This window comes from Procambarus clarkii, chromosome 86 (genome assembly GCF_040958095.1).
Source record: "Procambarus clarkii isolate CNS0578487 chromosome 86, FALCON_Pclarkii_2.0, whole genome shotgun sequence".
NCBI classification, from domain to species: Eukaryota; Metazoa; Arthropoda; class Malacostraca; order Decapoda; family Cambaridae; genus Procambarus; species Procambarus clarkii.
In genome coordinates, this window is record NC_091235.1 from 15,167,011 (window position 1) to 15,311,189 (window position 144,179).

The 144,179-nt window shown below is 41.2% G+C and overlaps 4 protein-coding genes across 5 annotated transcripts; 2 read left to right on the forward strand and 2 right to left on the reverse strand.

Moving 5' to 3' along the window:
• The first annotated feature begins 693 nt into the window (after positions 1-693).
• tsu (40S ribosomal protein S12 homolog tsunagi) lies at positions 694-20,792 on the forward strand. 2 transcript variants are annotated; one of them, XM_045758762.1, is made up of 5 exons: positions 694-811; positions 6,038-6,178; positions 10,254-10,390; positions 19,251-19,375; positions 20,487-20,792. In XM_045758762.1, exons 1-5 carry the CDS (start codon positions 751-753, stop codon positions 20,512-20,514), a joined length of 492 nt encoding a protein of 163 aa, XP_045614718.1. In that variant the 5' UTR covers positions 694-750; the 3' UTR covers positions 20,515-20,792. The 2 variants fall into 2 exon arrangements, with proteins under 2 accessions (XP_045614718.1, XP_045614725.1); XM_045758769.2 differs by having other exon boundaries at positions 6,041-6,178.
• Positions 20,793-25,526: 4,734 nt separating this feature from the next.
• Positions 25,527-46,563, forward strand: LOC123768285 (dnaJ homolog subfamily C member 21). Its single transcript, XM_069316954.1, has 13 exons — positions 25,527-25,661; positions 28,319-28,436; positions 31,468-31,599; positions 33,840-33,948; positions 35,579-35,681; positions 36,545-36,658; positions 39,005-39,121; positions 41,609-41,752; positions 41,826-41,875; positions 42,113-42,298; positions 43,646-43,779; positions 45,234-45,733; positions 46,357-46,563. The coding sequence occupies exons 2-13, from the start codon at positions 28,340-28,342 to the stop codon at positions 46,489-46,491; spliced, it is 1,821 nt and encodes a 606-aa protein (XP_069173055.1). The 5' UTR covers positions 25,527-25,661; positions 28,319-28,339; the 3' UTR covers positions 46,492-46,563.
• An 11,705-nt stretch (positions 46,564-58,268) lies between these two features.
• On the reverse strand, positions 58,269-83,666 carry LOC123768266 (exosome RNA helicase Mtr4). The gene is made up of 16 exons (XM_045758732.2): positions 83,488-83,666; positions 81,623-81,739; positions 79,055-79,655; positions 77,743-77,937; positions 75,800-76,097; positions 73,522-73,682; positions 72,775-72,900; positions 71,697-71,847; positions 69,719-69,891; positions 69,133-69,273; positions 66,848-67,009; positions 65,684-65,872; positions 63,885-64,107; positions 61,731-61,882; positions 60,545-60,659; positions 58,269-58,558 (listed from the first exon to the last, which is right to left on the reverse strand). The coding sequence occupies exons 1-16, from the start codon at positions 83,592-83,594 to the stop codon at positions 58,404-58,406; spliced, it is 3,066 nt and encodes a 1,021-aa protein (XP_045614688.1). The 5' UTR covers positions 83,595-83,666; the 3' UTR covers positions 58,269-58,403.
• A 3,178-nt stretch (positions 83,667-86,844) lies between these two features.
• Positions 86,845-113,527, reverse strand: LOC123768255 (O-glucosyltransferase rumi homolog). Its single transcript, XM_045758721.2, has 8 exons — positions 113,197-113,527; positions 104,997-105,165; positions 103,382-103,478; positions 100,969-101,073; positions 98,836-99,005; positions 97,568-97,676; positions 92,073-92,305; positions 86,845-90,049 (listed from the first exon to the last, which is right to left on the reverse strand). Exons 1-8 carry the CDS (start codon positions 113,315-113,317, stop codon positions 89,851-89,853), a joined length of 1,203 nt encoding a protein of 400 aa, XP_045614677.1. The 5' UTR covers positions 113,318-113,527; the 3' UTR covers positions 86,845-89,850.
• Positions 113,528-144,179: the final 30,652 nt, after the last annotated feature.

A 144,179-nucleotide genomic window follows, 5' to 3' on the forward strand; every position in this document is an offset into this window, starting at 1 on the left:
TTGAACCGTTCATGTCAATGCTTAAATATGAGTCTGCAATATACAAGAATGATCGAGGTTGTGGATGCAGACGAAGAAGCTCTTGATGATCTTCAATCGTGAAGACGTGGAAGGACTTCACACCCATTATGCTTCATACAGTAAATATTGGTAAGTTTTATCATAGTTTTAAAATATATATATGCAGAGATAACATTAATAAAACAATTAAAATCGTGTTTGTGTACTCTGTATAGCAAAATATATTACTTTGAAACCCGAATCAGTCACTAAATCTCAATTAGTATTAAGTTTTAGTCTTAGTGTTTTTCCTGCCCGAAACGCTTTGCGTAATAGTAGCTTTAGGCATTGTATGTACTAGCTCTATCTATAAATCCGTCAACGTTTTGTATCTATGTATGTACTTTACCTGAATAAATATTTGTACTTGTATTTGTATTGAAATTGAAATAAGTTTATTGAGGTAAAATGCACACAAAGGGATGAGGTTGCTCAAGCTATTCTCACCCCGTTCAGTACATCGTGTTAATACATGTATAGACACACATCACAAGCAATAAACGTATTACCGAACATTCTGAGAGATAAACATATACATTTCCTTTTGTATTTGTATTTGTTATATAAATAAAAAAATTGGGCTACTCTTATGACAAATTCGTTACTTTTAGACCGTCAGTCCGCTACTTTCAGCAACTTGGAGGTGGCAACCCTGGCGGGCGGGCTGGTGTGTTGTGAGCAGCGGCAGCCATGGCGGACGTCCTCGACATTGAGAACGCTGAGGAGTTTGAAGTAGATGAAGATGGCGACCGTAGGTGTCCTTTCATAACATATATATATGTGTGTGGTACATGAGCGAGGTGCACAGACTTACATATAATACTATGGACGTGAAGCCTCTGGTGGTGGAACCTTCTCACACCTAGAGACGACTCGCATGTCTATTGCTAACAAATTATAAAAACAAAACCAAAAAGTTCCAATTAAGATAGCTTTTCGCCTGCACTTATTGTTTAGAATGATAGTTAATGCATTTAAGTGGTAGATAAGTTGGCGCACAATTGGGGGAAGGCCAGTATAAGGAAGTGAAAGTTGTCAGACAAGCGTAATGGGTTATAGAGCAGGGTAATGTTAGAATGGTTGTAATGGGTTATAGAGCAGGGTAATGTTAGAATGGTTGTAATGGGTTATAGAGCAGTATAATGTTAGAATGGTTGTAATGGGTTATAGAGCAGGGTAATGTTAGAATGGTTGTAATGGGTTATAGAGCAGGGTAATGTTAGAATGGTTGTAATGGGTTATAGAGCAGGGTAATGTTAGAATGGTTGTAATGGGTTATAGAGCAGTATAATGTTAGAATGGTTGTAATGGGTTATAGAGCAGGGTAATGTTAGAATGGTTGTAATGGGTTATAGAGCAGTATAATGTTAGAATGGTTGTAATGGGTTATAGAGCAGGGTAATGTTAGAATGATTGTAGTAGGTTATACAGTAGTGTAATCATGTTAATTGTGGTAATATGTTACATTAGTTGTCTGCTGCCAAGCTAAATTTCTGAGAGGAGCAGGTGTAACATCTGCTCACAAGTGCACTGGTTCAGAGAAGTGTGTCTAGTGTGCTTGAAGAATTGGCTGAATAATTAACATTTTACCCAATATGTATAATGGATACAGGGTGATGGTGGCCCTGAAATAGTAAGATACAAAATAATGTAATGCAAAATATATAAGCCTACCAATGGCATGTTATCCTATACCCTATGGGCCTGAAGCCAGTGTACCAGTAATTCATTGGTTAAAGAAAGGTTCATTATTAAAACAATTCTTTAATTACTCCTGAGAAAACAGTTCTTAATGGGATTAGGTTTGCTCCATTATTTACAGAACGGTTTTTTAACAAGTTGTCGTTTTGCTAACTTGTAAACTAAGCTAATTGGCTAGCCCTAACCAAACATATCCATGCCTAATTATGTAACTTGTACACACAAGCGTGGCTAGCTGGATGAAGGGAGTTCTGGTGAGATTAACATGTGATAGTAAATGCTGGTCAGAGGTAGCCGATGTTTGCACGCACTCTACAGAAACTCGGACATTTTGGAATATGATTACAGGTATTTAGATGTTGAATGCCACAGCCGATACGAGACAAAACTGAGAAAAACATGCCGAGATAGTTTACAATTTTTAATGCGTGGATAATGTTAGGCTGGTGGAGAGTATATTATAGTGAATTTAAGGGTGGGAATTCACAGAGGGGAAGGCCATGAAGGTGGGCAGACGTACTGTATGTGTGGTATTTAAAATGTTTTTAAGTTGAAAGTTGAGGCATCCTTGATGTTACTTGTCCTCTCAGCTTGCACGCCAGCATAGCCATCACAATCCAACTTATCTGTAACTCCTACAGGAAACTTCCTTTTTGAATGCTACATCATTTTTTGAGATATTTTTTACAGTTGCTTGTAGGTTGAAGTCATGGACGTCTGTGGTTCATAATACAGCATTCCCAAATTGTGTTTATGGCACCACTACTTTTTTGGAGGAATGCATGATGCAGTTTGCTTGACTGAATGGTATACAATTCATATGCAGGCGATGAGTCACAATAATGTGGCTAAAGTATGTTGACCAGACCACACACTAGGTGAAGGGACGACGACGTTTTGGTCCGTCCTGGACCATTCTCAAGTCGATTGTCTAAACTGTATACAATTCAATTTCTGCAGGGCGCAACATTTGGGTAGGTTTCTTAATTAAACATCTGATGGTTCTATTCATCTCACTACAATAATTTCATAATAGGCACTGTTGCGGGGTTGCATCCTGGGGGGTGTCAGTGGTTAAACTTATCAAAGTCTCCCTATGCCATCAGGTGTTCTGGCCTTAATACAAGTATTGGGAATCATTCTGCACTGCCTACCATTTCTCACTCGTGTTTATAATTTTATACATCGTTTTATACATTATACAACAAGCTTATACAGTACATCCTTTGGAATATGACTTCAGTATTTTCCTTGTGTATGAGATATACAGTACAGTATCTCATATTTCGACTCCAAAGAGTTTAATTTGAGGGCTTTGAGGCACTCCCAGTAGTTTAAGGATACAGTATATATTTTCATATACAGTACTATATATGTATCTATACTTTAATTTCAGTATATATGTATCACTACAGGATACAGTATATATTTTCCAGTTAAGAAATTTTATTTGTCTTCAAAGGGGAGCATCAACAATGTATGGGATATGGAATAAGACTGGGTTGAAATGATTTGTAAGGAAAACATGTATGTATTTGTTTGAACACTGAATAACCTATGAAAAATTTTGAGCAATTATGTAAACTGGTCTTATGATGCATTGAGGTTCTGCTATGAATGATGTTAGTGTGTGATTATCATGGGGCTATTTAGTGTGAATAACAAAATGCATGGACAAATGATTTTTATCTTTTCTAATATTTTAGTGTTTAACTGGATTATTCACCGGGCTGATGCCCCAAGGTGTCACAAAAATGGGATAATGATAATGGATATACTGTGTATGCATTACCAACTCCACACGATTATCCATTGCCATGTAATTATTGCATCTATATTGCTGAGGTATTAGTGGCAATGAGATCTTTCCAATTAACACTTTCGCACTCTCGGCGCTCAAAAAAAAACAATACCCCAGATGCTTTCGGCACTTCGCGCGCCTACGCGGTAAGACCGAAAAAGTGTACACTCTTTTGACTGTCCTGACAATAATTGAAGGCGCACGTATTTAAATTTGGTATCACTGTGTTCGCAATGAAATTGTCTATAAGAGCATACCTATAAAATGCCGCCCAAGCATAAGGAGTATCAACACCAAATAAAAAACTATGCAGATCACTCGCCGAGAGATCCAAACAGCAACAAAATGTTTCCACTCTCTTAATGGTTGCGAAGCCTACAGTTGTCCTACATCGCTAATTTTGGTATCATTGGAATCGCAATAAAATTCTCTACGCAGACATATGCATATGAATGTTTAATATAGGTAATTGCCCACCCGCAAGAGTGTGTGAAGTGGAGAGTAGTTAGCCGCGAGCGCACTGGCGAAAACACGGGGGAAATCATGCTTGGAAAGTTTATACATTTATACGTTTCCTGACCCTACTTTTCTATGTACGTATTTCTTTTTTATACCAATGTGTTCGCAATAAAATTTTCTATAAGATGAAATGTATAACAATTGTACAAAGCATGTGTAAGAGAAGCGCCAAATATAGAACCACGTCGCTCAGTATGCGTTCGCGGCAGAAACGAACGCATTGTTTTCGTTCGTTTGATGTTTGTCATGTTTATACTTGTTGAAACATTTTATAATTTGTATGACAGTGATCGCAGTAAAATTCCCTACACAGACATATACATAACACATACAAATATTTCCCACGTGTTGGATATATCAACGGCTAAAGGGAACCCACTGCCACACCCAGAGCCACACCCGCCACACCCCCAAACATACTTTGTGTTTTTTTTTTTTTTACTCATAGAAGTTTATGTGATATAATATTCATTCTGGTACCAAAAAATTTGCAAATAAATTATCTACAAAACGTATATAATATAACTTCTTATAGATGATAAAAAATTCCAAATAGGTGTACTTACCCTGTCTATGTTGATTGAAGATCAACAGTTGAGCATTTTTTCTTCACTCCACCATCTTCAGGCTTCTGATCCTGAAGTTGCTCATCTGATGTTTCTTAGGTGGAGTGAAGCTGTTGCCGGTGGTTATTTTTTCTCCACCCAAAATATCTTTGTTCGGTGGTACCTTGTGTAGCAAGGCGCAGCGCACAGTGCCACATCACAAGTTTTACATCCATATATCACGTCCCTCCTTTTACCAGACTTGAAACAAACACGGCATCTTCTTTTTTTAGCCAAGTGCACGAGTTCATGCGTCAACTTGTAGTTGAGACGTTGTTCTGAATCTATAATTCTTCTATTTCTTGGATGCACTGGAGGAACATTGTCTTCTACAGGAACCACCAAACTTGTAGTAGAATCTTCTATGAAATCAGAAACATCAAGTGGTTCTATGTCCTCAATGTCCATTTCAGCTGTTCCACGTCAATAAGGCTTTTATTCCTACTGCGTGAAACTCTAATAGTGTTAGTTTTTTTGTATCTGTTGAGTAGTGGTTATACAATGCGTATGCATTGTGCATGGCCATTTGCAGAAAATAGAAAGTGATCTTCTTGGTCCATTTGTGGGTTTTTCTTGCAAACTCATAATATTTGACCATTTGATCAAAATGATCAACACCTTTCATGAACTTATTGTAATCCACTATGGCCTTTGGTTTGTTCATTTTCACAATTTCTACTCCAGTTCTCCTGTCACGTTTACGAACGCGTTTCCTGCGCTGTGCTTGAGTAGTGTCGGCATTGTGGATATTGGTGATGACAGAGACGGGGCGCTTGTCCTTCCAAACTATAACATGATTTCTATTTCCATGAAAACTCCATGAATGAAACTCCATGAAAACTATTTCATGGAGAAAAATCTGAGAGTATCCCCCATCCATTTCGGTTAGAAAATGGAATTTATAGAAATATTTTTTCGATGGACTACAAAAGTAGGCTGTTATGCGGAATCGTAAGAAAAAACGGCGACGAGTTATCTCTAATCTAAAGCGCGAAAGTGTTAATGGGCATGATTACCATGTAGATGAGAACTTTGCTGACGTACTGGTAAAACTAAGCTACAATATTCCAACGAAAATTTGCCCTAGAAAAAAATCATTTTGTGATCACTGGAGGCATGAGATGTGCAGACATTTGAAATTATTTGTAGTTAGGTACTGAACACAAGACAGTTATGTACTTTGATATTTTTGTAAGAAAATCTTGCTCTATGAAATTTCTCATTTTCCCCTAAGGTTCTTGACTTGTGTATAACATAATGATTTATGTTATTATAAACATATGTAAACATTATAATATAAACAAATATACCTGATTGCAGTATCTTGACCAGAAGACTTGTTTCTCTTCAGAAGGTTTGGTCAAACTTAAAGAAAGGGCCAAAAAACGAAAAGGTCGTGGATTTGGAGGTGATGATCGATCAGATCGGCAAGATATTCTTTATGAAGGAATGGAAGTTGATGATGCAGATGACGAGCCTGGACCACAAAGATGTTAGTAAATGCTGCCATGTCTGCCTATCTGTTGTCTACCAGGGTGGTTCTGTGGATTACCTTTGCTCAACTCTTGGTTGACAGCCGGGTCAGCCAGGTTGTCAACCAAGTGCATCATTTAGAGGTCTATTTTTAATTCCCCTTTCCTGTAAATGGAAGGATTTGATAAGCATTGAGATTTTTGTGTGACTCGTTTTGACATTTTTAATGTACTTTTAATTGTAATTGTTACTACAGTATTTTGCAAATAATTTGTCTTTGTTTAATGACTAAATTTAAAATTTATTTGTTGCTCTTATTTAGCTTATAAATATATAATAATAGTATTTAAGTAAAGTATTACCATATGATCGTTTCAATTATTCTGTAATATCCGTATTATTCTTAGTACTGTACATTCTTTTTCTTAGCAAGACCACTCATTTGCTACCATAGGCAATGGCCAGCCCCTCCCATGAAAATGATCAGGCAGTCAAGCAAATGTCTGCACATACTAAATAATTTTTCAGGTACCTTGTGCCCTATGACAGTAGGGAAAGGTAAACATTGAAAATTACTGGATCCAAGACAGAATGGCCTCAGAAGGCAGAACCTCCTTGAACTACACCATTCAGTTTCAAGAGATTGCTAAGCATTGCTACTGAAGTTAGTTGGCCCATCTAGTCACTAATAGGTGTTAGCACACTACATCTCAACAGAATCACAGGTATCAGCCAACATTATTTTAGCCTGGCTCCCTTCCCTTGTGCATTCAAGCTTGTGCAAAGGCAGCTTTCACTGAAATGAGTTTTGTTCAAACTTGCTGTTGGGCAGCAGCATTCGTGCTGGGCACCATCCTTATTTACCCTTGGTAAATAAATACCCTTGGCACTAGTGTCAGCACGTCACTAGTGCATGATTGTGCGATCCAGCATGCTGCCTCTGGTGTCACTTGATAGTTTTGTGTGGCTGTTGTCATATTTTGTCACAGCCTATCGTTGTATTTTCCTGTGTATGGCTCGACTGAGTGGTAGTTGACAACAGCATGGGTGAAAACACTGTCTCCAAGGCCAGATCCCTTCTCTGGTAGGTGGGGATCTTCGTAAATTACCTGTTCTAGGATTTTAGTCTAATTTTCTGCTCATCTGTGTTCACTTTGGCATTTTGACATGGGGTTGAGCTTGCATGCAAAAAGAAAAAACCTAAATATTCAAGTCTTTTCTAGTTTCATGTACATTGATAGGGAGACTGGAAGGGGGGAATCATTGCCCATGAAGAGGTCAGTACACAATTTGTTGACTAGTCATGTTGGAGTGAGGGTCCTGATGTTCAAGTTACATTATGTTAATGTTCACCATTCTACTTTAGTTGTACACAATGTGTGGGATAACTTTACTTATGTAAAGTACTTATGTAACTTTACATATGTTTACTTATGTAGGGGGAGCCGGTTGGCCGAGCGGACAGCACGCTGAACTTGTGATCCTGTGGTCCTGGGTTCGATCCCAGGTGCCGGTGAGAAACAATGGGCAGAGTTTCTTTAACCCTATGTCCCTGTTTCCTAGCAGTAAAATAGGTACCTGTACCTGGGTGTTAGTCAGCTGTCACGGGCTGCTTCCTGGGGGTGGAGGCCTGGTCGAAGACCGAGCTGCGGGGACACTAAAAAAAAAAAAAAAAAAAAAAAAAAAAAAAAGCCCCTAAATCATCTCAAGATAAGATATACAGTGGTACCTCGGAATGCGATTGTCCCTGTATGCGAGATTTTCGGAAGGCGAGGTGTATTTACTCCAAAAATTTGTCTCAGAAGGCGAGGGTTACTTCGGGAGGCGAGTTTGGACGCGAGTTTGTTGATACGCGTACAGCCGACCTAGCGCGTTCGTCGCCCCTCCGCCCCGCCGCCCCTCAGTTTATTATTGTCTGGCGCTCAGTGACTACCCCCACATCAATTCTTCTCGCGGATTTTCAGTGTTTTGTTGGATTTTTGGTGATTTGTCTATACAATTTGTTATTATATATCTCACCATGGGTCCCAAGAAAGCCAGTGGTAAGGATAAAGGCCAGAAAGCTCCTGTGAGGATGACAATAGAGGAGAAACAAGAGATCATTCGGAAGCATGAGAACGGTACACGTGTTGTTGAACTTTGTAGGCAGTACAACAAAGCCACATCAACAATATGCACTATACTTAAGAAGAAAAATAAGATTATGGGTGCTAAAGTGGCAAAAGGAGTAAGAACATTAACGGCACAAATACTTGAAGAAGTGGAAAAGTTGTTATTAATTTGGATACACGACAAGGAGTTGAGGGGTGATAGTGTTTCGGAGGCCATTATTTGTGAGAAAGCCAGGGTGTTGCACGAAGACCTTCTAAAGAATACCCCTGCAACGAGTGATGCAGATAAGAAAGAGTTTAAGGCAAGCAGGGGCTGGTTTGAAAAATTTAGAAAGAGAAGTGGTATCCATAGTGTTACAAGGCATGGGGTTATGTGATGTGATTATGGAAGGGGACTCCCCTTCCAAACAGTAACTCCTCTCCTCCTCCCCCCTCCTCACCATCTTCCATACGCCTACAGCACTCGACAGTAAGGTAAGTAATAACTGGAACACAGTTTTGTAGGTTTATTTAGATGAATTAGGTATAAAAATTTAGTTTGATGTGGGGTTTTTGGGGTAGTCAGGAACGGATTAATTCATTTCCCTTTATTTCTTATGGGGAAATTAACTTCGGAATGCGAGTTTTCGGAAGGCGAGGCGTCTCCAGGAACGGATTAAACTCTTATTCTGAGGTATGCCTGTACACATTATTGCCAAAATCAGTGATTGAATAGAACATAATACTGTATGTACACCTATATTGCCACTTTGAGCTGTCACAGCTCAAAGGAAGTGTCTTGCAACCCACTCCTTATGTTGTTATACTGTCTGGGAACACCATCCATAAATATTCAATTATTGACAGGAAAGACCAAATTATAATTTGGCGATAATCGCACATCACTGGTACACGATAACCCTCATCATATAGTAAGCTTTTAAAATGACAACAGAATTTGTACATCCATATAGATGTATTATAACCATATTTACATTTACATGAAAGCTGGGCACTAACAGTTAAAAACAATATATGATAATTGCATTACCATAGGGATGAAAGGTTAACAATATCCAAATTTCAAGGGTTAATCTTGGGTTTTCTCTTTCCTCTTGATGCCTGTTCTCCAGGATACTTGACTTGTCATCTCTCCTTGAGATTACATCTCTTCTCGAGATAGTTTTCCTCTTTTCCTCTATCAGTGCAGATCAAACTCGACATGCTCTGGTCTTGCTCCCAGATGTCTGTTACAGTCAGAGCCATGTGAAGTATCCACAACCTATGCTAGATTTTGCTGTTGGCCCTTGGCTAGTTTTTGTTGAGATCTTGAACAGTTTGCAGTTTTATTTTCTTCCCCATTTGGTGTATTGCCTGTGTTTGCAGCACTTGCTTTGTGGGGGTGTTCTCTCTGTTGGCCACTTTCTACTTTTGGTTCTTTATTTCTGTGGTATTTCATACTTATCCACATTTGTCCTACTTGGATTTGGGTCAGGCCTGCCATGTTCTGGTACATTACCTGTACCTACTTTTCTACCACCAGCTTTATGGCCTCTTAACTCTGTGTCCCAGAGGTTTTCTTGTTGGGAAGAGGTCCAGAGTGCTTGGATGTCTTCTGGCTCCTATTCGCAGCCAGAATGTTTATTTTTTTATTCCCCTCAGTTATATCTTTCAAATCAAAATTAGTTCTTTATTTGGGTTAGGAATTGGACAGTAAATGTTTAAATACAGTGGGGGGCAAAGTGACACTGACATTCATACTAAACTTGTTTTCTAGCAGATACTTAGTAAAACAAAAATATATTAGTACATAGGATATGTAATGAGATTTTCGTCAAACAAGAGGAGCGAGCCATTGTCTAAGGAAGCAACTGAATGGCTAGCTCAGAAAGTAACTTTGCTGGTACTATATATCCAAAGTCTCAAGACCTAAGATCTTTTTGTATGTGAATTACTCTACTATATTACATGTTTTAATACTAGTTTTAACATCTCTTCTCACAGCGGTAGAGGGCTGGATTCTTTTTGTTACGGGAGTCCATGAAGAGGCACAAGAGGATGATATTCATGATAGGTTCTCGGAGTATGGGGAGATTAAGAATATTCATCTAAATCTAGATCGGAGAACTGGATTCCTTAAGGTGAGCGTTTCAGGGTGGACTATGGCACAGTTTTTTTTTAGGTAAGTTCTGCTCTTGGTACAAGTTATATCAGTTTTGAAAACTAAGACAAAACTTATAAAAAAGTCCTGGATAAAAGATACACTTTAGAGAATGAGTTGGAAAATTTGGTATAGAGGCTGGATGTCTAGGACATTAGTTAAACACACATACTAGTTAAAGATACATTTACTGTATATAGATATTTAGGAAGGTGATTTAATCTGGTTGTCTTGATTTATTTTGTCTGGGAAAAATTTCAAGGATTAGATGGGTGGCTTATGGTGGTGAAGTCTAAACAAATTCTTGAAGATTTAAATGGGTGGTTGCCCTTTTGTCACAGTCAAGGTGGTGGTGTGTCTCTTAGTGAGAGCTTGTTTCTTTAAGTAAAAAGAATGTACAGTGGAAGAAGGAAATGAAGCTTTTGAAATCGTCAAAGAAAGTTGCACCAAATTTTGATGTTAGAGAAGTTATTGACAAATATAATATGAATGTGACAGTGTTGTATGTATAATGCAGTATATATAATGTAGCAAGTACAGTAGTGTGTGTAAATGGGTAGTATGCAAATCTATTTGTAATCAGTTCCATTTCCCACTTCCATGAGATAGGTAGACACTTGCCTAGAAAATATAGAAGTGTTGTAAGAAAATGTAGTCAAAAGTAATCAGCAACCCTTGTTTTGCATAATTTGGCAACATAAGAGTAAAGGAAATTGCTGAAGGTCTTTTGGCCCATAAGAGGAAGCTCTTGTTTATATTCATCCCAGCTCTTTCATGTGTATACAGTAAGTACATGTTACCTATGCTTAAAACATTCAGTGATCCAGCATCTGCTATGTTGCCCAGTAATTTGTTCCATAGATCAACTATACTATTTCCAAACCAGTATTTACCTCAGGTTTTCCTAAATCTAAACTTATCCAATTATATCAATTGTTTCATGTTCTATTTTGTGTTTTTTTTAACACATTAATATTCATGCTATACTATTTCGTCCATTTGTATACTGTACTTCAATCATGAGTAAATCTTTGGAGTAATGTGATGGAATTGAACTGACATTCCAGGTCACCTCGGGTACCTGTGTTATGCATTAGTTATTAGACCATGATAAGAACCAATACAACAGGAAATTAGTACCTGGTACTGTGCTGTCACACTAGCATAATCACAAATAGAATTTAATGTGAATAAATGCCATGTTAGGGAATGTAGAATAGGAGATACGAATCCACATGCAACCTACAAATTATGAGAAAAAGTTTTAAAGAATGTTGATGAAAGTGATCAGTGGTGGTTCTGGATAGAAAACGGTCACCAGAGGATCACACAAACAGTATTGTGTGAGGAGTCTATGATGTGTGCAGCAAGTTGGATCCACCTTGAGAATCACATTTAGGTACATGACAAAAATTAAACAAGTTGTTTATGACCTTTGTGAGATCAAAGTTGGAATGTGCAGTGATTGTATGGTGCCATATTGCAAGAAGCACATCAGTAAACTGGAAAAGTATGAAGCCATGCAATCAAATGGCTTCTGGAACTAAAAAATAAGAGCTGCAAGGTGAGGCTAGAATATGTAAATGCTAAATATATTAAATCTAGAAGAAAGAGGTTATATGGTCACTGCACAGTCACTGGTGACGCAGAAGTGACACTCGCTCCGCATTTCGTGAGCTGTTTTCCTCTAGATTCATATCTTAATTGGGGAGGATTAATCCTTAAATGTATGCCTCTGTGATTGGGTACCTGGTTGTTAAATGATTGGCGAGTTGTATTCCAGGGGAACTAATGAGTAAGGCTTACCATGAGCTATGGTATGGGAAAGCTCTCAGCCTGCTAGCAGGAGTCAGCAGTTATCTAATCTTGTACCCACCTGTGTTAAGAAAAAAAAAAATTCTTGAAACTGCAACTTCAAGAACAAGAGGTCATAGATTCAAACTAAGGAAACAAATCTGCTGCAAAGTGGTAGACAGTTCGAAGAAGTTTGTGACAAGGCGGTGGCCAAAACAATTGGCGTTTCATTACATTCTATGCTGGTTTTCTGGGGGGAGCCCCGTCGGCTCCCCGGAGCTATCCCAGGCTGATATGCTAATGTCAGACTTTGGCATCAGTCATGTGTATGGAGTTCTTAGGCCTACCGGGGACCACGGCCAGAACCGGGCCCCCTCAGAGAGGCAAGGGGAGCAATGGCCTATAGAAGCCCCCGTGTAGTTGGAAGCATTCTATGTCTGCCATCGACCGGAACAGGCACCCAGAAAGGTAAGCGCCCCAAAACAAACCCCTATTCTGGTTAAAATTGCTACCTAATACCGAACTAGTGGATAGAACTCCCCAACCGAAAACAAGCAAATTAGTGTGACGTCACACACTGCCGCGCCGCTGTCTGCGCAGCTCCCCCCTCCCCGGGAGGGGGAAGGGGGAGCCCCAGACCCCCCGCGCCGGCTACCCACACCTCAGTTCTTGAGGCTGATGCTATAGGCGATGGTCGTGTGCTCTGGCTCCGGTGTCGCTACTGCACTGTGCTTTGAGTGTGGTGTTAGTTTTGTGGGTGCGAGAGCCAGGAGTTATCTTCAGTACTCGGGCTGCATGCGCCTAGGGCTGCCTTCCCTAGGTGCCCTGTAAGTACTGCCCTTGGGGCTTGGGGCCACCTTCCACAGGCTCCTCGGGGTCTGCCTCTGCTGGTCCGTTTTACCTTTCGGTTTTTCGGCCGCCTGTTGGGCTCTTGGGTGTTCTGTTCTCCCTTGTTACCGGCAGGTAAGAGGCAGTTTGCACTGGTAGGGGCGCAGGGTGCTGCTCAGCTTGTAATTCCCGACATCGCGGCCGGCTCTGTTCCTTGGGGTTCGCTGTCCTCTTGCGGGGTTTTGTTTTTCTTTTTCTTTTTGCCTGGTGGGGGGTTCTGTCATTTTATTCAGTTTGTTTTTGCCCTTCCACTGTTCTCCTCGGTAGCGCCCCCTGCTAGGTCCCCGTGAGTGTACACGTCCCTGGGGTTCAGCTTTAGAAGTTTGCTTCGTAGTTTTGGGCGCCGGTTTGCAGCACCCTGCCTGGGACTACCTGAGCGCGAGTCCTCTTAAAGTAAACGCTCAGGACCCTGGGAATCCCCTAGGGGGCGCGTGGGTCCGATGGATGTGACCCCGGAGTCCCCACTCGCTGTGTGCGAGTTTGAGGGTTGCTCGGTCCCCTTGTCTCAGGGTGACCCTCATTGTTTTTGCCTCTGCCACGCTGCCTGTTGGGTCGGTGATACTTTCGACCCTGAGTCCTGTGAGTGTTGCTGCTTGCTTGTGACTCAATTTACCCAATCCTCTGATGATTCTATTCGGGTACAGGCGGCACGTGCGTTGCAGTCTAGGTTTCGTCTGTTGCAACGCGCTCGGTTGGTTGCTTCCCCGGATGCCCCGGGGCTGCCCCGCTTTGCTTTTCGAGACCCGGACTTGGGGGTGGGGGTCGCTTCGATCCTGGTTCAGTCCGCACCTCCTCGTCCTTCCCCTTCTGTTCGTTCTGGTCCCCCGCCCCTGCTTCCGGCCCCGAAGCGTCTGAGGGTTTCGGGGTCGGAGCAGGGGTTACTTGATCTCGAGACTCGGGCAGCTTCGGGGGTTGCCCCTTCCGGGGGGCGGCAGAGGCATTCGAGTCTTGTCTCCCGGCCGAAGCTTCAGGGTCTGACCAGTGGGCCCCCCTTCCTCCAGCTTTTCCGGCTGCTCCGTCCTTGTCTTGTGGGGTCGGGGCTTGGGGAGAGGACTCGGCCTCGGGTCCTGTGGTGACGGACCTCGAGGCTGGGGAGGGGCTGACTTGGGGGCCTTGGGCCCCGCTGGACCCCGCCTGGGTTTTTCTTCCCACTGAGCGGGGCTTATTGTTACAAGGAGTGGGGTTTTCTTTCCCCCCCTCTGCGTACGAGTTGGATTTGGTGTCGGCCCCTCCCCGGGTACGGTTCCGTGTTCCCCCGGGTACGTCGGTTCCGTCCTTCCGGAGGTTTTCGGCTTATCGCATCCAACCTGGTGTGGTGCGAGCGGCCTTTGCAGGTTGCCTCCTGCGTGACCCGGATTATGCCTCGGAAATGGATCCGTCCACGTTCAGGTTTGGGACTTCGTTCCCTTTCTGGCTCCGTTACGAGGTTCCGGAGTCATCCTGGCTAGCAGACTGCCCCTTGTTTGGTCTGGATTCCTGGCATTCCTTCTGTCGTTCCCGCACGCTGGAGTGGCGGGAAGCTTCCACGGTGCTTCAGGTTTTCCTGGGGGGTGAACTTGAGTACCTGAATGAGTGCTTGTTTGCCCCTGCCCTTCCCCGCGATGTGGGCGTTATTCAGCTCCATGTGCAGGTTCCCTCCCTTTCGGCGGCGCTCGTGGCGGAGGACTTGCGTGCTCGGGGCCTTTTGTGTTCGGCCTTGCGGTTCTTTTCCCTCCTGGAGCTGTCTTCGGATTGGCTCGTGGAGGATGTGGGGACGCTTGGGTCCGTCCCGGGGTCCGGCACCTTGTCCTCGGCTGCGCGTTCGTCGGCTGCCTTGTTGAAGCTGTTCACGCCGATTTTGCGGGATGCGGTTTCCCTGTTCTATGCTTCCCGTCTCGCGTGTCGGCAGGCGGTGCTGGGTTCCTCCGTGGAATCTGCTTGGGCTCTGGCTCTTAGGCGTTCTTCACCTTTTTGTCCTCTCCTGTTTGGGGAGTCGGCCGTGGCGCAGTTTATTCAGGCTGCGTCGGCGGCTTGTCGTCCGATGTCGGACTTGTTGGTTTTCCGGGGGTCCCGGGGTGGGTCTTCCCGGAAAGGTCGTGCCAGGGCTCGGGGTTCCTCTCGTCGTGGTAGGCCTCTGGTGTCAGGTTTGGGGTTGGCTCCTCCTGCGGACCCTCCCTCGTCTGGTCGGCGCGGTGTTCGCGCTGTGCGGGGTTCTGGGTCTCGTAAGGGTCGCCGGCCCTTTCGCGGTTTGCCCCTTTGACGGGGCGATGGGGGGGCGGCTTGCGCTGTTCGCCCGCGCCTGGTCCCACGATTCGTGGGCCTTTCGGGTCGTGTCTCGCGGCCTGCGGTGGCGTTGGGTGGCCCCTCCCCCCTTTGGGGGGTCGGGGCTGGCGGGGCAGGCTTCTTCCCCTGCACTCTGTCGAGTCGTCTTGGAGTGGGTACGCTTGGGCGTCGTCGAAACGACGTCGTCCCTCAGATGGGTTTTCCGTCTGTTTCCGGTTCCGAAACGGGACTGCGCGGACCTGCGGTTCATTCTGGACTTGTCCCGTCTGAACCCCTGGGTTCATTGCCCCTCCTTTCGGATGACTACGCTGTCTCAGGTTCGGCTCCTCTTGGAGCCGGGTGCTTGGATGGTGTCCCTGGACCTCCGGGACGCTTATTGGCATGTCCCGATTCATCCACGGTTCAGGGACTGGCTCGGTTTTGTAGTGGGGCGTCTGAGTTACCGCTTTCGTTGTCTCCCGTTCGGGTTGAACCTGGCACCTCGCGTGTTCACACGCCTTACACGGGTTGTGGTGGCTCGTTTGCGTCTCCTAGGTGTTCGGGTGTTGGCCTACCTCGACGACTGGCTGGTTTGGGCTCCCAGCCAGTCAGCTTGCTTGCTAGCCAGGGATTTGGTTCTTTCCCAGCTCGCCGGGTTCGGGTTCTTGGTGAACTGGAGGAAGTCCCATCTGGTTCCCTCTCAGGTTCGGACTTGGCTGGGTCTCGTGTGGGACTCTCGGACCGCCTCCTTGTCTCTCCCTCCGGAGTCTCTCCTGCGGCTGCGGTCCCGCCTTCGTCTGTTTCTGGAGGGCCCTCGGGTCACCCGGCGGTTGCTCGAGGGGCTGTGCGGGAGCCTGAGCTTCGCGATGGTGGTCTACCCGCCGGGTCAGGTTTGGCTTCGACGGCTGTTCTGGTTCCTTCGGGGTTCCCCCTTCCGCCTCTCTCGCGATCGCAGAGTTCAACCCCCGGGGGACTTGCGTCGGTTGCTGCGTCACCGGCTTCCTCTTCGGGTTTTCGGGGTTCAGTGCCTTGGCGCCTACCCGAGCCCTCGCTCGATGTGTACACGGATGCGTCGTCTCTCGGCTGGGGTTTTGTGACCAGTGCTCACCAGGCCGGCCATGGGCGTTGGGATCCGTCCTTCCGTCGAGCTCACAGTACGGTGCGGGAGTTCGCGGCAGTGTGGTTTGCTCTGGGGAGGATTCGGGTGGCCCGCGGATCGACGATTCGGCTCCATTCGGACTGCTCTCCGGTGGTTCATTGCCTGAACCGCGGGGGTTCGATGCGGTCCTTGTCTCTTTGGGGTTGGTCGCTTCGGGTGACTCGTCTGCTTAGTTCTCGGGGTTTGGCTCTCCTGGCGGTTCACGTACGGGGCGTGTCCAACGTCTTTGCCGACGCCCTGTCTCACTTCGTTCCCCTCTCCACGGAGTGGACGGTCGACGACGAGTCCTTCCGTTGGCTTTGCCAGACGTTCGGGCGCCCCGAGGTGGACCTCTTCGCGTCGGCGTGGTCGCGGCGTCTTCCCGTTTATGCGGCGCCCTTCCCCGATTGCGAGGCCGTCGGGGTCGATGCCTTTCGGCTCGACTGGTCGAGGTGGGGGTTCCTGTACCTCTTTCCCCCAGTTCGGCTGTTGCTCCAGGTCCTGACTCGCTTAGAGACTTACCGGGGGAGAGTTGTCCTTCTGGCCCCTTGGTGGCCGGCCCAGCCTTGGTTTCAGGCGCTGGTTACTCGGTGTCCGAACCCGAGGGTTTTCCCGCGGCTCCGCCTCTTTCAGCAGATCGGGCCGGTACGTCACGTAGCTGGTTCGATCTTCTCCTCGAGTCTTCGCGTATGGTTTTTTTGACTCGAGTCTATCATCATCTCTATGGTGATCAGGTGGCCTCCTTGTTGGTGTCCCACCTGAGGGCTTCTTCTCGGCGGCAGTATGAAGTTTCCTGGCGGTCCTTCCGTTTCTTTTTGCGTCTTCGTCGTGTTAGCTCCTTGTCTGTTCGGGTGGTCTTGTCCTTCCTCTCGTGGTTGTTTCAGGACCGTCATCTTATGCCTAACACTGTCGCTTCGTATCGTGCGGCGCTGGCGGAGCCGCTTCAGCTTGCTTTCGGTATCGATGTTACGTCTGCGCCGTTTCGCAAGCTGTCTCGTGCATTGTTTCACCTCCGGCCTGCTCATGCGTCGCCTGAGCCGTCCTGGTCTTTGGACAGAGTGCTCGCTTTCCTTTCATCTCCTCGTTTCGTTGTGGCCCCTTCGGTCCAGGATTGTTTTTCCAAGGCACTTTTCTTGTTGGCTTTGGCCTCTGGGGGTCGGGTAGGGGAGCTTCATGCTCTCCTCCGGCGCAGGGGTTTCTGCTCTTTTGGTCGTGGTGATAGTTTTGTTCGTTTGCAGCCGTCTCCTTCTTTTCTGGCGAAGAATGAGACTGCTGCGTTCCGGAGGGGTCCATGGGTGGTTGATGCTTGGTTGGTCGGGCCAGGGGTGCATCATGTTTTGTGTTCGGTTGCGGCGCTTCGCCGTTATTTGCGCGCCACAGCTTCTGTGTCCGGGGACGCGCTGTGGGTTGATCCGGTTTCCCTTCTTCCCTGTTCGCGGGTTCGGGTCTCTCAGGTCGTCCGCAGGGTTATTAGGTCTAGCCAGCCTGCGGTCTATCCCCGTGCCCATGACGTTCGTAAGTTCGCGGCTCTTGCTGCCGTCTTTGGGAATATGTCTTGGTCTGATATTCGGGCGCGGGGATTTTGGCGGTCGAACAGGGTCCTGGCTGCTCGTTACCTTGTGAATGTCCCTGGCCCTCGTCGGGCCTGTGTTGCTTTGGGTCGGCGGTTGCAGCCAGTTGTCTCGGCTTCGAGTTGAGGGGTGAGCGACGTCCGCCTCCCGGGTAAGTCCCTCTTTTTCTGTCTGTGGGTAGTTAGCTCCGGGGAGCCGACGGGGCTCCCCCCAGAAAACCAGCGTTGAATGTAATGAAACGCCATTTTCTGGGTGAGTCCCGGAGGCTCCCCGGCATCCCTCCCTCCCTCCGGTCGGCGGTTTTTCGCGTTTTTGACATCCAGCCTCAAGAACTGAGGTGTGGGTAGCCGGCGCGGGGGGTCTGGGGCTCCCCCTTCCCCCTCCCGGGGAGGGGGGAGCTGCGCAGACAGCGGCGCGGCAGTGTGTGACGTCACACTAATTTGCTTGTTTTCGGTTGGGGAGTTCTATCCACTAGTTCGGTATTAGGTAGCAATTTTAACCAGAATAGGGGTTTGTTTTGGGGCGCTTACCTTTCTGGGTGCCTGTTCCGGTCGATGGCAGACATAGAATGCTTCCAACTACACGGGGGCTTCTATAGGCCATTGCTCCCCTTGCCTCTCTGAGGGGGCCCGGTTCTGGCCGTGGTCCCCGGTAGGCCTAAGAACTCCATACACATGACTGATGCCAAAGTCTGACATTAGCATATCAGCCTGGGATAGCTCCGGGGAGCCTCCGGGACTCACCCAGAAAATGGCGTTTCATTACATTCAACGCTGGTTTTTTGTAACTGTGTGGACCATTGTACATGACGTAATGAACAATTAGTAGAATTTGATACTTTTACTTTATAGTCCAAAAAATAGAGCTAAAAAAATTAAATTTCTAGTACAACTTACATATTCCAAGTAATGTATGTACTACATTAGGCCTCATTGTGTATTTGGCCTAGAAAGGTTAGGTTCGATTAAGTATTCTTTGCAACATTACAAAAACGTTTCCGGTTTGTCCAAATTCAATGGCACCAATTTCTACTCTCTATTTAAAGCCTATTACATAAACATATATAAGATGGTCCTCATCGTTACTATAAGTACTACCTAAGCAGGAAGATGGGCTGGATTAATTCTTTGTAAATGGATAGCCTTTTATTAGTAGCCTTAAATATTCAATCAATGATAACTAGCTTAAAAATGTAACTATCTTTGCAGGGTTATGCACTGGTAGAGTTTGAGACCTTCAAGGAAGCTCAGGCCGCTCTGGATGGGCTTAATGGGACACAGATTCTAGGCCAAACAATCACCGTAGAGTGGTGCTTTGTTAAAGGACCAAGAAAGTAAGTGCTTCTTTAGTGAGTTGTCTCATACTGTGTTCCAAACTGATTATGCCAGTACAAGGCTCTTCATGCTCTTTTTAATTCATTGATAAGAATTTATAAGTTTTCCTTAATTGTTGTTAATTCAATGTACCTATTTTTTGTTCTAATTGAACATCTTGAATTATTGTTAACACGTTTCCCAGATTTATGGTTTGTGAAATAACAAGTGACTATTTCATTCTAGAGAAGGTTAGATGTTTAAGTATTTTAGTTCAAGACTGCATATCCATATTCTATATTTTTTACCATTATGTGAAATGTACTGTATATGGTGTGGGGCAGATGTCTTGGTGGTACCAGAAGAGAATGTACTGTGTATATACTGAGGTAGAAGACTATATGTACCAAGACAGGAAGCAGTGTATATGTACCGAGACAGGGAGCAGTGTATATGTACCGAGACAGAAGACTGTGTATATGTGCCAAGATAGAAGGCTTTCTATATGTACCGAGGCAGAAGGCTGTGTATGCATGTGTACTGAGGTAAGAGGCCATGTATGCATGTGTATCAAGGCAGAAGGCTGTGTATGCATGTGTACTGAGGCAAGAGGCCATGTATGCATGTGTACCAAGGCAGAAGGCTGTGTATGCCTGTGTGCCAAGGCAGAAGGCTGTGTATGCCTGTGTGAAAAGGCAGTACACGTTCATACACAGCTTCATGCCTCGGTACACAAGCATACATGGCCTCCTGCCTCAGACACGAAGACATGTATGCTTGTATACCAAGGCAGGAAACTGTGTATGCATGTGTACCAAAGCACGAGGCCATGTATGCATGTGTACTGAGGGAGTAGGCCGTTTATGTATGATACCAATGCAGGAGGCCGTCAAATAACTCCCTCAATTTCCCTAAGTCAATCAAACCACATCTAGTTAACTTAGCACTTGCTAGAGTTTCTGGGTAATGCCACATAGTTGTGGGATAATTATTATAAAAGATATGATGTGGGATATTTTTATATATACAGTATAAATATTAAATGGCGAGGAATAGATTGGAGTACTGTATTGTTCTCTGATGTCCTCCTTTTTTGTTAACTAATACATGATCTTTTTATATTTGTTTCAGGAGCCGAAAAGAAAGGCGGCGCCGGTGAATATTCGTTTTGTTATTTATGGTCACTTCTTGATTGTATGATTAATCATTAAGGTATTTTTATAAATATATACCGTACTGTAATGTCAAATATTTAATTCACAGAATTATTAATCTTTTTTTTAAGGTTCAGGAACAAATTGGTTTATTGCTAGGTAAAATTATATAATTGTACCTATACATTACTATAATTAGTAGCCAGGAAATATGGTAGGAAAAAATTGTAATTACCTACTGTCTACCTTGTCCTTTGTTATTCAATAAAGATTGTCCATTATATTCTTTGTGATCTGATTATCATTGTATTGATTGATGTTCTGTAGTGATTCTTGTTCTCTCATTATTATGTTTCCTCAAAAATTTTGTAGTTTTGAAATTTGACATTGAGAACTGCTTCTTAACACTAGGATGTTAAGAGCAGATTGGAAGCGAGCACTTAGTGTTATATCCCAAAATAATATCTTTTGACTCGCTTCTGTAAAACTGCATTAACCCTTGCACTGCTCCAGTTGGTATCTGCCATTTCCTTCTGGGCTCCAATCACCAGTTGCTATTTTTTCCTTTGGTTTATTAACTAATTTTTAAGCATGTGCACCTCACCATAGTACTTTAAAATAGCTGTGCTTTTTAGGGGTCAAGAGACAATACATGATATCTTAACTACTTCACATCGTGTAATAACTAGACACCCACGATATTTGTCTTAAACCTTGTCCAAAATTGTAACTCGAACTTCACATTTATGACTGAATGGTAGTAACAGAACAGTGATTCTACTTACAACAAACTGTTTTATGACCTTTTAATACAAAATTATGTGACTTGTGGCATTTTCAATGTTCTCTCGCAGATGGCTTTTTCCACTCAGGTATCATGTTTTGCTTCATTATTGAGTTAGGACCTCAAAAACAAAAACACTTTTACTTGAAATTTTCGAAGTACAATATTCTTAAGGTAAGTAGCATTAGGTACTATCAGGAGATGTAAATACAGGGCTCCTTTATTGAGTGAAGCTGTGAGCAGTGTGTGAACATGTAGCTCAGGTGATTGCTTTTCATCCATTCTTGTCACAGCAGTATGAATTTGAATGTTTATATCTGTTCAGTGTCAAAACAACTCATTGGTGTCTACTTGTAGCTTTATATAAAGTCAGAAGATCTGGTCCACGAATAATTTGAAAGATACTGATACTCCATACAACTGGCACACTTGTCAATCTATGAACAGTACTGTATACTGGTGGTATTCTTTATACAGTATTTACTGTACTCGCACAGCCATGCTTTATATGGTCATCATACTATTACAACTCATCAGGTCAAGTGGGCATTGTGGGATTGGTATCCATATCAGTCCCTGGGATACTGTTTGGCCCCTTGGTGGTTACTCGCACATACTAACTTCTCCTCGGGGAGGAGATCGGCTGAAGGGAATTGATTGGAAACGACTACATAATTACTGCTACTATCTACTCTATTCATGGTTAGGTTAGGTTTCCTTAGGGGTCAAGAGACAATACATGATGTCTTTTAACTACTTCACATCATGTAATAACTAGACACCCACGATATTTGTCTTAAACCTTGTCAAAATTGTAACTCCATTTGTAATTATTATTACTCCATAGCAGTAATAATGATTACTGCTATTATCTACTCTATTCATGGTTAGGTTAGGTTTCCTTACATTTGGTTTTAATACAGTATTATTGGCGATAATATGGAATTCGAAAACTACTTGTGTGCCCAATAACTGTTTACAGAAAACTAAATTCTTCAAAGGAAACTAAATTCTTCAAAGTTGCTCGAATGTAACAACTCTTGTATATATCTCAAAAAAAAAATAAGACCTGACCAAACGTAAACTGTCAACAAAATTATTCGCACACCCTCCATCACTATGTGATGGAGTGTGTGCGAAAAGATACGTGAATTCAGAGATAATTCTGAAACACATCTTTCATAGATGTGTAAATATTTCATTCAAAATGATCTGGTACCAGAAATTTTAGCCAAATATCTCTAGTTTGCTAACTGTAGGTAGTAACTAAGTGACTGTAACCTATCCACCGCTGCCCACTGGATGGGGCACGGTATGCAGGACAAACATATCAATTGTGACACTAGCTCTCCACATATGTCAGTTGCTTAATTTAGAAACTGTACTTGTGGTCGATCTCGAACCCATTTATAATGTGACGACTTATACTGAATTTTTAACTAGCTCATCAAGATTGTAATTTGCTTAGCTAAATGAATTGTGGGGTTCAGTCCCTGAGCCCATTATGTGCCTCTGTAACCCTTTCCACTACTCCCCACAAGATGGGCATGGGGTGCATAATAAATGAACTAAACTAAAAAAAAACTCTTATTTAATGGGATTCCAACATGGGATGGGATCCAGTTTAGGATGATTGAGTCCTTTGCCTTTAGGAAAGGACACCTAGATACAAAATTGTGGTAATTATCTCCACTTATTTTTTCCTAATACTGGAAGTGCAGCTTTTGAGTCTGTGTGTATGATTGCATTTCGAGTGTTTTGTGCAATCAAATATGTGAATGCCTGTTGTATGGCAAACAGCTCAGTTTGGGTTGATGATATTAGTCCTCACAGTCTACAATAGGCCTGTTTGCTGTCCTTGCAAAGAGCAGCACCAACACTCATATTCTGTGTCAACCGAACCTTCTGTGAAGATGTGGGTGGCTCCTGCTACTGCAATGCTGCTCACTTGCATTTCTATGATGCGCCTTTGGATTGTTGGATCATAGGCAGCCCTTTTCATCGGAAGACCTTCTGTTAATATTTTGAAGGTAGGCTCCTCTCATGGTGGGGGAACACGTGTAGTTTGGGTGTGGTCGATCACCTCTATCCAGAATCATGCTTTTGATAGTCTGTTTAAGACTTATCCCGCACTAGCAGCCCAAGAGTTACCATTGTTTCGGCAAAGTCCGACCACTAAGACCTGTAGTACTGGGACTGGATCAGGGAAAACATTTATCTTACTGATAATCGTAGCCATTCTTTGCAATATTCTTTCTTGAAAAAGGGGCAAACCCGTTTCCAGTCTTAGAGTTTCAAGCTTGGTTCACATAGGGGCTCCCAGGGCTGCTCTCATGGCATTGTTTTGTGCCATTTCAAGCTTTTTCCACTATTGTTGTGATAGGCTTGTGATTGCAGGTGCTGCATAGTCGATCACTGATATGACTGCCTGTACAAAGCATGTGCGAAGAATTTGCAGATTGGCTCCTCTAGAGAGGAATGTTAGTGACAGGCAGAAGATTGCCCTCCGGGCCGCAATTCTCTCGCAAGTGACCTCAGCATTAAAATGTGTGTGTCCAGGATTATTCATAGATAATAGTAAATGTCCACCCATTCAGTTGGTTGTTGGGCTTTACTATTTTTATGGGCATGGCTTCTGTCTTGGTGGGGTTGAGTTTGATACCAATCTGCTTCTCTTCACTGATGCATCTAAGCATTTGGGTGCAAGGCGCGCTGCATCCCTCCCTTTTATGATGATGGCAAAGTCGTGCACATAGTTTAGCAGCCTGCAGTGTTGTGGGAGTTTCAACCTCATTATTCTATCAATTAAACAGTTGAAGAGAAGGGGGCTGAGGGGGGGGGCAGCACCTCCTTGCAGGTGTACCATTTTCATGGCTTTTGTATTCAGAGACTGCCATGAAATTTCACTCTTGCTTCTCATAAACAGACAGTTTTTGGTGATTATTCACAATAAGTGATTATTCTTGATAAAGAGGAAGGTACGGGTAAATAAACAAGGACTGGGGGTAAGGTGAGGAGCAGGTAAGAATAGGATGAGAGGTAAGAATGGGATGATGGCTAGAATAAGGGGAAGAAAAGTAAGAGGTAGGCTCAAGTCAGATCACATTTGTCAAGAAGGTTGGAGCATTTAAGTATGTACTGTGAAAGGGAAGAGTCAACAGCAAGAAAGACAGAACTAAGGTTCAGGTTGGATATGTTGCTTATCAGAGCCGATGCAATAAGACGGCGTCTGTGAAGAGCAGAGGCAGGAAACATTATTTTAGAAGACCAATCTATAGGATGACTAGAGTCCCTAACATGACAGAAGAGAGCATTGTTTGTGTCTGTGGACTTAACGTTTCTTTTAACAATTAAGGAAGACAAACAATTGAGCTCGGACCTGCTGAAGGAAGACCATCGCTCTACCTTCCAGCCCAAGTGAGTGAAGCCAGGTTCAGTACAGTACATTAATTCCTGTTACGGTGATGTTTGATGATTTGTAAAAGGGTCTTGGGGATGAAGTATTCAATATAGTGTCCTTCAACACCCTCAGCAGTTAACACATGTGCTCATTCCGCCGGCTTCCTGTGCTCGTCAAAGCCACTAATGTTAGTAGCCCTCAGGTAAATTCAGGTAAATAGTTTATTATTTATTTATATACAAGAAGGTACATTGGGTTTGTGAGAATACATAGCATGGTATTTACAATCTTGTAAAGCCACCTAGTACGCGCAGCGTTTCGGGCAGGTCCTTAATCTAACAGATAATTTTAAGTAGGTAAATTCTAGCGGAATTAATAAAATGATAAATGTTCTCACAGCTACCATCATGAGAGAGAACCCAGTGGTAAACCCTCAGGTCAACTTTCTCTCCAGTCTCTCTCTCTCCCATCGTCCTCCCCCATCCAGAGAGAACTTCCCCCAACTTCCCCCCGTCAACCGGAGGGCGCCGCCCCCCACGAGGGGACACCCCCGCCACCCGCCTCCACCCTGACCCCCCACCCTGACTCCCTGCCCCCCCCCGCCCCCCCACCCCCCCCCCCCACCCCCGTCGCCGCCACTCCGCATGCGGGCCGCCACAAGAAGGGTGCCGGGGCCAGGCTGGTTACACCACCCCTTGAAATAACACACAACACCGGTCTGTATCCTGCTCACCTTGATTAGTTAAGACTACTGGAGTGTATCGCTGTGATCTGTGGTGTTGTGAGGGGCAGAGGAGGGTCCCTAGAGCCCCGGGGCGAGGAGCTCCTCCTCCTGCAGCTATAGTCTGCTGCAGCAGCCAGTCTGCCTTCACCCATATCCTGCAGGCTCTACTGCACTACGGCTTGTAACTCCTGCAGGAGACGACTCCGGAGCCACGAGATACAAGGAGTTGTTCAGTATTGTCCAAGTTAGTGCAACAGTTTATACAAGATGCCGTCACTCCATTACATCCCGTTATTTACTAGTTCTTTTTCCACCCAGAAGATTCTGTCAGAAAAACTGTCTTCATTTCCAACTTGTTCTCTTTAAGCTTGTTACACTGAATGGTAGAGTTAGTTTAGGTCACTAGGGCAGTTTACCACTGGGGCACCTCAAACCTAACCTAACCTAACCCCGAACCTATAACCTCAAACCCCAAACCTTATAAATATGTGAAGTGACAAACATATGAGGTTACATAGTCATTTTTGTTTAATAAGCTATCGAGATGTTTTGAACAATATTCTTTGGGCATTCATCTATTCCCACATGGTTGCACATTTTTGGGATACTATACATAGGTTGACCTATGAAGGTCAATCAGGTGGTGATTGACCTATTGATTGATGGCTGGTGTCCAATACACCAGCCATCTGATGTATTGGACACCAGACTCCAATATGGTGTCGGACACTTCCCGGGCAGACCGAGGTGTTTGGGCACATTTCCTTAGGCAGCAGTTGAGGGCTGCATCTTGAGGAAGGCCAGTCACCCCTAGACAATTTTAAAACACTTTCTGTCCCTAACAGTGGGAACCCGCATTGTATATGAGGCCTAGTGACCCTAGTGAGTGAGTGTCTGACACCATATTGGAATCTGACCCAAGTGTCAGTTCGGTCAAGACTATTCAGTTGTGGCTCGACTGCTGTCCACTGTGCTACAGTACACATGATTAGTTAGGCTAAGAAAAACACCAGGTGTTATAAAACACCTGGTGTTGTTCTTCAGCTATATCTTGCCCCTGTTAGGCCCCATTTGTATTATGCAGTTCAGTTTTGGTCGCTGTACTGTAGAATGGATATACAGTACAGTACTGTAAATTCACTAGAAAGCGTCTAGTGTATGATGAGGAAGTTAATCCCACATGTTATTGTTAACATCTGTTAATGATGATGTTAACGGATGACATTAATCCATTAACACAATTAACTGATTGTGTTAATCCGTTAATACAATTAATGGATTGCGTTAATCCGTTAATGCAATTAACTGATTGTGTTAATCCGTTAATACAATTAATGGATTGCGTTAATCCGCAAATTAGAAAACTGTCATGTGAAGAGACTGCCTCCAGATACGAGAATGAGACCTTCGAGAACAAAGATCTGAAATAGCAATGGCAAGCAACAGCTACCAAAGAGAGGTGCTGAGAAACTATCACCTCAGGAAGGAGGAGAGGAGAAAAAAGGAGAAGGGGGCATGGTAGCTAGGGGCCCATGGCAAATCCAAAGATTGGGCCAAGTCAGCCTTCCAACACACAAGGCAGGTGGTGCAATAAAAGGACTTGAGCATGTATCTGTGCAAGACCCCATGTCCAGAGAGAGCAGGAGCAAACACGCAGTCATTGAGTGTGTAATGGTCAACACCTAATGCCACTGAAGTGTGAGGTGACTGTTGGCACAATCAAAAGCTGTGCCAAGTATGATGCAAGAACAAAGGATTGTCCGCTAGCCAAGAAGACTCCGGAATATCATAACACACTTGCTTGGCGTTTCGCAGTTTTGAAGATCCCAGATTCACCCTGGGCATGAAACACCAGAAGCGAAGAGGAGGACCTTGTCAGGAGATTGAAGGACCATTGCCAGAGAAGATAACTGGCAATGCAAGGGACAATGATGAGGGGAAGCACTCGTGGAAGGGAACCCTGAGCACATGCAGCTCTAAGTGCACTACTAACAAGGCTCGCAATACATGGCAGTATACAAAAAAAGCCACCTAGGCAAAAAAATAAAACCAAACACTTAACTGACACCAGAGCCTGCATGAAAGAGAGGTGATCCGGGAACCACTACAGCAGTCCTGTCATGACCACATCAGCATGAAAACTGACTGCTCAGACCCCAGAAGGTGGTGAGCCTCTTTTTTTTTCCCTACCCCCAAAAAGAGGGTTAGGTGAGGCGAATGAGCTCACGCTAGTTCCAAGAGATTTGATCATTTGATTACATAGTTGGGGAGTTCATTAGGCAGGTTTTGAGGCTTTGGTCTATTTTGAACCAAACAATGGTTTGTTTTGACTAGGTGACTTTCTGGAAAGGCAAGTACAGTAGATTTATTTTCAAGAGGAAGGGGTTTTAGTGAGATTTATAAGCAGACCTTTTTTTTATGAAGGGAAGACAAAGCACAAATTTTTGAGTGTTGGAAATATGTGTACAATGTAAGAAAGTTGTTTTAGCCTGAGAGTTAGCACAATTTAGGAAGTGTGGGTTGGGTTATTTGTTTCAACCATGTCATTGTGACATTCTTTTCTTCTATCAAGTATTTCAACTTAACAAATGCTTTAAATTCTGGTTTAGAAGTCCTTTCAAAACTATTTATAATATTAAATTATATGCTAAAATTATTTATAATATTTTTATTGAGGCAACCTGGTAATTTCTGTATTGGAACAACCTTGTAAAGGAGCTTTACACACAGAGATCACACAAATGTGATGCATCAAATGAACAAATCCACAAGGGCCATGACGCAGGTTCGAATCCTCGTCACAGCCCTTGTGGATTTGTTCTTGTAAAGAAGTGTCGGCTCCAAAAAAAATAAAAAAAATATGAAGTTTCATGGTAAAGTTTGTCTTGATTATACTTTCAGACAACTGAGCAGTCTATCAAAATGAAGTGTCATTACGAGGTGCTTGGGGTCTCCCAGAAGGCCACAGACAGTGACCTCAAGAAAGCTTATCGCCAGATGGCTCTTGCTTGGCATCCAGGTGAGATTATTGTTTCCAGCTTTTGTGGAGTTCTAGTGAGGGACAAATGGCATCCATGTATCTAAATTCTTTCCATCTTTCCTTTACCTATAGCTATACTGAAGTCATTTTCTTTCTACTGCATTATCATTCATTGCACCTCATACGTTAATTAACTTTAATTTTTATTTTGTTTTAAATTTGCAGTGTGGTGTGATACCTGGAGACTGGAATCATATATCATCTTGCCCCATTCATACTGAGTAGTAATGAGTATTCCTGTTGTAAATGGGCAATGTAGCCCCCCTTCCCCCTTTGTGGCAGGCTTTAGAAAGTTAAGTTTAGGTGAGAGGCCAGAGAGATGATGACTTTGAACACACTTAAAAAAAGCAACCTTTTTTGTTATAGTATTTTACTGACTATATAATTAAATGTAGGGGAAAGCTGGATATATTTTCTCCCATTGTTTGCCTATTTGGTGGCCTCAGTTTTGGACAAATCACGTTGGTCCATACTCCATTTTGTAGCACTTGGCTTATGTTACAACTTATTTATAAATTACAGTATACTGTTATATGTTATAGAATTTGAGCAGCATATATATTAACAAAAATATAATTTTCATATAACTACTAAAAAAAAGTTTAACTCCACATTTAAATTCACATTAATCTGTTTCAAGTTCCACTAAGCTTGCTACAACGTTATGTTCCATTAGCTGTGCAGTCAGCACCTGCATATTGTGAATAAGGAAAAGTATGAGAGATACCCAGGGTTGGGGAGAGTTTTATTTTATTTATATATACAAGAGTACTTACATTCTTGTACAGCCACTAGCATGCGTAGTGTTTCGGGCAGGTCCTTAATCCTATGGTTCTCTGAATGCGACCTACCAAATCGTTTAACAACCAGGTACCCATTTTACTGTTGGGTAAACAGAGGCTTAGATGCCCAGTAAATCTTCCCCGGCCAGGATACGAACCCAGGACAAAGCACTCGCAAAACACCAGGCGAGTGTCTTACCACTACACTGCGGGGATTGACGATTTGGGGGCGGGGAGGGATTCTAACTATATCATCTCAATTTTTAATAATGTTCATAGGGGAAACAGCTTTTAAATGTCATACTATATATGACTGCATCCCTTCTACCCAGCTCAACTGTTTTTGATATAGTATAGTAAAGTTAGTTATATTTAATAGACCCATCCAAATTTAATTGCTTACCACCAGCATTACTGCCTGTGAGAGTGAGGGCTGTCATAGGCAACCCTCACTGCTGCCATGTCCTGCCCACTGCCATGCTGTCTCATCATAGTAATGCTCAGTTTAATACTGTATCTCACTGACATACATTGTGCTTATCCCCTATAAGCTAGTTTTTGTTAATGATGGTTTTATAGTTTATCATAAAAACATTGGAAATAGTGCTGTGAGAGTAGAGGAAGGTATTTGACGTGCAGCTAATAAGGAAAATATAATTCCTGTTGTTGGGAGCAGGAAGCCTGTGTATGTGCAGTGTATATATTTTAGGCTTGTATTCAGGTCCCCACTATGTTGAACTACTTATCTTCCCTAGGATGTAGCCTCACAACAGTTGCCTAACTCCTGGGTACCTACCAGTATTTATTGCTAGGTGGACAGAGGCATTAGATGAAAGGAAATGTGCTCGACCATTTTTGTCCTGCCGGGAAATTGTATTAGATGGAGAAGAATAGCCTCTTTTAATTGAGAGAAAATAGAATAAGTGTTTATAGAAAGAAGTTAGAAACTCATCGACTTTTAATGCTGTAAATTAAATACTCATAACCTGTATGAGTGATGAACAAGTTAGGGGTCCTGGTAGTACAGTTGGGTTTGTTTCTCACAATCAAGAATTCCGGGTTTGAATCCCCGGTGTGACAGAAATGGTTGGGCGTGTTTTCTATCACCTAATGCCACTGTCTACCTAGCAGCAAGCAGATATCCAGGAGTTACATTCGGGGGGGGGGTCTGTAATTCGACCTCAGGTTGGAGGGAGGGGGACTTGATATAAGGCTAACATGTATAAATACAATCTGGTTGCCTGTCCTCCGACACAGTGAATTATTATTATTAAGTGGATTTCACTGAATAAAGTCTGGGAAGCCACCTTCATCCAAACTTTACAAGCCTATATGAAAAATATCTTGAACATCAGACAAAAAAAAAACCTGTACAAAAAAGGCTAGTAGACGGGCTGTAAAGTGCTGAACATAACTTTCCGATAATCATAGTTAAGTGAAGGCTGCTAGGTAAAAACCATAATACCACCACCATTCTAAAGGCTCCTGCATATAATACCAGCCTTGTGAAGCATAAGAGAATGTTCAGAGATTTGCTTCAAGACTGGTAAAAAAAAAAAAAAGGTTTGAGAATTGTTTTAAGGAATGATTATGAATGCTAGCCCTAATCATACTAGGAGGAGGGAGCAATACTGAGGGCCATAGATGAAGTGGATTGAGATTGTTTTCTAGATAAGGAAAGGTAGGGTGAGAGGACACGGTTGTAAATACAAACGAGTCAGAAAGCATACATAAATATTCTTTGCAGTGCAGGTAGCAATCAAATTGACCTTGAAGTAGAAATTGTGGAAGAAACTTTGATCAACAACTTTGAGAAAATATGATTTAGCATAAGAGCATCAGGTAGTGTAAAAGTACCAGGTACAATAGCTAGATCTCGCTCCCTGTAGACGACGTTAAGCACAGTACAGGTACTATTCTAAACTACAACAGCACTGAAAATCTCTACCTCTTCCCACTTCTTAAAACAGGTTGTGATGATCACACCAGCCTAAATTCATTATGTACACTGTACTGTACTCATATTCTTCATATTTACTGCAGCACATTGCACCCCCTGTACCCATTACACCACTTTTTCACACGCATAATGTTATGACAGCGTGTGGATACCTCTCTTGTTCATGTACACTTAAGATATATTGTTTTCTATGTAGTACAGTACTTGTTACTGCCGCAGCATCACTATGCACTTGGCAGATTTTATTCTACCTTACTTATATTTTCAGACAAGAATCCAGACAACATGGAAGAAGCAAAAGTTCAGTTTCAGTTAATTCAAGCTGCATACGATACTCTTTCTGACCCACAAGAGAGAGCCTTTTATGACCGCAATCGGGACAGCATTCTTAGAGGAAAAGGTATGATTGCTTTTTAATAATTAATCTCATATACTGTATTTACTTTGCATGTTCCAAAAGGCAGTTAACCACCGCACTGTGCAGATCACCTTGAGGCGCTAGATCGGGCGTGCGCACAGCGCCTCGGGGTGATCGTAGGTACAGTATACACTGTAGTGTAGGATTCAAAACTGGTGTGAGGTGACCTGAGTACGAAATGGATGCCTAAGGCCACACGGGGGTTTCTATAAGCCATTGCTCCTCATGCCTCTCTTGAGGGGGCCAGGTTCTGGCTCATAGTTCTCGTTAGGCAAGAACTCCGTGCACATTGACTGATGCCAGAAAGTTATACATATCCATTCAGCCTGGATAGCTCTGGGGAGCCTCCGGGACTTAAAATGGCTTTTCATTACATTCAACGCTGATTTCTTGCATATTTCGATCAGTCATTCATGGACCATCTCGTTGCAGAGATGAACCGATGCGCTCTGTAACTCATTGACTCTCAACTTGAGGGGAGAAGACCCCCTCAATTATAGACCTGTATCATTGACAAGTGTAATAGTCAAAATATTGGAAAAACTAAATTGGTAGAACACCTGGAAAGAAACGATATGATATTGGACAGACAGTATGGTTTTCGATCTGGAAGATCCTGTGTATCGAATTTACTCAAGTTTCTATGATCGCACCACAGAAATTTTACAGGAAAGAGATGGTTGGGTTGACTGCATCTATCTGGACATAAAAAAGGCTTTCGACAGAGTTCCACATAAGAGGTTGTTCTCGAAACTGAAACATATTGGAGGGGTAACAGGTAAGCTTTTTAACATGGACGAAAAATTTCTAACTGGTAGAAAAATAAGGGCCGTAATCAGAGGCAATGTATCGGACTGGAGAAATGTCACAAGTGGAGTACCACAGGGTTCAGTTCTTGCACCGGTGATGTTCATTGTCTACATAAATGATCTGCCAGATGGAATACAGAATTATTTGAACATGTTTGCTTCTGATGCTACGATAATAGGAAGGATAAGAAACTTAGATGATTGTAATGCCTTTCAAGAAGACCTTGACAAAATAAGTATATGAAGCATCACTTGGCAAATGGAATTTAATGTGCATAAATGCCATGTTATGGAATGTGGAAAAGGAGAACATAATCCCCACACAACCTATAAATTATGTGGAAAATCTTTGAAGACTTCTGATAAAGAAAGAGATCTAGGGGTGGTTCTAGATAGAAAACTATCACCTGAGGACCACATATAGAACGTTGTGCGAGGAGCCGATGCTACGCTTTCTAACTTCAGAATTGCTTTTAAATATATGGATGGCGAAATACTAAAGAAATTGTTCACGACTTTTGTTAGGCTATAGCTAGAATATGCTGCGGTTGTATGTTACCCATATTTTAAGAAGCACATCAACAAACTGGAAAAGGTGCAAAGACATGCTACTAAGTGGCTCCCAAAACCAAAGGACAAGAACTACTGTACAAGGAGAGGTTAGAGGCATTAAATATGTCAAAACTAGAAGATAGAAGAAAAAGAGGCGATATGATCACTACATACAAAATAGTAACGGGAATCGATAAAATTGATAGGGAAGACTTCCCGAGACCTGGAACTTCAAGAACAAGAGGTCATAGATTTAAACTAACTAAACAAAGCAGCTGAGGAAATATAAGAAAATTCACTTAATCAAACAGAGTGGTAGAGGTTGGAACAAGTTAGGTGAGAAGATGGTAGAGGCCAAAACCGTCAGTACCAGTACTTTCAAAGAGTTATACGACAAAGAATGCTGGGTAGACGGGCCACCACGAGGGTAGCTCTCATGGTGAATGTCTTTCTGCTCTCCTGAGGTAAAAAGACATCCAATTAAATGACTTCTAGAACTGACAAACAAGAGTTACGTGGAGAGGTTAAAGGTGCTAAATATACCAAAGTGAGAAGATAGATGAAAAAGAGGTAATACTTTTGCATGATCACTACATGCAAAATAGTAACAGAAATTGAGAAAAGTGACAAAGAAGAATTCTTGAAATCTGCATCTTCAAGAAGAGGCCATAAATTCTAGCAATAGACTTGTATGCTAAGTTGGGGGTGATGCAGGCCAGAATTTTAATTTTTTCTTATTTTAAATAGAAAATAAAAATCTGTGTTTTGATGAATATTTCATATTGTTTGTATTACTGTTCAAATTATATAATTTATTGTTGAGTTATAGTTTTGAATACTAATTTTCTTTTTCCTTTTCAGCTTCAGGATCAGATCCTAAACCAGAAACTATAGACCTGTTTGAGTACTTTTCTTCACAGTGTTATTCGGGTTTCAGTGATTCAGAAAAAGGCTTCTACACTGTATACAGGTAATGTGCAAATTTTACTGATGTTTTATTATTAAATATTTCCTGCTTTGACAATGTATACTGTATGTACAATTTATATACTGTAACTCAGGTCTGGAATCTTCTGTCATACAAAGCCTATATTCTACTTAGTGAAGATTTCATCAGCCTGCACATTGATTTCATAAGGTCACATTTTTTGGAGTAGGATAGTACACTGCCTTGCCCCTAGTTCAACCTTTAAATATCCAATTATACCGATTATGTAGGTGCGTTCCCGACCATGCATCCTCCACCCTCCTAAGAAGTGCCAGACCAAACAGGCTGTAGTGGATATGTGGGCATGCATGCTGCTCTAACCTGTAGGACCAAACTCTTACAAGTCAAGCCTGGCCCTGGGCTGGGCTTGGGGAGTAGAACAACTCCCAGAACCCCATCCAGGTACAAGGCTCAGCCTAGTGCATGGATATTTCATAAATGATTTCAAGATAATTTTATATACACTGTAAAAGACCACTTGAAATGTGGTGAACAGGTAAGGGTGACATGATTGACGGGTAAAAGGAGAAGAGTTTGGAGTGACCAAAAGAGTTGTAGTAGATATGTGGGCCTGCGGGCCACCCCAAGCAATAGCCTGTCGGACCAAGGTCTCTCAAGTCAAGCAGTTGATGAGTCACAATAATGTGGCTAAAGATATGATGACCAAACGACACGTCAGAAAACTAAGAAACGATGACGTTTGGTCCGTCCTAGACTACAGTATTATCAAGTCTTAATTTTCTTGTGGGTTATGGTCAAGATATTACAAGTCAAGCCTGGCCTTGGGCCAGGCCTAGGGAATAGAACAACTCCCAGAACCCCCTACAGGCACAGTCGAGGTACAAGCACAGGTTTGACATGTACAGTATATGAATAAATTTGGGGTAGATATAAGTAGGAGATGTCACATACGGGGCAATAAGCTTTCTGCAGTTTCCTTAATTCTTATGGTTTTGCCAGAGAGCAGCAAAATGGCATTATTTCTTTGACAGCGCATCACATTCACATGAAGCTCATCCAACAGCCTGTTGGACCAAGCTCTCAAGTCAACCCTGGTTCCAGGGTTGACTTGAGCTTGTTCTAGCTAGGCTTGGGAAGTAGAACTCCCAGAACCCCCATCCAGATGCAATCCTGGTACCTATTCATCTGAAGTCAGGGACTGGCTAGATTTCGTGTGGGTCATCTGTTACTGCCACCGGGTCTTTTCTTTTGGATTGAACCTGGCGTTCAGAATATATATCTGATAGATGTGGGTCATGGTGGCACAACATATCTTTTGGGGACTGTGTCTTGGCCTTAATGACTGGCTGGTTTATGTGCCTGCCTTCAGACCACAGATCTGGTCTTTCCTAGTTGGGAAGGTTAAGGTTCCTTGTCAATTGTTTGTAATCCCAGTTAGTTCCATTGCAGGTTTAAGTGTAGCTGGGCCTGATCTGAGACTCCAGATTGGTTTTCCCGTCAGTCTTTGGTGGTGTTGAATTATTTGAACTCTTGCATCATTTTTGTGGTGGAGAGAGCTCCAGTCCTGAATTTTGCCAGCATGGGTAAACCAGTGCAATAGCTGAATTTATTTATTCATAGTGCTGTACTTTAATGCATTTTTTTCCCTCAGACAAGTGTTTGAGAAGATTGCTGCAAAGGACATGCAGTATATGAATGATGAGGAAGAAGAAATAATTATTCCAAACTTTGGCTGCAGCGACACTGATTTAGAGGTAATGATTAACAATGACTAACAATGTTGTTTACAGAGTAAGTCACGATAACTTCATTGGAACAGATTATACACTAAACCCACACGTTAGCAGGAAAAGTGGCGATGTTTCAGCCCATTGCAGACCATTATCAAATTGAGACTGAAAATTGAGTTGCAGATAAAGAATGGGAGGCAAACAGAGAGTGGAGACATAACAGGCTGCATAAGTGGTAAGGAACCTGAAAATGGGTTTGATAAAATCAAGTAAATAGAAAAGTGTTTACTTTGCTGACGTAAACAATGCTCACCTGTGTCATTACTTGAACTCTTACTGCCGACTTTCTTATAGGGCTGCTCTTTGGCTCGAGCTGCTCTAGTTTTCATACTGCCTCTTTGTACCTCCTGACCCTAGTGTACTCATTTCTAGCCCTTCTTAGTACTTCCTTATTTGTCTTGGTACTCTACATTTTTTTTCCAACTCCTCTTGTTTTTGTCTAATGGCATCTATTTTGCAATAATACAATACTGTCTACATTTCTGGGCAGGCAAGTGCTCTTACCATATACATTTCATTTCTAATACTAATGTTCTTTCTTTTTGTCTTTGTCTTTCTTGCTATCTTTCTTTCTTTCTGTCTTTGTCTTTCTATCTTTCTTTTTGTCTTTCCTGACATGAACAATGCAAGCTCTGACATGACCTGTGACAGCTCTGACGTGACCTGTGCTAAGCTCTAAAGTGACCTGTACGAGCACTGACGTGATCTGTGAAAGCTCTGACATGTCTTATGTGAGCTCTGACGTGACCTGTCTGAGGCTTTGTTGTGACTTATATTTTGGTTATTTAGAAGTAAACACTCAATGCTTTTCTTCTTACTATCTACAGGATGTGGCTGAGTTTTATGGTTACTGGTCAAGTTATTGCACATCGATGGATTTTCATTGGGCAGACGAGTATGATATCCGTGAGGCACAACGAATTGGGCGCTGGGCTGAGAAGGTGGGTACTGCTATTTACACAACAATAATTTGGATGATAAAACTATTTAATATTATACTGTACTGTAAACAAAATTGCCAACTTTTTAATTCTCTTGAATCAGATGACTATAGAGCTGGGAAGGTAAGCAGGGAAGGGAATTGTGGGATAAGGAGGCAGGAAGGTTTAAGTAGGGATTAGGATATAAGGTGTAGGGGTTTTGCTACAGGATAGTGAACCCAACCACTGTTCAGTGGTTCTGTTCATCTGTTGTTCAACTGTTCATCTTCAGTTTGGCATGGTTCAGCCATTATGGATAAAGTGCTAGTGCGCACACACACATGCACTGTTCATAATGGACACATTTGCTACAAATTGCAGCGCCCTGTTTTGAACTCCCTGTAACTCGAGCAGGTTGGATTTTTTGGCAAATTAAGTGGGGTGCATGGATATTCTAAGAGTTCCTAATTAGCATTCTGTACAGGTGCAGTTTGGCATGCTCTAGGGCCTGACTGAAATGGCACAGTATTGCTAATTGTGCTTTGGCCATTGCTGCTTTCTTGTTTATATGTTCAGTGGAATTAGCAGTCTTGATATTTCATAGCCCAGGATTGTAGTGGAGTTCCATACTCTTACCAGTGTGCCTCCAATGTTGATGGCTCCACATGAACTAGCCCAGCAGCCTATTGAGCTGAGCTGCATTGATTTGGTATTGATTGATTTGTACTGATCTGTATTGATTTGGGGTTATTGGTATTATTGGAGTTTGCACTCTTCCCATCTTGCTGTGTTAGCTAGCTCTTGTTTTGCCTTGTTGATTACCTTTTGTTCCCTCCTTTGACCAGCTGGTGTCGATGTAGCATGAATAACATCATCGGCAAATTGGGTAATAATGGTGTCGTCGTATACAGGGAGGGGGACATCATTGACAAATACACAATATAGGATGAAGTGGAGTGGGCTCATGCATGCTCCTTGGGGCGACTCCTGGTGATGGGGTAAATGCTTCTGCTACCTTGTTGTTGAAGAGCAGAACAATCACCGTGTCCTTCAGAAGGTTGTTAAACAGTCTTAGGAAGATAAGGTAGTTGGTAAGGTAGTCAGTTTGAATGAGAGACCATTGTGCCAAATGTTGTTGATCTCTCTGGTTGCTATTATTGCAGTTTGCTTTTTCTTGCAAATACTGTCAGCTTCATCCTATATTATGTTAATAGCATGTTTAGTTGATCTCTTGATTATCTGTGTAGAGGTGGTGAGTTAACTACTACCATGTAGTAGTTAATTCAGTTTGATATTATTTTTTGTGCTTAATATTTGGTTTGGGTCTATTGTCAGCCCAAAGCATTTTGTTTGGGGCTATTGTTAGCCCAGAGCATTTGGTTTGGGACTATTTTCAGCCCAAAACATTTGGTTTGGGGCTATTGTCAGCGATAATTCTGTTCAGTCTTGCACAAAGACAGACTTTGCAGCTTGAAATTTTCCAGTAGGGTAGGGCCTAAGGTTTGCATTGATGAGGATAACTTGGATGTCTGGGGTTATGATTTTTATAATTTAGTCGTCATTCAACAGCACAACCGTTGCTCCATTGTTGGTTGGAAAAACATCTACAGGTGCAACTTCTGCATGTCTGCTCAGGGGCTATGGAAATTTCTTTTATTAGTTAATCTGTGATTTCCAATGAACTTACATTAATTTTGATCATCATTGTGAAGACATTGGTGACAAAAGGTTGTGGTTTATGATCAGGTGTGAGTTTTTAGTAGTTCAAAGATTCTTAACAGCACTTGAAGAGGGGACCTAACCTCTGTTGATAGACCTAGACCCTGCTACAAGGGTGAGAAGAAAGTTGCTCAGACTCTTGTTCCTCTAAATTTACTACTGATTGACCGTGGTCTCACGTAAGTCTGTTTGGGTAGCGAAATGAGCTTTTAAAAGTTGTTTAGTTTTAGTAAAGTTTAGAAAGATAGGGTGTTAGTATTATTAGGATAGTGCAAACGTGCAGCTGCAGGTGGTGGTGTGAGTGATAATGATTGGTGAGATGGAGTCTAGGTTGGGTTGGGCTGTGAATGGGTGGTGGGAAGGGGAGGGAGGTAGTAGTGTGGTGGTGAGGAGAAAGGTGATGGTGTGGGCTGGCACTGAGGTCAGGTCAGGTGAGTAGGCAGGTAAATCTTGCAGTAGCTTCAGCTACTGATCACTTCTACTTTCTTTCTACTTTATTTTCAATGAAGTCTCCTTCATATAACATACTATTTATTTGATATTACTCTATATCCTTGTCAGGAGCTTGTGATCACTTTGGGCAAATAGTCATGCATAATAAAAGGAAGATTGATTGATGTTATTGAGCTCCATTTTCATTTTTCTTAGAGAATCGAGAAGGATAATAACAAGGCTCGTCAAAAGGCTCGCAAGCAATTTAATGAAGAAGTCCGAGCACTAGTTGCATTTGTCCGCAAGAGAGATAAACGATGGATAGCGCGCAAGGTAAGAATATTTTTTATTTGTAAACCATTGTATAATAGTATATTTGAGAATAGTAGAAGGGGATAAATAAATAAAAGTAGCCATAAACATTGTGTCAGTTTGCTAGAGGGCCCAAATGGTGACTTCCTGTAGCTAGCCATACTGGAATAGCTCCACAGATGAGTCACGTCTTCCCTAGGAATCCTTAATAGCCTTCTGGAGACTGAGATTAGAGCCAGAATCTGGTTCACTGAGAGGCACAGGGAACCATTATGGTCACCCTCACAAAGGAAATATTCAGAAAGGCAGCGAAGCAAAATGGGATACTCTGAAGTTTAGTGGGGAAAAAGAAATGACTCCACAAATGACCTATCCAATAGTCAGTCCAAACCCAGTAATAGATCTCAACAACCACCCACCTCATGAAATAGATGCAGCAGTTGACAACATACACACCTGCGTCAAAGCAGCAACTCTGGCCAACTATGACCTAACCAACACCAGAATAACAAGCTTTACACACCAACCAGGGAGATCAAACAAAAAATGTGGTCATATCAGTGGGAGTGTGTGAGGAGCATCCACATAGGTCACCCCTCTTTGTAAACAATACAAGCCCTCAGACATAAAGTTTGTCTGAAGCCTAACGTTCTTGCATAAGCATCACATCTGGGGAGCCTTTTCCAACCAGTATAGGAAAGAACCAGCCAATTTTTGGAGGAAAATTAACACCTTGGTTCGACCAACACTCCACTCTTCCATCTAGATTATACATAAACTGATGACAGTAATGACATATTGTGGCAAACCATATAAGTTGTATGAATACAAACAGTTTAAAATGTATGTACCGGTATGTATACAGGTAGTGATGAAAAATAAAGATGCAAGACTTGTCCAAGGCCTTGCATTCAAAGTTTGTACACTTTAAATCCTTTAACGAGGATCTATTGAAGGTCAAGTCTGGTGCCAGCAGCCAGAGTAATTCCCGGTCCACTAGCATATATTAACCCCTTAATATTAAAAAGTATTAATTTTAATATTAATTATTAAAATATTAATATTATTATTATAAATAATAATAATATTAATAAGTTATGGTAGTGTCTACTCAGACATAACAACATAGGATAAGTCTTTTGCACTCTCGTGAGTGCTTTGTCGAGGTCTGAGTATGCGGTTAGGGCGAGACTTACATCTCAATGTCTAAAGAGGCTGCTACCTGGGTTCCAATCCTCTTATCCTTCTTGTGGTATACACGGACTTCGTAAAGGCATTTGATAAATGTAACTATGGAGTGATAGCATACAAAATGAGGTCAGTGGGAATAACTGGTAAAGTAGGATGGTGGATATTCAATTTTATGTCGTACAAACCACAGAGTAGCAGTCAACCAAATAAAATTGAGTCCAAGCGCAGGTAAAAGCTCTGTACCTCATGGTAAAGTCCTTACACCACTGTTTTCCTGATTCTCATATCAGACATAGACAAAAAGTACAAGTCACAGCTTCGTATCGTGCTTTGCAGATGGCACAAAAATCAGCATGAAAATTAATTCCATTGAAGACATTGATAAACTACAAGCAGATATTAATAAAGTTTTTGACTGGGCAGCAGAAAATATCAATGATGTTTAACAGTGATAAACTCCAGGTACTCAGGTATGGTAAAAATGAGGTCCTTAAAATACAGGGTAGTACAAAACACAAACTAATATGCCCATAGAAGGAAAGCAGCATGTAAAGAATCTGGGAATTATGACGACTTAACGTTTAGGGAACATAACCAAACAAATATAGCATCAGCCAGGAAAGTGATAGGATGGATTATGAGAATCTTCAAATCCAGGGATCCCATCACATTGGTTGTACTATTCAAATCACTTGTGCTGTCCCATTTTGAGTTTCTAAACCTGAAGATTAACAAGTTTAAAACGTTCACAATTTGTAGTCTCATTCTGCTTCATTTCTCTCTCTGTGAAGCTGATAGTTGTCTGTTTTGCTTCGCTTCCTTTCTGTGTTTTTTCAGTGAGGGTGATAGTAAGACTCCCCTGCTTCCTGTGCCCCTGTGAGGACGCCAAGCTTTGGTCGCTCGTCTCCACTAGGCAACTGAAGACTTTTAGGGCTGATGTGTGTGATTAGCAAGGAGCTATCTCAGTGCAGCTGGCCACAGGGAGCCACCAAGGCCCACCCAGCATGAGGCTCTTCATTACATTCAGTGCTTGTTTTTTGTGATGTGTTAGAAGCATTTATATGTTGGTAGGATGTATTTCTAGAACTGATTCATAGATCTATAATTCACTGTTGACTATTAATTGTATTGTATTGAACATTCTTAGCCATTAGTTAAAAGGTTAACTCTTTTAATTGAACAATCCTCTCCTTTCCTCCCTGTTGTTTAAGGTTGGAGCATGACAGGTCATGTAGCAGGAGGTTTTATAGAGCTTATAAGAATTTATTGACAAAGTGATTATTATGTTAATAATTTTCCTGTCTCAAATTTAATCAGAAAATCATGGAAGCGAAGATTGCAGAAAATGCTCAGAAGCAAGAAGCATGTCAGCGCAGGCAGCGAGAAGCAAGGCAGATAATGATGAAAGAAGATGTAGAGCAAGAGAAGGCTAACTTGGCAGCCTATGAAGATGAGCTCAAGGTTCGTTCAAGTTAAAGGACATGTAAATGACCTTCACTACTGAATACTAAAATTCTTTGTATATTTTTTGCAGTCTGTAATGCATATAAAAGTTCATAAATTGCTCGCTTCTAGTGTCATAATGTATGCAAGTAGTCTATGATTTGCACAAGGGTTACAATCCTGTAAAATGTGTAAAGCAAAGAATCATGTTACAGTATAAAAAAACATTTATACAGTACCTAGGCTTGATTTTCTACATTCCTCCTGCATCATGAATTTATTAGTTTGTTAGAGCGAATAATTGTCTCGGCTTTTCCACGCAAGTAATTTGTAAATGGTATAATTTTTGCATACTGTACATTTGTTTATATTTTGCAGGCAATGCAGGAAAAGTTTGCAGAAGAGTGGGGATTGTCAGGGAAGTGAGAGTAGTGAATATTTTGAAGAGGATGAAGAGGATATAAGCGAACTCTCAGAAAACAAAGCCCTTGAAAAGGATGAAGATAATTTTCAAGATGACTTGTATTGCGTGGCATGTAATAAATTTTTTAAGACAGAAAAATCGTAAGTACTGTACTGTATTGCTGAACAATTTTTTTTAAGTTCAGTGTAAGTAATTACTTGGCTTTTATCACTTGAAAATATTTTTGTAATGCAGGATAACTTTTTCAGGTTCACTGTGCAGTGTCTCATGCATATCTGCCAGTTTACCTACTGTGTTCTTAGAAATATATACAATCAGGCAGCTGTGGCATGCATCACAATGCTATATGGAATTTTGAAGCATCTCTACAAGGGCACAATTTACTGAGTGAGGTATTTGAGAATATTCAATCCAGCACAGAAATGAAGTTCAAATGGCCTATCCAGACAAAATCTAAGACACTCCAAGCTCCTGCTTGTGATCATAAATTATTGGCAAGCAAGGGTGCTCACCAACTACCACTGGTGAGTGTGGCCCACCCCACCACTTGTCACCAGATGGCAGTACCTCACCCTAGTCACTGACTGACTGACACTGACACTTTACACTGACCCAAGCCAGCTCATATCCCAGACGTGTTTTGGTGTGTTGTCAGCAAGCTGATACTTGTCGAGTGCACTGTGTCATATTTTTCTGTTTTACTCTTATATTATGGGTATGCACTCACCCATTATGGGGAGACGGTCGGCTGAGCGGACAGCACGCTAGACTTGTGATCCTGTGGTCCCAGGTTCGATCCCGAGTGCCGGCAAGAAACAATGGGCAGAGTTTCTTTCACCCTATGCCCCTGTTGCCTAGCAGTAAAATAGGTACCTGGGTGTTAGTCAGCTGTCACAGGCTGCTTCCTGGGGGTGGAGACCTGGTCGAGGACCGGGCCACGGGGACACTAAAGCCCCAAAATCATCTCAAGATAACCTCAAGGTAATTACACACACACACACACACACACACACACACATCCCATAATGGGTGAGTGCATACCCATAATATAAGAGTAAAACAGAAAAATATGACACAGTGCACTCAACAAGTATCAGCTTGCTGACAACACAATTAGGTGAGTATATGTGTACATACATACTTTTTCCTTATACTGAGGTCCCCAAGGTTGAACTACTGACCCTACCCAGGATGCAACCCCCACAACAGTTTCCTAACTACCAGGTACCTATTTACTGCTGGGTGAAAAAAAAGTACCCAACCATTTGTTTTACCCAGGATTGAACCCAGTATGCCTGGATTATTCATGGCCCAGTTGAGAGTCGAGAATGAACCCATCTGTTCTAACAACATTGAATGAATTAGTAGTGTGCTGGTTAGATGTAATTATGGGTTCTTGATTAAGAACAATTGAATGAATTGTGAATTGAGGTTTCTAAATATTTGTAAGTGTCCAAATAAGATTAATGTTCAAGTCTTCTTTCCAGGATGGAAAGTCACCAAAGGTCTAAGAAACATAAAGAAAGTCTAGAGAGACTTAAAGCTGCCATGCTGGCTGACGATAAAGAATATTTTAAAGACGATAGTCAGGATTCCAAAGTCCTAAAAGATAATTCACAAAGTAAGTAAAGTATTATGTACATATTTAGAACCTATAATTGTTTTTATTATCCATTTGATATACTGGCTTGTGGTAGTAAAGTGAACATTTGAAAGAACTGGCAGATGTGTTCATTAAGTGGCACAGTAGCATCAGGCATGCACATCACATCACATCTACCAGTCGCATCAGTTGCACGAGTTCATATGGTTCTTAGGGCCAGACCCCTGCAAAAGACATGCCATAATGCCTTTCAGCTCTGTTATGTGATGTCATTACAAACACGTTGGCTCTGGGGTTTTGTGATCAGTTCTCATCAGGCTTCCCAGGGTTGGTGGTCGGGTCCATTGCTTCAGGTGCGCAGGTGTGTGGCAAGCATTATGGAGGATTCAGTTCCCTCCGTGATCCAGCTGCACCTTGACTGTTCCCCAGTGGTTCACTGCCTGAACCATTAATGGGTCTCTTCAGTCTTATTCCATGTGGTGCTAGACTCTGTGAGTGGCTCGTCTTCTGATTTCTTGGGGTTTAGCTCTCAGTGCAGTTCACAGGTTGGGTGTTTCCAGTGTCCTTGCTAATGATTTATCTCGGTTCCATCCCATCTTAATGCAGTGGGCCATCAGCAGTGTCTTTCCAGTGGCTCTGCAAAACGTTTGGTTTCCCCAAGGTGGATCACATCATGTCAGCATAGAACTGGCGCCTTTCATCCTTTCATTTGTTGTGTCTGCAGGGAGCAATTTGTCACTACTGACATACCACCACTTCAGTTTTGGTGGACACTATGTTGATCAATCTCGTTGATCCCGTTTCTCAGGTTGTCTGCAGTGTCATCAAGACATCTCTGGTCTATCCCCAGGTTGATGATGGTCACAAATATGCTGCACTCGCAGTGGTCTTCTCTAATATGTATTGGTCTTGGGGATCTCGGCGAACTAACAGGGTCATGGCAGCCAGGTGTTCAGTAAATCTCTCTAGTCCTCTTTAGTATTGTGTTGCCCTGAGTCATGTTTCCTGGCCGTTAGTGTCTCCACTTCAACTTAGTGTCTCTTAGAGTTCATAAGATTAAGGTTCATTGCTATATTATCTGCTCCTGGACTGATCTGATAGCTAATGCTGGACTGTATTAGAAAACCTGGTGGCGACATTCGGTATTATCACGTTTTGCTTAGTCATGTGTGTGTACATTTTTTGTATTATATGGAGAGTTATTTGACAGTTTAGTTGTTTTTGAGTCTTGTGAACACAGCAGATATCTGTAAAGCTTCACTGACTTTCTGGATGCTTTCCCGCTGAAATGTCATTTGCTCCCTGCACCTTATGCGAAAGGGCCAAGTTTTGGCTCGGGTCCATGGGAGGCTAAATGAACTCGTGCAACTGGTGTGACTGGTAGATTGGACCAATCTCAGCGAGATTGTTACAGGAAGACACCAAAAAATGACATTTCATTACATTTAATGCTGGGTTTTTCTTTAAATTAGGTGATGATAATGATGCACAACAGACAAAAAGTTTAAAGAAAAAGAAGAAGAAGAAGAAAACTGGAAATACTGCTCTAACAGAAGAGCTTCCCAGTCCTGTTGACCCAAGCCCACTTGATAAGAGAAAGAAATCCAGAAAAAAGACTCGACAAGATATCTGTGAAATAGAAATAAAAGTCGGGAAGTCTGATAAATGCAGTGAAAGTGAAACTGAAAATGATGATATAGTAATCAATGATCACAATGATGCAAGTAAACAAGCCAAGGAAATTCCTGTAAGTGTTAAGAGTGAAGAGACTGATTATATAAATTTAGAAAATTGTGAATCTGAATCAACACCCTCTGTCATTAACACCAAAAATGATGAGAGAACTAAATTGGAGTCAGATAGTGAAAATTCTAAGAAACCTGAAATAAAACCAAAGTTGAAAGGTAAAAAAGCTAAGGAAGCCAGGAAGCAGGCACGGGAAGCAAGCAACTGTGTTGAACCAGACATGTCGGTGAGTACACAAGTTTATCTAGTTTAGACAATTTTGAGCTTTGTATCTTATTCAGATTTTGGGTTGATGCCTCCCAACCCAATGACACTGGAAATGGTAATGATAGTGTGTTCATACAGTACCTTAATTTAGTGCCATTTGAATATCCAGTGACTTTGATGGTGCTACTGTACATAGTCTTCCTGCTTGGTGCCATCTTTTTGATAATTACTTATACCTCTGAATACTGTAGTGATTTTTTAGAATCATATTTGTTTTCCCAACATCCCTCAATAGAAGACTTGGGGAATCTGATGCCTTTTTCCTTGTCCCAGTATTGCCATCCCTAATGATTGCTATGAAACTTTGAACATTCTGTAACACTGATAAATAGCCTTCCTGGCTTGACACTGTTAATTATTTACACCTCGCCTATCATTTTTCATCATGTTTATATGCTCATTGTACTGCCTCTGCTGCCTTCAACCTGGATTTGCTCCAGTACCTTGTACCCATTGTAGCAGCCTGTACTAATCACAGCATTGTTTGCATACTAGATATGACTACATGTATAAACCTACTATAATTGAAACACCTTTTTTTGTACATTTCATTCATTCATTCATTTGTCTTTGCTTTTTCAGGTAAATAAATGCACAGTGTGTGGAAGTATATATTCTTCTAAGAATAAATTGTTTACCCACATTAAAGCTGAAGGACATGCTGCATTCAAGACTCCGGGCAAAGAAGTAAAAGGGAAGATTAGAGCCAAGAAATAATAGTTATACTGTATATTGAATTTAGTTTTTAATAAATTATTTATTATATGGCAAGCTTTCTTGTTAAAGTAATTTATAGTTTATTTCCCCACTTTTAATTTCTTTGTTCCGAAAGAAAATATTAAATACCTATTATATCTATAAGTCAGTATTTCGGACCTTAACCCTCAAACCGCGCATATCATATATAAATGATATCAGTGACAAAACCGAAACCGCGCACATCATTTATATATGATTTCGTGTCTAGCGCTATAATTTAAACTCCCCGCCTGGGATAGGGGCAGCTATAGTACAGCCACGACCAATAGTTGCCAGATGCCACCTAGAAAAAAAATCCAGGCCAACATTCTTGGGTGTGAGAGCGTCAGTATTGAGCAAGCCACCAAGGCTGGCGCACGCAGCACGAGCTCTCAGCACCGCTGTTCAGCTTGTGACCACAGCATCGCCTACAAATACCATAATATATATGATACTGCTATTATTTAGCAGTGAGAGTATTACTGAAGCCCCCTGACTGATAAAACTGACCAGGATTGTGGTGATAATTAGCGCTGTGCTCCATGGAGGGAGGCGCAAGGCTGTGCGAGGGAGGGTTGTGGCGTCGTCTTCTGACTCTGTGGCCACCATTTATTGACTGCACTCACCATACCAGCTTAGTGGTTCGATATGGTGAACACAAATGTAGATACTTATATATAACTTGTGTATATAGGGTATAAACAGCAAGAGGAGTAGGTTGGGAGCCGCCATTTTGGTGAGGGCGGTGGCGTCGTCTGCACGACTTATCATGTTGTTTACTGGTGACCACAATAGTCTTTGGGCACCATACCAGCTTATTTGTTCAGGTATGGTGAATAAAACAGGTAGATACTTATATATAATATGTGTATATAGCATAATAACACCACAAACAATATTGTTGAAGGACAAATATTAGTGCATCTTGCCTTGAGGGCGGCCGCCGATCAGCTGTGTGAGTAGCTACGTCTTTGTGGCCTTTACTCACCATACAAGCTTAGATGTACAGTTATGGTGAACAAAACATGTAAATACGTATATATAACGTCTGTGTATAGTGAATAAATACAGAAAGGGTATTGTAGGAGGTGAGTGAGGTGGTGTTGAGGGAGTGAGTGGCTCGCTGGTGTTTGGCGGTCACTCCTCGTTGCTTTTTGACTCACAAGACCAACTTAGTAGTTCGTTATGGTGTACAAAACATGCAAATACTTATATAAAACCTGTGTATATAGTGTAACAACATCAAAACTATTTGTTTATTGTTTTATGAACATAATAATTGAATCACTAATATGCACACCATAATTTTGAGTACAGCGATGGTTCACACATTTTATAATATAAATATACCACAATTCACTGTATGGAATAATATTACTGCAAAAAAACTAAGAAAAAATCAATCAGAGACATTGAAATAATTAGGTAATAATATATTTGTGGCAACTGCCGTCTGACAGCTCGGGCGGAGTAGACCTCATCTGGCGAAGGCTCTGCCAACGCCCCTTTTTTGCCACACTTCCCTACCCTATTGTGGCTAAAATATGCCACCTACGATTTTTTTGTTATTTTTTCCGTGATCAGGGAACAAAAATGAACACTTCTATAAGACGAAAGAATTTTTTGGAATTTTTTTTTTTTGTTGCGCCTGTGGGTGTGAATTCCATTTGGGCCCCTAGCGGTTTGAGGGTTAATTAAAAATTAACATCTACAAGATTTATATAAGTGAATTCAAATATTAGTCCTGTTGCATTTTGACACCTAGAATGGAATTTGACCAAACTTTGTAAAATGAAAGAGACTGTTAGGAAGTCATTGGCTATGAGCAAATTTAATATGAAGTGAAAATGTACACATTCAATATGCAACTCAAAAATCAGGGTGGCAGTACCCAATGGCCACAATATTAAAGAGCAACGCCAATTCAACATTGATTCCTCATGAAACCCATACCACTTGAATATTGTGGCCACTACCAGTGGGCACAATATTCAAGTACTTTACTAGCCTAGTTGTGCTTGTGGGGGTTCAGCTTTGGCTCTATGGTTGTCAATCAACTGGTGTACAGATTCTGGACCCTATTGGGATCTAATAAATCTACATTTGAAACTGTGTATGCAGTCTGCTTCCATCACATAACAAATAGAATGCATTAGTGAACTACCTGTTCTCTGACACCGAAAAAATTCTTTCTAAAGTCTCTGTGGCTCATTTGGGTACTAAGTTTCCACCTGTGTCCCCTTGTTCATGTTTCACCCATGCTAAATAGTTTGTCTTTTGTAGGTGGTCACCATGTCTTCCCTTACTTTCCCGTCTTCCAGGGATGCGAGGTTTAGCTCCCGTATGTTGACCAGACCACACACACTAGAAAGTGAAGGGACGACAACTTTTCGGTCCGTCCTGGACCATTCTCAAGTCCCTTTGGGATTTCCCTGGTGACATTTCGCCACTGATGTCTCTTCCCCTTAGTTACTTGCCGTTTCCTGTTGCTTAGATACGCCCTTATGCATTGGAGTCCATTACCTTTTACTCCTGCCTGTGTCTCCAAGCTTTGTAACAGCCTTTTATGGGGTATTGTCAAAGGCTTTCTGACAGTCCAAGAAAATGCAGTCTGCTCAACATTCTTTTTCTTGCCTGGTCATAGAATTTTATTAAGTCTGTGAGGCACGATTTATCATCCCTGAACCCATGTTGGTGGTGTGTTACAAAAGCTCTTTTCCTCCAGATGTTCTATGAGCCCTTTCCTCATTTTCATCTCCATCACCTTGCATGGTATACAAGTTAGGGAAACTGGCCTGTAGGTCAATGCCTCTTGCCTGTCACCCTGTTTGTATATTGAGACTACATTAGCTGTCTTCCAGCTTTCCACTATGTCTTCTGTTTCCAGTGACCTGTTATACACCAGAGAGAATAGCACACTTAGTGCTTCTGCACCCTATTTTAGTATCCATGGTGAGATTCTGTCAGGCCCAACAGCCTTTTGTCACATTCAGCTCCAACAGATTCCTTTTGACATCACTGCTGGGTTTGTCACTGCCTCATTTAGTACAGGGACTTCTCCTTGCTCTATTGTGAATACCTCCCGGAATCTCTTGTTGCGTTCTTCACACACCACCTTGTCATTCTCTGTATCTGTTCTCCCCTTTTCTCAGTTTCATCACTTATTCCTTCACTGCTGTTTTCTTCCTGATGAGGTTGTGGAGCAGTTTTGGTTGGGTCTTTGCTTTACTCATGATGTAATTTTCATAATCTGTCTCTGCTTCTCTCTTCACTCTGAGGTACTCATTCCTGGCCCTCTGGTATATCTCCCTGCTCTCTGGTGTTCTGTTATTCCTGTAGTTTCTCCATATTCTTGTACTCAATTGCTTTGTTACCTTACATTCCTGATTAAACCATGGATTTTTCTGTTGCTTTTCATTTTTCTCTTTGGACTGGGATAAACCTGTTTGCAGCTTCCTGGTGGTGACGTCATATCTTATCAAAAACTAACTATATCATATCAAAAACCGCGCGAAAATCGCGCGGTTTTTGGCCGATAGCGGCAAAAATCGACCGACTTTCGCCGCTAGCGGCCAAAAAAGGGGCTATTTTTGCCGCTAGCAGTAAAAAATCTGGCGATTTTCGCCGCTTGCGGCCAAAAACCGTGCGATTTTCGCAGCTGGCTGGCAAAAATTGCGCGATTTTCGCCGCTACCGGCCAAAAATCGCGCGGTTTTCGCCGCTAGCGGCCAAAAACCGTGCGATTTTCGCAGCTGGCGGGCAAAAATCGCGCGATTTTCGCCGCTACCGGCCAAAAATCACGCGATTTTCGCAGCTGGCGGGCAAAAATCGCGCGATTTTCGCCGCTACCGGCCAAAAATCGCGCGATTTTTGCCGCTAGCGGCCAAAAACCGTGCGATTTTCGCAGGTGGCGAGCAAAAATCGCGCGATTTTCGCCGCTACCGGCTAAAAATCGCGCGATTTTCTCAGCTAGCGACAAAAAACCGCGCGATTTTCGCCAGTAGCGGCCAAAAATCGGGCGATTTTTCCCGCTAGCGGCGAAATTCGCTCGATTTTTGCCCGCTACCGGCGAAAGTCGGTCGATTTTTGCCGCTATTGGCCAAAAACCGCGCGATTTTCGCTGCTAGCGGCCAAAAACCGTGCGATTTTCGCCGCTAGCGGCCAAAAATCGCGCGATTTTCGCCGCTAGCGGCTAAAAACCGCGCGATTTTCGCCGCTACCGGCCAGTAGCGGGCAGAAATCGGGCGAATTTCGCCGCTGGAGGGCAAAAATCGGGCGATTTTCGCCGCTAGCGGCCAAAATCTCGCGAATTTTGCCCCCTAACGGCAAAATTCGCCAGATTTTTGGCCGCTAGCGGCGAAAATCGCCCGATTTTTGGACGCTACCGGTGAAAATCGCGCAATTTTTGGGCGCTAGCGGCGAAAATCGCACGGTTTTTGGCCAAAAAATCGGTCGATTTTCGCCGCTTGCGGCCAAAAATCGTGCGAATTTCGCCACTAGCGCCAAAACTCGTGCGAATTTCGCCGCTAGCGGCCAAAAATCGTGAGAATTTCGCTGCTAGCGGTCAAAAATCGCGCGATTTACGCCGCTAGCGGCCGAAAACCATGCGATTTTCGCCGCTAGCGGCCAAAAATCGTGCGAATTTCGCCGCTAGCGGCCAAAAATCGCGCGATTTTCGCCGCTACCGGCCAAAAACCGTGCGATTTTCGTAGCTGGCGGGCAAAAATCGCGGGATTTTCGCCGCTACCGGCCAAAAACCGCGCGATTTCCGCATCTGGCGGCCAAAAACCGTGCAATTTTCGCCGCTAGCGGCCAAAAACCGTGCGATTTTCGCAGGTGGCGAGCAAAAATCGTGCGATTTTCGCTGCTACCGGCTAAAAATCGCGCGATTTTCTCCGCTAGCTGCAAAAAACCGCGCGATTTTCGCCAGTAGCGGCCAAAAATCGGGCGATTTTTCCCGCTAGCGGCGAAGATCGCCCGATTTTTGCCCGCTACCGGCGAAAATCGCGCGGTTTTTGGCCGCTGGCAGCGAAAATCTCGGGGTTTTTGGCCGCTAGCGGCGAAAATCGTGAAAATTTCGCCGCTAGCGGCCAAAAATCGCGCGATTTTCGCCGCTAGCGGCCAAAAACCATGCGATTTTCGCAGCTGGCGGGCAAAAATCGCGCGATTTTCGCCGCTACCGGCCAAAAACTGCGCGATTTTTGCCACTAGCGGCCAAAAATCGCCTGATTTTTGCCCTGCAGCGGCGAAATTCGATCGATTTTTTCCCGCTACCGGCGAAAATCACGCGTTTTTTGGCCGGTAGCGGCGAAAATCGCACGGTTTTTGGCCGCTAGCAGCGAAAACCGCGCGATTTTCTCTGCTAGCGGCCAAAAACCGCGCGATTTTCGCCGTTAGCGACCAAAAATCGGAAGATTATCGCCGCTAGCAGGGAAAATTCGCGCGATTTTCGCCGCTAGCGGGCAAAAATCAGGCGATTTTCGGCGCTAGCGGGCAAAAATCGCCCGATTTTCGGCGCTAGCGGCCAAAAATCGCCCGATTTTTGCCCCAATATTGTAGCGAAAGTAGCCCAAATTTAGGCTACAAAGTAGCGAAAGTAGCCCAAAATTGGGCTACAAAGTAGCCCAAAATCGCCAAAAATCAGGCGATTTTCGCCGCTAGCGGCCAAAAATCGCGCGATTTTCGCCGGTAGCGGCAAGAATCGGGCGATTTTCTCCGCTAGCAGGGAAAACTCGCGCGATTTTCGGCGCTAGCGGGCAAAAATCTGCCGATTTTCGGCGCTAGCGGGCAAAAATCGCCCGATTTTCGGCGCTAGCGGCCAAAAATCGCCCGATTTTTGCCCCAATATTGTAGCGAAAGTAGCCCAAATTTAGGCTACAAAGTAGCGAAAGTAGCCCAAAATTGGGCTACAAAGTAGCGAAAGTAGCCCAAAATGGGGCTACAAAGTAGCGAAAGTAGCCCAAAATGGGGCTACAAAGTAGCGAAAGTAGCCCAAATTTGGGCTACAAAGTAGCAAAAGTAGCCCAAAATTGGGCTACGAAGTAGCGAAAGTAGCCCAAAATTGGGCTACAAAGTAGCGAAAGTAGCCCAAAATTGGGCTACAAAGTAGCGAAAGTAGCCCGAAATTGGGCTACAAAGTAGCGAAAGTAGCCCAAAATTGGGCTACAAAGTAGCGAAAGTAGCCCAAAATTGGGCTACAAAGTAGCCCAAAATGGGGCTACAAAGTAGCGAAAGTAGCCCAAAATTGGGCTACAAAGTAGCGAAAGTAGCCCAAATTTGGGCTACAAAGTAGCAAAAGTAGCCCAAAATTGGGCTACGAAGTAGCGAAAGTAGCCCGAAATTGGGCTACAAAGTAGCGAAAGTAGCCCAAATTTGGGCTACAAAGTAGCGAAAGTAGCCCAAAATTGGGCTACAAAGTAACGAAAGTAGCCCAAAATTGGGCTACAAAGTAGCGAAAGTAGCCCAACTAAGAGTCTGGATCCATTCATGCAGGCAACTGAAACTGTTTTTGGCCGCTACCGGCGAAAAACCGTGCGATTTTCGCAGCTGGCGGGCAAAAATCGCGGGATTTTCGCCACTACTGGCCAAAAACCGCGCGATTTTCGCAGCTGGCGGGCAAAAATCACGCGATTTTCGCCGCTACCGGCCAAAAATCGCGCGATTTTTGCCGCTAGCGGCCAAAAACCGTGCGATTTTCGCCGCTAGCGACCAAAAACCGTGCAATTTTCGCCGCTAGCGGCCAAAAACCGTGCGATTTTCGCAGGTGGCAGAGCAAAAATCGGGCGATTTTCGCCGCTACCGGCTAAAAATCGCGCTTTTTTCTCCGCTAGCGGCAAAAAACCGCGCAATTTTCGCCAGTAGCGGCCATAAATCGGGCGATTTTTCCCGCTAGCGGCGAAGATCGCCCGATTTTTGCCCGCTACCGGCGAAAATCGCGCGGTTTTTGGCCGCTGGCAGCGAAAATCGCGCGGTTTTTGGCCGCTAGCAGCGAAAATCGCGGTTTTTGGCCGCTAGCGGCAAAAATCGACCGATTTTCGCCGCTAGCGGCCAAAAAAGGGACTATTTTTGCCGCTAGCGGCCAAAAAAGGGACTATTTTTGCCGCTAGCGGCCCAAAATCGGGCGATTTTCGCTGGTAGCGAGCAATAATCGGGCGAATTTCGCTGCTAGCGGCCAAAAATCGTGCGAATTTCGCCGCTAGCGGCCAAAAATCGTGCGAATTTTGCCGCTAGCGGCCAAAATTCGTGCGAATTTCGCCGCTAGCTGCCAAATATCGCGGGATTTTCGCAGGTAGCGGCCAAAAATTGCGCGATTTTCGCCACTACTGTTGCAAAAATCTGGCGATTTTTGTTGATTTTTGCCGCTAGCGGCGAAAATCGCGCAATTTTTGGCCGCTAGCGGCGAAAATCGTGAAAATTTCGCCGCTAGCGGCTAAAAATCGCGCGATTTTCGCCACTAGCGGCCAAAAACCATGCGATTTTCGCAGCTGGCGGGCAAAAACCGCGCGATTTTCGCCGCTACCGGCCAAAAACTGCGCGATTTTCATCACTAGCGGCCAAAAATCGCCTGATTTTTGCCTGCAGCGGCGAAATTCGATCGATTTTTTCCCGCTACCGGCGAAAATCACGCGTTTTTTGGCCGGTAGCGGCGAAAATCGCACGGTTTTTGGCCGCTAGCAGCGAAAACCGCGCGATTTTCGCTGCTAGCGGCCAAAAACCGCGCGATTTTCGCCGTTAGCGGCCAAAAATCGGACGATTTTCGCCGCAAGCAGGGAAAATTCGCGCGATTTTCGCCGCTAGCGGGCAAAAATCAGGGTTTTTCGGCGCTAGCGGGCAAAAATCAGGGTTTTTCGCCGCTAGCGGCCAAAAATCGCGCGATTTTCGCCGGTAGCGGCCAGAAATCGGGCGATTTTCTCCGCTAACAGGGAAATTTCGCGCGATTTTCGGCGCTAGCGGGCAAAAATCTGCCGATTTTCGGCGCTAGCGGCCAAAAATCGCCCGATTTTTGCCCCAATATTGTAGCGAAAGTAGCCCAATTTTGGGCTACAAAGTAGCGAAAGTAGCCCAAATTTAGGCTAGAAAGTAGCGAAAGTAGCCTAATTTTGGGCTACAAAGTAGCAAAAGTAGCCCAATTTTGGGCTACAAAGTAGCGAAAGTAGCCCAAATTTGGGCTACACAGTAGCGAAAGTAGCCCAAAATTGGGCTACAAAGTAGCGAAAGTAGCCCAACTAAGAGTCTGGATCCATTCATGCAGGCAACTGAAGCCGCTTTCTCTTATATTAATGGTTGCCATGTTGTTCCTATCGAACTCCTGTCTGAGTCTTCCGTCGTTTAGTGGAGGATTGTAAAATAACTGCTATCATCATCTTAGGTCCCATAGTCATAGTTCTTGTTATGTAATCTCCGAGTCCTTCACAGCTCAGAATTTCCATCTCTTTTTAAAACTCCAGTCCTTTCTTATCTGCAGGGCAACTCCTCCACTCCCTTCCCTTTTTTTCCTTACTATATAGTAGTCCTGAGGAAACTGTATTTGTTACAATGCCTGACAATTTTGTTTGAGTCTTATTACATCTGGGTTTCTTCCTGCACCCTTTTGGCCAGTTCACTTGCTTTATTAATAATCCCATCGATGTTTGGGTACATTACCTTGAAGCAAACTTTCCTATATCCATTATCTCACACACACACACACCCCCCACTAGTGTAGGAAGCCTTTCCATAGGCACTGTGGATGAGCCTACTTTGGTAGGCTCTTGTATAGTAGTTACCAGGGATTTAGGGGGAGGCAGGGTGGGGGAATGGAGGGCCAAGATCTTGCCCGGGCCTGCTTTGGACAGGAAGGTGACCAGGGGATGGGGAGGCAAGGGGTGCTCGGGGTGAGGGAGGATTTGGGTGGGCCTTATGCAAGGGAAAGGGAGGGCTTGGGGTATCAGGTGGGGGTGTTGTAGTCCCCTCTGGGGTTGGATTGACGAGGAATCAAAATTGAATTGGTGTTGCACTTGAATATTGTGACCACTGGGCCACATGTAAACAGCTTTCCTGACTACTTTTATTAGTAATTTAGTGTGAAAACAGAGAAAGAAGTGAGATAACTTGAATAACGGTCTCACTAAAAGGTAATTTTTCCATCTACTCCTTACCCTGCTTTCCAAGCTGTACCCCTGTTGCTATCTTGGGCCATGAATTATAACCAGGAATTCTAAAATGGAAGAGTTTGGTAATTCAAATTACTTCAGTCATAGTTTTCAAGTAAGTAAACTGCAGGAGTAGGCAGATAAACCATGAAAATGTGTGGGCAACCATGTTGTAGTACAACAAACATAAAATTTGTTCGTTTTTGGAGACTTATGGTAAGAAATTCAGCTAACTCAAATACGGGTGGGCTCCACATGATTTGGATTACAAAGAGTAGACAGTACTAACACGTAATTATCAAACGATAGTACAAAATATGAGGCTCAGCTTACCGGTGCTATGCTGATATTTTTAGCTGCTGCTGCATGCAGTTTTCAGGTCAAGGCTTCAGGCTTTTGTTTCCTTCAAGAAACATACCGTAGCAGTATGCAACTAAGAGCTCCTGCAATAGGAGGAATCCATATGGGTCACAAGCCCACCTGGGTGTGTGGAAGGATCGAGTGTCCGGATCTAGGGTGCATGTAGAAACACTATCTTCAAGATGTTTATTGATACATACCCATCCACCTGGAGTCCAGGAAGCGACTGGTTCAGAATGAGTCGCCTTTGGGCTCTGCCATCTGGAACCAATCTTCAAACATACATGTAGTCTTTCGACGACATTTTCAGAGAAATTACATTCTGACCTTCCTCATTGACTGCCTGATTTTGTCCTTCCCCTATTTTCTGCTTTGTCTGCTGGCCAGGGATCTGAGTTTCAGTTGCCACGCTTTTGCATTTTGGTAAATAAGCAGAAATCCTTGTTGGTGCAGTTTCAGGTTCAGACTTGTCTGGGATAATAGAAAGACCTTCCTTTTCCTCACTCGGTTGATCCTGTTGCAGCCGTGCCTCGGTCTGGCTGGTGCCAGAGACAGGCACCAAAGAAAAAGTCCTTGCTTTTTCTATGAAATATCAAGCACCTTTTGGGCAGCCTGAACTTTGCCTGTGTTGAGTATCTAGTGAAAGAGCTACCACTTTCTCTGGTGGGCAACCTTTTGGCACTGATAAATAACACTGATAATGTTTTGTAAGCCCCGTCTTGCCCGAGGTGGATTCTGTCTTATTTTCTTCAAGACATTCTACAAGGTTACAATTTATACTACAATTCTACAATTTAACAGATAATGTGGAGTCAACAGAAAACAATTTTGAAGGCATCATGGAGTCTCTCAGACCCCATGTTCACATCTAAATGTTGTACTGTTCTTAAGCCAGTATATATATATGGCAAACAAATTTTGGGAAACAAAAGTGAATTGTACGGTATTTTTACAGAGGACACCAAATTTGAAGATAATTATTTGAAATGTAACACTACATTAAATTTATTTTAACTCAAAATCGAAGCACCTAGTTGTAAATACAAATGAAACCAACACTGCTTAATGGAATTTAAATCTGATGTAGAAGTAAGTAAGTAAGTAATTATCAAAATCTGATGTAGAACAAATTTCTTTCTATAATAGTCAAGGGCCATATTACCCAGTAATATGTGTAGACATTTTGACAATACACAAGCACATCAACTTTTAAAACAATAATTGTATTTGAAATTGACCACAGACTCCAATAAAGTACAGTACTGTACTGCCAAATCATAGTTTCGCCTCGGTGCTTACTGGATGTAGAAATCAGAATTTCTTTTGCGTGTAAATTAAGGTTAAGAAAATACACTCTGCCAGGCCAATTTGCTGATTGAATAAGAAATTGTTAAAACATAATTAACAAACTAACACGAACTGATCAAATAGTGTTTAATGGCAGTCTCTCGTACACTTTGACAACATGACTGATGGGGATATGTACTTACATTAGTGTATTGTATTACAAATTCTGACTATAGTATATTATTTAGTACATTACCATTATGCTTTATAGCACTAAATGATGAAACTGCAAGTAACTCAAGAATTCACCCTTTCAACCAGAGAGGTTCATAGACACTCTCAATGAAGATTAATAGAAAAGTGTCGTGCCAATACTTTAAAATAAAATTGTTCATATCTCTGTACAATATTAATCAAGGAGCTAAAATCTATGTACACCATAAATTTATGAGCACTGCATTATACAGTAAGGGCACAACATTTGGCCCCCAGGACCCGTGTTATATTGTTCACTTTGCCCAACCGAATTGTTACATCAATCATTTCCTTAACTACAGTATTCTTAGATGGCAGGAAAATTAATCCACTGTCAAACACTACTGAATGCTTTGTATCAACTCGTGCAACTCAGTAATACAATTCTTTATCCATATCAAAACCTTTTTATCTTGTGCCATTATTTACCGTCTCATTAATGACTATGTAGAAACTATGACTATGAATAGAAAACTTATGGAAAACATACAAAACCTAGAAAATTTCCTCACCATTAAAAAGAATCAAGGGTTTAGATTATAAATTACACATTACAAAATACCTTGTCATTTTTCTATAAGTAGAGACTTGCTGCAAATACAGTCATATATCAAAGCACAATATTGTACATGTATTCCCTCATTGATCAGTGTAATTTCCCATGTTAGTATTGCTTTGTTAATTTTTTCCATCAACCTTAAAAAGGAAGTTAAATAAAAAAATCTTGGATAAAATAAGTCATGTTTGTAAAATTACAGTGCCATTAAAAGACTCATAATGCAGACAAAAAATGAACACTAACACTCCCTCTTTCAGTCTTCATTTACACACATTACAAAATACCTTTCTTGTCATTTTCCTACAAGTAGAGACTTGCTGCAAATACAATATCTCTCTTTAATAGCTTGACTCCTTCAGAGAACTTATTTTCCAAGTCAATGCCAATGGCTTTGGCAGCCTGGATCATCTGGCGTAGGAGCTCCTCCAGACGACGCATAGCTCGAATAATGCTTCCTGATAGAAAAAATAAAAGGGGAACAATTTTTACCTTTTTAAATAATATAAATACTTCTGAGTATGTGAAAAGCTCCATTTTAACCCAATTTTTGTTTCCACACAAACTCCATTTTATGCATGATCATGGCAGTCGGGCAGGACACACGGAGGCACAAATATGGCATAGCACTATGTATGTAAAATAAAATCATATAGTACCTTTACAAGACCATACACAGGCACTGGCAACTATCAGAAAACTTAGCCACAAAGCCAGGCTAACACATTAGCTAACACAGAATAGAATAGAACCAGTGAAGAGCAGAGGTGCTATAGGCACAATCAGAGAACACTGTATAAACATCAGAGGTCCGCGGTTGTTCAACGTCCTCCCAGCAAGCATAAGAAATATTGCCGGAACAACCGTGGACATTTTCAAGAGGAAACTAGATTTATTCCTCCAAGGAGTGCCGGACCAACCGGGCTGTGGTGGGTATGTGGGCCTGCGGGCCGCTCCAAGCAACAGCCTAGTGGACCAAACTCTCACAAGTCAAGCCTGGCCTCGGGCCAGGCTTGGGGAGTAGAAGAACTCCCAGAACCCCATCAACCAGGTATCAACCAGGTATTAGTGTTAAAGAAATTGTGTACGACCTTTTGTGAGACCAAAATTGGAATATGCAGATGTACGGTGCCCATATCTCAAGTGGCACGTCAACAAATTGGAAAAGGTGCACGCATGCAACTAAATGACTTCCAGTATTAAAAAGAGTGAAATAAAAGCGTAAAATATGAACATGTTTGCTGCGGCTGATAAACTACCAGGGAAGACTTGGACAATTGTCGTACTTGTCAAGACGACCCAAACAAAAGTATTGAGCACCATATGGCAAAGGGAATTCAATGTGAACAAATGCCACATTATGGAAAGTTGAATAGGGGAAAACAGGTTCCACACAACCTACAAATTATTTGGAGAGGAATTAAAAAACTCGTAGAAAAAGTTCTAGGGATGAGTCTGGGTAGTAGACTCACCAGATGAATACAAAGGTCATTGTGTGAGGAGCATATACTATGCTTTCCAACTTTAGAATCACTTTTAAATACATGGTCGGTGAAATACTAAAGAAATTCTTCATGACATTTGTGAGATCAAAATTGGAATATGCAGCAGGTGTATGGTGTCCGTATCTCAGAAAGCACATCAATAAACTGGAAAAGGTACAAAGGCATGCTACTAAATGACTTCTGGAACTGAAAAACAAGAGCTATGAAGAGGGGCTACAGGCATTAAATATGCCAAAGTTGAAAGATAGGCGAGAAAAAAAAAAAAAAAAAGAGATGATCACTACATACAAAATAGCAAAAGGAATTTATAAAACTGACAGGAATTCTTGAAACCTATAACTTCAAGAACAAGAGGTCATAGATAAACCAAGCTAAAGACACAGGTGACAAAAAAATATTACAAAATTTTATTTTGCCAAGTGGTAGATAGATAGAACAAGTTAAGGGAGAAAGCAGTGGCTTCTAAAACCACCAGTAGTTTTAAGGTGTCACGTGACTAAGTACTGGGAAGACTGGACAACATAATCATAGCTCTCATCCTATAACTATACTTGGGTACTTACACTCTCACACTCTCACACACACACACATACAGGTATGTATTTACTTTGCAACATCCAAGTTGCAATGGCCTTTCTTAAATGCAAAGCTGATTGTAAGCAGATAGAATGAACTAGGAGCAGAGGGCATGGAATTGCTTCTATTTAAAATTTCATTTTATGAGCCAAACACGAAAATTTCTTTGAAAAAAAGCATTTAACACTTGAATATGAGAGTTCAAAACACGTCAATATGACAATATGACAGTTCAAAACACGCCTGGTAAAACACGTCATGCCCTCCAGCCCCCTTAAAGATGGAGACTTTCCAAAGGAGAGAAAGTATTAAAGACAACAAATACACACACATGATGTCAAAGTTGTGTAACTCTGACTTTACCTTCATAGATCTCTGTTTTGGTGCAAAGTTCCATAAACGAAGAACCATTGCACCAGTCATATACAACATCCATCAGGAAAGGTCTAAACTGCTCAACATAGTTTTCTTCATCAATCTGAAAGTTAAAATACTGTTAGATAAACAAGAAGAATTATATATATAAATGAGGTGTAGATATGTATGAAAGAGGCAAGTAGATACAATGAGAATACTGTATATAAATGAGGCGATGATTTATGTGAACAAGGGGAGTGCTAACTACAAGTGTCTACGAGGGGGGAGGTGAGATAGCTCTTCAAGGCCTGTCTCTTAATTATTTGTAGCTAGGGTTCCTTTAATTTTCTTAACATACAATCACCTGCATTTGCTGTGGATGGAGGGAGGTTCTACAATTTCTTTGTGTATTCTACCTCAATGCCAGTACAGTACTGACAAAGAAAATGATCATAATAGGTAACTGAAGAGATTGTTGCTAAACTGGAGCTCACTGCTGGGGACTGTCAAGTGAGAAGATGACTATTCACTTGAACCCTAATCCAACTACTGGAATTGAGAATAGCGATTAGTACCCGCAACTGTGCTAGGGGGTCAAGACTTATCTCCTCCACTGTAGCCAGTGGTAACTTGCATTCTTGTGAAGAGTAAGATACACAAAACAAAGTTAATGCATTATCTCCATTAGTTTCCCAAGGCCTAGGGTGCTTCAGGGTGCATGCGTGAGGGTTATGGGTTAAGTGAAGAAAAATAGCTCTAAAGATTACAGCAACCAGAAAAACCCTAATTCATCATTTTAAGATACAGGTGATTCATTACTGTAATGTATATGGATTAGGTGACTGTACTAGCAAAAGAGATGCTAAAGTGAAAGGGCAAAATACTATAATATGCATAAAAAGCATGTACCTGTATTGAACAATATACTTCATGTATTTATAGGCATGTTTGTAGTATATCTAAAGTATATCCACCACCAAGATAACATTATTAAAATAATAGATTAAATCAGTGTGAAAAGAAGAAAATTCTACCTTCATTTGAAACTTTGACCCAGATGTCACAGTATCAAGGTTATTGTGAATAACCAAACTCAATTACGGGCTCACTATAGCCCGTGCTGCATGGAAATTTTGTTCCGAGTAGCTGAATCTAAAAACAACAACTACATGTAGTTATCGTTTTTACTAACCTCCAATTTGCATTCATGACTGACACGGGCAATTCTACGAGCCATGTCCTGCATCTGTCTTAATGGTCCCGACAACTCTTCTCCAAGTTTGGGCATTTCAGAACTCTTTTCATCACAGACAAATGTGCTGAGTAAGGCACATGTCTGAGCAGCTGTTAAATGAGCAACATTATATTAAAAGATTATCAGACATACATATGGAAAGTATTAATATATTAACAACCTCAAGCCTTCAATGAATCAATGGAAAACCAATGGAACACATTCCCGAGATAAACCTGGCGAGAGTTCCAGGAGGGCACTCCATGCATGAATGCTTTTTTTCTAATTTGTAACACTGTTTATTGCCCCACATGTTTTGAAGTTTATAAGCAATGTTCAGAACCAATTCCCCTGTAATATTTGTTCAACGTTTAATGCCATTTCAATACTGATTAAAATAAAATCTCTGCACAGAATGACAAGCTTCTTTCCTGAAGAATACCACATTTGCCAATATTTCATTAACTTTCCCCTGTCATATTTGGGCTATAATTTAGTCATGTGCTCTGAATTGTTGTGTTTTCCCTCACCTGAAAGGAGACTATTGACTTTGCATTCCCATCAATATCTAGCACACTGTAATCATACATCATCTAGTATTTTAATGTCAATGTAGGTATAATTCAATTAGCCTATGCTCATATCTTATTTCTCTTATCTCTTGTACCTCTTTCCTGGCAAGTCTTTGGGCATTCTCCATGATATTTCAGTAGCTAGTACTAGGTTGCTGGATGTGGTCTTGTTTTATTACGAACAGGACTCAATGATGCCGTTTCAGGCCTGTTCTTGTCTTTTATCTACCTACCTTTGACATCTCAGCATGCTTAACCTACTTACCTTGTTTTTCTGTGTACCTCAGGTTTAGGGTATTTTAAACCAATGCATGTCCATATTCAGGTATGTTCCTCTGCCAGTATATTACCTTAAGTGGACACTTATGTCCCACTTGGTATCTCCTTATCTTACAATGGGCCTTGACCTATTGTGTTGTTTCGCTAGCCATTACTATCTACTTGATATTTGTTACCTTCTCCCAGTCTCCTCCTTGCTTCTTCCCCCACCAACATTTATGCACTTCTGGTAACACATAAAATAGTTTACTTTTCTTTCCATCACTACTGCAGTGTATTCCACATTATCACAAATTAACACTACTCTTTTGTTAATTGCTTAAACTTTCTGCTTACAACAGCTTCTTCAAGTCTTTTTATCTCTGTCTTCCATTAATTTAACCCAAGTGACATAGAACACTTTTTTCTCCTCAACCCTTCTTATCCCTTTTATTGCATCTTCGTCTCCTCCCTGTTCTTTAACTGTTTCTTTATGGGTAAGCACATACATGTGCCATAAATTACATTACATAAAAAAAGCAAACAAAGTTAATCGCTTTTGTCACCAAACGAAAACCCCTTACGTTGAATACTGGTACATACATCATGTACAGGTCTACTGTATGCAAAAATGCATATTGTAAATTAGTCTCATTTTTGCTTTGCAAAAACAAACAGTTTAATGAAAAATAAGCGTGCTCCTGGCTTGTGCCCATTTTACATGAGGCGAGTCGGTGTGTACAGGCATGTAGAGCCGTTAACTTTATGGTTGTAGTTTATTTTATATTTGTACATTACTTTCTTTATATTTTCTGTGTAACTTGTTTAAAGCATTGCTCTGTTTTGTGTTATAAAGAATAAGGACTGCATGTATTGCAATATTATTCTATTGAAAATCAAAGGTACACAATGAGTGCCGAGCTGCTGTTGAGCATTGTTTTTAGCCATTTTAGATAGCTGTTTACTGTCGTATACTACATACATGTAAATTGTCTGCAAATGACAGCTCTAGTGTAAGGTAATGAGACAAAACTTTAATTCATAATAATTACGCTCCAGGCATTCACACTTAGCACATCTAAAGTGTAAAAGTGGGTAGGTCAGTGCTGCATAATGCATCATTTTGGATTACACATTGCCTCAAAAATTTGCATTAAGGTGTAAGCATTACACATTTAAAATATTTTCATAATATTTTGTATATTTAATACTTTTTTACTCTAATGCTGCGCAGTAATTCCATTATTGTACAATGTAATGTAAATATTATATAATGTCTTACCCGTTATATTGTTGAAGAGGCCATTGAAGAGCATCTCTGTTATGAGGAGTTCATCTGCGGCTGACAGTTCACAAGCTACTCTGCCCTTACGCTCGATCACATCCTGGGAGGTGGCATAACCCAAGCGACGTAGAACACGTTTTCTGCACTTCAGTTCATCCATTTGCAAGAGACTCTTTGCTCTCTTTAGGTCTACCTCAGCATTGTTTAATTCCTTTTTCATCTGCAAAAAAAAAAACAGGCCCATTTTATTCACCCAAGTTATTTTTTAAATATCAAACAACAAACATTTCTGATAAAACATTTGCAGCCAACTTTTACAAGAAATTAATGTGGAATCAATAATGTCTGAAACTGAGATCGGGTGTACTAATGCTGTGGAAAGTCAGTGACCACTACAGTGCTCAATTGATGGGGCAGTGCATAATCTGGAACACAGTGGGGATAAAACTAGATTACAATTAAATATCAATTGGTTACTTAAAATTATCAAAGGATGGAAAGGTATCCATTCAAGATGAATGCATAACTATACAAATCTCAATAATCCAGCAGTAAAATTTGACCTACATTGGCCCTTCCTCCTTTGCACAATGCTTTGCATACACTAACAATAAATGTGATACTGTACTGATGCATAGCAGAAAATATACCTGCTATGCATAATTTTATTTATCAAGAAATATTACATGTGGCCAAAGCCTCAGTCAATGAAAAACAATAATTCAAATACCAGCCACCAAATGGCCCCCTAATATGACATGAAATTTAAATTAATGTACTGCGGCTGAAGAGCTGAAACCCAACCATGAGAATGAAAAACCGACGATGTTTGTTTCTGTCCATCCTGGACCATTATCAAGTCATGTACTGTACATTACAAGTGGCATAGTTACTTGAAGGAAATAGTCTCCCCGGTATATAATTGTTCCCAATTGTGAAAAGCAAGATACACTCAAAAGAATATTATAGGGTAAATAAATTTCCAAGACGATATCTAAATGATGTTCACTGACCATTGATGATACATTGCCTGCAATATGTCTTACCCCAGCCAGTCAGTTATGCTCAACTCGCCTCACAATTTTCTCCTCCCCTCCCCCCATCTTACAATTATAATCCAATAATCCAACAACAGCCTACTTAGAAAACCTACATTCTTTGGTGTACATTGATTATGGAACATCTCAACCTCTTCTCAAAACTACTGTTGAATTGGCATTCACAAAAATTAATAATGCCATGGTATATTTTTTTTATTGTGTATTAACACTTTTGATGCCCGGTCATGCATAGTTCATCACAAAACCAAAATATGCTGAGTGCATGATGAAGTCATTAATTTAAAAATTTGTAAAAATTAATTTAGTGTCTGAATATTATGGGACTTGTTTTAAAATGTGTGCCAATGTCTTCCCATTCTCTGTATACCCCACATGGCATCCTGACCCCGCTTTGTGGGCGCCCACCCACGCTGGAGGCTCACTGTTCTTGTAACCTCCCTCATGACAGCCACGGCCTTTCCTCGAGTCTAAAAGTTTCCCCATTCCGGTTATTTTATCGCGGGTATTTGTTGCTACCGGCTTTATAAACACTGCCAGATGGATACTGATCAAGAACAGAGCCAATCCATGATGAAAGTATTGAAAGAGACGTACGAGGGGAGCATCCCTCATACAGAGTGAGAGCCAACTACATGCACCGAGCGAGTGATGCCGTCAGGAGATTCAATCTCGTCCAACAAAACGAGTCATACTATATGGTTAGTGCTAAATATACCAAACCTACACTTAGCCTACCTCCATTTTCTTTGAGAACTTTTCGTACAACTCATCTCGGTCGGGCTCTTTGTGTAACCTGTGTGACTCAAGACGAACGCTAAACTTCTCAAGCTTGTTCACAATCTCTAAGAGTGTTTCATCTTTTATCTTCATGTTCTTCACTGGGTCGAGTAGAAATTGGTTCTCTGGAACCCTCTTCAAGGCTTCCTGGTAACAAAAGAGGGGCAGTTTTATACACAGCATTCTTTTACGAGGAAAACAAAATTTTCAAAATAAACAAAATATTAATAAAAAGCCTAAATAATAAAATAAAAATCCACCATCCTTCAGAGAAAAAATGTTTTATTTCTAAATGTTAGTCCATGAAATTTATATCTTAATTTCACCTTTGGTTTTACAGTAACTTGTTGACTGATTAAATGGAAATTTTTGTAATTTAGTAAACCACTGAAAATAACAATTTTAAATAAGTTACTTCTGTGTGGAAAAAATGAGACTAGCCTAAAATCCATATCTGTTTAATAAAGACCTTTTTCTCATACACACAGTACTGTATAAACTTAATTCTCACTTTATTTTACACTTATGGGAAGGAAAGGCATCAGTATAAAAAAATATTGAATAAAGTAAAGATTATATATATTTAGAAACTTAAATATTATTTACCCAAGCAACACCACACTGAGCTATAATACTGAATACTATACTGAGAAACTGAGCACCCAAATGAGCCACACACACATTAGAAAGAATTTTTTCAGTGTCAGTTAAATTGAATGCATTTAGGCAGTGATGTGGTGAAGGCTGACTCCATACACAGTTTCAAATGTAAATATGATAGAGCCCAATAGGTTCAGGAATCTGTACACCAGTTGATTGACAGTTGACAGGCAGGACCCAAGAGCTGCAGCTCAACTCCGTCAATGTTACATTTTGAGTCGTGTGCATATCAAGCAGCTTCAAAACATGTGTTTTTTTTTTATCTCTTTCAAGTCCAATACCAGCCACATGCTTACTCCTCATTCTTACAAGTCACAGACTTTCAAACGCTACATTTCTAAGTAACTATCATAACTTAATCTATCCCATCATTATGAATACGTCTTGCATTGTTTATTTCTATAGCCATATATCCAGATTTTCCCTCCACACCAGAATACTCCACAAAATCTGTACACGCACCTGCACCATCTTCATGACCATAACACGCTGGTCAAGGGGCTTGAGGTCACTCGGCAGCTTCAGCCTAACTGCAGACACTTCCTGAATCAGCTTCAACATCACTGACATCACCACTGGCTCACTCTTCTCACCTGGCTTAGGAGGTTTTAAATCTGAAGTCACCTGCAAACATTGAAAATGACAAAAGGCTTAGGTGACATGGAATTTTTTTAATGCAATTATAGCATTTATCTATTCTAATATTAGATTAAATTTTCATCTCAAACAGATTGCAAGATCAAAAGTACACCATTAAAAAGATTACTTAATGACTTAATTACATCAACATAATTACAGAATTAATGTTTAGTTTTGGTTAAATACTTAACCAATCTCGAAAGATTAAACAAAATTGATTCAGACTTAAAGATGTCGGAATGAATATACAGTACTGTGCCTTATATTTGGCTTTATCATTAGACATCTCAATGTTAACTCAACAAATTAACTAACTAAACCACAGGTACAAAGGGTCAACTTTAGCAGTCATTAAATGCTCTTCTCACAAAAGCCCCAGGCCTAACACTAACTGCATGTCTCCACTTGGAGAAATCATTACATTCCAAGTGGGAACAATTCCCTAGTGAAGTAAATATCACCCGTTTGCTTTGAGATGAAGATGTGATGATAAACATGAGTGTTAACCCTTGTGTTGCCAAGGGCTATTTGGCCATTGTCACCCACAGGCGCATTAAAAAAACAAATCTTCTAAATCTGTTAATTTATGTTCCCTGATCACGGAAAAAATAATAAAAAAATAGTAAGTGGCATATTTTGCCCGCTATAGGGCAAGAAAGTCTGGCAAAAAAAAAAAAAAAAAAAAAAAAAAAAAAAAAAAAAAAAAAGGACACTGAGTCAGTGTGCGTCCGAGGCGGTCTGCTCAGCCCCAGCTGTCAGGCAGGAGTGGCCACAAAGAGATAATTACCTAATTATTTCAATGTCTCCGATTTTTCTTCGATTTTTTGCTGTAATATTATTCAATAGTGTGTAGTGTGATATATTTATATAATAAAATTTGTGAACCATGTACTCGCTGTACTCAAAATTATGGTGTGCATATTATCGATTCAATTATTGTGTTCATAAAACAATAAACAAATACTTTGTATTTGTTTATTGTATTCTCAATCATACTAGAGGTATGATGATTTAAGTGGTGACTTCTGACCAGTCACACAAGCAATAATTAAACAAAACCACAGATGTGGTTAAGGATTCTATTGATGAATGGATTGGAAAAACTAATTGGCATTTATGTGAAAGCACGTCTTTAAAATCAATCAGTTGAGGGTCTATAGCAATATAGGCAGAGGGTTGCATAGCAATCATGCAATTGCTATGCAGCTATTCAAAGTATTTTTGCCCAGGTGAAATTAATCTATCCTTTTATGACTACATCTTTCACAGCCATTCACAAAGTCATTCAATTCATACAATAACTCAACATATTGAGTATTTGTACATCCAAACAATGTATAATTTACCATATAATTATTTTGGTCATGTTAAGACATTATTATTTCATAATAGTGTACTTGGTATCTATCACTGTGTGGCATATATCCAATATTCACAACAATATGGGTATAAATGCCAGAAAAATATATGAAAAGTGAAGTTCAAGTATAAATACTGAACAAAGCAAGCAATAGTGTCAAGTAAAAACCACAAACAATCCAAAAGACATACTACCAGCACTTGAAAAATAGTTTCAGAGTTTTTGTGTATTTTCTACAGTAATGTGAACATCAATTTAAGCATGTCTTAAATACAAGCAAAACTGTGGAGCTGTAGTATTTGAGAAAGATCCTTTATATTCACATTAGTATATATTAATGTAGATTTTTTGTATTTGAGTACAGTACTTTATTCTGCTTGTCAATGAGCAGCAGCATCTCATGTAGTAACTCGTGAAACAAAGCCTAACAAACATTTCTTATGCAAACGAAAAAGCATATTAATAATATTAGTCTACATAAAGCTTTATGGTTATTTGAGAAACAAAATGTGGTTTTACCCAGATCTTACCTGGAGAGGCAATCAAGAGTTGTTCTATTCCCGAGTATTTGTACAATACATGATATAATGCACGAAATACTGCATGTACATCAGTACACAGGGAGAAGAAAAACACATACATACATACATACGATGTGCTAGTGTGCAACGTTCATAGAAGTGAATTGCTTGACAACTCTTTGCACAAATGACTACAAGAGGCATGCAGTTGTGCCCTATAAAAATACCTTTGAAGCAGCCGTTGCCTCTGATACACGCAATATCACGTCAACAGTTATTGTCGGAGCCTCCATGGGATTCTTCTTGTCCTCCTGTTTTTTGTAGCTCAGCACCACCCCCCAGCCGAAGTCATCATCATTATTCTTAATCTGTTTAAATTTAACAAGGGAAAATATACATCCGTGTCAGTTCAAAGATCACACAGTTATGGCTAAAAGAAAAGAAAAACCATTGCATATACCTGTAGTCATGAATTAACATTGCTCAATTTAAATAAAATTCATGCTCTTTGGCACAAATTAAAGCATTTTAAGTTTCAGGTTATGAAGCTGAGGCATTCTCTAAGAAACCAGCCAGAATTAGAATACAAAATATATATAAGGTAAATGACAAAATCATATGGTATCCTTATTGGAGAAACCTAACTAGGAACAGAACAAAAAAGGTTCACACTGTTTTAGCATTAGAAATGAAGAAATTTAATATCTATCCCTTTAAAAGATTAAAGATATACCACATCATGGACATACTAAAAGTAAATGTCAACATGGAATTATGTACACTACCACTACTGAAGGGCATCTTCAAACTTACATAGACCAGTCTCCCCGGTTGTAGGAATGGCATGATGTATATGGGTCGAGTGATGAAGGCATGGCGCTCGTTCTTGAGGTTGTGTATAGTCTGCTTAATCTTGTAGTAACTTTCCACTTCAGTCTCTCGTGGCACATTCATTGTTTCCAACTCCGTTTCACAAGTCCTCACACCTGAAGTAAACACATACCTAATACCTTGTTGCTCATTGAAAATGTTCAGGACAGAATACTTTCTGTTGTACACAAGTTGATTATGAAAATTACACTTGTATTAGAGGTAAACTTTCATATGTTTAGCACAATTACTGGTTGTATGTACATTCACACAATAAAACAATTCATCTTTATGAAGAAGTCATGTTATTTACTAAACTTTTCAATTTATAAATGCTTAAGATGCACAAATAATTTTCACAAATGTCCTAATATATATTTACACTTAGTGAAAATTTCCCAACATTCAAAATACACACAATGACAGCTCAATTATGACACCAGCGACCAATGTAAATTGATTTTGAGCGCGCATGATAACACCAACCACAATGCATTTGTATGTTTGTCCACAGTCCGGCACTCAGATCATTAATTTAATTTACTTGGTACACACACACAATGAAATTACACTACCGTGATGTATCAATTGAATGTAAAATAAATTTTACATTCAATTTATTAATATAATTTTTTTTTTTATTTACTTGGTGTTCTGTAATCCTGTTTCATAAATAATACTTCCCAACTGTTCTATGTTATTGGCAAGTTGCCATCAATTAACCCTTAAACTCTTCAGATAATTGAAAGTCCTGCATCATGGTGTGCATGTCAACAAATATCTAAACAAATTTAATGACATCACAGCTGGGGATTCAAGCACAATAGGTAATCGTATATGGCGACTTAGAATCATTTAAGGTTTAAAGAAGTGAATACTCTATTTAGAATTAGATGACCATATGTGATTGTATCATGAACAACAGGAGCCAGTCATTGTTCATTAGCTGTGATCAGGAAGCCAATTCAGTGGACCATAGAGACTTAATAACAATCACTTGAAAAAGGACTAAAAGACTCAAAAGAGTATCTTATGAATGGAATGATATAGTGGAGATGACTATACAGCTGGGAGCAGTGCACTAGATATAAACAATTTGTCTAGTCAAATTGGAGTTGCGTATCATAAAATTTGACTGTACATGCATCCAAGGCAACAAAGAATGCATTCTAATTTTTTTCTACGTGAGCCTGATCAAATTTATTTACAGACTAATGTATGAGAACAACTGAAAATTTAAAAAATTAGTTTGCAGTGAAATAAACTTAAGCTGCTTAGAGTACTGGGCCTTAATAGTACAACAATTATTCTCTCTCTCTACAAATGTGTTGCATTAACATTTGATGGTTTGCTACATTATATTTAGCCTAGTTTCAATGACTACTTGCTAGTTCTTTCTTTTAACCTTACTTCATTCCTTCTATCTTTATCAGCCCCTTTCCTTCTAACTTGCCATTTGTACATGCCTGTTGAGGAATGCATTCACCAAGAGGCATGTACTTATGACACCAACTCTAAAATTTTAATTATTTACTATATGAAAGCTCTTCAGCACATTAAAACTAATACCTGCTGATGCATACTTGTTCATCACGCTAGTCTCTCTCTCTCTAAATTTGTCATATATATCTTTCAAGTTCATGAAGGCCATGTACACCTCAAATATTCTTGCACACCTTCTCCATCAGCTGAGTAAATACATATATCTGGTCCGCACAATCTTCATCACAGAGCCCACTTTATCTTCAACCAATTCCTCGGTTATTTCCTGTACTATTCCAATCATTATAGTCTGTTATACACTTTTCATTATACAAAGACAAGGATAAAACTCTTCTCAGCCAGTTATAGTTATTGGTGTTCCAAGTGGAGTAACTTTTACAAGTGGTATTCCTTGCAATACATAAATACAAGCACTCACGGTCACAAAGTGCTGGAATGGATGAGTAATTTTGGAATTGGAAGAATGATCTCTCCAAGATATATTCCGGGTTTATCTGCTCCACACGCAACAAATTCAGCACCATGTTGTACGTCAGATGGAATGCAGAGTTGATGGGATCAGCATTGCCCTAAGTGAAAAACAGACCTGGATGAACTAAAGATTACACAGAATAGACTTGCTATTAATATTAAAACAACATGTAGCACAGATTTTTACAAAGTAATAGCACTGATTGGAATACCATGTCCTAAGGTGTAACAGGTATATGTGCAATAAAAAAAGTTTTCATTTCTCAAAAGATTTTATATACTAAACAAATGAAAAATGAGGAATCTGTAATGTTTGCAGAGCCAGTTAAGTGTATGCAAACAAGAGTGGAAGAGGCTGCAACATCAAGAGGGGCCTACTCCTAGTCCCCCTGGTAGAGTACTGTACTATGAAATTTGTATTTACTGCTGAACATTGTATTAACTCTGAACATTGCCATTTTTACTATCTCCATTCATATTGCTTACATAGCATCCATTCCAGTTTTTTATATTTTATAGAACAGTATTTTCTCTTTCAGTTCATATCCTTAGTTTTAAAATAAATCTAAGGTGTCCAGAGTTGAACAACTGTATACTATAGAACTTCAATTATTGACGAGGCTCTTGAACCAGGAGAAAAAAATATTACATAACCGATTCTGTAAAAACAAAATATGGGGATGTAATTGAAACAAAAAACTTTGCAAATCCTCTTGTGCCCTGTAATATGCACCTAATGTGATATCAGACAACATTTCTAGATCAGAAAAAATTTAGTTTCCAAAATAATGACAAAAGGGCTACAAAACCAAACAACAGGTCAAAAGCATACGCAGTATTTCCATTGAGGATACGTAAAAATGCATTTTACCCCTAATGATGCACGTGACGCCTCCCTCGCAACACCGTTGTTAAAGCCCGATGAAGAAGTAACGTGTAATGTTATAAAGCATTCTGAAACATCCAGACACAGATTGCACTACTTGTCACAAGTATTAGGGTAAACAACCAATACACAAACATACCTGCACCAAGTTCTTCACAACTGAGGTGTTAAGCTTCTCATCCACCATCATTATAACGACACCTTTGTCATCTTTCCCTCGTCGACCTGCACGCCCAGACATCTGGATGTATTCTCCTGATGTCAACTGAAATTAATGACAAGCTATTAATCTCAACATTTTAAATTTTGTATTATGATAGCTGGATTATATTTAGTGCAGATTCAAATTCCTGTCCATTATGTTTAACTAGTCAAACAAATACAGGCTAATATATGCTACAATAAAGTGTAGACAACTGGATAATGTGTGCCACAGTGTAGGATAAGGGCGCCTGACAGCTGAGTGGACAGCGCTTGGGTTTCGTAGTCCTAAGATTCCGGGTTCAATCCCCGGTGGAGGCAAAAGCAAATGGGGGAGTTTTCTTTTCCCCTGATGCACCTGTTCACCTAGCAGTAAATACACCTGGGGATGTTCAACAAAAAGGAGGCCTGGTTGAGGACCGGGCTGCAGGGACGCTAAGCCCTGAAATCAAGATAACCTAACCTCAGGAAGATAAACCCATGTGTGTCAATGTGTAGACAACAGGCCAATGTGTTTGTCACAAAGTGTAGACCACAGGACAACTCAACAGCAAATTGTGAAACACTTCACCCACTGAAATAAAAAAACAATTTTTTGAACAGCAGAATTTGCAAGTTCATAGAATGTCATCTATATTTTCTTTTAAAAATTTATACAGAATTAAAAATATATTCTAGCACTTACCCATCGAAAGTCTTGTCCATCAAATTTACGAACATTAGTGAAGAGCACAGTTCTGGCAGGCATATTAAGACCCATGGCAAATGTTTCAGTCGCAAAAAGGGCCTTCACTAAACCCTCTCCGAACAAGATCTCTATCGTCTCCTTGATAATGGGCAACAAACCTGAAAATGTTAATTAGAAAAGACTTCATACAAGTACTGTACAGTACTGTACTGTTAATAAGCACAACTTATGCATAGAACTATGTGGACATCATATTTACTTTTTTTGTTCTCTAAATCATTCTAAGCCAAAAACAGTCTTAACTTATGGAGGTATATATAGTCCTGTTTTTAGCCACAAATCAGTTTTGAGAACATGAAAAAAATTTGCATGAAAAGTGCAGTAATTACAGTACTGTGTAAAAGAAAAATAACAATAATGACTGGCACAGCAATGTCTCCAACATTTATAGAATATGCATAGTAGTTGGCTATAGTTTTATATTAACGATAAAAATTATTGTGCAGTTTGCCATTTTTTTTTTTAAACTATTTCTTCCAAATTTTTGTCTCCTCTTAGTAATTTTAGTCTTGTTATAACTGGTTCCAAATTAACTAGAGGTACAGTCATTTACTATGGTACATTGGTACATTGCAGTTCTTCCCATGTTTCATTACACAACTACTAAACAAATGGACAGGTATCCGATTTTTTGCCCAACAAAACCAACTGATTACAGTAAACATTTCTCTGGCACTGTAAAGAAGTCACTGGTGCCATAAATACTGTACGATATACTTGCAACTTTTGGGTTAAGCTTCCTGTCTGGGCCTAACTCCCAAGCAGGATACAAAACTTTGGGAATAAAACTTGGTGACCCAACAGGGTCGTAGGGCACATCTCTATGGTTAACATTGTCACTCGTATTCTTTAACCAGAAGGGGATTGTTAACAAATTCTATATAATCACAGCTTGTATTGGTTGAAGTAAAAAAAATAAAAATAAACAAACTAGGCATAAACAAAGGCGATGCACCCATTCTCCTATTGCCAATCATTCAATCTTAATATTTATATTATTAGCAGACACTTACCATTTGCACATTTGTTATTATTGATAATGAATTTTGTGGGTAGCAGAAAAAAGCCTAAATATTGGAAAAAGACCTTCTCTCATTAAGACTGTAGTAAAATGGTCTCACTTTCACACAGCTGACTTCAAGTGGCACACCACAAAGCATCCACACATGCACTTAAGTTGGAAGATTCACACTCGTGTGCTTACAATGCACAGTCACGAAGCCTATTTCCCTTATTACTGGACTAAAACCTAGCTTGTTTGGTCTTCAATGAGAGCCCAGGATGCTAGGAGCATAATGATTCCACAACGGCCATCACGTGTTTAGTCAATGAGGAAATAGAGAGAGCACAAATTCCATTGTTAGAAACCAATGCCAGTCATCAGCCAATTTGGAAGACTACTGGAAGGAGTATTCTGTCTTGAGCAATACAAAGGAGATTTGGTCAAGTCATCCTCAATGGTCAACTCGGGGATAGGCGACATACTCATGACGTCTCAACCCACATCACCACAGACGAGTCCGTAGTGACCCATTATTCCCAGATGCTGCAGAATAGCCAATAGCCGATTGTCAAATCCGAGAGACATAGGTTGAAGCTAACAAGAGCCCCACTTGCAAAACAAGTCAAGCATTCCAGCCTAGGACATTAGTAATACATGAAGTGTGTTTTTTCTGTTATTGGCCACTAATTAGGAAACAGAGCATCATGCATCAACCTAATTCATTCTAAATATCCTGTAAGTGACCAGAATCCTGCTGTTTAATCATTTTCGTGAAAATGACGAAAGAGTATCTGTATCCAGTATCTGCCCAAGAGATACTATGAGGTACATCCATAAGCATCAGGACTGAAAAAATGTACCACTGTGATTGTATTGTATCTAGGTCACGTGTATAGTTGAGATATAGAAATGCGTTCAGCAAATGTGTGTAAACTAGCAGTGCTGCCATAGAGAACCTGATGAAGTGCCTTATATAAAAGTTAGAAGGAAGAAACCAAGATTATAGCTACCACTCTGTTCTCACTCTAACCAGTGTAAGGCCACTGAAAGCTGCCCAAGTGTTACCCCAATCAACAGCCACACCTGTCACCAAGTCCAGTCGTTAGCTGCCTGCTGCCAGGCGGGTCATGGATGGATGTAAAATGCTCTTTACATTTATAATTTAAAATGGTATCCAAGTGCTCTATAGAACAAACTCCATCATTTACCAACCTCCATGATGAATGCCTATGCCTCGTCGTAGTAGAGGCAGAACTGAAACCACCTGCGGTAATTGTCTGTCCTCCTCAGAAAGGACCGAAATAGCATTGCTGAACACTTCATCCACCAACTGTTTTTCCTCGGCTAAATTGAAATCCAACTTGGACACCTGGAGAGCATAGGCCTCACATTCCTTTTTGGAGAAACTGAAGATGATGACCGGTGCAAAGTTGCGCTCCATTATCATCTTCACAAGTTTATAGCAATCGGAACCATCCTTCACTCCACCTTTCTTGCCTTTTAAATGGGCCTGAGAAGATCAAATTTATTAGACATGGTGGATATATTAAAAAATACTCCTCATAATTACAAGAACAAAAATAACTTTAAAATGACTTAATTTACAATAATTTGCTCAGCTTAATAACCAAGATCAGGTTGAGAACAAATAGCTAATTCACATCACAGAAAACATATAAAACTTATGCAAAGCAATACTGACAGCCGCAAAGTTCACAGAAAACAAAGCACTAAAAATGCCCAACAACTCTGCAAAGATTCATTCAAATGCAAATGATTCACTTGAAACTAGTCCCTTTGGCTGGTTGATACCTGGTTGATGGGGTTCTGGGAGTTCTTCTACTCCCCAAGCCCAGCCCGAGGCCAGACTTGACTTGTTAAGAGTTTGGTCCACCAGGCTGTTGCTTGGAGCGGCCCACATACCCACCACAGCCTGGTTGGTCCGGCACTCCTTGAAGGAAACAATCTAGTTTCCTCTTGAAGATGTCCACGGTTGTTCCTGCAATATTTCTGATGCTCGCTGGTAGGGCATTGAACAACCGTGGACCTCTGATGTTCATACAGTGTTCTCTGATTGTGCCCATGGCACAATCAGAGAACACTATGTTCTGAACACTGTATGAACACTAAACAAGTGAGAATTAAGAGTGAACCATCAAACTCTTACATTTAATTTTTAGTTGTCCTGCAGCAGGACAACAGGATCGTACTCACCACCCTAGCTTTATTTAAAGTTTTACTGCCCGGACAAACTAATTGTCAGATGGGTACTTAACATAATTGTGAGGAAGAGAACCGCTGTGAGTGCCAGAGTGAAACTATGCAGTTTTTGGCAGTATACACAGGGTAGATTTGGTGTAGTTTCCACTTGTCCTGTGTCGAGCAGTAAGCATCAACACAACAAAATATGATTCTCCTTCCTCTCCCCTTACCAAGTCAGTGTGAGAGTTAATAATTATTTAGGAGTTGTCTAGATTAGAAATTCAAATTATTATTATTATTATTATTTATGGGGTTCTAGAAGGAGTCTCTTGGTTCATGCGTGGTTTTTCAGGCTAGGGGTGCATCATCTGTTGCGGCACTTGTGGCAGGTCATAGCTGTCTGTACACCACCCGCTCTGCTTCACTGGCTGCCCTCTTTGTTGATCACGTTTCCTTGACTCAGTTCCAAGGCACATTTATACCAGATTGTCTGCAGTATACTGACATCTGTTTAATGTTCCAGTCCAGTCAAGCTTGTGTTGCCCTGGGTCTAACTTGCCATCCTAGTAGGCTCAGGAATCTGTACACCAGTTTATTGATGGTTGAGAGGCGGGACCAAAGAGCCAAAGCTTAACCCCCGCAAGCACAAATAGGTGAGTACACACCAACATTGGCCGTAGCCAGGGTAAAGGTGTCACAACAAACCCAATAGTGGTCTCCAGTTCAAACAAGCACCAAACTCTAAACCCAACACCATATTCCAGATTCCAGATTTAACGACCACTGACTCGGTAAATAAAGGCCTCGTTAACAATCTCAAATTTAGTACTGTAGTTAGAACTGGCAGAAAGATAAAAAAATAAAGTCCTTAAGTTGAGTGGATACTAATCAAAATTTGTTATACAGTACTGCATTATTGGCACACTGAAACTAGAGAAGTACAGTATAAATACCTGTTCTGGTGCATTTTGCAAAATTGTCATTGCTGTATTAAAATTATCTTCTCTGAACTTGCCAGTTTCATCAACAGAGAGATAGATTCCTTCGCCCCCAGCAGGGAAGATATAGTGTTGGAGAGGAGTTGGACGGTAGTCTGTGTACACCACATGGCATGGCTGATGGTGAAGGTAACAAACCCACTGGGCAAACTGAAATCAACACGTCACAATGATTACATTATCTGACTAAACTATACACGGTATTTATGAAAACACTGCAATAGCTGGAAATATACTTTGCTTAGTTATTTAAATTTAATAAACTGTCTTCAAGATATATAATTAAAAACAGAAAAATACAAAATTATGCATATCAGAGAAGCTTCACAGAGGAATATTAATTTAACCACTGCACTGCGCAAAGCGCCTTTAGGCGCTCAGAGAGTTGTGCTTTTTGTTTTTTAATTTGGCTATATTTTAATGTTTTTTAATGTTTTCATTACTATTTGTGTTTTGAAATGGAAATAGTTGACTTTGGAAACATTTTGACATTAAATTTACCTGAACATTTGTAAAAATAACAAAAATATGTCCTTGACAATTGCACCAAGACGTTTTTGCCGAAAATAGGTGAGCAGTGCAAGGGTTAAACCTTTATCTGTAGAACGTTTCCCACTCATGGGGTGGGTAGGCACCAACCCGGAGAAGATAAGAGTAATAAAGTAAAAGGAATTTAAAAAAGGAACTTCTTTGAGGGTCGTTGCAAAGTTTAACTTCTCTATAAGACCTAAGCAATCATTAGATAAAGCAATGTTTCTTATGCTTGTTGGTTATCACTATATTAATGCTATCTTTTTCTAATTGATACCACAAAGCTACTTTATGACTACAGCATTGCTATACCTTTATTATCTCAGATTGTTCCTACAATCTGGTGAAATTAATCATTTGAGAATGATTTAATGATAAATACAATTCTGCAGATTCATTTTTAAATCTCAATGTACTCTTTAACTATAAAAACAATCCCTGCCAACACTTTCCTCTTCTTCATACAAAACATTGTTAAACAAAAGACTACACTAATGAAAAAAAAAATTGAAGACTGCAATGAACTCTTAGGCAATGTTTACAAAAGAGTCACATGAAACAAAAGCTTACATGCAAGTCATGCTTGTGGCAGAAATCCACAATACCATACAATGTTTTAAAATTATAATATAAACTATTATGTATGCTTCATACTGTATCCTAGTCTAATAAAGATCATATAAAACAAATGCAGTAAGAGTAACTTCTAATACACAACCCAACTCATTCCACTAACCTGGCTTGCATTAGGAATAGTTGCAGAGAGAAAGACAAATTTGACCGTTGGTGGTAGAAGGATAATGGTCTCTTCCCACACGTATCCTCTCTCCTTGTCTCTCATGTAGTGAATCTCGTCAAAGATAACCCAACCAGCTTCTCTCGTCACCTCGGAGCCTCGATACAGCATGGACCGTAAAATTTCTGTGGTCATGATGAGACAAGAGGCATTTGGATTGATAGTCACATCACCGGTCAACAGACCCACATCAGTGAATTCATCGCTAAAATCTCTGTATTTCTGATTACTCAAAGCCTTGATGGGAGTTGTATATATGACTCTCTGCTTGTTCTGTAAACACATGGCAACCGCATACTCGGCAACGACTGTTTTACCAGCCGATGTGTGAGCGGAAACCAATACCGACTGATTATTATCAATACATAATATGGCTTCTTTCTGGAAAGGGTCCAGTATAAATGAATATAACTTTGCTGGTTTTTCTTTGGCAGGTTGAAGTGGAATATACATTTCTCCAGGGGGTACAGCCACTTCATGTGTACATGCTTCGAAGGTCTCTATAATATGTACAGCTATTCTTGGCAAATCTTCTATTAATCTGAAAAGAAGAAAGTTGTAGTTGTAAATCACACACAAGAAGAAAACACTCGAGAACAGCTGAACAGGATGTGCCATCTAGTCAGGAATTTATACAGTTTAAAAGACATTCATCTTACAGAGCCTTGGGTGCCTGAACATATTTCTCCTTACTTGAGCTAGACAGACAATCCTCATACCGTAGGGAGCTTTATTAATTTCTTAATATTTCCTCAAAAAAATGCTTCAACAATATGGTGGATTCAATATCCTTCTAGAAGCTCCAGTCACATGACTTTCAGTCAGTAAGGAGATCAAGTAACAAAAGCTGCCCACTTCACCCAAAGAACCAAGACCTGCTCTCACAAAGAGAGCTATTCTTTTCCGTAAGTTTTTAGTAGTAATTGTTGAAATGAATATCAGTGCAAAGTGAAGAAGTCTTTCTGCTGCATGTAAAAGCCACTGAATTAGTTGAATCGTCATAAAAAAAAGGAAATGGGAAGACTGTCATTCATGCTGTAATCTGTCCTCTCGAATAATGCACTGCACTTTGACAAAATCCACAACGGATAAAATATGATGTACAATAAATCAAAGCAGCTCACATTCACATTTTCTATGCATGGATTGTTTGGTTAGGTTAGGTTCAGCATTTTAATACACCATTTTCTGTCTTATGGCAGCTCAAGAGGATGGAGGACTGGATGCCGAGCCATCAATCGAGAGGTATCATGGAATCGATTGTTGTGTGGACACAGTGCACCACCACTAGTCGTGTTTGGAAGTACTAATGTCAAGACACAAAAGTCCTCCTTAACCACTGCACTGCACCAAACAACAATTGTCATTCTGAGAGTTGTGCTATTTTTTTTTTAATCAGGCTATATTTTAATGTTTTTTTAACGTTTTCATCACACTGTTTTGAAATGAAAATAGTTGAGCTTGGAAACATTTTGACATTAACTTTACCTGAACATTTATAAAAACAAAAATATGTCCTTAACAATTACACTATAAAGTATTTGTCAAAAATAGGTGCACAGTGCAGGGGTTAAGGAGAGAAATACCCACTTCTTGAGCAATTGACTGGAATGTAGTGGAATTACTGTAGTTAAGATCATGTTTGCTGGCCAGAAATTTAAAAAATGTCACCATAACTAAGTTACTCTTTTTACAATTTGTTGCATAAAGTGAGTGTTAGTAAGTTGGCTAGATTACCTTGTACTCTGGATATTATTATTTTTATTGATGCATTCAATAATCTTAGCAAAGTATCTAGCAGGTTTATGTATTTCCTTACCTGCTCCCTAATATATATATCAAGGCAGACTATGAAACATTTCAAGCCATTATTTATTATTACTAATACAAAAGGTTTGTAGATATTACTCATCAGTAATATTACTGGCATATTGGCAGAGCTATAATCTTGTTCCGTTTTCCATATCAAACTATTGCTACGCATTTTGGAGAGCATATGGAATAATTTACGTCTGAGAGTCGGGTGTTTAACCTGTTTGATGGTTCTTTGTGTGTAGCATATACTCTGTGCTCCGTTGTAACATTCTATTGTACTGAACAGTACTATTTGGTTAATTGTCCAACTATGTTATAATATAGATTAAAAACAAATTAATATTTTAATGGAATTTTTCTTTCCTAAGAAGTATATCTTCACACAACCGCATATACACATGAAAAATCTATTATAGTACTGTATATATATTTCACCCAATATAAAGCGAGACATTTAGCATATACTGTACAGCACAGTCGTGTATCAGATGCACATTTCATAAGTTTTGGTAAACCCTACCGTTATTTAATAGCAAAGAAATATATTTTTAGTGATAATATTGTGCTGTATTTTAACTTACTAAAGTACATTAAAACAGCAAAAGTAAGAAAATCTGCAGTAATCTCAAAGGAAGACTTGGATTATAAGTCCAGTTGACAGAGGGCAGAACTCTCCCTTCTTAAAAAACCAACCTAAGCTCAGACTGTGTTGTCTCCACTTGAGAGCGACGCTTCTTGGATACTCCCTTAATCTTCTTGTCATCTTCAGCAATTCGCTTTCCTAATAACTGGTTGAGTTCCTCAGCTGCTCTGTAAAGCATGAAGGTTGAGGTTATTATAAAAAAAACATATACTGTACTTAATATCAAATCAATACAATCAGAAAAATCTCAATTATCTTTATTTTGCAGATTTATGAATTATCTACCTATTCTGCCATTTAGTTTCAAGAATGCGTGGATGGGCTGTGTCTACCCCTGGTAGACTGCCCTGGTATGCCATAGCTGTTGTCAAAAGATTAAAAACTATTCTCGGTTTTATTCGGTATTTTTAAAATTTGGTAAAGATTCTATAATCTATGAAAAAATTTAAAGGTGCCATTTTAGGTGAATTTTTATTATTTTTTTTTTCTTCTAATTAGGTTACAATGTTGGAACTTAGGCTGGAGGCTCTTATGTTACATTTTTAAACAATGTTTCCATAAGAATTGGATGTTTTTGAAGGTTAACCATAAGAATGAATGTGATTCGAGTCTGTTAACTGAAGGGTATAAACAATCACAGCAATATTTATGTGGATAATTTAAGGGGATGATGCCAAAATCAAAATCTTCAGAACATTTTTGGCAACTGAATGTTGCCAAAACATGGCACTTTCCACATTCATTAATGTCTGAAACACTTGCACGAGGAACCAATTCTGGCTATACTGTATATGCTTAAAACCAATTGAATAATAAATATTAGTTGAAGTTCAACATCCTCTTTTCCTGTTAAAGTACTGTACATTAAAAAATATAAAAGTTCTGATATAGTGTAATAATAAAGATATCTTATTTGAATTAGGATAAGATAAGCTTCTTTCAAACACACAATAAGACACTGTGAGGCCCTTCTTGATTGGAGTTTGGTCAAATGTTACACAAAATACTGTTACGAAGCTCATTTTTTTCCCCAACTGTCAAAACCATATCATGAGGTTAAGAAGTATTAGCTGTGTATATGCAAGGCTGTGTTAGGCTCCGTTGGGTTAGGTTGGGTAAAGTTAGGGAGGTATTAAAATAGATTCCTAAGTCATATTGTGTACAATGTGTCTTGTATGCTGGTGAACCTGGTCGAACCCTTGTTAGAATCTGACCAGATTGTCAATTGGGTTAACCCATGTGCCGCATTTCCACAATGGTCGTTCAAGTTAAAATCGGTGAACGCCCCAAGAATATTGTTGAAAACATCTCGATAACTTATTAAACCATAAATCCAAAGTTTTTTAAAGTTGGGTTAGGTTAGGTCACTGTTTTACCACTGCGGAATAGGAACTTCATATCTATAGGTTAATTTTGAACGTTAAAATCAGCATTCGCCGATTTTAACTTGGGCGACCATTGTGGAAACGCAACACATGGGTTGACCCAATTACTACTTGGGTCAGATTTCATTATGGTTCAGAACAAACCCACCACACCAAGATGTAGATATCCCGAACAAGCTCGCTCCTGTCCCGAAGGTCACAGCTCTTGTAGTGCAGCGGTGACACACCTGTCATTTTTTGGTGGTCTACCATAGCCTGAATTTTCCCCACCATCATCGTTTGTCAAAACACACTGCCATTGGGGTCCAGGCCGTAGGTATTTGGGAACCCGGTACCAGTCACCTAAATGCCCCAGCCACAAATATTGTAACGTTCTGTTGTAACAGTTCAAGTCTCGTGCAAGTGTCACCCTAAAACTTTGCTAAAAGACTAGGAACAATCTGGAAATAATGTTAGTAAGACAAGTAAGAGCGATGCGGGTGGGAGAGGACAGGTGCACAATACACAGCTACAGGTGTTCCCAGACCCACTTCTCATTCTCCTCCTCGTCCACCAGCTCAATGTCCGGCAGGGCCTCCACCCGCTGCACGCCCTCCTCCTCCACGAAGTCAAAAAGATCTTCCCCGAAGCACGCCATCCTGCCCCGTATCCCTGTGTTGTGTTGACTGGTGCGTGTTGCAGCGCCGCCACCACGAGACCCCTTCCCAGCGCACCACTCCCGGCGGCCACCCCCTCCCAGCGCTCCTCTCCCGGCGGCTACCCCCTCCCAGCGCTCCTCTCCCGGCGGCCACCCCCTCCCAGCGCTCCACTCCCGGCGGCCACCCCCTCCCAGCGCTCCTCTCCCGGCGGCCACCCCCTCCCAGCGCTCCACTCCCGGCGGCCACCCTCTCCCAGCGCTCCACTCCCGACGGCCACCCCCTCCCAGCGCTCCTCTCCCGGCGGCCACCCCCTCCCAGCGCTCCACTCCCGACGGCCACCCCCTCCCAGCGCTCCTCTCCCGGCGGCCACCCCCTCCCAGCGCTCCTCTCCCGGCGGCCACCCCCTCCCAGCGCTCCACTCCCGGCGGCCACCCTCTCCCAGCGCTCCACTCCCGACGGCCACCCCCTCCCAGCGCTCTACTCCCGGCGGCCACCCCCTCCCAGCGCTCCACTCCCGGCGGCCACCCCCTCCCAGCGCTCCACTCCCGGCGGCCACCCCCTCCCAGTGCTCCACTCCCGGCGGCCACCCCCTCCCAGCGCTCCACTCCCAGCGGCCACCCTCTCCCAGCGCTCCACTCCCGACGGCCACCCCTCCCAGCGCTCCACTCCCGACGGCCACCCCTCCCAGCGCTCCACTCCCGGCGGTCACCCCCTCCCAGCGCTCCACTCCCGACGGCCACCCCCTCCCAGCGCTCCACTCCCGACGGCCACCCCCTCCCAGCGCTCCACTCCCGGCGGCCACCCCCTCCCAGCGCTCCACTCCCGGCGGCCACCCCCTCCCAGCGCTCCACTCTCGGCGGCCACCCACTCCCAGCGCTCCACTCCCGACGGCCACCCCTCCCAGCGCTCCACTCCCGGCGGCCACCCCCTCCCAGCGCTCCACTCCCGACAACCACCCACTCCCAGCGCTCCACTCCCGACGGCCACCCCACTCCCAGCGCTCCACTCCCGGCGGCCACCCCCTCCCAGCGCTCCACTACCGGCGGCCACCCCCTCCCAGCGCTCCACTCCCGGCGGCCACCCACTCCCAGCGCTCCACTCCCGGCGGCCACCCCCTTCCAGCGCTCCACTCCCGGCGGCCACCCACTCCCAGCGCTCCACTCCCGGCGGCCACCCCCTCCCAGCGCTCCACTCCCGGCGGCCACCCCCTCCCAGCGCTCCATTCCCGGCGGCCACCCCCGCCCAGTGCTCCACTCCCGGCGGCCACCCCCTCCCAGCGGCCACCCCTCCCAGCGGCCACCCCCTCCCAGCGCTCCACTCCCGGCGGCCACCCCCATCCCAGCGCTCCACTCCCGGCTGCCACCCCTCCCAGCGGCCACCCTCTCCCAGCGCTCCACTCCCGGCGGCCACCCCCGCCCAAGAGTAAACCTTATACTCGCTCCATTATCTCATCATCTTAATGGCATAACTAATTAGCACTAACTACACAAGCTATAACCCTATCCCTATCTACAGGTAACGGTTTTTCCACCCTCCTATCTTATTGTGAGGTGTAGTCACCGTATATAAGCAAGCGATTTGAGAAAAGCAAACCAGTACAATTTCCAGTCAAGAATGTAACACTCGGCGTAGGCAGTTCTAATTGTCTACAAGACGCTACAGCTTTGACACAGAACAGGCAGCAGACTAGGACCGCATCCAGCTACAACGCTCTCCTACATAGAGCTCCGCGACTCCGGCCACACTCAGCTCTGCTCCAAGCTCCGTCTCAACGTCTACGACACTGCTGTATCCAGGACTACTAAATAAATATGAAACTCACTAAACACTGTGTATTTAATCTACCCAACAACGTAACATAATCGTACATTACATTGGTGACCCCAGAGAGTTTCGACAATACCCAGCCACGATGGACTACAACATGGACTCACTGGACCTCTACTGCTGCTGCTTGCTGTGCACCGCAGCCACCTTTCATGGAACACTGCCAACACCCTCGCAACAGCTATGATTTTCATCGTGATCATCTCTGCATTTTCATCTGCTACGGCTTGCTGCTCGACGATCGTTATTCACTCATCTGACAGCCTCATCAATGATTACATCACGTAGGATCTACAGCCTGTCCTGCAGACTCTCCGTCGCTGCCAGGGCACTGCTTGTTCTACAGGGACTCCCACGACAGCTGCTCTGTCATCAGATTCATCTACACGTTCACTGCATTCTGATACTCTGCCGACTCAAGCACCTTGCGCAATACAGGGCTTACAGCTTGCATTTCCGACTCTTCGTTGCCTCCAGCACAATTCAGCTCTAGCAGTGATTCCCTCATTGTCCTGCCCATGTGCCTACATTACCTCCTATTGTCCTGGTGCCCGAGCCCATCCGCCTCGGATCTAAATGCTCCACCAGCGACCCAAGGACGCAACAATCATGCACATTCTTCTCTCCTGCTACACCGAGCTTGTCCACACACTGCCTGCATTTTTTAATACCAGACTACATGTTCCACAGCGACCCAGGGAACAGTAGCCTCGTATTTTTTGTTGTACTGCTTTTCTTCCGTTCCCTGGCAGGGGTAGTCCTGTAGGGAGTAATCTTATACTCGCTCCATTATCTCATTATCTTAATAGCGTAACTAATTAGCACTAACTACACAAGCTATAATCCTATCCCTAATTACAGGTAACAATTCTCACATCCTCCTATCCTAGAAGAGAAAGGTGAGGGGTAGTCACCAAATATAAGGAAGCAATATGAGAATAGACAACAGTACAATTTCCAGTCAAGAATGTAGCACTCGGCGTTGGCAGTTCTAATCGTCTTCAAGACGCTACAGCTTCGACACAGAACAGGACCACATCGAGTTACAACGCTCTCCCACATAGAGCTCCGCGACTCTGGCCACACTGAGCTCTCTGCTCTGCTCCAAGCCCCGTCTTAACGTCTACGACACTGCTGTATCCAGGACTTTGTGTTGAGTAATTAGAGGACGTAAATGATTTTGGCTAGTAGAATCCCCAAGCACAAATACCACAATTGAGATAAGGATAGATGAGAGAGTAATAGAGCGTCACCAGGGCAGGGCGAGGTACATAATATCTGATTTTAGAAAGAATGCCAACAGTTTTAGAAACTTTTTTGCTATATTTAGAATGTGTCCCTGGAAATTCAGCTAGTTATCGATGAGGACACCAAGGCCATCTACATTGTTACTAATTTGGATAATATAATAATAAATAATAATAATAATAATAATAATTTATTTAGGAACAGTACATACATAGTTGCAGTGTTACAGTACAAACATTGTTAGATTTAAAGATAGAGGTAGTACATACAATACCTAAAGCCACTAGTACGCATAGCGTTTCGAGCAAGAAATATTTGGATATTGAAAATATAGGATATTGTTTATTCTTATATTAATATGATCTCAGGATTTATTAGCAAACAAAATATATAAAAGGTTTTGTCAATGTTAAGGGCGAATTTGTTAGCAGCGAAAGGTGGACTTTATTTAGTTCAGTATTCACGGTATCATTCAGAGCAAGAGGGTCAGGACTGGAGAAAATGAAGGTTGTGTCATCAGCAAATAAAATTGGTTGAGGTGTTGAGAGGCATTTGGAAGGTCATTAATGTAGATAAGAAGAGAGGGCCAAGTATGCTGCCCTGTGGAACACTAATGTTGATGGTAAGGGTGGGAGAAATTGAATTATTCACAAAAACATACTGGAGCCTGTCAGTAAGGTAAGACTTAAGGTATTGCAGGGAGTGACCTCTGACTCCATAACGATGTAATTTAAGAAGGTTTTGGTGGCTGACAGTGTCAAAAGCCTTACGTAGGTCAACAAATAACCCAACAAATAACCCAACAGGGAACTCATTTTTATCAAGAATTTGAATTTGAATGAGCTGCATATATGAAGTTAATCATACTAATAAGTGCAATGTAATAGAGTGTGAGAGAGTGTGAGTGTGAGTGGCTTTTCAGTATCCACCTCCAAAATCCGGATTTTTGTTATCCAGAAAACCTTTCATTACGTGAAATTTGGTGGGGCAGATTTAGTTGTATAGAGGGATCTATTATTGGAAGATCCAGATTTAGGAAGGTGCATTGTACATAGAACCACTTTGATCAACATCACAATTACCTTACAAATGTTCACTCCAAAAAACACTATTACATATACAGCATTTATTTGTATTTTTCACTTGTGGTTTCATCCCCCTAAAAAAAAAAAACTATTATAGAACTCTTGCATATTAAACAAATTACAGAATTATAGATGAATTAGACCAATATCACTTACCAGCATTACATCATGCTTAAAACCCCCCCTTGTCATAAGTATACAAAATGCTATACATGACTGTATATACTGTACTGCCCATACTGTACTGTATACATTGGATATGTAAAAAACTCCACAATCAAGTGGCTACATTGATTTAAAGCAATGTACTACTTTTAACGGTCCTAACACACTTACAATTTTTTTAAGTAATTTGAATAAGGCCTTGTTAAAAAAAAAAAGTTATCAAGTACCCATCTATGATTTTCACTTTACAATAAACTGTACCACAAGATCCATCAACTATTAAAGTACTAGAGATTACTGAACCTGTAATTAATACTACATAGCATATATTTACAAAAATACATGCCCTACACCAAATTCGAAGCAATTTAGAATAAGTTTTGTCAAAGCATTTACAAAGTGACCCCTTACCAAATTATTAAATATAATTAAAATACCAATTTACATGATAACTCTTTTGTAATACCATATTTAACGGAACATAGGACGGATATTTTGTCCTCCTTTAACCAATATATACACAGTATTGTATTTACATGCACAATATCTCATATTTTTCCTTACAAAATCACTTTCAATAAATGTATAATGAAGCACACTAATGTGTATTTCTCACAAAACATCGTTGTAAATTAGATGTCTTACTTGCCAGCATATATGGTAGTTCCTGCAGTGCCACGGAGTGTGTTTAGCGAGATAACAAAATTCTTCACAAGTGTGTGCACACACTTTTCAGAATTACAAATACCAGAAAAGTTGTCAGTTATTTTGTTTCTTTAAAATCTAGTTATAAATAAACTAAACCCCTTTGGTTGAATCACACTTACTTAGGCCAACCCTCAAAGGATCAACATTTAGTCTAAAAGCTAAATTCATAATGAGAAAAAGAACAGCGCTTTCTAACCATGTTAAAAAATGCTACCATCTTCCATTAGAACACACAATTTATGACATACATATAATTGTGTATGACTCCATACACAATTTTAAATGTAGATATGATAGAGCCCAGTAGGCTCAGAAAGCAGTACACCAGTTGATTGACAGTTGAGAGGTGGAACCAAAGAGCCAGAGCTCAACCTCTGCAAGTACAACTAGGAGTACAACTAGGTGAGTACATTATTATGCTCTACTCACTAAAAACCAGAGTGATTGGCATGTGAGGTAGTGCACTAACAACTCACATGTCAGAATCCCTTTCTGTAATCAGAATAGTTTTAAAAATTGGAATGCATTAAAAAGTGAAATACTGGAAGGAAGTAATTATCAAAAGCATCAATAAAATATTGGAAGAAAATTCGATACAAAACATCAGATATATGAAAAGGCCAAAGGGCTCATGAACCTGTACACGAGACAATTTAGAGTTGAGAGGTAAAACAAAAGAGGTGGATATCAAACCCCATAAGCACAACCGGTACATACCAAGTCAAACCAGTTCCAGAATGTGCAGCACACTGACATAGAATCTTCATCTTGTGATGCTCAAGGGGATTAAGAAAGCCCATAAGCTATGAATACAGATTAAAAGAATTCAACCTAATAAAATACCAAGATCAATAAAAAAGGTAAGCAATGGCACTCCTATTATCTGAACCTGGATAGATATTATAATAGATATTATCTATTATCTCACTTACCCTATTCTATTATTCCTCACTTCCTAAGCGAGGAATAATATGATAAGAAAACACTGGTGCAGGTTAGAAATATAAATGAGCCAGAGATATACAAGTGGAATGCACTTGGGAGAAGCTGTGAAAGCCATCTCCATTCACAGTTTTAAGAGCAGGTACGGCGGACAACAATAACATTTGAATTATAAAAGCACCAGGTACCAGTAGCTAGCAGGCAGAGGCTAAGTCGCACGCACAAACATAACAGCGCAAACAATGATCTTGTTTCTAACACTTCATCATTCTCATAAACATTAACTCACTGGCACAATAGTAATTAATCCCTCTTCTTTCTGTGGTTTATATTTAAGTAACTCAGCATATGTGAGAAGCAGCTTCTTCCAATAGCACAAGACATCCTTCATTCTCAGATGATTTCGGATGAACTGATAGCCCCTCTCTGCTATTTGAGATACAGCCTCATCATTTTTCTTAGCAAACTCAATCAGTGTACTGAAATATAAAATGTTCATCAATGATTAATAAACACATTATGCAAATCATATCTACTGAACAGAGATAATACATCAGTTTTCAAGTAGCAAGGAATTGGGATGTTGATTCAAAATATACCTTGATTAAAAATATTCTTAGCAAAACCTGGGAATGTAGCATACCTTATAAATTGATTAGATCGATAATGACAACCCCAAATGGACAACAATGGGTCTAAAGAACCTAATAAGTAAAAAATAAAGCTTTCTACAAAAGGACTAAGAATGAGGGGGAAGTCAATCTAGGGTAACAATGTGTCAGAATTGCTAGAAATGTTAAAAAAAAAACAAGGAACATAAACAGAAAATATGAAGTATGTATAGCAGTACATATAGCAGTAGGAAAGGTCTAGGTAAATACTGGTTTGGGAACAGGGTTGATTTGTGGAACATATTACTAGGTAACGTAATAGACGTAGGATCACTTGATTGTTTCAAGTGTAGGTTAGACATATACAGTGGATGAGTTTAAATAGATATAAATAGGAGCTCTCACAAATGGGCCAACATGCCTTGTGTGTGGTTTCCTTAATTCTTATGTTCTTATCAATATTTTTTATGTCTATTTCTTGTCTATAGATCCCTACTAATCATGACTACCAATTTTTTTATTCAGACCTTAATTTCAACACTATCCAATTAATATAGTATAACTATCATTATTACCTAGCCTCAGAACCTTATATTATTTAGAATTAAACTGCATCTTTCAGATCATCTTGAAGCAATCTTGAGATTTCCTCTGAATTTATTCCCATTTTATTTTAGTATCGTCTGCAAATACTGCTGCTCAATCCTCATCTAAATTGTTTGTATATATATAATCGACTGGCTTAGCAGAAACAAGATGAATGACATAAAAAAATATAAAAATTTTGCTAAATTGATTGCATGGAAAAACTAAACCATCATCACTCTAGTGGGACAATGAAACATGTAACTAGTAAAGAGAGAAGAGTAAATATAGTAAAAGAGGGATAAAGATAAATTCAATATTAAAGGTAACATGTCCATTCACATTATTTTTTGCACCTGGTACCATCATGGTGAACCATCATAATGGCACTCCAGTAAATTACACACAGCAGTAGCCAAGCTTATTCATAAACTACTCTATGTAAAGTGCTTCTCATAAGTTCTCAAAGACAATATATTAATAATTCACTTCCTTCTAACAAACTACATTCCATTAATCCTGGTATTAATCCATTAATTAATACTACTACTCCTACTCCTGAGTTGATCACACTCAATCCATGCTTTGTCTCACAATTATTCATATCTATAATTTTATCCTCCTAAACTTTAAGCTACCAAAAGCACACACAATATCCTTTTTTCTTTCAACTTGCCTGCCTTCCACATGCCTCTTAATCTTAAAATGTGTCCAACTTTCACATGCCATGACATTACCATTCCTTATTGCATCACACATGCTTAATTGATGGCCTCTACTGCTCTAACCTAGGAATTTTTATGCTTATGACAAACCCACATTTTACATCTGTACAAAAGTGTGCTCTATGGTTGGATTACTTTCCATATTATTTTTTATAACAATGGCTTTAATAGTTGCAGACACGTTTCTTCCCTGACTTGATATTGTTTGAACTTTGCTTGCCTTAATTCCATACTTGTCATACGTGTTCCCTGATGTCACACAGTTTGGACCACATCCATTAATGTTCATCTCCATTTACAATCAACAATCTTCTCTAAAATCTCCTTTATCAAAACTTTAGTCTCATTACCATATGTAATTTGCTTTTCACTTTGCTGTTCGATTAATGATACTTGAAGGCCCAAAAAATTCAATGTTGGGTAAGGATAGTGCACGTAGATCATCATCTCATCAGGACACAATATAAATACATCACTATCATTACTGTACCCCATTTACAACTTTTGTGGGGAAGGGGCTGAGCAAAGTACTAGAGAAAGAGGGAAGTACTGTAATAAATTGACAAAAATTAAAATCATACCTGATTTCTTCCTTTGATGCGCCTGTCTTAACAGGAATGTAGTGTACCCAAGGCTTCATCTTGTGGTAAAAAAATTCCATCCACTCATCACCCACATGAAAAACAAGAGATTGACATAGGAACAAGTGTTTGAACCTGAAGCTGGCTGCTACTCCCCTGAAGTTGAAGAGATACTTATATTGACAATGGTCTTCAAGTGATACTTCAGAGGCAGGGGGAGCATACAAAGTGTCCTGAAATTAAACAAAAAATCAGTGTTGAATGTAATGAAATGCCATTTTCTCGGCGAAGCCCCGGAGGCTCCCTGAAGCTATCCAAACTGATATGTGCTATATGAGTTTGGGGTCATCAGTCACAGGAGTTCCTATGCCTACCGGGAACCAGAGCCAGAACCTGGTCCCCTCAGAGAGGGGCAGAGAGCAATGATACATAAGCACTTTACATTTAAAGTATGTCATATTCCATCATCGACTGGGTTGGGCACCCAGCAAGATAGGCGAACGAAAATAAACAACTAGCCGGTAAAATTGTGACCTACAGCCAGAAAATGCAAAGAAACTCCTGCTGAAAGAAAAAGAGCAAGAAAATAAACTAGCAACCCTGCCCTCAACTACTACTCCCGCCTGTTGGCGTATCCCACCCCACCCCAAAAAGTGGGAGGGGGAACCGGCTCAGGCGAGCTCAGTTCTAGGCATGATGTAAAAAAACAAAAAAAAGCCAACCGGAGGAAGGGAGGGTGTCAGGGAGCCTCTGGGGCTTTGCCCAGAAATTGGCATTTTATTACATTCAGCATTGGTTTTCTGAAGGAGCCCTGTTAGCTCCCTGAAGCTAACTACCCACAGATAAGGAAAACAGGGTCCCCATACCCTGGGAGGTGGCAGCACCACAGGGCTCAGAGCGAAGAAGAGACCGAGGTTGTGGTTCCTTCCCAGCAGGGTGAACCACGCCCACCTGGGAAGGAAGTAGGGGCATGGAAGGAACCAAAGTTGAAATGATTACCACCCCCAAATCCTAGTCCCCAAAACCCAAGCGGGGCAGTTCTGGGCCCTCCAACTGGGCAACCAACCAGGATCGTTGCAGTAAGAAGAACTGAGCAAGCAACGCAGCCGTTGTCTGAGCATTGAGATCAATAGACAAGGAATTAGTAAAGTGAAGTACAAGCGGGGAACAAGGCCCGCAATACGCCGAGTTGGTGGTGTCCCCGACCCAACAGGCAGCGAGACAGAGGCAGTACGAATGCTCGTTTCACCGAGGCAGGGGCAACGAACAACCTTCGACTTCACACAAGATGAGAGTGAACTCGGATGGATCCATGTTACCAACCGAGCCCACGGGGAATTTCCAGGGCTCTTATTCTTTTCTTTCAGCAGGAGTTTCTTTGCTCTTTTTCTGACTGTAGGTTGCAATTTTACTTGCTAGTTGTTTGTTTTGGTTCACCTATCTTTCTGGGTGCCCACCCCAGTCGATGGCAGAATATGACGTAATTTAAATGTAAAGTGCTCATACGCCATTGCTCCCTGTGCCTCTCTGTGGGGACCAGGTTCTGGCTCTGGTTCCCAGTAGGCATAAGAACTCCTGTAACTGATGACCCCAAACTAATATAGCACATATCAGTTTGGATAGCTTTAGGAAGCTGTCGGGGCTCACCCAGAAATTGCAGTATTTACTCAAAGTATATCATGTTCATCACAATTAACTACAAATACTTTAAACTTTGTATACAATTATCTGTAGTTCCTTAACAAATATAAATGTGGTTTATCTGATATAAAGTTGCCCTTGGTTTTATTTGCATGTTAAATTACATATGGGCTAGTTGCACTACACACACTTCAACAATAAATACCCTACTCGTCACTGTTTTTATTAAATCAGGTCACACCTATCCTCTCCTACAAAATGCTCTTCATAATATAATCCACAATTACTTTCTTTTAAAAGATAATTTACTATATTTACCTGGTATTCAACTATTGCCTTGCTGGTTTTAACTTTGATTATATGTTTTACTTATAATTTGACATAAACCTGGCTTTTTCTGCACGCTAACAGAGGCATCCCACTGCAAAAACTGAGAGGCCTCAACATTTGTCAATAACATTTCCTATATAGTATTTGCTATGAGAATATAGATTAATTACGGCTTTTTTTTTAATTTAACCTAAAGTTTATGGCACTTCTGCATTTTGTTGTATCTATCCTGGCCTTTTTACAACGTATCAAACTCCAGCATCGTTATGTATGAACACATTAGTAATCTCAACCTCGAGCATTTCTATAATGATATCTTCCTGAAGTAAATAGTCATCAGAATATATTGGCCAGTGACACTTTAAATGTAAATCGAGAGAAATCCAACTCTAGCAAAAGCTTCTTTATCTCCCCCCCCCCCCCAGTAATCCCAAACTCCTCTAGTGGTGCCTGGTTACCTACTCCTTCTCATATCCTCTCATAACCGGATCAACCCACAACTCGTCCACCAAAACAGAACCAGTGGCCCACAAGCAGCGGCACAAGGCCGGCACTGGACATAACACTTGATGCTTCCATGGCTGAACTAGCCAACACTCCACAACCAAAGGACTCCTCCGGAAGCCTGCCATCTCATTCTACGCCAGAAAAGGAGGAGTAGGCTGCAACCAAACAAAATGACCACAAGGACCAAAATAACAAAACTCCAGGGGGTCAGAGAAGTGCATGAAGCTTCTCAACCCAACCACCAGAGGCTAACACCAACAAAAACAAGGCCTTCCAGAAACAATCCCAGACCGAAGGGGCTTTTCCACAAACCGAGGGGAAAAAAAGAAATGAAAGAACGCAAACCAAGCAGGCTCAGGGGACGCATGAGCAGGCCGGAGGTGAAAAAATGCACAAGAAAGCTTGCAGAATGGGTCATCCACCCCGAACGAAAGGCAAAGTTCCTCTGCCAATGACGATAAGAAGTAACAGTACAATATTCAGCATAAGGTGCCGATCCAGAAAAAGTCAAGAAAGAAAGGACAATACAGCCCTGTTGGACACAGAACATGATGGAGAGAGAAAAAATGGTGAATAGCCCACCAAGAAACTTCATACTGTCAGTGAGAAGAAGACTACAGATGGAACACCATCAACCCAGCCACCTGATTACCATACAAATGGAGATAAACATGCATCGGAAAGTCCAGATGCGGAATGCAGAATAGAAAGTCGAACCAGTGAGGTACCTCACCCGTACGACCTGCTGATAAAGGTAGAGCTGTAGAAAAATACCCGGGTTTGGACACCGAGCAAGCAGTGTCAGAATCCAAGGAATGGATTGGTGGGGGTACTGTACCTCTTTCCCACAGTCCAGTGCTATGGCACCAAACCCCGAAAAACCAGAAGAGCAAGCCAGTGACACAGCAACCGGTGCAGAGACACTGGGGGGCAGGGGAAGGACCCAGCGATTGCGAGAGCGGAGAAAGAGGCTGTACCAAAGATGCCAAAACAGCCCAAACCAGAAGGGCAAAGTTCAAGCTCCCGCACAGCTGCTCGAGCAATCTCTTAGTCACCTGGGATCCCCTCAGCAGCGTATAATAACGGGACTGCAGCTGGAGCAAGGCCGCACGGGGGAGTGAAAGTGATGCAGTCTGAAAATCCCAAACAAGACCCAACTGATTCAAACCTGGAACAAAACCAACTGGGTCTTCCTCCAATTCACCAGGAAACCGAACCTAGCGAGATCCTTGAGATCCAGAGAAAGCATACAAGCACCCAGCTCGAGAAAGAGTCAGACCTCGGAGAATGGAGTCATCCGAAAAGAGGGGCAAGGAATCAACCGGTTCAGATGAGACAAATCCAGAATGTACAGGAGATCCACACAGTCCCGTTTCTGGACTGGAAACCAGTCCAGAAACATCAAATGAACAAAATCCACAAGGGCCGTGACGAGGATTTGTTCATTTGATGCATCACGTTAGTGTGATCTCTGTGTGTAGTGACAACCCTCATAGCCACCCATGCCTCACCCCACGCTAAACTCCACCATGGCTTAGAAACTTTCAGACGCTTTGGAGCTGTTAACGGGGAAGGAAAAGGATGAACCACACCCACCTGGGAAGGAAGAGGGGGTGTGGACGGAACCACGGTCAATGAAACAAACACTCCGAAATCCGAGTCCCTGCAAACCACAGGACACAAAAACCAGAACACAACCTGGCATATTGTAACACATAAGAAAGCCCATGCAACGCAACATCTTTCCGATACCTTCGAATATCCGATGAGGAATGGGTGGTTTGGAGCACATGCAGAGAACAAGTCTCACATGACTGCCCAACCACCGACCCATCAAGCAGCATGGCGGAGGCAGAACAGACGATTGTCACCCTGAGGCAAGGGCGACAAACAACCCTCAAATTCGCATACAAGGTGAGAGTGGGCTCAGAAGAAATATCCATTGTACAACTGAGCCCGTAAGGGTTTTTTAGGGCCTGTAGGGTGAACAAGTCCTACAGAAAGCCCAGGCACTGGGACCAGCTATGCTGGTAAACCCTGTCAGAGCAGGCAACTAGACCACAAGAAACTGCAGGAAAGACTCGGGTGCAAATGAGGAATTCTACCGCACAAACCCTAGGCTAACCTAATTAGGTGAAAGGCAGAACTCCCCTGCCTAAATAAATGAACAAAGCACCAGCAAATGAAAGGGTGAAAATAAAAACCCCTCGAGACCTCACGACAGCAAACATGCCAGCCAACAACACTCCCTTACCCAGGCCAAGATGGAAAGTCTAAAGCCCTCAACCCACCCCAAGGACGAAGACCACCACAAGTGAGGAAGCCCTCTAACGTAAGTGATTCCCGAACTCCCCAGGAAAGGAAACCCTGACTGCGCAAGGGCAGCACTTACAGAGCACCTAGGGGAGGTGACCTTAAGCACATGCAGCTCCATTATTCTAAATTCCTGGCCAATGCACACTTTCATGTAGGAACAGCCTCACAAAGCAAAACACCCCAAAAACAGGAAACTCTGGCCAGAGTGAACCGATGACCACTAGGCATAAACATCAATCAAGAACTGGCTGGGGGCAGCTTGGCTCACCCGGGCCAGCTTCCCTTCCCACCACCGAGGGGGGAGGTGGAGTTAACAAGGAGGGGGGTAGTTTGGATGAAGTTTTGGTTGTTTGTTTTCTTTATGGGGGAGTTACTTTGATAATATGAGGATGTAGGTCGCATTTTTCAACCAGGCAGTAGTCTGTTTGGATTCGCCTACCTTCCTGGGTGCCTTTCCTGGTTGATAGCAAGATGACAAACATTGAAATGTAAAGTGTAAGATGACAAACTTTGAAATGTAAAGTGTTCATGGGCCAGTGTTCCCTGTGCCTCTATGAGGGGGGAGGGGCCAGGGTCTGGCTCGTGGTCCCTGGTAGGCATACAAGAGCTCTGCGACTGATGGCTAAATAGTGTGGTACTTAATCAGTATGCTAGCTTCTGGGAGCCAATGTGACTACCCACAGAAAGAATGGGATACATACAGCATCTGATTTCCAGGCTTGGTTCTTGGTGTACTGGGCATCAACAATGTTCGGGTTCTCTCTTGAAAGATACACGAGTTCATCTCTCTCTGAACTTGTACGAGACCCTCTGCAAGCAGAAAGAGCAAATTATCCACCTCAGCCAATTAATTTTAATACTCAATAACGTCCGTCTTCATCACCTGCATACATAGTTTATGTGCTGGCTAACCGGAATGAATGAATTAGAACTGAACACTAATTTAACTTCACTTTTGAGGTTATCAGCATATTCAGACCAGAACTATACTTGAGATAATTTCCTTATATGGAATTAGATGATCACAAAACAACCAAATTTGGAGATCACCGCATTGAAAGAAGACGTTAGGATGGTTGATGGGAGGATTGCGCATAGTGACACGAACAGTGGTGTCAGATGCTGCGGTGCCACCTTGGGTAAACCTCTATGCTAAGTATTAGGCTGGATGTAAAATGTGATGCAAGGGAATTAAAGTTCTCAGAACACAGTTTCAGATTGGGGAGGGGAAGGGCAGGGGGGAGAAGGCGGAGGGGGGAGGGGGAAATGGGGGATAGGGGGGAATGGGGAAGGGAGGGGGAGGGGGGAAAGGCAGGCAACAGGTCAAGCAATGGACCACAATTTATTAGCTAAACTAAAAGAGTCTGGTGGTCAAAGGTGGCATGCTATTGGTAGGTGATGCTGACTTGCTGGAATATAATATTTTACTATACAGCTTCCCTCTCTATGTAATATGATATTCCAAAAAAATTTGTATCTCAGAATATGCCAAGTGCTCTAACTGATTAATATCTAACATCTTGCATATGATTGGTCAGTTGTATGACTTACATCATACTTAAATCATGTGGCTTGTTAATCATCCTCAATTAATGTTATGGAAAATAAAATGTTCCAATAGCTAAACCATGATAGGTGATGGCGATGTTGGTGTTGGAGGGGCTGTCAAAGGATTCCTCCCACCCTTCCTCCCTCACACCTGGCCAAATGTTTACCTTCACAGATACTGAACAATAGTAACAAAACCCCTCCTAGCCATTTGAACATAATTAAATCATTTGATTTAAGATACAGTATATAAGTTTATAAAGCAAGAACAATACCAAGAGAGGTGAAGGTGGTAGTACAGTTTAATACAATGGTTGTGGCTCTCAGTCATTCTCCCATGTGAAATTTAAGTTTGATAATAATCCTAAAATATGAAACATACAGGAAAACAAATCTCGAGAACAAAAGGAAACATTACTACCTGAAAAATGCTAGAGGTTTCTTATTTTCCCAAGGCCACTGTTTGGCTACATTCATAAGTGTGTTTCGCAGCATGTCCCATCTACCAAGGCCCGTAGGATAAAGGGAAATTGCTGGTCCACCTTCCCAGAATGTCCAAGCTGGATAACTGATGTCCAAATAGTCGGCAGTCTATAGAAGAAAAATAGCATACAGGTCACAATTCTCAAAAAAAAAAATTTGAACCACAGCAATTAAATTCTAAAATTAAAGAGTTCAAACACAAATAATTAAAATTATTGTAAGAACTCAGTAATCTGAATCCCGGTAACTTGAATCTTCAGGTAATTCAAATGAATTCTAGTTCATCATTTTTGAGTAAATAGAGGAAATGTCAGTAAACCATAAAAATGAAAGGGGAAATAATGGGAATAAACAGGTCGTGGCATGGTTTCCTGAACAATATATTCTATAAGCAGCTTATCGAAGTATAATGTAAAATACTCCATTTCACTCCTGTCCTCGCCATTAAATAGTAAAATGCCTTTAACCAATATCTGTGTTGTCAGATGTAGGGATCTGTGGAACAAAATGTGCACCATCTCCCCAGCATGAGTACACCTGCAATTCTGGTGGAGGCTCCAGTAACAGCCATGTATCTCAGCACTACAGCAATGTATCCTAGCACCAACAAAACTATGTTGGCTAGAAAATGAAGCCCATCTACTAAGCACACAGCAGGCATAAACCGACCTTTGAAGATGAGGGCATTCATCCCACAAGTTCTCAATGTGACATCACACGACAGCATTTGGCTGGGCGAGCAGCTAATGCAGCAGACTGCGCCTGATAATGCAATTTACATTGTTACCACTAGTCACAGCACAGCTAAAAACCGCAATCAGATTCCTGGTCACTAAATCCAGAAAATGATTCATCTTTCACATGTTCATGGCCTAAAGAAACAGCATCTTGCACCGCCCCACATGGCCTGCCTCACAGTGGAGTGGGGCTGCGGAGGGAGTGGTGATTGTACAGGCCTCAGCCTGGGGGCAGACACATATGCCTTGACTTCAGTCTGTATCACTTCATTCTGAACCCTGAACATAATCTTAATCAAAGTCACATTCCTCATCTGTTTCCATCAGTATCTTCTGAATTTCTTCATCCATAAGCATACATATGGAGTGAGCCGCAGTGAAACGTTGGGCAGTGCAGGGTTATGCAATAGCCATGGTAGTTTGATACGGAGGCCTTCCTGCTAATTCAGCCTACTCAGGATTTTTTGTTAAGATGACGGTTGTTTACTATTGCCCATAGACAGCGTCTGGTTACCCCATTTACACAGTGGGACTTTTAAATTTTACACGGTGCTATGAAACATTCCTGATTGTGTTGTGGAGTTTAGGAATATTTATCAAGAACATCTTTGATAATCATTTTTGACCATTTTGGAATAATTTTGACACCAACTTCAATATTTTTTTCTACCTTCCTATTTATGCTACGATGCTGAGACTTTGACCAGATGAACCCCTTTTCATATGCAACTAGTCAAAAAAGTTTGATTGAAATCGAACTAGTTTTCATTTAATGGAAATCTGGAGCCCTTGCTTCCTTGCACTGACTTGCTTAAACCACAAGGTTTGAAGTATACAACTTTTAAACACACATACACAAGATTTTCAAAGGAATTGAAAGGAAAGATAAAGACACTATTTAACACAAGCGGCAAACACTAGGGGACACAGGACGAAACTGAGTGCCCAAATGAGACAGACATGTTGGAATTGTTTTTTTTTTAATGTCAGAGTAGTTGACTAATGGAATGTTTTAGGAGGTGATATGGTGGAGGCAGACTCCATACACAGTTCCATATGATAGAGTCCATTAGGTTCAGGAGCCTGTACATCAGTTGACTGACTGTTGAAAGGCGGGACCAAAGAGCCAGAGCAAACATACATATAGAACTAGCTAGTTAGCTATAACTATGCAATAAGAAATCTCGGAGATATTATGATTATACAGTATACCCATGAAAAGATATATTTTTTATTTAGATATACTGTATAGATGTGATATACTGTATAGATGCTGCTGATTCTACTTCATGTTTGGTGTGGAAAATATTATGAAAGATGAATCTTTGCATTACCTTACTGAAAGAAAATATAGGCTTCCTTTCACCAAAACGTTTATTGACCTGGGGTACATCTCTTGTGTTAATTAACATCTCCATATCTGGTAACTTATCAATGATCTGAAAATGGAAAACCCGTTAAAAGTTATTGTAAAATATTAACTGTGATTTTGTTACTTACAAAGTACTGTACAGTTTAACTTCAACAGAATGAAAAATAGGCAACCTGACCTGTTCTAAATTTTCAAGATCTCCATTGTACCAAGGTTTTCAAAACTGTTCATAATTTTTTTTGCCAGAAATGCCAGAAATTTGCAGAAAATTTATCTTCTATACATAATATTTACCCAACCACATCTATACTTATAAAATATGATCTCTGTTCAAGGTTGGACACTAGATGCTCTGGGCTACTCTCGTCCAACATTGCAGAGCAACTAGTGAGGCAGGAAGTGGGGATGGCTGACATAGGTACGTTGGACTCGGCTCCATTGCCCCCTTAAAAGGGGGGGTTGGCTCCCATGGAGAATGCAATGTACTCGGTAAAGCCGAAAGGTCGAGTAGCTAGACTTTCATCATTTTTAAACAACTTTGTCCCCCTTCATATAACTCTAGTGCAGCTGCACAAATGCAGAAGTATCTAAATGTGTTAATACCAAAATGTATTAAGAAAATATATATATACTAACTAGAAGGGATACCTGACAGTGCCCAGGTCTCTGTCTCTCTAATTCTCCTATTCTCTATCCACTTTTAATGCTCCGTTTTCTCTCCCAGTGGGTAAAACATGCTCTAGTAATGTTATACCAACATAGAAACAATGTTATTGACATTGATTCAATGTTGATAACAGCTGAGAAATAAGTCTGAAAACACACAATGGACAATCAAACCCACATTTCAGACTTTATAAGTCTCGTTTGTTATCACAATAGAAATCAATCCTACTAAAGAAGGGCATGGGGGTCGACCCCATCCACCCTATGATACTCCTCAACCACAAATATAACCTTGCAAAGTTTGGCAAGACTAGCCCCAAGCATCTGGCCACCATCCTCAAACAAAAATATTCCATCTCATAGATATAGATAAATACTATATACTGTATATACATGAGCAAGGACTATCATAGACAGGTCAGGGTTGGCCCTATTGCCCCCATGCCACAACCTTCAAGGGTTGATATAGGCACTGCCAGGTACCCCATCTAGTGCTATATAAACAATGCATCTTAGAATAAAAACATAGGAGTCTTTGCAGTGGGTCTGTTGATCCATTGTGGGTGGTGCCAATCTAGATCTAACTTCTTTTCTCTGTGTATCTAAAGTCTGTTTTTAAAGCTAACTATGCCATATGCCGGTATGATGCTGGCCGGAAACTTATTCGTCTATCACCCTGAGGCCCTATCAATACTTTCCCATAACCACTCTAAATCGATTTTTTTCCATCTTAAAGCCATTGTTATGGGTTTTGATCTGGTCTAGTAGTTTCAAGAGCTTACTCATGTCTACCTTGTTGATAGATATGCTCAAGGATTTGAAAGTATCAGACCAAGTCATAATTCATAACACTGGCTGTAATAAAAGATTAAAGACAATACATGTTTAAGTGTATTAAAACCAAATTTAGGATGCAACCTATGTCCTTGATAAATACCTTCAGATTCAGCTTGCATCTGAAAATTGTGATTTAATACACTTACACGTGTATTGGGTCTTTCCTTTACCTTCATTCAAGCACTACAACATTGTTTCTTCAATGGCTATACGCTAGACAAGTTCAGCTTTAGAAAGGATATTGGTTTATTAATAGGGTGGTAGATGAGGGCAATTACACACAGAAATCACAATTGCGTGATGCATCAAATGAACAAATCCACAAGGGCCGTGACGAGGATTCGAACCTGCGTCCGAGAGCATCCCAGACACTGCCTTAATCGACTGCGCTACGACATGGTCAAAAGGAGTTGAAACCGAAGTTCTACTGAACTTACTGGATCCTGCAGCCTCTCCGAGGCACAAACCAGGGTTTTACACAACTCCCCCCATGCACTCGAGCTATGTTAATAGGCCGTTCTCCCTCTTCACCCTTACTTCATTACACACAGAAATCACAATTGTGCCTCTGAGAGGCTGCAGGATCCAGCAAGTTCAGTATAACTTCGGTTTCAACTCCTTTTGATCATGTTGTAGCTCAGTCGATTAAGGCAGTGTCTGGGATGCTCTCGGGCACAGGTTCGAATCCTCGTCACGGCCATTGTGGATTTGTTCATGAGGGCAATTGGTTATCAACCAACATTCATTACTGCAGTACTCTAATGAATATATTTTGAGTCAACATATGTAAAATTCAAGCAGTGTACAGATCATGTATAAATATTTTACAAGAAAACTTTCCATTTAAGGGAAATTAAGAGCAATCACCATACCTTTAAGATAAAATGCTCAATACCCTTACATCGGCTTGGGAACATGCAGTCACTTTGTCTGTACAGCTTATGGTTGATGATCTGATAAAAGGTACCCCTGGTTAAAAAGAATAACATTAAAATACTTACAGTGGAAAAGTTTTAGCAAAAACACAGTGAGTAGCATTCAATCATGTTTAGCATAATGTCCAGTAGAGCAAAATGCATTATGCCAGTGAAAAAAATATTAGTATACAGTATAGTCTTTCTACATGACAAGAAATATAAATTAATAAAAAAAATAATAATCAAATAATTCCTTTGTTAAATGCAGACAAAAGGAAGCCTATGTTTTGTATAGTTCCAAAGTACAGCATTAATACTGTACTGTACATGACAGATATTTTATCTTATATAGATATATACTGCACATACTAGAGCAAGGACTGTCACATAAGTCTGGTTAGGGTTGGTCCCCATTGCCCACATGGGGCAGCTGTAACAGTACAGTGCAGTGCAGTGCAGTGCAGTACAGTGCAGTGCAGTGCAGTGCAGTGCAGTGCAGTGCAGTGCAGTATATCATAGAGTATTAATAACTGTAAGAGAGTGATGCATTTAGAATAAGTTATTAAGAAGCATGAATACCCTTTGTGACTGCAGTATTTATTTAATGACTCTACAGGAAAGGTTGAACTGTGGCTCCATTGACATCATCATCATCTTGCCCGACTTTACAAGTATCCTGCCTATTCCTGAGGCATACTTACCCAAGGTCCACAGATCAACTGAATGTCCAAGTTCAGAAAACTAAACTTATTCAGTGCAAACTATACAGTATTCCTACTGAGGAAATATATGATGTAGTACAGTTGGCTTTGTTCTCAACTCGCAATCGGGGATCCCGGGTTCGATTCCTGGGCGGAACAGAAACAGTTGGGCACATTTCCTTTCACCTAGCAGTAAATAGGTGTCTGGGAGTTAGGTAACTGTTGTGAGGTTGCATCCTGGCAAGTCAGTAGTTTGACCTAGGAGAGACCTCAATAAAGGCCTTAAGTGCATGTGTATATCTATGTCCAAAGTCCCTAACAAAATTAATTCAAAATAATAAACAAATTATAAGGTAAAATAAAAGATGTTGCCCCTGACAGTAATCAAAATATAAAGTGCATTCAGATTATCAAAAAAGGCATCTGGAAAACAAACTCATCTTAAATTTCATGTAGCAGGTGGTTATCTTGAGGTTATCTTGAGATGATTTCGGGGCTTTAGTGTCCCCGCAGCCCGGTCCTCGACCAGGCCTCCACCCCCAGGAAGCAGCCCGTGACAGCTGACTAACTCCCAGGTACCTATTTACTGCTAGGTAACAGGGGCATTCAGGGTGAAAGAAACTTTTGCCCATTTGTTTCTGCCTCGTGCGGGAATCGAACCCGCGCCACAGAAGTACGAGTCCTGCGCGCTATCCACCAGGCTACGAGGCCCCTTGTTGGGTAGGGCGAGGTGGAATTGAAAAACAATACAGTACTGTACCTATATCCAAAAGATAAATTAACACAGCTTTCTAAAATAATAGTTTTCAACATGACATTAGGCCTTAGCACCAAATATAGTACAGTACTGAACAGTATATATAACTTGCCTGTCTCTTGATTTCTCTATCACACTTTTGTCAATGCCATCCTTGAAAGGTGCCAAGTCTTTCTTAATGAGGTGATAGTGACAGGAACACTTCCCTGGGTCACAAGACTTGTATGATGCTACCGCTTCCTCAATCTGAGTGGTGTATTTTGCCCAAGGTTTATTGGCTTCTGAAATAAGGAAATACTACTTTACTTTTCTAAAAATAATTAAATGCAACTTATTCTTGTTAATTAATTCAACAATCAAATGATTTTTCCAAATACTGTATGTATGTATGTATATATAGATATATAAATATATATATATATATAAGCCTATACTTGCATAAACCACAAGTGAAGATAAACAATCTTTGGACAACACCCACCAGTGGGACTCGAACCCAGAAAGCACAACTACCTTCCAGTAGCTGGCATAACTAGTATGCTTTAACCCACTACGCCATCAGACCTTACAAAAGAAGTAGATAGTTCGAGATATATATATCTCAAACATCTCTACCTCCCGAAGGCACCAGATGAGTGAGGGGTCAGTCTGCAATTTTCGTCAAGCCACTGTCAATGTGAGAGAACTCGTGTCCAGCTTATAAGCCTATACTTGCATAAACCACAAGTGAAGATAAACAATCTTTGGACAACACCCACCAGTGGGACTCGAACCCAGAAAGCACAACTACCTTCCAGTAGCTGGCATAACTAGTATGCTTTAACCCACTACGCCATCAGACCTTACAAAAGAAGTAGATAGTTCGAGATATATATATCTCAAACATCTCTACCTCCCGAAGGCACCAGATGAGTGAGGGGTCAGTCTGCAATTTTCGTCAAGCCACTGTCAATGTGAGAGAACTCGTGTCCAGCTTATAAGCCTATACTTGCATAAACCACAAGTGAAGATAAACAATCTTTGGACAACACCCACCAGTGGGACTCGAACCCAGAAAGCACAACTACCTTCCAGTAGCTGGCATAACTAGTATGCTTTAACCCACTACGCCATCAGACCTTACAAAAGAAGTAGATAGTTCGAGATATATATATCTCAAACATCTCTACCTCCCGAAGGCACCAGATGAGTGAGGGGTCAGTCTGCAATTTTCGTCAAGCCACTGTCAATGTGAGAGAACTCGTGTCCAGCTTATAAGCCTATACTTGCATAAACCACAAGTGAAGATAAACAATCTTTGGACAACACCCACCAGTGGGACTCGAACCCAGAAAGCACAACTACCTTCCAGTAGCTGGCATAACTAGTATGCTTTAACCCACTACGCCATCAGACCTTACAAAAGAAGTAGATAGTTCGAGATATATATATCTCAAACATCTCTACCTCCCGAAGGCACCAGATGAGTGAGGGGTCAGTCTGCAATTTTCGTCAAGCCACTGTCAATGTGAGAGAACTCGTGTCCAGCTTATAAGCCTATACTTGCATAAACCACAAGTGAAGATAAACAATCTTTGGACAACACCCACCAGTGGGACTCGAACCCAGAAAGCACAACTACCTTCCAGTAGCTGGCATAACTAGTATGCTTTAACCCACTACGCCATCAGACCTTACAAAAGAAGTAGATAGTTCGAGATATATATATCTCAAACATCTCTACCTCCCGAAGGCACCAGATGAGTGAGGGGTCAGTCTGCAATTTTCGTCAAGCCACTGTCAATGTGAGAGAACTCGTGTCCAGCTTATAAGCCTATACTTGCATAAACCACAAGTGAAGATAAACAATCTTTGGACAACACCCACCAGTGGGACTCGAACCCAGAAAGCACAACTACCTTCCAGTAGCTGGCATAACTAGTATGCTTTAACCCACTACGCCATCAGACCTTACAAAAGAAGTAGATAGTTCGAGATATATATATCTCAAACATCTCTACCTCCCGAAGGCACCAGATGAGTGAGGGGTCAGTCTGCAATTTTCGTCAAGCCACTGTCAATGTGAGAGAACTCGTGTCCAGCTTATAAGCCTATACTTGCATAAACCACAAGTGAAGATAAACAATCTTTGGACAACACCCACCAGTGGGACTCGAACCCAGAAAGCACAACTACCTTCCAGTAGCTGGCATAACTAGTATGCTTTAACCCACTACGCCATCAGACCTTACAAAAGAAGTAGATAGTTCGAGATATATATATCTCAAACATCTCTACCTCCCGAAGGCACCAGATGAGTGAGGGGTCAGTCTGCAATTTTCGTCAAGCCACTGTCAATGTGAGAGAACTCGTGTCCAGCTTATAAGCCTATACTTGCATAAACCACAAGTGAAGATAAACAATCTTTGGACAACACCCACCAGTGGGACTCGAACCCAGAAAGCACAACTACCTTCCAGTAGCTGGCATAACTAGTATGCTTTAACCCACTACGCCATCAGACCTTACAAAAGAAGTAGATAGTTCGAGATATATATATCTCAAACATCTCTACCTCCCGAAGGCACCAGATGAGTGAGGGGTCAGTCTGCAATTTTCGTCAAGCCACTGTCAATGTGAGAGAACTCGTGTCCAGCTTATAAGCCTATACTTGCATAAACCACAAGTGAAGATAAACAATCTTTGGACAACACCCACCAGTGGGACTCGAACCCAGAAAGCACAACTACCTTCCAGTAGCTGGCATAACTAGTATGCTTTAACCCACTACGCCATCAGACCTTACAAAAGAAGTAGATAGTTCGAGATATATATATCTCAAACATCTCTACCTCCCGAAGGCACCAGATGAGTGAGGGGTCAGTCTGCAATTTTCGTCAAGCCACTGTCAATGTGAGAGAACTCGTGTCCAGCTTATAAGCCTATACTTGCATAAACCACAAGTGAAGATAAACAATCTTTGGACAACACCCACCAGTGGGACTCGAACCCAGAAAGCACAACTACCTTCCAGTAGCTGGCATAACTAGTATGCTTTAACCCACTACGCCATCAGACCTTACAAAAGAAGTAGATAGTTCGAGATATATATATCTCAAACATCTCTACCTCCCGAAGGCACCAGATGAGTGAGGGGTCAGTCTGCAATTTTCGTCAAGCCACTGTCAATGTGAGAGAACTCGTGTCCAGCTTATAAGCCTATACTTGCATAAACCACAAGTGAAGATAAACAATCTTTGGACAACACCCACCAGTGGGACTCGAACCCAGAAAGCACAACTACCTTCCAGTAGCTGGCATAACTAGTATGCTTTAACCCACTACGCCATCAGACCTTACAAAAGAAGTAGATAGTTCGAGATATATATATCTCAAACATCTCTACCTCCCGAAGGCACCAGATGAGTGAGGGGTCAGTCTGCAATTTTCGTCAAGCCACTGTCAATGTGAGAGAACTCGTGTCCAGCTTATAAGCCTATACTTGCATAAACCACAAGTGAAGATAAACAATCTTTGGACAACACCCACCAGTGGGACTCGAACCCAGAAAGCACAACTACCTTCCAGTAGCTGGCATAACTAGTATGCTTTAACCCACTACGCCATCAGACCTTACAAAAGAAGTAGATAGTTCGAGATATATATATCTCAAACATCTCTACCTCCCGAAGGCACCAGATGAGTGAGGGGTCAGTCTGCAATTTTCGTCAAGCCACTGTCAATGTGAGAGAACTCGTGTCCAGCTTATAAGCCTATACTTGCATAAACCACAAGTGAAGATAAACAATCTTTGGACAACACCCACCAGTGGGACTCGAACCCAGAAAGCACAACTACCTTCCAGTAGCTGGCATAACTAGTATGCTTTAACCCACTACGCCATCAGACCTTACAAAAGAAGTAGATAGTTCGAGATATATATATCTCAAACATCTCTACCTCCCGAAGGCACCAGATGAGTGAGGGGTCAGTCTGCAATTTTCGTCAAGCCACTGTCAATGTGAGAGAACTCGTGTCCAGCTTATAAGCCTATACTTGCATAAACCACAAGTGAAGATAAACAATCTTTGGACAACACCCACCAGTGGGACTCGAACCCAGAAAGCACAACTACCTTCCAGTAGCTGGCATAACTAGTATGCTTTAACCCACTACGCCATCAGACCTTACAAAAGAAGTAGATAGTTCGAGATATATATATCTCAAACATCTCTACCTCCCGAAGGCACCAGATGAGTGAGGGGTCTACTTCTTTTGTAAGGTCTGATGGCGTAGTGGGTTAAAGCATACTAGTTATGCCAGCTACTGGAAGGTAGTTGTGCTTTCTGGGTTCGAGTCCCACTGGTGGGTGTTGTCCAAAGATTGTTTATCTTCACTTGTGGTTTATGCAAGTATAGGCTTATAAGCTGGACACGAGTTCTCTCACATTGACAGTGGCTTGACGAAAATTGCAGACTGACCCCTCACTCATCTGGTGCCTTCGGGAGGTAGAGATGTTTGAGATATATATATCTCGAACTATCTACTTCTTTTGTAAGGTCTGATGGCGTAGTGGGTTAAAGCATACTAGTTATGCCAGCTACTGGAAGGTAGTTGTGCTTTCTGGGTTCGAGTCCCACTGGTGGGTGTTGTCCAAAGATTGTTTATCTTCACTTGTGGTTTATGCAAGTATAGGCTTATAAGCTGGACACGAGTTCTCTCACATTGACAGTGGCTTGACGAAAATTGCAGACTGACCCCTCACTCATCTGGTGCCTTCGGGAGGTAGAGATGTTTGAGATATATATATCTCGAACTATCTACTTCTTTTGTAAGGTCTGATGGCGTAGTGGGTTAAAGCATACTAGTTATGCCAGCTACTGGAAGGTAGTTGTGCTTTCTGGGTTCGAGTCCCACTGGTGGGTGTTGTCCAAAGATTGTTTATCTTCACTTGTGGTTTATGCAAGTATAGGCTTATAAGCTGGACACGAGTTCTCTCACATTGACAGTGGCTTGACGAAAATTGCAGACTGACCCCTCACTCATCTGGTGCCTTCGGGAGGTAGAGATGTTTGAGATATATATATCTCGAACTATCTACTTCTTTTGTAAGGTCTGATGGCGTAGTGGGTTAAAGCATACTAGTTATGCCAGCTACTGGAAGGTAGTTGTGCTTTCTGGGTTCGAGTCCCACTGGTGGGTGTTGTCCAAAGATTGTTTATCTTCACTTGTGGTTTATGCAAGTATAGGCTTATAAGCTGGACACGAGTTCTCTCACATTGACAGTGGCTTGACGAAAATTGCAGACTGACCCCTCACTCATCTGGTGCCTTCGGGAGGTAGAGATGTTTGAGATATATATATCTCGAACTATCTACTTCTTTTGTAAGGTCTGATGGCGTAGTGGGTTAAAGCATACTAGTTATGCCAGCTACTGGAAGGTAGTTGTGCTTTCTGGGTTCGAGTCCCACTGGTGGGTGTTGTCCAAAGATTGTTTATCTTCACTTGTGGTTTATGCAAGTATAGGCTTATAAGCTGGACACGAGTTCTCTCACATTGACAGTGGCTTGACGAAAATTGCAGACTGACCCCTCACTCATCTGGTGCCTTCGGGAGGTAGAGATGTTTGAGATATATATATCTCGAACTATCTACTTCTTTTGTAAGGTCTGATGGCGTAGTGGGTTAAAGCATACTAGTTATGCCAGCTACTGGAAGGTAGTTGTGCTTTCTGGGTTCGAGTCCCACTGGTGGGTGTTGTCCAAAGATTGTTTATCTTCACTTGTGGTTTATGCAAGTATAGGCTTATAAGCTGGACACGAGTTCTCTCACATTGACAGTGGCTTGACGAAAATTGCAGACTGACCCCTCACTCATCTGGTGCCTTCGGGAGGTAGAGATGTTTGAGATATATATATCTCGAACTATCTACTTCTTTTGTAAGGTCTGATGGCGTAGTGGGTTAAAGCATACTAGTTATGCCAGCTACTGGAAGGTAGTTGTGCTTTCTGGGTTCGAGTCCCACTGGTGGGTGTTGTCCAAAGATTGTTTATCTTCACTTGTGGTTTATGCAAGTATAGGCTTATAAGCTGGACACGAGTTCTCTCACATTGACAGTGGCTTGACGAAAATTGCAGACTGACCCCTCACTCATCTGGTGCCTTCGGGAGGTAGAGATGTTTGAGATATATATATCTCGAACTATCTACTTCTTTTGTAAGGTCTGATGGCGTAGTGGGTTAAAGCATACTAGTTATGCCAGCTACTGGAAGGTAGTTGTGCTTTCTGGGTTCGAGTCCCACTGGTGGGTGTTGTCCAAAGATTGTTTATCTTCACTTGTGGTTTATGCAAGTATAGGCTTATAAGCTGGACACGAGTTCTCTCACATTGACAGTGGCTTGACGAAAATTGCAGACTGACCCCTCACTCATCTGGTGCCTTCGGGAGGTAGAGATGTTTGAGATATATATATCTCGAACTATCTACTTCTTTTGTAAGGTCTGATGGCGTAGTGGGTTAAAGCATACTAGTTATGCCAGCTACTGGAAGGTAGTTGTGCTTTCTGGGTTCGAGTCCCACTGGTGGGTGTTGTCCAAAGATTGTTTATCTTCACTTGTGGTTTATGCAAGTATAGGCTTATAAGCTGGACACGAGTTCTCTCACATTGACAGTGGCTTGACGAAAATTGCAGACTGACCCCTCACTCATCTGGTGCCTTCGGGAGGTAGAGATGTTTGAGATATATATATCTCGAACTATCTACTTCTTTTGTAAGGTCTGATGGCGTAGTGGGTTAAAGCATACTAGTTATGCCAGCTACTGGAAGGTAGTTGTGCTTTCTGGGTTCGAGTCCCACTGGTGGGTGTTGTCCAAAGATTGTTTATCTTCACTTGTGGTTTATGCAAGTATAGGCTTATAAGCTGGACACGAGTTCTCTCACATTGACAGTGGCTTGACGAAAATTGCAGACTGACCCCTCACTCATCTGGTGCCTTCGGGAGGTAGAGATGTTTGAGATATATATATCTCGAACTATCTACTTCTTTTGTAAGGTCTGATGGCGTAGTGGGTTAAAGCATACTAGTTATGCCAGCTACTGGAAGGTAGTTGTGCTTTCTGGGTTCGAGTCCCACTGGTGGGTGTTGTCCAAAGATTGTTTATCTTCACTTGTGGTTTATGCAAGTATAGGCTTATAAGCTGGACACGAGTTCTCTCACATTGACAGTGGCTTGACGAAAATTGCAGACTGACCCCTCACTCATCTGGTGCCTTCGGGAGGTAGAGATGTTTGAGATATATATATCTCGAACTATCTACTTCTTTTGTAAGGTCTGATGGCGTAGTGGGTTAAAGCATACTAGTTATGCCAGCTACTGGAAGGTAGTTGTGCTTTCTGGGTTCGAGTCCCACTGGTGGGTGTTGTCCAAAGATTATATATATATATATATATATATATATATATATATATATATATATATATATATATATATATATATATATATATATATATATATCTGTATCTACTATGTATGTATAGCAATATTAGCCTATAATCATTTATTTCAGACATGAGGAGAATAACTACAATAACACTTCTCAAGTTAGATTTACTTCTTAAAATGCCCTGAGCAGTTAATTTTTGGCCATCTATCAAAAACTACAAGAATTATTAATTAAAATTATGCTTGATTTAAGCTTGCTTTATTTATTTATTACAGTATTATTATTATTATTACTACATGAATTGTGGAGAATTCATAGGAAAGAAAAATACAATATATAAAGCCACTAATACACAGAGCACATTAGACTGATATTCTTGGTTTAGTAAATGCATTGTTAGGTTAAATACTGTTAGGTCAGCCTATAATAAATATTTTCAGTTGGGGTAATGAGTAATTGTAAACAGGCATTTTGACAAAGCTCATTTTTAAATTAAAATCCTATATATAACACATTGTTATGTTATGTTGTGTAAGTTCATAATCCATTAGCAGATAGTCTTTGTATGTAATTACCAGTTTCCTTTAAACATACGGATAAAAGTTATACACCATTGCACACAAGAGTTTACCAACAGTTTACCCAACCTAACGTAGCCCAACCAGGCCTAAGACCTGTGTGTGACTTAACTCTACCCCCCCCACCCATCCTCACTCCCCCTTCAAGTTAGTGGCAAGTTCGGGAAGGAGCTACTGTACTTGACCTTTGCCCCGAAACACTATACGTGCTAGTGGCTGTACAAGAATCTAAAAACTCTTGTACATAAATAAATAAATAAATAAATAAATAAATAAAAAATAAATATAACCTGATATTTGTCTATGTCATACCTTCACTGTACATGTTGGTCATCTTCCTGTCATCGTCGCCACACGTCTCTTCCACAGCCCAACACCTGCACCTAACTAGCGTCAAAAGGAGCAAATTATGCATCAAGTTCCTTAGTCTCATGGTTGTGCGGAAGAGTTCTGTCTTGAGAAACACCTCAGGTAACACGACAGGTTTTCTCGTTTAACCTCGACGACACACAGCTGTTGTCAACGCTTTTTTACCACGTTAAATCGTGTCTATGCTTCGTAGAGGTTCAGGTTAAGGACCCGAGAGAACTAGCTGCAGCACCTGGGCCACTAAGCAGTCAGCTGTGCCACCTCTGCCGCCCACGTTCAAACCAAGGCCAAAACAAAGCAGCGTGGGTAGCGACCTCACTCAGCGCACGACTCAGTCAGCGACCACACTAGGTGCATGACGAAGCCAGCGATTACACTCAGTATATGACACTCACTGCATGACGAAGCCCGCGATTGGCACTACTCTAAGGTGCTTAAAAATATATTGTTTGCTGATGATACTACCCTCATCTACTCAAGACCCCAACCCGCACATATTAAATAATTTCGTAAATGATGAATTCCACTTATGGATGTCAACCAACTCACACTAAACATAGAAAAGACCTACTACATCTTATTTGGAAGCAAACCAACAAATGCAATTCAGCTTCAGATAAATAATGTTAACATCAGCCATAAAAATTATGGAACGTTCCTTGGCCTTTACTTACACAAGAAACTCAACTTCAGCACTCACATACAACACATAACTAAGAAAATCTCTAAAACAGTTGGTATACTCTCTAAAATCAGATATTATGTACCGTACTCTGCTCTCCTCTCACTATATTATGCACTTATCTATCCTTATCTTACTTATGGTATCTGTACATGGGGTTCAACCTCTGCAAACTACAACAAGCCCATCATCACCCAGCAAAAATCTGCTCTCAGGACAATAAACTCTGCTTTCAGACAACACACAGCTCCCCTGTTTACATCCTTAATCATAAATTCACTCCTTACATTTTCTTGTGTCAATTACATTTACAAAACCCTTTTCTTAAGTGCAAACCCTGTTCTGAAACTCTTCCTAGACAGTTGTAATAGAACACATAATCACCACACCAGACATAAATATCTCTTTGAGATCCCCAGAGTCAAACTTAATTGGTGTAAACACTCTATGCAAATAAAGGGACCTATAGTCTATGGAACTCGCTCCCTAATGAATTGAAAAGCTGTCCAACTTTTGCCTTATTCAAAAATAAAACCGAAAAGTACTTAATTTCATCTTCATAGTTTCCTACCTAGTGCTTTAACTCGCACTGTATTTAGTGCTACTCAATCCCCCAATATATGTACCTAAGCCATATATCTTTACCATTGTCATCTTTGGTATCATCTGATATCATGGTTGTTATATTGAGTGCATATTCTACTGCATTACTCCTTGAAATGATCCTCAAATTGTGCTACAGTGAACCAATGCATAACCCTGAAATTTTATCCTAATGTACCTAGTAATCCTTGTTCATTATAGTATATTGTTATTATTGTGTATTAATCTAATCTTTGTTTATTGTGTCAAGTTCAAGTTCAAGTATGTTATTGAGGCAAGAAAAAAATACATCTCAAAGGGACAGAATAGCTTAGGCAATTTCTACCCCCCTCTACTCCAAGTCCCTCAAGGGGCGCACAAAATTCAGTGAGTACAAATACACAAATCACAATACAAGAATCAAGAGTCCCATGTAAGTAAAATCCCATAAAAATGTACAAGAATCCCATTTAACATTGCAGGTTAATATAGTAAGGACAGCATATAAGTGTTACACTCTTGGGGCAAAATTCTCGTAGCTCCTAAGTATACTGTCTATCATACCATTATCACACATCCAAACAATTTGATGTGGTACACTACGTATTTACTTATTTCTATAGTTATCAATAAGTTGACACTCTAATACATAATGCTCCAGCCCATCCTCCAAATATGGGGAGGTAAACGTAACAGTGCAATTATGTACTATTCCTTACAGTCAGGAATTGTACTTATTTTCACTTAGTATTAAACCGTACTGTCAAATATATTGTGAATATTTGAGTTTACCTGAAAAGCTGAATAGAAAATCACGATCTAACTTAACCTTCTTAGTTAGTTTAGTTCATTTATTATGCACCCCATACCCATCTTGTGGGCGGTAGTGGAAAGGGTTACAGAGGCACATAATGGGCTCAGGGACTGAACCCCACAGTTCATTTAGCTAAGCAAGTTACAATCTTGATGAGCTAGTTACAAGATTCAGTATAAGTCGTCACATCATCAATGGGTTCGAGATCGACCACAAGTACAGTTTATAAATTAAGCAACTGACATGTGTGGAGAGCTAATGTCACAATTGATATGTTTGTCCTGCACACCGCCCCCCATCCAGTGGGCAGCGGTGGATAGGTTACAATCTCTTAGTTACTATACCTACAGTTAGCAAACTGGGGATATTTGGCTAAAATTTCTGGTAGCAGATCATTTTGAATGAAATGTTTACACATTGCTGGAACATTGGTTATAGAATTGTCTCTGAATTCACGTATCTTTTCGCACTCCATCACATAGTGACGGAGGGTGTGCGAATAATTTTATGACACAGTTTACATTTGGTCAGGTCTACATCAGCAGATAATGAAAATTCCCAGAGATACTTGAAACCGAGTCAAGCGGAGCAGTAGTAACATCTAGAAGTCTTCAAATATTATTTCAAATTTTTATTTTCTGGATATTTTCAAATTTTGTATAATATCTTTATTGTTTAATAAAATTGAAAAAGAAATTCCTGATATTTAAAACTTGTATAGAGCAAATTAAACGTAAAAACTTCATCCTAAAAAATCTGAGTGTTTTAACAGAAAACTAGGAGAATAAATAGAGAGGTAAATATAACGGCCCCATAAGTGCGATTTTGTACTATGCATGACAGTCAGGAAATGTACTTATTACATTTAGTATTAAAACGTACTGTCTATTCGGAGGATGGGTTGGAAAATAAGTACAATTCCTGACTGTTAGGAATAGTATATAATTGCACTTATTGTGCTGCTACATTTACCTCCCCATTTTTGGAGGATGGGCTGGACAATAAGACCACAACATGACAATAAGACCACAACATGATAATAAGACCACAACATAACAATAAGACCACAACATAACAATAAGACCACAACATGACAATAAGACCACAACATGACAATAAGACCACAACATGACAATAAGACCACAACATAACAATAAGACCACAACATGACAATAAGACCACAACATAACAATAAGACCACAACATGACAATAAGACCACAACATAACAATAAGACCACAACATGACAATAAGACCACAACATGACAATAAGACCACAACATAACAATAAGACCACAACATGATAATAAGACCACAACATGACAATAAGACCACAACATGACAATAAGACCACAACATGACAATAAGACCACAACATAACAATAAGACCACAACATAACAATAAGACCACAACATGATAATAAGACCACAACATGACAATAAGACCACAACATGACAATAAGACCACAACATGACAATAAGACCACAACATGACAATAAGACCACAACATAACAATAAGACCACAACATAACAATAAGACCACAACATAACAATAAGACCACAACATGACAATAAGACCACAACATGACAATAAGACCACAACATGATAATAAGACCACAACATAACAATAAGACCACAACATAACAATAAGACCACAACATGATAATAAGACCACAACATGACAATAAGATCACAACATGACAATAAGACCACAACATAACAATAAGACCACAACATGATAATAAGACCACAACATGACAATAAGACCACAACATGACAATAAGACCACAACATAACAATAAGACCACAACATGACAATAAGACCACAACATGACAATAAGACCACAACATAACAATAAGACCACAACATAACAATAAGACCACAACATAACAATAAGACCACAACATGACAATAAGACCACAACATAACAATAAGACCACAACATGACAATAAGACCACAACATGACAATAAGACCACAACATAACAATAAGACCACAACATAACACTAAGACCACAACATAACAATAAGACCACAACATGATAATAAGACCACAACATAACAATAAGACCACAACATGACAATAAGACCACAACATAACAATAAGACCACAACATAACAATAAGACCACAACATAACAATAAGACCACAACATGACAATAAGACCACAACATAACAATAAGACCACAACATAACAATAAGACCACAACATAACAATAAGACCACAACATAACAATAAGACCACAACATAACAATAAGACCACAACATGACAATAAGACCACAACATGACAATAAGACCACAACATGATAATAAGACCACAACATGACAATAAGACCACAACATGATAATAAGACCACAACATAACAATAAGACCACAACATGATAATAAGACCACAACATAACACTAAGACCACAACATAACAATAAGACCACAACATGACAATAAGACCACAACATGACAATAAGACCACAACATGACAATAAGACCACAATATAACAATAAGACCACAACATGATAATAAGACCACAACATGACAATAAGACCACAACATAACAATAAGACCACAACATGATAATAAGACCACAACATGACAATAAGACCACAACATAACAATAAGACCACAACATGATAATAAGACCACAACATAACAATAAGACCACAACATGACAATAAGACCACAACATAACAATAAGACCACAACATAACAATAAGGCCACAACATGACAATAAGACCACAACATGATAATAAGACCACAACATGACAATAAGACCACAACATGACAATAAGACCACAACATAACAATAAGACCACAACATAACAATAAGACCACAACATAACAATAAGACCACAACATAACAATAAGACCACAACATGACAATAAGACCACAACATGATAATAAGACCACAACATGATAATAAGACCACAACATGACAATAAGACCACAACATAACAATAAGACCACAACATAACAATAAGACCACAACATAACAATAAGACCACAACATGATAATAAGACCACAACATGATAATAAGACCACAGCATGGCGATATTTGTTTATGCTTTGTTTTATTTATATACAAGACTTAAAACCAGGTATATTATTGTACATCCACTATAGGAAGCGTAGCGTTTCGGGCAGGTCCTTAATCCTATGTTCCCCGAAATACGACCCGCCAAATCGTTTAACAACCAGGTACCCATTTTACTGTTGGGTAAACAGAGGTTAGTTAAATATTGGCGCCCAGTAAATCCTCCCCGACCAGGATACGAACCCAGGACAAAGCGCTCGCGAAATGCCAGGTGAGCATCTTACCACTACGCCACGGGGACTGCAACACGACGTGTTTTAATAATATATTTGCTATTATTTTTTCCCTTTTCATTTGCTTTGAATTGAGAACAAGAGGTGAGTTTACCAACTTACTAAAGGTTGGTTTCCTGAACAGCATAAAGGAGTTGGAAGTGAATTTACCGAACAGTAGGATAGTTTACTGAGCAGCATCAGCAGGAGTGAGTTCAGAGAAGAGCAGTAGGAGGTGAGTTTATGGTGGAGGCGAACACTACAATTACCCTTCATAAGTGGTCAGCCAGCCACAGCGAGAGCCCCTCCCAATCACAGTCATTATCGTAATGAACAATTACCTTAATTAAAACCCGGTGTACAGCCAATAATCTTCGGAGAACTATCGGGGTGCAGACTTCAATATGCGCGCACAACCGCTACAATAACATCGTGCGCAATACATCCGAAGGAAATTCTTCACGTATGAACGATGCTGAGTGCAGTATTAACAATTAAAAGATGAGGTTGAATACATGTATAATTTTGTAAAAATATTTTTAAAACTTTATCACTTAAAAAAAATTGTGCTATAAGATTTAATATGATAATACTAAACTTACATCATTATATGTGTAATGATGTAAGGGCGAAGAGGGAGAACGGCCTATTGACAGCTCGAGTGCATGGGGGGGGGGGGTTGTGTAAAACCCTGGTTTGTGCCTCGGAGAGGCCGCGGGATCCAGTAAGTTCAGTAGAACTTCGGTTTCAACTCTTTTACCATGTCGTAGCTCAGTCGATTAAGGCAGTGTCTGGGATGCTTCCGGACGCACGTTCGAATCCTCGTCACGGCCCTTGTGGATTTGTTCATTTGATGCATCACGTTAGTGTGATTTCTGTGTGTAAAACTAGAGAAAACTCAGAAATATGCGACAAGACTTATTCAAGGACTTAAGGACTCAAGAGAGACTGAGATAACTCAACCTCACCTCATTGGAGGAAACAACAAGCAGGGAAGATGATATACAAGACAATGAGGGGCATTGACACAGTGGATAACAGTCAATGTTCAAAAGGAGATTTTTTTTTGCAATGTTGAAGTTAGTTGTAGAGTTCTCAGGAAACACTTCCTGAGCTGTATGAGAGAGCTGCAGGTCCTACAAAAAAAATAGATTATCAAGGCGAGCTCAACAAGCAACTTCAAAAGTGCTAAAAGAAACATTAGGAAAAAATCTTAGCATTAATTGAAGCTGGAAAGGTGGCACTAGAAAGCCAATGCTCGACTTTCCAAGGACATATAGATAAGTACAGTAGGTGGGTACAACCTCACAAAGCCCACGTTGTACTAAATGCTGGCATCAAAGTATTTATATTCCTTAACTCTCAACTGTATTCTCCAGCATATTCATATCCCAACATGTCATTTGCCTTGAATCATCAAGTCAAATGGGGGGGGGGGGACCTTCGACAAGCCTCCGGCTTCCTGTCCTCGTCGCGGCCACCAGGGTTAGTGGCCAATTAGGTAAATCAGGCAAAAAAAATGTTAGGAAATGATCTACAACATGGTATTAGCTGACGTAGGCGTGATAAAATTTTACAAAATGTGTTACTAGCCATTTATTAAAACACATTAAATCCTAACTTACATGTGCCTCTTTCCTTACAAATGTTTGTTTTGTGTCTGTGTTTAGGTGTATGTCTTAACTTGTATATATGTGATTGCATGTGACCCTCTTTTAATCTTCTGAACCCTCTTCCTTCCATTCATGAACTTTTCAACTTCGTTCATTATTTTCTTCGCTTCCTGCGCCACCTTTCTCTTCCTACCTGTATTCCGTGTTGTACTCTGGACATTAATCACGACTCTCCAGTCGGTGAACAGTCTGCCTCACTCCTGGCAGTGACCAAACAAGGAATATTTTGGTTGGTGGCGAGTGTTTGCTGTTTCCTCACGTAGCCGTTTGGGAAAGTCGCTGTAGGTGTTGTCAGTCATAACACGTGTGTGCAGGTGTTGGTAGACACAACACATCGACCCACGTATCAGTTTCGGCAACCCCGGGTCTCTCCAGCTTTCTCTAGTCTGTTACCAGTATTGCTCTTTTTTAAATGCTGTTGCGAAACATAACATGTCCTGTGCATTATATTATTTGATATTTTCTTTGAAAGTTGAAGCATTCAAAAGTGATTATCTTAACACAAGCAGACGAATGTTTCTGCTATGTATAATGATCGCTGTATCAATAATATACAAAATAAAGGTAACTCTTTGAAAGTGCTGCCTAGCCATTCCGAAGTATGCTAATATAGCTGCTGCCGCTTGTCTAAGATTACGAGGGTAGCTTTGATGGCTGGTAGGTAGCAGTCGAGGTGTGCAGATTACGTGTAATTTTATCTAGTTCCTATCTTCAAGACACTAAGCAACTCGGTCCGAGGTGAGCAGGGACGACTGCCGGTAGGTCATCAGTAGTCTTGTTTGTATTCAACTGCTTTATATAAAATGCTTTTCCGAGCTTCTTAGCTAATGTCTTTAAGATAGGAAGTATGTAAGATTACGTTTTTAACTAATATGTACACTCAAATATGTAGGAGTTCAATTATAATAATATCCTGTCGATTGGTAATGCATACAGAGTGCAGTTCCCTGTTTAAAATATACTAGCAACAGGTAAATACAACGAGAGTAATAGCGACCTTGAAAGTATTCGGGGTTACGTTTCCGATTTTGTTCAGTATTCGTTTTCCATCAACGCGATCTGCCTTGTCATGCATGAATATATTTCAAGTCAAAAGTGAACTCTCAATGGTCAGTGCAGACAGGTCACAGATGAGCGGTTCCTGGTTCAATTCCCACGCAGGGCAGAAACGTTTGGACAACGTTGTCCTAGACCTGTTGTCTCTGTTCACATATATATATAGGTACCCGGGGGTTTGGCAACTTCTGTAAAATACAACCCCAACTTGTGGCTTGTATTCTAGGGAAGGTAAATAGGTGGCCTAGAGGGACTTCGATAAGTCCAACAAACTTCCTATTACAGACTATTAAAAATTCCTACCTAAATAGAGCGACTATAGGCTACACGGCTACTCACCAGCTAGTTTACTTTATTACTCTTCGAGGTTCAAGTTCAAGTACGTTTATTGAGAAAATAAAATACATCTCAAAGGGAGAGAGTAGCTTAGGCTACTCTGGGCCGTGATCCTCGTCATGGCCCTTGAGGATTTGTTCATTAGCTTAGGCTATTCCTACGCCCCATCCCCCACCCTCTTCGAGGTGTGGACGGGCTACATACACATGTCCAGGCTCTGCATTCCTGGTATACTCTTTATTTTCACTGTATATTTTCTACGAGCTTAAATGGGCCATGACCCCTGCAGCCGCAACACAACATGGTCCCGTTCGTTACCACAGAAAAGTGTTGAGAAGACCTGCCCACCCGTTTTAAAAAAACGGGACTTTGAATCCGTTGATATGAGGTCATCACCATCCGCTTCTTCTCATGGTTGGTGAAAATCATAATGAAATGCTAGTGTTTGTGTATACATAATTTCATGCTGTCAAGCCACTCTACGTGGTCTATTGGCCGAATTTACGAAATCGAAATTCTCTAGCGCCTCGAAACCATTATAACCACATGAGATTGCATTAATGTTTTCAAAGCGCAATCTATTACAATAAAAACTAATTAAAATACGTCTGGTCGTCTGGGAGAGCCGCGGGGCAGCGACCAGGAAAGGCGACAGCATCCTCAGGGGATCTTAACATCTCTTTTAGTTAGAGGCTCAATTTAGCTTTTTTTTTTTTTTTTTTTTTTTTTTTTTTTTTTTTTTTTTACTGAAGGGCACAATATCTTCTCTTTTTTATTAAGGTATACAGTATCTTCCCTTTAAGTTAGGGACATAACATCTTATCTTTTACTTAAAGACACGATATCTTCTTTTTTTACTTTTGGATACAATATCTACTTTTTTACTTAGGGACAGATAATTTCCTTTCTCGAGAAGTTTATATGCGAATTACTGCCACGAGAGGTCCTTAATTGTTTCCTCCAATATTCATATGAATATTCCAAGGAACAATAATAAGAACTTCAATGAAGAATTCGCAGTAATGGCCTTGTTTGGTGTTGGATTAAATATCAACCGTGGAAGGTTGTTTAGACTATCACAATTATCTTATAAACCACCCAATAGACTTTGGCTCCGAATTTAGTCCAGGACTGCAGTAAATCTCAATGTATACACCGGAAACAGAGTAAACATTTTGGTGTATATAGGTATAAATGACGGTCGGGGATTGAACGCCAACCTACATGAAGCGAGACCGTCGCTATACCGTCCAGCCCAAGTGATTAGGCCCTTATGGAATACTTGCCTACATGTCTCCTATCTATCTTTCCCCAATCTTCATTAATTTACACTTGTTTTGATTGAATTCCAGAAGCCATTTATCTGCCTAATCCTGAAGTTGATCAAGGTATTCTTGCACACCCCAGAGTCCTCTTCAGTTCATACTCTCCACATTAACTTTACTCATCTGTAAACATTGACATATACGAACTCACTCCCTCTGGTAAATCATTTAAATAAATTAGAAAGAGCAGTGGTCCTAGACAGAACACTTTGCATCACGACTTTTCACTCCTCTCTTGCTTGATGTATCGTCTCTGAACATGACTCAGTTTCCTTTCCGTCAGGTACTCTTGAATACAGTCTAATACATTTCCTGTCACCCCGCTTGTCTTTCCGTCAGTACTCTTTCAAGGTAGACTGGCAGCCTAGGAAGATGCGGTTTACCCATCCTTCTTTCTATTATCTTATTTTAGTGACTGTTATAAAATTACATCACGTTTGTTAAGCATTATTTTCCCTCCCTAAAGCCGTGTTGTGTCTCTGTTATGTACTCACTTCAAATGGTCTACAATTATTTTGCTGTCGACTTTTTCCAGCATCTTGTATGGAATGCATGTTGATGGCAATGGTCTGTAATTCAGTACGTGTGTGTATGTGTTTGATTCTCTCTCTCTCTCTCTCTCTCTCTCTCTCTCTCTCGTTACCAGAAAGAAAAACCATTCATTAACACTAACTCGAACGAATGCTAGTAACAAAGGTTCATTGATTGCTCCGAGTGATTCGCGTATGTACTAATTATCATTCATAAACTCAATGACCTTTACTATCGCCAACACATTTCTGAGTAAAAGGACAACTAAACTGTGAACATCTCGAGAAGATGATGGAGACTCATGAGTACAGCGTCCAGCTTTAACTGACTCACTAGTGAATAGGCGCCGACGTGTCTCACTAATTAATACCAGAAATTTATGGCCGGTAAATTTTCTCCCAAACTTTATCAACAAATCTGGCAAATGTGTATTTTATTATTGCATTTTATTATTAGAGCTAGACAGTTCGAATTATTTATTCATAGTTTGAAATTTTATTTATTCGAGACAAAAATTGAATAATTAGAGTTGGTTATGGATTGAATGCAGCCCGTCCTCCAAACAAAGACCCAAAAGTGATTCCATGCACCCGCCAAACCCCCAGCTGTTTATGAATGAAAAAACGGTTTACACACGACTCACAACTGATGACGTTCGAACACTTCCGGAACAAGTGCTTCACTGACGACCGCTGAATGTAATGGACTTGAGTCGAGGACGGGTTGCTGTAAATGCTTCACCCACGTACTACAAATACAAATAATCGCCAACAGAACCTAAACACCTAATCTATGCCTATATATGCACAATATGCTAATATAATATAATACCAATATATATTTGAGAAAATTCCCGATTTGAATGATCAGCATGTTAAAATGTATGAATGCGTTTGTGGGGTCGACCGCTAGATGGAATGGACTTAAGTCGAGGACGGGTTGATTCAATGTTAGGCTCCAACCAAACTGAAGCCCAACCTACATATTCTGGAAGATCTGTAATACGACTAGCTTCGTTTCTGACTCACAATCGGGGATCATGGGTTCGATTTACAGACGGGACAGAAATGGTTGGGCATGTTTCCTTTCACCTAATGTATCTGTTCACCTAGCAGCAAATAGGTACCTGGGAGTTAGGTAGTTGCGGTGTTGCACTCTGCGGAAGGTCATGAGTAGTTCGACCTTGTGGGGAGGAGGAGGGAAGAGGGGGGGTAATCTCTATACAAGCTTAAGGTGTGTATATATATATATATATATATATATATATATATATATATATATATATATATATATATATATACACACACACACAGGCTTCCTGTCCCCGACAACACGAATTATTAATTATTATCAGCAAGCAAATGAAAAGTTCAACTAGAATGATGTAAATTTTTTTCCCACCGTGGACAAGAGCAGGAGAAACTTGCAGTTAACCTGGCAACACTGCATCCTGACATGGTTGTAAAGTGTTGTGTAACATGTTACAGTGTTGTATCAGTCATGTTACAGTAAATAACATGTTACAGTATCTTCTTGAGATGATTTCGGGGCTTTAGTGTCTCCGCGACCCGGTCCTCGACCAGGCATCCAACCCCAGGAAGCAGTAAATACAGCTTGAAATATATCGCCACAAAACAGAACACGAAACAACGGATATAAATTACATTTACATTCAGAAAAGATTTGGTTAAAAACAGGTTCAGAAATATGGTGGTTGATCTTTGGGACAAATTACTGGATAACATTATAGACGGGGTCCCTGGAGAGCAGGTGAAGTAAGGACCATAACGGTAAGTATCCTGGGAGAGGGAACACTTGAACTAGTGAGAACGAGTGGTAGAACCACTATGGGAAGAGGGTAGGGAACTATCAGGAGAAGCGCTTAGCCATTACCACTATATAGCACTGGGAAGGGATCAGGATAAGGATTTGGGATGGGAAGGGGGGATGGAATGGTGCCCAATGACATATGAGTCCGTTAAAGCTTTCTCCATTCCTCTCTCATGTCGACCTGATGTAAGGTACGGCAGTGAAAGCCGTACCCCCTAGAATATCGCTAACAGCACTCGCTATTACTCTTTTATAAGGATTGTCGAGAACAAGAGAAATACCTTCCCAACAGATACACACAAGCCTTATTGGTGAATTGAGAAATGGGACCACGCAACTGGGGACTTAAGGTTGCTATTCTACTCCACACCTCTATGATAACTCCAAATGGGGATAAGATAACGCCCCTGACATAAACACTACACCAATGGGGAACACAGCTGATGGGGGCAGACCACGTGTTACTGACCTCTGGGTAACATAGACAACATAACACAAAACACTCAGGATTCTTTCAATAAACTTAGTTTTAACACAGCTTATCACTAATACAGAGAAGCGCCATTATATTATATATGGGATACAATGAGCTTATTGTCATGATCACGACTTACAAAATATTCAGCGAAATTGGTTTGGTAGACAAGGATTGGTTCTTGTGTCTGTGGTCCACGCAAGAAAACTATTAAACCAATGATATTGGATACTGAAGATGTCTGATACTTCGCAACTTACTGGTGATCTGGTGTTGGTCTTAACAGCCTATCAACCCCTGCAGGGACATTAAAGCCACCACTTTAGTTACCTGACCCACTATAACTAGTATACTTTAGTCCTGATCATAGCCCAGAACAAAAGTGAACTCCCAGTATACATATACCGAGAAATGGGGTACATCTCTTGGCATATAGTGTCCCTATGTCTCTATAGTGATGAACAAATATCGCACAATTGTAATAATATAAGATATCGATTGATTTCCATTTGTTATCAAGGTTGAATAAAATTTCACTTGACACAAACAATTACAGTCCTTAAACGCAACTGTTTCGGAAAAAAGTTTTGATACACAGTTTATCAGCACAGTTGCTTGACGATATTGCAAAACTAATTCCGATTGCAACTGCAGAGTGTAGATATGATGTCTGATTTGATTATGACAGGTCACCTAACCTTACGCTCCTGACGTTCTCACCTTCCTTGTCCCTAAAGTTGCATTTTGGCATTGTCGTAAGATGGTGATGGATGGCCCTCGTTGAGCTAAGTCATTTATGCCAAGTCAGTGACGGGAATGTAACTAAATATTTAAACTAGGCACCCGCTAGGCATAAAGGTTTCTTCACTTTTAAATGTTCTAAACAGCGCTTAACCGCGTCCAAAAAATACATTTTTAGTGAACTTTCCAACTGCACGACTCCTAGCGGAAAATGTTCGTACTACCAACCCTTTAAGGTAGTACTAATATAAACGTGAGCCGAGTTTCCTTCATTGGATGATACCTGGTTGATTGGGTTCTGGGAGTTGTTCTAACTCCCCAAGCCCGGCCCGAGGCCAAGCTTGACTTGTGAGAGTTTGGTTCACCAGGCTGTTGCTTGAAGCGGCCCGCAGGCTCACATACCCACCGGAGCCCAGTTGGTCCGGCACTCCTTGGAGAAAATGATTTAGCGGTTGTTGGGTTCCCATAATATAAATCAAAATGGAGAAAGTCAGACTGCAAAAGAAATTGATAAATTTCTTGTAACATTATTTTAAGCTATTTCAATTATAAAATTATAGGTTCTCAAAGATTGTTATATATATTAACTCATTTCACACCTATGAAAGAAAAAAAAATGGTGCGGGAAACATATTAATTATTATATACGTGTTAAATCCCCTGCTGGTATGCCTTTTTTGATCCCAAGACGATGAGTCACATAGTCCTCACCCTGTAACCATCACTGACGAAATCACTTTGCTAAAGCTGTTTAAAAATCTAAATTTTTAAAGATATTTTAACGTTGTGACAAAATAAAAGGTCATGGTTAAATTATGTTTAATTATTAAACCACTATAAAGACGTTTAATTAACTTTATAGTTAATTTATAATTTAATTTACTATAATTTATAGTTTAATTATTATAGTACACTTGCATCTTGCTCAACATGCCAGGCCCACTACACCTGATTAATCTTTGTATAAGTTTCGTACCCTATTTTCACCTTATTCTTCACACTTTACACCTTACTCTTCTCTCCTTAATGCCTTATTCTTGATACATTTGTATAGACCTAGAAACACCATTGTTCCATCCATTTGTCTACACCTGGCCCCATAATGATATAAATCCAATATGCCCTGTACTATCACATCACTTGAGAATGAACCATGTAGGTTCGAAACGTTGTGTAATTTTATAATGTGCAATACATTCTACAGTTATATATATTATATATATATAGAATGGTTATCCGGCTGTCCTCGTGTCTCTTTCCTTTCTTTTCACACATTCCCTTCTTCACCCCATCTTCCACTTGACCTCGGCCCATTATCTTCGTTCCCGTCTTTGTTCTTCTCCTCGTCCTTTATCCTTCCCCTCTTCCCCCCCTCTGCTTCCACACCTCTACCCCTTCTTTCAGAAAATGTAGAATTAAGAAGCACTGAAACATCTTTTTGATCTTGAAAAGTACTAAATAATTCTATGGGAATCACACCATAGATTTCACTTTATTCCATGTAAATCGCATTGTTTTTTTTTTTAAAGTTTAATATTTGTTAAAGCATTTAACTTACGCCTGCCATTATCAGCTTGAATCACGGGACGTATACCGGCCCATTCCTCCTGCTGGGATATTCGTCCCATAAAATTTTGGATGTATCCCAGTTTGTATTTGTGAGACTAACCTTAAGCGTCTGGCCTTCAACTTTGGACTGACATTTTCTTCTATATCTATACACTGGGGATAATTTATTATAATTTTACTTTTATTATTATTATTATTTGTGGTATAGTGTAAGTAAATCAAAACAAATTGCAGTAAGATTATCCCGCTCTGTTAATTGCTTCAGATTAAAGACGTACGTGTGTGACCAAACTATTATATGTGTTACTTCGCGCCTGCGATCGAACTCTTCTTGACCAAGCTTGTGGTCATGTTTTTGTCCGGCGAAGACGTTTAAATTATTTCCCACGAAGCAAGCAATACGCATGAACTTATTGAGAGTAACCTAGCAATTTTTAATCAGTTCAAGGGGGTACTAATATGCATCTTCTCACTATTACATGTCACAGTTGTTGTTGTTGTTTAAGATTCGCTACCCGGAACAGAAAGTTCCAAGCAGCACGGGCTATGGTGAGCCCATAATTGTCACAGAAGGTGAATATATATATTTTTTCCTACTCTGGAAATTGTTTTAAAGTCAACCGGTGCATAAACGGCGGTATCCATACATGTTATGCTTCGTAATCATGTTATTTATACTGTGACATCACCTGGTACAGTCTGCAGGTGCACTTAGGTATATGATAGACTAGAGCGGGTATCCGGCGATACCCGGGACTGTATTCGTTTGTCTCCCTCTCTCGAACAAACCATTATTCTCTCTTATAGATAAGTAAGTCATATACTATTGCAAGTTTTCTGAGGGTCACTTGCGAGAAGACTTGTTATTCGAAGGCATCCATTAGTCTCCTAATGTCAGCACTGTGGGGAAATGCCCGACAGACCACTGGAACATTATCTAACACAGTGCACAGTTACAAACCCATTAAGATTTTAACCTAGATTCAACAGAGCAGAAGTTGTTAAACACATGGGACAAAATCTTACTGAAGCGATCATACGAGTCATAAATACTCATACTCCGCCCAAGTAAAACAGAAACAAGCAACACTTAGTGGGCCAGCCAGAGGCTTAGGGCCCGAGCTGGAATATCCCTGAAGGAAAACAAATCAGTCTCCTGAAACTGATGGATGCCTACTACTACTACTACTAGCTGTTCGAAGTCATTGCAGGTCTGTGCTAAAATGTACTGTGAAACCATTTACTACAAGAGCAACAAGCCCTTGATGGTGGAAGTGGTCGGGCAGCATAGTTCCTTCACCCCGTTCTCATATCCAAGTTCTTTGTCCTTTTATTCTTTCCATGTGCTGTATAGTTACATGTTGGATTTAGCACTTTCTCCAGACAGTTACCTTATCTTAAAAGAACAAGCAGAGTTACTTTAGGATAACAGCTCTTAGCTGGCAGTTTCACTTACGAATATTAGCATCACTCCTGCTGAAGCCTAGGCTGTGAGAGCACGTGCCCTCCTCCTGCCCTCCTTGGCGCAATAGGGGAAAAAAACAGTCACGAGGCTGCATAAGATTCTACAATTCAATAAGGCAGCGAGCCCCTCCCTTCTTCTCTTACCCGGTACTAATCCTAATTTATTGAATCATAAACTCCATTTATTACAATTTCAAATGGACGTTCTTTCACTTGGAGCGTTTTTTTCCCTCTCCAGTTGGGAAAGAGAAGACTGTGAGCGTGCGTCTCCCGGATCATTACTGGGGGAGTTCACGACCCTGGCAGGAAGCTCACAGCATGCAGGACTACCTCAAATATTAGAACACCGATATTATATACTCTCACAACCCAATGTACCGTCTTGTATATAAAATAAATATATAAATATAAAATTGGAATGGGACGATAGGGTGCAGGATTTATTTATTTATTTATTTATTTATTTATTTATTTATTTATATACAAGAAGGTACATTGGGTTTGTGAAAATACATAGCATAGTACAGTATTTACAATCTTGTAAAGCCACTAGTACGCGCAGCGTTTCGGGCAGAAACGTCTGAAGGAGTAAAACAGTGAGAAGAAATGGAAGAGGAGTTGAAGTATGAGTTGGAAGAACTGAAGAATGAGGAGTTGTATAGTTGGAGGAGACAGAGGATGAGGCGAAGGTGTTGGTGAACAGTTTCCTTAAGATGGTATGCTTAGTACGACGGTCATTTCTCTAATGTTGAGGCGACGTTGTGATGTCAGCTAAGTTGCACAGTGCCAGCCACCTTGAAACCTGAAGTACAAGAGAAGGCGTACAGACTAAAGGGTTAAATCGTAAGAGTTTCAAAGTAATTTAAGTGGTATTACTGCTACTCAAAGTCTTCAAAAAGGGAAAATGTTAAAACTTCTGAAAAAATCCCTGAGGTGGTTCTTGCTTGAATCACGTTTACAAGGGTGAAGTATCCACAGGTCTCGGCCACAAGTTGAAAGGTCAAGTGAGCGAGTCCGAGATCGACTAGAACGAGTGGAGTCGGATGGATGGGATGGGTGGTGGTTGTTGTTGGGGGGGGGGGACAAATTGGGAGTGACGTTGTGGGATACGTGGTGTGGTGGTGTGGGATACATGGTGTGGTGGTGTGGGATACATGGTGTGGCAGGTTGTGGGAAGAAGCCGATGGGTGGGGGTGGGGATGTAGTGGCTTGGTTGATGATGAGGGGAATAGGTCGTGTGGGCAGATGGGGGTGCGACTGCTGGTTGGGAATTTAAGGTTTGGGCAGGAGTCGTTGGATTGATGACGGGACACTCTCTCGTTGCACGGTTGAAGGACAAGGGTCAAACAACTTCAATAAACACAATGTTTATCAGTACAACATCTTCACACTTGTTGCCGACCTCTCTGGACCCTGAGCTCCAAAGAATCCAAATGTCGTGGGCTATATCTTCACACATACGGTCACTAGCAGTGCACATCCTCACTCCAAACTGTTTCATTCAGTATAGATCTTCAACACACACGATCTCCATCACTAGTCAGCTGTCACGGGCTGCTTCCTGGGGGTGGAGGCCTGGTCGAGGACCGGGTCGCGGGGACACTAAAAGCCCCGAAATCATCTTAAGATAACCTCAAGATAACTATAGCATTACCACCACCAGGCCAATCCTTCCGGGTCGCCTTGTGACATGAGATTCGAGGGCTGTGATGGCTCCTTTGGCGAGGGGGAACTGCATCAGAACACAAACTGATTTATTTGTTATGAATACAGAAGATGATGATCGTGTCATATGAAACTTAGAGAACCTTGAGAATATTGGCTTTACACATGCAGGCGATGAGTCACAATAACGTGGCTAAAGTATGTTGACCAGACCACACACAAGAAGGTGAAGGGACGACGACGTTTCGGTCCGTCCTGGACCATTCTCAAGTCGATTGTGGCTTTACACAGAACAGTAGACCCTCCGCCGACATCTCATAAGTGCTGAAGACTGCTGAAAAAGACACATACAACCAGGACTGGTCAAAGTTTAAGAAGAGTTCATTCGGTGTTCTCTAATTTATCAAGAATTTAGACTTAGCATAGGTGGCTGGCTATCTAAGAAAACGATGCAGGTATAAGGTTAATTTAATTTTGCTCCTAGGGACGAGTTTATCCACTTATCCTGTGAGTATGAACGAATTTGTAATTTGTATAGAGTTTTGCAGTCGCTGCTGTCGAGTGGGTAAAAGACGAGCTTAAATGCTGCATTTTTGTTCTATATTAGTAGACACAGCAGAATTAATCCTCCTTTTCTACCTTCTTTTATATGTGGCAAGGATACATGTGACTAATATATTTATAAATGTAATGCCTCAGTACATAATCGAAATAATTATAGATTCCATGAATTATGTTTGCAATAAAATTCCAAATAATTTTGGGCGAGGCAAGCTGAACTGTGATGAAACATTTAGGGGGAAACAGGACACACTTCATTATAAAACTAGAGGACACCTAGATAAGCTTTATAATAAGATTTTATTGAACGTGGTGAACCCTGCCTGAATGCCATACAACTTGGCGCAGTGTGTTGAAACTTGGTATAATGTGTCGAAAGTTGGCTTAGTATGTTGAAACTTGGTGTACTGCATTGAAACTTGCAGTACTGCATTGAAACTTGCAGTAGTGTTTTGAACCGAGGCATAGTGTGTTGAAACTTGGTATTGTTTGTTGAAACTTGGCGCATTGTATTGAAATGTCTGCAAAAAATATAAAACGTGCAGACTTGGTCAGATTTAACAAATATTTAAGCTGATATGTGACGCAGCTTTTAGTCGTTCACAGCCTACATAAAATACCAAAGTTTAAAGACGACTTTTATCATGCTTGCTCAGTTTATGTCTAATATATTTGATTGAACAAGGAAACCCAATTTGCTTAACTTTACGCCGTGGATGCATAAAAAGCTTTAATACTGATGACATCGAAGTTACTTAATATTTAGATATATCTGGCATAAATAGGTAGTATCCGGGCAACGGTGTAGAATGTTCAAGAATTTATAATCTTGTTAGATTAATGTTTGGTTAATTATAAGCGACCATTATCAACTATATAAATGTCCAATATACCTATCTGCGCTCAGTTTTGGTAAAGGGTGAGATATAATTTATATTACAGTAATGAGAGGTTTTTTCCTGTTCATTGACTGTTGAAGGTATTAGATGTCAGCTGAACATAGGCTTGGAATTGAATATATATGAGAGAGAGAGAGAGCGGGGGGGAGGGAGAGAGAGAGGGAGGGAGGGAGGGGGAGAGAGAGGGGGGGGGGAGAGAGGGGGGGGAGAGAGAGAGAGAGAGAGAGAGAGAGAGAGAGAGAGAGAGAGAGAGAGAGAGAGAGAGAGAGAGAGAGAGAGAGAGAGAGAGAGAGAGAGAGAGAGAGAGAGAATGAATGAATCCCGACCAATGATATGACCGACCCAACCTCTCACGTGATATGTCTATTTTTACTGAATATACCAATCTGTTAAAAATGTGACGTTTTAGTTCGATTTAAAACGCCCCAGGACTATAACACTTACCCTCTTCGTCAATGTCATTCACCGTTTACAGTTCCCCCTGCCAGTCATACGTTTTCTTCTTTCCTCCCATTCTTCCACTTGCCCCACTAAACCCCTTCCTTCTCAATTTCCATCTCCTACACCAGGGTTACCCAACCATCTCATTCCAAAGTTCCTCATCCAATGACCATCTAGACTTATGCATGTCTAGATAGTCACTGCTCACCAATTCATTTACTAGTCTGAAAGTGTGTCTTCCTGTTGCGTTATAATTTAACAATTCTGACGTTCGAAATCTTTGTCGAATCTGTCCCTAAAGCTGAGGATGGCGGTGGCTTCCACAACTTCTTCTTTATGTTGACCAGACCACACACTAGAAGGTGAAGGGACGACGACGTTTCCGTCCGTCCTGGATCATTCTCAAGTCGATTGAGAATTGATTGATTCTTCTTTATGTGCATTCCACTTGCTGGCTACCTTACAGGGTACGAGTGTTTCATTACATTTCTTCGACTAATTTGTGTTTCCAGGTTTCATTTGTCTTCTCATCTCACTTTCTCTCAATTTAAAGAGGCTTCTTTAACCACCTTGTCTATTTCCCTTCATTATCTTGTATGTTGTGATTATGTCCGCTCTGTTTCTTCTTTACTCCAGGGTTGTAAGGCCCAGGGGCCAGATTTACGAAGCAGTTACGCAAGCACTTACGAACCTGTCCATCTTTTCTCAATCTTTGGCGGCTTTGTTTACATTTATTAAACAGTTAATGAGCTCCGAAGCACCAGGAGGCTGTTTATAACAATAACAACAGTTGATTGACAAGTTTTCATGCTTGTAAACTGTTTAATAAATGTAATCAAAGCCGACAAAGATTGAGGAAAGATGTACACGTTCATAAGTACTTGCGTAACTGCTTCGTGAATCTGGCCCCAGTCCTTTAACCTATCCCCATAGGTTAAAGTCCTTTTAGCTCTGGCACTAATCGTTTTTGCAAACCTTTGTATTTTTTCAATTTCGTTGTTGTGCTTCACAAGATGCGGATTTCAGGCCGGCGCTGCATATTATAGTATTGATATAACAAAGACTGAGTAAATGACCTTGAAAAAGGACTGATTAAGGTTCCTAAAACGTCTTGATGTTTGCCAGCGTCTCATATGCTGCCGATATCACCCTCATATGTGTGTGCTTCTGCTGTTAGTGTTGGAAATATATTTACTTCAAAACCTTTTTATCTCTTCGATACCGGCAGTGGCGCTGGCCCGTGTGATGTGCACAGCTTCTGGTCATCTTTCTTCTTTCCTCATCTTCATTACCTTACACTTGTTTGGATTGAATTCCAGCAAGTATTTGTTAGGCCATTCATGGAGTTTATCAAAGTCTTCCTAAAACGCATCATCGAGTTTTGCATTCCTCATTAGCTTCGCATCGTCTGCAAGCATTGACTTGTATGACCTCACTCCCTCGGGCAGGTCGTTCATATAAATTAGAAAGAACTGGTCACAGGTTCGATCCTCGGGGTCTCTACTTGTTACATTCCTACAACCCAAAACCTCCTCTCTGACTAACTCTTTGTTCTTCGGGTATTCCTTTACCCAGTTCAATGTATTTTCAATTATTGCAGCTTGCTTTTCCATCTTGTAATCAGCCTTCCGTGAGGAACGGTACGACATGCTTTTGACAGTCTAGGAAAATACAGTCTATTTAACCTTCTTTTACTTGAAGTATTTTAGTAAGCGCGTTATAGAACTCAACTAAGTTTGTCAGGCGCGGCTTTTCCTGTATATATTCAGGCTGACTTTTCGTTACATCCTTTACGGGCTATTCATGCCCGTGCCACCTCTTGGGTGGCTTAATCTTTATCAATCAATCAATCGTTACATCCACGGGAGACATCTCCCGTCACGCAGGGTGCAGTCGCGCCTCCACAGATCTCCAGTATCAGCTCTTGATACTGGTAATGGCTCAAAAGGGCCACCACTTACGGGCTATTCATGCCCGTGCCACCTCTTGGGTAACTTAATCTTTATCAATCATCATCGTTACATCGCTTGTTTTATCCAATTGTTCAGTTATTCTCAACCTGATTACTTTTCCAGCTTTTTACATTCTTCCAGCTTTACTTTTTACAGCATTCATCGTTTTTGTATATTAGACTACATTTTTTTTTTAATGCAGCCACACTGAAAGGTGTATACTCATTTCAGTTTTCTCACCTCAGATTTGGTTGTACGTCGTTAATTTTGATATTAAATTGTTCGCAATAGAATTCCCTACAGGAGTATATGCATATAAGGTCCAAAATACCGGCGCCCTCCCCCTCCCCTCATGAGGGGCCTGACAGCTGAGTGCATAGCGCTCGAGATTCGTAGTCCTAAGGTTCCGGGTTCGATCCCCGGCGGAGGCGGAAACAAATGGGCAGAGTTTCTTTCATCCTAATGCCCCTGTTATCTAGCAGTAAATAGGTACCAGGGAGTTAGATAGCTGCTATGGGCTGCTTCCTGGGGGGTGTGTAACAAAAAGGAGGCCTGGTCGAGGACCGGGCCGCGGGGACGCTAAACCCCGAAATCATCTCAAGATAACCTCCCCACCTCAGCAAAGGCAAAAGTGAGCCAAGTGTTACCCGTGAGCGGGCACCCATGTGCACACCCATAACACCTACACACAAATGTGTATACTCTTTACAGTCTGATAACATCAATTTTCGTGTTACGTCGTTCATTCTGGTATCAAATTGCTAACATAAGAATGTTCTAAAGGGATATATGCATATAAGGGCAAATGGAAGAACAACATTACCAATACCATAAGATAATGTATAAACCACAATATCAACCGGGCTGTCTTGTGTATGTGGGCCTGAGGGCCGCTCCGAGCAACAGCCTGGTGGACCAAACTCTCACAAGTCAAGTCTGGCCTCGGGCCGGGCTTGGGGAGTAGAAGAACTCCCAGAACCCTATCAACCAGGCATCATAAGTATAAAAAATTAAAAAAGTGTGTGTACCACCCAGTGATGTTTGTAGAGCATGAGTTGAGCATTATGTTGACTCCACCTACTCCAGGAAAATGTATCATGAAGTTTCTCAACCCATGTATTATAGGTGGAGTGGATTGAGGGTAAGCATTACTGCTTATCCACCCAGTATGTAACTCCTTTTGACCATGTCGTAGCTCAGTCGATTAAGGCAGCGTCTGGGATGCTCTCGGACGCAGGTTCGAATCCTTGTCACGGCCATTGTGGATTTGTCCACCCAGTATGTCAATAAACATACTTGAACTTGGTTCTGGTGTTGCAACATTGTCGCCAGTAGATGTGCTCTCATTGTCATGTACATCACCAGCATGTATGATGCTATCATTCTGGAGAGGCCAATTCATATTCTCAAACTTCAGTAGTGACCAAATGATTACTTCGTGGAAATGGAGGAAAGTGAGTTTCTTTGTGGGTGGCGGTGCCTACATGCCACATGGGCCATCACAGAAAATGGGAAGACGTTGGCACACATTTTTAAACCCTTCCCATAATGATCGGATAAAATATATAACTTTAACAAATATTTAAAATTTTGATTCTTATTTGTGTCACCCGCAAACATCCGTCAATTTATTTATTGACGCAGACTGCGTCGACGCCGGAGGAAAGTGACTTACGTAACACTTTCGTCCAGTGCCCGGCGTCTTTAGAAAATGGTAATTAAAAGATAATATTCAATATGTCTAATGAGCAAAAGTATTTTAAGATTTTGTTATTGATTTCAAAGCTCTATATAAAATATAAAATAAATTCTTCACTTGAACCTTCATTTTTTTATATATTGTTAATAATAGGGTCCAAGGCATAACAGAATTAACTCAGGTTTTACATATACTTTACGAAAACTGTTTTTCCCCTCAACACATGCTTGACCACAACAACTGATCACAGACTAAATATTCACAAATATCACATCGCAGTTAAATAGCATCACATCAGGAAGCACATAAAGGAGATGTATAATTAATTATTCAGTCATTTACTCCTTGCAACTTTAATATCAGTCCACCCTTCCATTGTCTTCCTTCACCTTTTTTGTTTACATGAAGTTCTTTTTCTGTTTACATGAAGTTCGCGGGTGACTTGGGTTCGTGGGTGCCTTGGGTTCGTGGGTGGCTTGGGTTCGTGGGTGACTTGGGTTCGTGTATTTCTGGTTAGGTTAGGATGGTGGATTTTGTATGTTACAGCAAATCAAGAGAAAGGACTTTACAAACCCTTGCAAATTTATCCCATTCTGTTCTGTTTTAATTTCAATTCTTAATTATAATTTTTTTTTCTGTATAATTCTGGCTACATTCAGTTTGTCGTATACACATATAATTCCTTGTCTTTCTTTCATAAATATAAAAGATGTTTTTCAACATTTACCTCGTATGAAATTTATTAGTTAGCATCTATTCCGCCTAGTTCTGCTGTTCCTTGCATTGAACAATGAAGTTTTGTCTATTTTATCCATTTCCTCACATATCGCTATCATGTTCCTTGTATATCTCCTCTCCTCCAGTGTGACTCCTAAGGTCCAGCCAGCTACTCAGTTTTTCCTTGTAGCTCAAGACCTTCAGCTTAGGAACAAGTCTTCTTGCACATCTTCGGACTTTGTTTATACTTGTACTTTTTTGGGTGAGGGATCCATGCTCGGGCTGCATATTCAAGAGTGGACTTGAAATAGGACGTGAATAGGTACCGTAAGGCTCTTGTCCTAGTATCCATGGGACACGCTACACACACGCACGTTGTTCTTGTAATGTGTGCTACTGGCATTAGATTTGGAGTTATGTTTACTTCCAGGTATTTCTCCATTTTTTATGCAGTAATCTGTCTACCTTTCATCCCATACTGCTGTATAGGTCTAATTACTCTTATTCAAATTCACATCATTTTCCATTTGCATTATGTGTTTGTGTGTGTCAATAAATTTACTTTCCATTTCAACTTATGCATCACACACTTAAACCAAAGAGAGAGATACAAAAATAATAATTAAAATAACGTAAATATGAACCGCGTATTCTGGGTGCGCCACTGTGTGACTCCCAAGTCCCGACTCTCCTCCATAATTCCGGGTTACAAAAGCTTCCTTTCTGGCCGCTGCCGCTCACTGTGTAATTACCAGCAAGAGAACAAGGGTCGTGGACTCGGGAAAGACAGACTAATTGATCGTGAGATAGCGTTCCAGTCGTTGGCTTCGAGGCATGAATAGAGGCTGCGTTTAAAGAGAATGAAATCAGGTTGTAAAATTTCAGTTTGTTTTAGCTGACGACCCGTGAAAACGTGAATCGTGTCTGCCAGCTTCTCAGACCCCCAGGGAGCTCCATTGAACGAGTTTGATATTTGCTGAAATCATGTTTCAATAATTCATAGCTTTATATGCATTAGTGTATTTGTATTAAACATATGACCATGGCTGCGTGGCTGTGAATCGATTACCTGAGCTACACAGGGAAGCCTTGATGATCTGAAAAGATTATTAATAAAAGCACGATCTTGCGTGACTTGTAACACTGGCCTCTGTGCACAAAAACCAAGGTAGTGAGTATAAGCACAATATATACTGAGAAAGTTCAAATTCTGCACTGAGTAACTTACAACTTGCTAAAGAGGCTATCTTCAGAGGAAGAGGCAAGAACTGAGGAAGCTCTGTCTCTTAACTGAGATGGTTCACCTCAAGTTTGAGAATATATTACTATTTGGTCCAAATCATGACGAGTGCGAAGCTGGTATGATAGTATGACGGGCTGGAATGGTAATGTTAGACAGGTGTTCAAAGATCAGCAGATGACATCCTCTTGGGTGAAAATGCACATGAAAAAATCCTTTCAACTGGCAAGATGATATACTAATGTCGAAGCAGCTCGTATCGTCATGAAAATCACAAAAAGTATTAATTAACATCGCGAACAACGAACGATCCTTTGTGGCAAGACGAAACATAAAGGCTCATAAAGATGAAGCAGTAAAGAACCCAATCCCGTGTTCTTTACCTAATATTTACGTAAAATATGAGTACATACACCCTGTATTTTATTGGTTTAAAATTTCCAATCATTTGCGTATAAAACTGGATTTTATTTTCTCAATGACATCTCACTCTATATTTAGAATGTTTCTTGTAAGTGTCCAGAGTCATTGTTTTGAGGTCATTAAAGCGTTCCCAGTAGTGAACTGCCTCGTCACGCCCTCAGCAATGGCTGTTGTGTTGTCTTCTGCGGTCTTCATATGCTTAAAACACTATGTGGGACTGATGTCTCATATGTTAATACCTGCAGCACTATGATTAACATGGCATTCATCTACCAAATACCTGCAGTACTGTGATTGGCATGGCATTCATCTACCAAATATCTACGGCACTATAACTGGCATGTCATTCATGAGGCACGTAACTGCCTTCTACCTCACACGTGTCTGGACGTTCAAACACTCATGTCGCTGCTTTTGTATGCAGTCAAAACACACAATTGTCGCTCACGTTTTGTTTCTAGTTGAAAAGACATTCTAGTTATATACTCAAAACAGATTTTCTTGCTTAATATATTAGCTGATTTCAAAAAATCTAATTAAGTCAGGAAAGTACAGAATTGGGGTTTTCACTAACTAGAGGACACCAAACCCATATTATACTCATAGTCCCAATTTAGAAGTTCACTAAAGCCACGAATATCTATGGACAAATCTTTTAAACTCGAGCACACGAACATGCACTGGTAAAGCACATTGGTTTGATCACAAGCAACAAAGGAGACAAAAGTACGCTACAAATCAATGAAGCTACTAACAACATTCTGGTCTAAAAATATGCAGCCTATTATCTACATTGATATGCCGGAAACTATATTTCAAAATTATAAACTAAATGATACAGGACAGAATCAAAGATTTAAAATTTACTATACTAGGCTAAACTTACTGATGGTGCTCAACCTGATCTCTCGAATTATACAGCGCATTTTGACGTCAAAATACCCTACGGACAAAATATGACGTATCATAAATCATAGCAGCTCACAAACCAGCTCGTCCGTTCTCTCGAACATATCTAACGCCACTAAACTGATGTACTTAATTGGCCAAACTAACTTAACCGAGAACCCACGAATGTGAAACGGGACATCAGGTCAATTTTGCGCTCTAGAGTTGCCAAAACGAACAGAAAATGGTGTACTAATATACCCGAACCTTACCTAACCTACGACAGCCCAACATGAATACTATACTACTGGCAATTACAGTAACCTTTGAAGTGAATACTGAATGATAAACAATCAATCAAACAATAATATACAGGATAAGATACCCGTTAGGGCGAGTCTTGAAGTGGGGACAGCTGAAGAGAAGTCGGTGAGAGGAAGCGCTGAAGTTGTCGAGAAAGAGCCAGAGCTAAACCCAGCTGCGTGTCCTGAGTCAATGCGGCAACAACCTCACAACTGGCTAGGCGTTGAGTCGGGTCAGGAAGCGCGGCAGTTTTTATTTTTTATTTTTTTTTATTAATTATTTTTTCTACCACAAACGTGGCTACACATTTACAATGCTAACCAGCATATATACATTTTCTTCTGTCCTCCATGGACAGGGTTAGAGATGTGGTAAACATATAGTTCAAGGGTTTATTGAACAAGCTCGGCAGTGGCAGTGCTTCTTCATTCTAGTTAGTAACAGTCTGTCCTCTGGTGGTGTCTTCATTCTTGAGTCTTCTTCCTTTTTAGTTTCTTCTTCATTCTTCTTTGATTGGCTTCTTGTCAGAATTGTTTGTTTATATTCCTTGTAATCATTTGGTATAAGTAGTGGTTCGAGAGTAGCTTCATCACATAGGTCGTAAATTAACTGAGGGTCCATTTCGAAACCGTTAGGTTCCGTATCTTTATCAAGCCACATATGTTTCTTGCATTCGAGATTGTAGCCAATGCTGCACAGCCGTCGAGCTTCAGGAAAGCCAGGAGTTGTCTGACTTCGAACATCGTTGAGTGCAAGTTGAAGTGCATTCACTTCATCAGTAAAATCAGTAGGCGGGACATCAGAAAGCAGACGTTGAGTTTCAGCAATTGGTGTGGATGGCTCGGTGGAAGCAGGTTGCCGAGGGCGGGCGTCAGCAGACAGGAGATCTGCTAATACATTTGGAGAGATAGTGACTGAATGGACAGCGCTTGGGACTCGTAATTCTAGGGTTCGGATTCGATCCCGGCCGCCGGCGGAAACAGATGGGCAGAGTTTCTTTCACCCCGATGCCCTTGTTACCTAGCAGTAAATAGGACCTGAAAGTTAGATAGCTGTTATGGGCTGCTTCCTGTGTGTGTGTGTGTGTGTGTGTGTGTGTGTGTGTGTGTGTGTGTGTGTGTGTGTGTGTGTGTGTGTGTGTGTGTGTGTGTGTGTGTGTATGTGTGTGTGTTTGTTTGTTTGCGCGTGTGTGTAAGATAAATATATGTAGTATACATAATAGAGGAAAAAATAAATTGGTTAGAAAGGCGGGGTCCAAGAGCTAAAATAGCTCGATTTTGCAGATACAAATAGTAAATACATATAAGAGACCTCGCGGCTGAATCAACAATGCTCGGCGGTCGTAATCCTAAGGGCCCGGGTTCGATTCCCGGCAGAGAATCCAACCAGAGTCCTTCACCTGATACCTCTGTTCACCTAGCAGTAAAACAGGTATCTGGGATGTTAGCTGCATCCTATTGGTTTGTGTGTTTGTGAGTGAGAGATAACACAAAATATACACAACAGATATGATAGAGATAAGACAGTTAGAAAGGCGGGGTCCAAGAGCTAACGACTCAATCCTGAAGGCACAAGTAGTAAATAATTAACATAGACACAGGTAAGTCGCTGAAGTCAACTGCATGCACAAATTTAAATGGAATCATGACAACAAAAGCAACCTGGAGCCTGATTCACGAAAGCAGTTACGCAAGTACTTACGAACGTATACATCATTCCTCAATCTTTGACGCCATTGGTTACATTTATTAAACAGTTTACAAGCATGAAAACTTCCCAATCAACTGTTGTTATTGTTATAAACAGCCTCCTGGTGCTCCGGAGCTCATTAACTGCTTAATAATTGTAAACAAAGCCGCCAAAGATTGAGAAAAGACGTACAGGTTCGTAAGTGCTTGCGTAACTGCTTTCGTGAATCAGGCCCCTGGCCTGGCCGGCCAAGCACAGGTGTCTACAACTAGGTGAGTGTCCCCTGACTGATCGCTGCGCCTTATACGGGTTAGACAGGTCACCACAATCACCGCCGGCATCTGTGGAGCCTCATGACCCTCCTGTCTCTCTCAGTATGTGCCACCCACTGTACCGTCGACTAGTGTATCTCCCACCCACTGTACCGTCGACTAGTGTACCTTTCACCCACTGTACCGTCGACTAGTGTACCCTCCACCCACTGTACCGTCGACTGCTGTACCCTCCACCCACTGTACCGTCGACTAGTGTACCCTCCACCCACTGTACCGTCGACTAGTGTACCCTCCACCCACTGTACCGTCGACTAGTGTACCCTCCACCCACTGTACCGTCGACTAGTGTACCCTCCACCCACTGTACACTCATCCAATGTACCTTCACCTAATATATATATATATATATATATATATATATATATATATATATATATATATATATATATATATATATATATATATATATATATATATATATATATATATATATATATATATATGTCGTACCTAGTAGCCAGAACGCACTTCTCAGCCTACTATGCAAGGCCCGATTTGCCTAATAAGCCAAGTTTTCATGAATTAATTGGTTTTCGACTACCTAACCTACCTAACCTAACCTAACCTAACTTTTTCGGATACCTAACCTAACCTAACCTATAAAGATAGGTTAGGTTAGGTTAGGTAGGGTTGGTTAGGCTCGGTCATATATCTATGTTAATTTTAACTCCAATAAAAAAAAATTGAACTCATACATAATGAAATGGGTAGCTTTATCATTTCATAAGAAAAAAAATAGAGAATATACAATTATTCAAGAAAACTTGGCCTATTAGGCAAATCGGGCCTTGCTTAGTAGGCTGAGAAGTGCGTTCTGGCTACTAGGTACGACATATATATATATATATATATATATATATATATATATATATATATATATATATATATATATATATATATAGTTGTACGTTTATGTAAATATGTATGAATGCATGTACAAATATGTAAATATTTAATTATTTTGAATGTATATCCGAAATGGTTAGGTTGTTGTTGTTGTTTAAGATTCGCTACCCGGAACAAAAAGTTCCAAGTAGCACGGGCTATGGTGAGCCCGTATGGTTAGGTGGATGGATGATGGGATGGTGAGGAACAGTAGTAAAGAGGGCGAGGGATAGAGAAAATCCCATCTATGTCCCTTATATCTGCTGTTCCACCTTTGTCCTCTTTATCTGCTGTACTTTGAACGGGAGAGGGAGTGAGGATGGGGAAGAGGGAGAAGAGGGGTAGAAAGGGAAGAAGGCGAGGGAACAGAGGAAAGAAGAGGAATGCTGGTGGAAAGAGAACGAGAGAGAGGAGAAGAGTTGATGGAGTAGAGGGGGAGGAAAGATGGAGAAGGGGGAGATTTGAAGTGTGAGAGAGAGAGAGAGAGAGAGAGAGAGAGAGAGAGAGAGAGAGAGAGAGAGAGAGAGAGAGAGAGAGAGAGAGAGAGAGAGAGAGAGAGAGAGAGAGAGACAGACAGAGAGAGAGAGAGAGAGAGACAGAGAGAGAGAGAGACAGAGAGAGACAGAGAGACAGAGAGACAGAGAGACCCGGGCTCAGGGGGGTACCCCATCAACCTCTGAGTACCTGTGAGTACCTCACAGGTACTCTCAACTTCACCACCTTCAGAGTACCTGTGACCACACTGAACTCTCACACAAAGTGGACACGTTTGACCACTATTTTGCAGGTAATATACTCTGATGGTGCTTATCCAAAGGGCAGAGTCGTGTGTGTGTGTGTGTG

What these genes read in the sequence shown, in the direction of transcription:
- tsu (XM_045758762.1), top strand. Translation starts at nt 751, where the DNA reads ATGGCGGACGTCCTCGACATTGAGAACGCTGAGGAGTTTGAAGTAGAT. An exon ending in GGAGAACTGGATTCCTTAAG is followed by an intron (nt 10,391 to 19,250) that starts GTGAGCGTTTCA and finishes CTATCTTTGCAG; the next exon opens with GGTTATGCACTGGTAGAGTT. An exon ending in TTTGTTAAAGGACCAAGAAA is followed by an intron (nt 19,376 to 20,486) that starts GTAAGTGCTTCT and finishes TATTTGTTTCAG; the next exon opens with GAGCCGAAAAGAAAGGCGGC.
- LOC123768266 (XM_045758732.2), bottom strand. Translation starts at nt 83,594, where the DNA reads ATGGCGTGCTTCGGGGAAGATCTTTTTGACTTCGTGGAGGAGGAGGGC. An exon ending in ACAACACAGTCTGAGCTTAG is followed by an intron (nt 79,656 to 81,622) that starts GTTGGTTTTTTA and finishes TCTTCTTTTCAG; the next exon opens with ATTAATAGAAGATTTGCCAA. An exon ending in ATGGACAAGACTTTCGATGG is followed by an intron (nt 72,901 to 73,521) that starts GTAAGTGCTAGA and finishes CATTAATTTCAG; the next exon opens with TTGACATCAGGAGAATACAT.
- LOC123768285 (XM_069316954.1), top strand. Translation starts at nt 28,340, where the DNA reads ATGAAGTGTCATTACGAGGTGCTTGGGGTCTCCCAGAAGGCCACAGAC. An exon ending in AACGATGGATAGCGCGCAAG is followed by an intron (nt 39,122 to 41,608) that starts GTAAGAATATTT and finishes AAATTTAATCAG; the next exon opens with AAAATCATGGAAGCGAAGAT. An exon ending in TTTTTTAAGACAGAAAAATC is followed by an intron (nt 42,299 to 43,645) that starts GTAAGTACTGTA and finishes TCTTCTTTCCAG; the next exon opens with GATGGAAAGTCACCAAAGGT.
- LOC123768255 (XM_045758721.2), bottom strand. Translation starts at nt 113,317, where the DNA reads ATGAGACTAAGGAACTTGATGCATAATTTGCTCCTTTTGACGCTAGTT. An exon ending in ATAGAGAAATCAAGAGACAG is followed by an intron (nt 103,479 to 104,996) that starts GCAAGTTATATA and finishes CTTTTTAACCAG; the next exon opens with GGGTACCTTTTATCAGATCA. An exon ending in AAACCTCTAGCATTTTTCAG is followed by an intron (nt 97,677 to 98,835) that starts GTAGTAATGTTT and finishes TTCTGCTTGCAG; the next exon opens with AGGGTCTCGTACAAGTTCAG.